Here is a 144,179-nt window from a genome sequence, read left to right as displayed (position 1 = left end):
ACACACACATCACATCTGATCCAGATTCTTATCACGTCGGCTCGTCGCTTTGTCCTTTTCTGACAAGAAAGAGGGAACAAAATACTACCAGAAAGAGAGGAAAGATAAAGTCTCAAATATATGACAAAGTCTGCTGCCAATTCTCCAGGATGTTTCACATCATTCTGGTTGTCAGTTTTTTTTTAAAACATGCCTCCAGGATAAAAAAAGATGTGTCATGTTTTCTGATCTCTGCAGTGAAAATTTAATTAATACAAATCAAGATTCTTCATCCTTATTTCTGGATCCATTTCAGATCAACCCCGGGGCCAACACGTTGTTGTTTTCACAGTATGAGTCATTCGATCTGTTGACCACAATGTGATCATGTGCATGTTAAGCTCTGTTTCCACCAAGCGGCCCAGTTTGGTTCAGTACAGTTTGGTACGGTTTGGTTCAGTACAGTTTGGTCCGGTTTGGTTCAGTACAGTTTGGTAGGTTTGGTTCAGTACAGTTTGGCACAGTTTGGTTCAGTACAGTTTGGTAGGTTTGGTTCAGTACAGTTTGGTCTGGTTTGGTTCAGTACAGTTTGGCACAGTTTGGTTCAGTACAGTTTGGTAGGTTAGGTTCAGTACAGTTTGGTCCGGTTTGGTTCAGTACAGTTTGGTAGGTTTGGTTCAGTACAGTTTGGTAGGTTTGGTTCAGTACAGTTTGGTAAGGTTTGGTTTCAGTACAGTTTGGTCCGGTTTGGTTCAGTACAGTTTGGTAGGTTTGGTTCAGTACAGTTTGGTCCGGTTTGGTTCAGTACAGTTTGGTAGGTTTGGTTCAGTACAGTTTGGTAAGGTTTGGTTTCAGTACAGTTTGGTAGGTTTGGTTCAGTACAGTTTGGTCCGGTTTGGTTCAGTACAGTTTGGTAGGTTTGGTTCAGTACAGTTTGGTCCGGTTTGGTTCAGTACAGTTTGGTCTGGTTTGGTTCAGTACAGTTTGGTAGGTTTGGTTCAGTACAGTTTGGCACAGTTTGGTTCAGTACAGTTTGGTAGGTTTGGTTCAGTACAGTTTGGTCTGGTTTGGTTCAGTACAGTTTGGTCTGGTTTGGTTTAGTAAACTCTGATCTTGCTAACCGTACTCTTACACATCAGTAAATCACAGCGGCGCAACATAGCGTGGCGATTTTAGAGTCAGATGGGGCGCAAGGCAAAAATCAATTGAGGGGCCCTACTACCAGCATTCACCAGGGCAATGAGAGTGAATGCTGTCAGATGGGGGGCCACCTTAGGGTGGTTTCCTAATGTCATTGCAATATTTGGACATTATGGGTCGCTGTTTTAGTTAAAGTTTTGTCTCAGTGGCCCCCCCTACAGGCCCGGGGCCCCAGCAGTTGCCTGCCTCGCCTGTTGACAAGCAGTGCCTCAGGTGACATAGTGTAAACAGCCAATCCAATCAACAACGAAGAAGTTGAGACAGTAAACAAAGATCAGATGATTCAGGAAAGTCTGCATCTCTGAGGCAAAATAAAACAAAAACCCGCCCTGAAAGTTCTCTCTCCAAACCCGCAGGATATTTAAACATGGTGCGTTTGTCCTTTATTACCGCTGTCGCACAGGAAGTGTGCTATCTGTTCTTCGGGTAAGGACTGAATTAGGAAAAAGAGCTTTCAGCTTTGCTGCCCCCTCAGTATGGAATACTACAGACTGAATTAAAACTCCCTGAACTTATTCCACTTGGAGCTTTCTGTTCTATCCTGAGGGACAGACAGCGTGAGACCATTGATCAGTGCCTGTGTTTTTAAAATCTTAAATTGTTGTTTTATTGTTGTGTCACAGCTTCCACACTTTATTTTTATTGAAAACATTATGTTGTTAATCTATACTGTCACTTCATTGTAACTGTTCTTATGACATGTGCTGCTGACCTCTTGGCCAGGTCACCCTTGTGAAAGAGATCCTGATCTCAATGGGTTCTTTATCTGGTTAAATAAAGGTTAATAAAAAAAAAAAAAAGGGGACGACTCTTTCGCCCAATCAACAGACTGCAGTGTGTCTAGCTCCACCCTTTAAGGGTCGGATCGATACGCTTGGCACCCCAACAGAAGAGTATCAAAAAAGTAGAATGGTAAGGATCAGTTGTTTGGTGCCTTCACCAACTTTTGACGGTGGAAACGCCAATAAAAGTTTACTGTTCTGAACTGTACTGAACTGAACTGAACTGGACTGAACCGGACCGCTTGGTGGAAAACTGGGCTTTAAATTCAATCAATACTGCTCACAAAAGAAGTTCTCATTGTTGAAGGTTTTCTCCTATCCATCCATCCATCATTCAACTTGTATTCATATAGAGCCAAATGTTATCTCAAGACACTTTACAGAAAGAGAGCACGTCTTCCATGATATATTATTTAAAGAGATACAACATGAATCCACCATGAGCACAGCTCTGAGCAACATTTGGCAACAGTGGTAAAAAAAAAAGAAAGAATCTGCCTTTTCCAGAATCTACTCTTGTACAGAAGCTGGATAACCCTTTGGATCTTTCTATCTTTAAATCTCTTACTTATCTCTTACTTAAAAAAAAACATTTTACAGCATGTCACTGATTTGTGTCAAACATGCACCTCTCTGGATCTCTGGATGATTGCAGAAAGGGGAAATTTAGGATTAGGTTTACAAATTTTTAAATATTCCGTCTCAAAAATATACTGAAAGATCATCCAAGTCCAGTTGAATTTGATAAAATAAAGTGAGTATCCTTCAAAGGTAAATCATATTAAAATATCAGGATTTGTTTTCTACTAAAATGACCGTAACTCTCTGAGAATATCCACATCCTGGGCATGACTGGGAACAAAAGTTAGCTGTCAGACTGCAGGTCTCACACATGTATCCTCATGCAGTGATTGTGGACTTGTGACACATCAGATGGACTGGCACAGATATGCCAGAGGCCTGAACTACAGATGACCTTTGCAGAGACTTTAAAAAAAAAAAACGTACCAAACCAATGAAGATGCACCAACAAGTTCTTGTGTTCTCCCCATGCTTTGGTCTCCTCCATGTTCTCTGAATGTTTCTGTACATAATCCAAAGATTAGCATGAAAGAAGAGACTCTGATTCTAAATTTCCAGTCGTTCTAATGGGCAGGTATCCCGTCAAGAAGGACCCTGCTTCTCCCTGAATGTGAGCTTTGAAGGACTGTGGCCCCCCCTTGGGATCCTGCACAGACTGCAGCAGATATAAGAAGATAACAGATGGACAGAGAGATGAATAAATTACCTGTCAGTCACCTGGTTTATCTGGTTGTAACATCGCCTTTAAATATATGTTACTTTGAGCTACTTCAGTTCAGATGGAGCCTGAAAAGTGTGATTTGTGTAACTGTCACTCTGGATAAATAACACTGAATACACCCTCTGCACACCATCATTTATTTTTCCAATTATTCCTCCGCTCGGAGCCTCATCCCTGTGAGCAGCTGGCCGTCACTCCCTCTGTGCCACAGGTGAATGAAAGGCTAATGCTTTGATTTAAAGGGATCATCACTGCGTGGATCGGATATTGACCGGCTAAATGAGTGATGGGCTCTGTGACTCTGTCATCAGTCCCAGCGGCTCGGAGGATGAATCACTGCAGGGGATCCCAGTGGGACATGGAGGCAGAGAGCCTGGACAGCCTGCAGACAACACAGTGAGGGGTGTGATGCTGCCCTCTGGTGGATTCTGTGGAGAATGACAACTAGAGTGCAGGGTTTTTAGAGAATGCAGATTCTTCAAGTCCAATCGTTTTTGTAATAACGTGCAGTGAAATATCACGGCTGGTTGTATCTGATCATTTATTTTTAATGTCTCCAGTAAAAAGATAAATAATCCATGATGCTAACAGCAGCTCTCTGAGGCTCTAAACCTCAACGCAAAGAAAAACTAAGAGTGAAAATCATTAGTAGGTGTGGTGAAGATCCAATACTTGTGCAGACGTCAGGGTCAGAATTTAAAAACAGAAGTAAAATAAATACATAGGAAATAAATACCATAATAATCAATATGGTGAGAAAATGTTCAGCTAAGATACTTGTACTTTTGAAGAGTCTTTTTAGAACTATACAGTCACTGGTTTCTGTCACTGGATGTTTACTCACTTCCAATTATTAGCTGATCACAATATTTTAATGGATACGACTTGAGAGGACACTAAATGTATGTATTTTGTAAATTCTTGTTATGTACATTTATGTAAATGTTTGTATTACAGATGTTGAGATGTTTCAGCAGCAGGTCTTTCACATCCTGAGCCATGCTTCTAGGATGACTGGGTGTTTTTTCTAACCCAGGAAAACAAACGATGGTTAAATTAACTTATTTTATAGAAGTGCTTCTACATTAACGAGACAGAGTGTAAAGGTCGTCTTGTCTGATGTCAGGGAGACAGAGTCAGAGAGTCAGAGAGTCAGGGAGTGTGCGCTGATGTATGTCACAGCATTCCTCACACGCGACCACTGTTAGCCGAGACAATAGTCCCTCACCAGAAAGTAATCATCAACACGCCCAGCAGGAGTCTCTTATTGTTCTCAGCAGAGAGCAGAAGCAGGGGAGGGTTGGCCAGACAATACTCAGAACAATGAGGCAAAGAAAGGATTTCATCATCGTCATTAATTTTAAAATCAAAGAGAGTTAAAGCTTGTACCAGAGACAGAAGAGGAGGTAAAGAGAGTCACTTCCCGATTTCTTGAAGTTATTTAGCGATAACTTTGTCTCTGACATTAAAGCTCCTGTGACAAACTTACTGTTTGCATTGATTTTGGCGCCCCCCTGTGGAGAAAAGCGGTGATTTTGTCTTGTCCACTTGTTTTCTGCCCTAAAAATCCCATCCTGCTTTCCAGACAGTCTGTCTCTGCAGCTGCTGCTTTAAATCCTGTCCAACATCAACCTGACAGCAGCGTTTACAGATATAAAAAATAACTAAATACAAATAATCAGTCTTATTTTTGACGGTTTCTTTGGCATTTGTAGGTCATATCGAGGCATCAGTTCTAAATTCAGTCTGTTTCATAACCAGCTGAATACTCATAACGGACACTTTAAATTTAATTAGATAAAAGACTGTAGGACATTTTGTTTCACAACGTAGAGACCAAAACATTTCTGACGAACAGGAACTAATTTATACCAGACGTATACGCAAGTTATGCTAAATCCACGGCCCATTTTGATCTAATATTGACTAAATCAATTTTTTAAAATCCTTCAGCCGTTGTAATTCCTTAAACTTCAAATTGTTACACACAAAACTTTAAACTGCTTTCTCATTTTACATTTCTCATCACTTAAAACTTAATGAAGTTTATACTTAAAGTGACACTAATGTCTTTAAAGACTTTAAATGTAAACACTTTGGATGAACTTATACAAAGCTTTCAACTTATTTCAACACTTAATTAAACTTATTTCTCCATTTTCATTTATACTTCTGCTTCCACTCCATCTTTAGAAATGTTTCCTAAATGGTAAATGGTACATTTTCCTGCTTATATCCCTGCCGGGAATTATATATTCCCAGCATCTTTTGTTTATTCTCTGATTTTCCCATCAAAATCATTTTTATTGAGTCAGAAATCACCTGAAGAAATGGATGTTTGGAGTGACTGGAAGACTACAAAGGAATGAATCACATATTTGTCATTCTTGGACCGTTAACACACCGGCCTCATCAGATCTCTGCGTGCTCGCTGTAGGAGAAAACGGTCCATGTTTAGGATATTACAGCGAGGAGGAAACGCAGACAGACATCACTGCTTGGTCCAGACGGCAGACACTGCTCTGGTGGAGCCTGGCTTCAGGCAGTGTTTATGTGTTGTCTGTGCTTTATATACTGTACATTATGGACAACGGGAGTGAAGTCAGGCTGCACAAAGGCAGGGTCAATAATGTGAAGTGATCTGCCGGGGTCAAAAGACTCGGCCTGCTTCCAGTCATTGTGTCGGTGGTGTTTTTTTCAAAGCCAGCATGCGATCCCCCTTGTCCTGCACTCAGGCTCAACTCCTGAGTATTTCCTGAGAGGGAATCAATGAGACAATAGCAGTGAGTGGCTCAACGGTCGGCATGAAGGGACGACTCGGAGAGGTCAAGGCGCTTTGCTTCATGACTACACGTTTGGATATGCAAAGTGGCTCCAGCTGTAAACAATTCCTGCAGACAGTACAAATGTTAGAGCTAGAGGAACTCTTTCAGGACGCTTTGGCTTTGAGTGTAACACGCCTGAAAAGAGCTGTGACCTGAAGAGTCCAGTATCAGAGACCAACGTTATGATACCAAAGGTTTCATTTTTAAATAGTGTACAATTCAATACAATATGAAGCTAAACAATACAACACGATACAGTATGATATGAAATTATGCGAAACGATACGATATTATACGATACTAAATAGTACAGTACGGTGAGATACGATAGGATATGACACAAAATGTTTTGATACAAAAAACCCCGATATAATACAATCGATTAATAAATTTACTTCAGGTAAATAGTTGCTAACTGTTAGCTTAAAGGCTTTATATGTGATTTTTCACACTTAAATATATAAATCAAGTATATCCTCTGAAAATATCTCTGTGAGTCATGACTGTCTACAATGGGTGTAACACCCGAGTCCCACTGTCTGTGATGCTTTCAGAGTCCTATCTTCAGTTTGTTTACATCGCCAGGACGGCCGGCTGACTCCTCCCCTCGTGTATAAAAGTTGTTTAATTGAGGGACTAGAGAAAAGAAGAATAACATACTGTACTCACTGCTTAACTGTGTTTCTAGATCACGCTCATTTCAGGTAAATTTACATGCAGTGTGAAGATACCAGCATAATAAAGATTGCTAGCATTAGCATGCTAACACAACAATGCAGCGTGAGTTGTTTTGGTTTCATGATGGTGCTCAAGGGCGACATCTACTGGATCAAAAAATCACATATAAAGCCTTTAACAAGCTGGTTGGACTATCATTATTCCTCCGATGTTAGCTAACCACGCTAATAAAGCGTGCTAATTTTGAGTTTATTTTGAACGCGACTGTATCTGTAAAATAAAATAATATTTAAAAAGGTTTGGGAAGCCTGTGAGTGATGTTTCCAAACCCTCTGCAGTGGTTTCTAAATGTAAGATTAGCACAATTTGTCGTTAAAGTGTCAGCAGATAGCAGCGATAACGTGTTATTTCAGGTCACGTAAAGGCACAAACATTATTGTCTTGGCTATCAGAACAGTTATGCATTATTCTGAGTTTACCAAACACTCGTAAATAATAAAGGCCACATTCCCCCTGGCCTCTTATGAAACACTTCCTGCCCTTGTGGCAGCCGTTGACCTCTTATCAGCTCCGCTCAGCTTCTTCTAGGTTATAAAACCAACGGCGGCGTCCTCAGAGCGCCTGATGTGTGGAAACCTGCACCATTAAGTAATAAAATAACAAAAAACAGAGTGATAACAACTCCGGGACCTTTGTTACTTTTAAATTCACAGGCGTGATTAAATTCCTTCACAGTTATTCATGGCCCTCGTCCTGCGTATCTCTTCATTAATAACACATTAGACAACAAAGACAGCCGGCTCTGCTGAGGTTTGGATTTTAGTTACTGAAATAAAACCTTGAAAAAATTGCCGGCAGCCAAATCCTTTCAAGCCGAGGGGGGAAAGCACATCACACGGCTGGAATAGCGACAAAATGTCAAATCAGATATGAGAATAGAGACTTGTGTTTTGGGTACAATGAGAGTGTTTTTAGGAGGTCCTGCCCCGCCATTATAACCACGAGGCATCACGTACCGCAAGCTTTTTTTGGGTATCATACCACCGAATGAAAACAACCAACTTCCTTTCGCCCTCGGGGGCAGACAAAACAAATTTTGCTTCTCTCTAAAAAAAAAAAAAAAAAAAAAGAAGGTCTCTGCAGAGAGCACGTACAGCGATAGCAGAGTGCCTGATTGTGGGATATTTATGGCGAGGCCTCCTCTCTGATGATCCGACCCGGTGCCACCAGGAGACGAGCCGTGACTGGAGATGACGCCCTCCCCCCCTCCGACCCCCCCGAGGACAATAGAAGCACAGGAGGCGATGAATAATAATGTACACACACACACATAGTGGCACTTTGTGGTGGCAGCCTGATGCTGTTTCTGATCGTAGTAACAAACACAGAGTGACTCATACTATGTTTCAGTTTTCACAGTTAGAAATGAGACGTCCATTTGGATTCATGATGGATGAAATATTTCAAAGACCAAAGCCAAGAGGGAAACTCTCGATCCATAACGAGAACTAGATCCAAGGCCGGAGAGAGAGGGGGGGTGGGGGGGGCGTTACTGTAGTCCTTCTCTCCTGAATAAACTTCCTGCTGACCCGACATCCATCACTACCGTCTCTACTTTTAAAGATTAAATCAAATCTATTCTCCCAAGCATACAAATACAAATAGTAACTGTGTGATGGGCTGTGTGGTTATTGTATGCGCAGTATCTTTCTTTTGGTTTTGATGTTTAATAATTGCTTTGTGGTGTGTATGATTTTATTGGAAAACAACAGGTACAACATTTTGATTCATCTAGAACCAATAAATGAAAGAGTAGCTTGATTCTTGTCAGGGTCAGCTGTTTTTTTGTGTTTAGTGTAACTCATAGAGTGCATATACAAATGGACAGCGTGCCTCAGTTTGACAGGATGAAGCCAAAACATCCCATACCAGATGTTGATGTATTGTGAATTTACACTTTTTTAGTCAAAGCTAAACATCGTCATCTTAAAACCTGCTGACATCTTCATGACTGCCTTGTCACTGTGAGCCTGTTAGCATGTCGATGTTAGCATTTAGCAACAGCCTGGCAGAGCTGCTTTCACGCTAAGACTCCTGGTCAATCAAGCAGCAATCTCCAGGTTGAGAAATGAAGCCACGAGAAGAGACAAAAATGCAGTTCCCAAAATGTCATCATGAATCTGCAAAGAAAGAACGGCAGTAAAATGAATTCGATGACGCAAAATGTAAATGAGTACAAAGTAGCAAAGACCGGAGATAATCAAGTACAGACGAAGTACCACAAAAATATACAGTTCTTAATTAAATGTAATGACTTCTGTTATCAGCTCTGAATAAGAACAGACATTAATCCTTAATCATCGCTTGGTTTTTTAAATAACATATATAATCTGATAAAAAAGAGAATCTGCTGCATTCTTCACTTTAAGGCTGACTGTGGCCACCATGACTGTTTTATAAGACTGCAATGATTCTATACCACTCAGCATATTTTCAACCTAAAAGCCTTTTCAGTGGAAAGTTAACATCTTGCAGCTCCTTCAAAAAAAAAAAAAAAGAACTCAAATGACTCTGCTGAAAATGGACAGCGACAGAAACTCCTCCTTTGACTTTTTATAAACTGATTTCATTACCTAAGGAAGTATTTCGATGCTCTTTCACCTCCATATAATCGGAAAAGGGAGTGAGAAGAGCTGATAGGAGCTGACAGAAAAGCTTAAGACTCATCCTCAATCTGTACGGAGAGAGATGTTTAAAAAACCACAAGGACACAGCGGAGGAGGTAAAGGGAACGAAGGAGAGAGTTCACCTTCGTTCAAGAAACAAGAATGCAAAACAGCACTCCTGGGCATTTAACTGCAAAAGATTTTTATTTCAACCGACTGTTGAGTATGTACAGGAGAACGTTTTGTACATAAATAGGCAATAGTTATAAATATCAGCGGTTCAGCTGGTACAAAATTAAAAAAGAACATATGGTACATTATGTACAAAGTGCCACTTTGGGTTATTGTACAACATTGTCTTGTTGGATTGTCCATATTGTCCATTCACACGTTATCTGAGCTGCAGCGCTCACACAGGTACACAGTAAGTATCCAGAGGAGGGGGGGCGGGGGGGGGGGGCAGGGGGCAGAGGGGGGGCAGGGGACAGAGGGGGTGGGGGGGGGGGGGATGTGTGGCATGTGGACGTCAGAGGACCGAGGGGGGCAGCTTCAGGTTATGAGTGTTTGTAAGAGACGGGATTATTGAGCTGCAGTGTGATGGTGTTTCTGAAGTCTAGAAGGGATTATTAGTTGCTGGGTGTCTCACACACACACACACACACACACACACACACACACACACACACACACACACACACACACACACACACACACACACACACACACACACACACACACACACACACACACACACACACACACACACACACACACACACACACAGAGTCATCAGCGACTTAGACGGCTGCTGAATCACGGAGCCCGGAGCGGGAAAAACAATATTCATCATGAGCGATCATCATGGCACTGGGTGTGAAGACTCCCGACTGTGTGAAAACCAAAACACACTCTCTGGTTGGTTGTTTGTTCGTATCAGCTGTGATCCTCACTCTTCGTCTTCTTCTTCTTCTTCTTCTGGTCGAGTTTTTATTTTGTACACTACGTCTATATACAGCTCAGGATGTACAGTAAGGACACTCCTGTTCTTGCAGTCTCTCGTTGGCAGGAAAAGTCATTTCTAACGGCTCAAATGAAAAGGTTTCCATCACATTATGTAAGACATTGCTCAGTGGACTGCTTTCAATTAGGTCCTCAACCTCGCTGACACTTCAGAGGTGGGGGGGGTTAAAGAATGTTAACAACCCCCCTCCCCCCTTTTTTTAATGATAGAAAATAAATTAATCTCCTGTTATACTAACTACACATGGTTACAGCAGAAACAACACACACACATCACGTCTCCTATGAAGCACACACATGCTCACACACACATGCTCACACACACACACACACACACACACACACACACACACACGAACATGCAGAAACTGCCCCACAAACAGCTTCACAGAGATTTCATTGCTTGGACAGCAGGTGAGTCATCAGCAGCAGCTCACATTTGGTCCCTGAAATTGAGCTAAAACATTCAAACGGGCAGAGTGGACGATGTGCCGGGCGGTCAGTGGATAAAAAAAAAAAAAAGGGTTACAGGTGATTATTATTTTACACTTAAATTAGGGGCTTTAATTTCGTCTAGAAAACATTTTTATCATGTTAAATTTCTGTATCAAAACAGTCTGCACGCACTCTGTCTCACCATCCACAATCATCTCCCAAACAGTCTGCCACTTCTCCTCTTCTTCTCTGTGCAATATCGCCCTCTTGTGTGCTGAGCTGGTACTGAAGGTGAGTCGTGTCGATTACATAACCCTCATGACACACGCAGCGTTTTTACCTTTAGAGGCACTCACGCCTCAACCACACAAACATCTACTTCATTGTCATCAAAGTCGTGTCCAGGGCTAATTCAGGAAGTCTGTGGGGGGGTGGGGGGGGGTGGGGGGGGCGTTTGAGACTCGAGCCGATGTGCAAACGCTTCTAAATCAAACTAATAAGAATCCGAGGCTGTAAAATGAGACAAAGAGAATTAAATAAAGCTAGAAGTTGAGCATTACTTTGGTATAATAACCGGACTCTTCTCACCCTGTGCTCGAGCTGTGCACAAGAGAGAGGTGAATCTGGAGAACTTACGAGCCAAGTAATGAGCATTGAACTTCGATAAAAGACCCCAGTGCGTCGTCCTGTGAGTCACTGTTCTGAGTTCATTACGGTAGCTTCAAGCACATTCTTCCACACTTGATCTCCAACAGGTTCTGTTTATGTGTACCGGACCGGGTCACAGCAGAGAAGTGTGATCGCACACTTTGCTAAAAACAAGGCAGATTAATCTCAGTGCAATATGCAAAGTTAAAACTTAAGGAACATGGGTTGATAAATAATTTAAAAAAAAGAAACAAAAAAAAAGAAGAGGGAGCCATAGAAGAATGGCGGTTAGAGCAGCAGAATCAGTCCGTCTGGGTGGCTCTCCATGGGGGGGACTTTACTCTACGTCAGTGCAGACAATGTTCGTCGTACAGCGGGCAAAGGAAGGCCGGATCCCAACATTGTTACCCTTTTTTTAAAATACCAATACATCTCTCTTAAAACCCTGAATAAGAGGACCCTGATCCTTGATCTCATGCAAACCAGAGCGGAATCAAACCTGAACGAGTCCGCTCCCCTGAGGGCTCGCACCAGGTCCTACTCCGTCTGCTATCAGTAAATACTCCGCTGAATTGGGAACGTGCTCATCTGCTTCATTTAGTTAGACGAGAGAAGTGAGGGCGCTCTCATGTCAAAAAAAGATGAATCAGGAAAAGTTAGCTTAGCTTAGCACAAAGACTGGAAAATGGGAAAACAGCGATCCCTCTGTTAAAAAGGTAACAAAGTCCTCCGACACACCCCTTAAACTCATTCTTTAACACCTGATTTCTCTGATGTTCAGAATGAAGCGTGAAAATGAAGATTTGCTCCTTTTCTGCGTTTTTGTTTTGGACCAATCGGGCACAAGACGGTCAGTCACAACAAACTGTGTAAAACTGAAAAAGCTGTTTTTTTTGCGAACAAACAAACAAACGCGTTAAAGGTGAGCCTTAGGGCCGCTGGTATGTAGATGATGCTAAGCTAACCGTCACACTGGTTCATATTTATTTTACAGACATGAGAGGCATCTTCTAAACGGACTCTCGACGAAAAACAAACAGCCTCGTTTCCCAACGTGTCACATGCTCCTTCAGCTCCAATGGGAGCTCTCGTTGGCACTCGATGAATCAATGTTTTCAAACCAAACGTGGCGCTGGATGCTGGTTTTTTCTCCTCCATGATTTCATCACACCTCTTAGGCAAAGAGCTTCTCCAACTTTTACAAAGTGCAAAAATTCCGAGGCCGCATCGGGCTCAGAATCTGGATGGTGCGACTTATTGAATTCTTTAGGGGAGGGTTGGTTGTGATCGTGAACATTGTGGAGGAGAAGGAGGTGAGGCTGACGTGTGACACTGAGGAGGAAAATGGTGTTTTTTTTGCTGATGAACACTGTTTGATCGCCACGTCCTAATCGCTCCATGCTGTTTTTGTTCTTCTGACGATCAGATCACCATGACAACTCGTATCTGCTGCTCCCCCCCCCCCCCCCCCTTCCCCCCTCCAACAAGTGCAACAGGAAGCCTTCTAGAGTCAGTGGCCACAAAGGCGTCTGGATGTCCAGAGAAGGCTGTTGGCACAAAGAAGTGATGGAGCTCTGGAAACACCCCAAACATGGCTTTCAAGTTCAGAAGCTGAGTATGGCGCCGGCTCCGCCCCCTTCCTGCTCTCATGCATGAGGACAACCTGCCTGCACTGATTTTCCTCGACAATGCAGTGTGGCAGTAACAGAGCACGAACACAGGGTGGCGCTCTCTCTTTCTCTCTCTCCTGCTTCCCAAAAAAAGGTCCAGAGAGCGATTTCCGCCTCCTCATCCTCCTCCTCTTCTTCTTCTTCTTCGTCGTCTACAAACTCGGCCACTTTTGAGCATCCAAAAGTCTCTGATTGGCTCGTTTCTCTCTCTCGCTCTCGTCTCAGCATTCGTTCCTCGGCTCATCGGCAGGTTTTTCCTCACAGGGTGGCGAGGACTCTTGAGAAGGAGATGATGACGGAGAGGGTGGTCTGGCCCACGCCGAACACCAACGCCTCCAGCGGTGCCATGCCCTTCCCCGCCACGCGGTAAACTCCCGCCACCGCCGCGCCTGAGAGAGGAGGGGGGGAAAAAAACACACACACAAACATCAGCAGTGTTGACACACAACGAGGGTAAACAGACGGGTCTGTCACAGCCTGTCACCGCTACTGCAGAGGACAAACTCGTCCTCCCTCGTACTCCTCATCCGTCAGCAGAACTTTACGAGCCGAGTTCTCTATTCTGCACAAAGACTGTCAAAGTTTTTATTATAAAGAAGTCGTAGCGTTCTTGTGTGGCTCCATGCTGGGTCGTTATTTTGTTCACAGCCACATACTGCGTTGCCTCCCCGTGTTTTGGTACGACACTTCCTTGATAATTAATCCTAAACAGCATGAAGCGATGAGAGAGGAACTTTTAATGAATCTCTGATCCGTGAAGCAGAACACAGCGGTTTTATTTGGTCATAAACTATAAAAAAGTCAGAGGAGATAATCCAGATTTAAACGCCACACCAGCATACTTTCTTCATCGGCTCCACACCAAAAGAAATCCTTTGTAAACTTTTTTTTTTTTTATCTTAATCCCAAATGTTTGTTTTTCTGAAACAAGATTTCCATTCATGCTTTTTGACTTTTCATTGGTTTGTAGTGGACGAGGCTCAGTGGGATAAAGGTGATGTCGTGTGTTTCTGTCAGTGTTGCCAGATGTACGATAACTCTCCTATTTGTACCCTCTGTACGACGCACGATCGATAATTGAAATTGCCAAATTATTGTACATTTGGCCCTTTCTGCAATGTCCCCATAACCAAACATTGTATGTGATTTGAGAGCAACCAATCACATTCAGCAGCTAACTGACACGCCCACCGCTCTGCTGCCAGGCTCTAACTGCCAATCAGATCATCACCTGATGCCCTGCTCGTGCCTGTGGTTCGTTATGCAGCACAGACTGAAGAAAAACGAACATCACAATAACTTGCGATGCTACTAGCTAAGCTACACAGGAAGCTGGAGACGGAGCACTTTGCAAACAATCAACACTTTAATAGTTTGTTCTTTTTTTTTTGTTGCATGAAGTTTTAGTAGAGAAATGTGAAAGTCAGAGAAGTGTACAGATTCTATATGTTCATAACTCAATACACAAACTGTCCTCAGAGGAAAATTTGGTCCCTGTAACACTGAAGATAAAATACTATGTGAAAAGTTATGGTGGGGTGCACAACAGTAAAACAGTAACTCACCTGGTCGCTTTTAAGCTCCAAACAGTGTTACAGGGACTCATTTTTTTCCTTTGAATAAAGTTTGTGGATTTATTTCATTAAAGCATAGAATTGTTTCACTTCTCCAACTTTCAAATTTCACCACCAAAACTCCATAGTGCTCCTTTAATGTGGGGTCAGGGCATAGTTGTGACATTTAGTCTTGTATTTAGGACGCGTCTCGTTAAAAAAAATATATATATATATACGATAGTTTTAAGTGAAATAAGATCATTTTAAAGCTGCAGAACGATATCGCTGTATTTTCCATCTGACAACACCGCCTCCAGTCGAGGTTTTAAAACGGCATTATCCCACGAGAGGGAGTGATGTTATACTGAATATCAGCGCTGCCTTTATTCAGTCTAAGCACCGAGCAATATGCTGAGTGTCAGATTTGTTTAAATGTGAGATGGTCGCAGTAGTGCTGTGAGTGTGACATTACTTTCATACTGCCGGGCTCCCCTGAAGTAAAAGCTTTTCTAGTTGCTTAAACGTTGAGAGCTCCTCTTTCCTCTGCTCAGCTGAGCTCTGTTCCTTCTTTCTCAGTCGGACCGATGTACACGCGCACGCTGACACTGAGGCGTGTGTGTGTGCTCACGGTCAACAAACGGTCCACTCTCACTGATTGCCGCACGTTAATTATAAACCGTCTGCTATTCTGGGGGCCGGCTTGAATCCGTGATGAAAAGTGATTCACTCGCTGAGCCCTGAAGAGCTCCTACGTTACTCTGGGTCTGATGAAGGGTCTATTTACACACACACACACACACACACACACACACACACACACAAACACACACACACACACACACACACACACACACACACACACACAAACACACACAAACACACACACACACTGTGTCTCACTCTGTCACAGCGAGGGGAAGGCAACAACGGATGACAAAGCAAGGGCTCGAATAAACAACTGTGAATGTATTCAGACAAACAAATAAATACAAATAAATACAAATAAATACAAATAAATACAAATAAATACTGTGACCAGAGACAGAAAACAGACGAAGGGTAAAAGAAAAACACACAAAGTAACAGAAGACGGAGGGTAAAGTCAGAACCGGGATAAAATATGGATTCTTTTAGTTTGATGGGATGAGTTCATATAAACGATTTGATGCATATTGTAATTAAAAAAAAGTCCAAAGTTGCTTCATTGAAATTGAAAGTTTATAGACACCCCCCCCTCTAATTACGGTAAAAACTGCTAAAAAGTCTAACTTTAAAATCATCACCACATCTCTATGAGGCACCAAATCTACCCCAACACACTGATCATTAAATGTCTAACTATAGTTGAAGCTTCCTGTGCTGCATGGAGAAGAAACACTGGAGTCTGAAATCCTCCTCGTCTCTCTCTGTCCTCCTCTGTGTGACAGCAAAACTCTAACTCTCTCCCTCTCGCTCTCTCTCTCTCCCTCCTTGTCACCTTCCCTCTTCTTCTTCTTCTTCTTGGCTGACTGGATGTTGAGGTCAGTCTAAAAAAAGGATTTAAATATAAGAAAAGTGAAGAAAGTGGACTTACTGGTGATGACCCCTCCTGAGAGCGAGGCCAGGAAACCGACGCTGACCAGCACCAGGGTGATGAGGCGGCCCCGCTTGTGGCGCTGCAGCATGACCAACATGAGCAGCCCGACCGCGCCGTGGACGAAGAGCGAGGAGAAGAGACACCACAGGAACACCCAGTACCACATCTCTGAGAGAGGGGGGAAGACACAACAAGATACAGAGAGAAAAAAACATGAAACTAAAACAAAGACAGACTAAACATCGAGACGAATCTCTGACTGCTGATTGGATTGCTCAGATTTAGGAAACTTTGTCTGGTCTAAGAAAGTCACTCTAATCATGTCATTGCGATGATGCAAGAGTTATTTTAGGTTGGAATCTGTGCCTTTTAAGCGATTCTGCACTTTGCCTCTGCGCTGTGCATGTTTTCTGTATCGTCTTTTCTTTATCAAGTAAATGTGACTCCGCCTGCATTGACCAGGAAGTCAAATCAAATCAAGTAGTGGGATTACGGGAAATGTAGGATTCTGTTCCGGCTGCTCAATTATGACCAAAAAATCATTTTGACAATCATTTTTGTCAGCGACTTGAGCTCACGTTATCTGACACCATGAATGCGTCATCGTGGCTCGAGCTGAACTAAGAGCCCTGATCTTATTACCAAGTTGTCAAAATACAGAAGCTTTGACGGCGCGCTCTCGGCATTCAGAAACAAGGTTAACTCTGCACGGCACAGCTAAGTAACGTCAGTGTTAAAACCCACCAACAGCATCACTGGACCCTCTGACAAACTGCTTTAAGGGACGCAGTAAGAAGTCTGATTCTGATGATGGTTTCTTTTATTTCCAACATAAACAGACGGTCTATAGAGTGTGACAAAGGGAACTGGAGATCTTCAGACCACCGTCCTACAGACAAGCAGTTCTGTTGAGTTGCACAGCGCAAAAAAACCCAACAACATAGTGGACTACCTCAAAGCAGCTGCCGAGGAAGTGTCTGATCCATTACTCGTTTAGAAGGGCAAAAAGACTACAAGAGAATTTCAAATGAAAATGCCAATCGCTTGTGTTAAAGAAGGGGGGTTTGATTTATTTCACAAGACGAAATGAGAGCATCATCGCCAACAAGGAATGCGGCACCATAATGGTTTCAGCCTGATAATCTGGTTTTTCATTTTAATTGGAATCCAAAATCGGGATTGAAAAAATGGAAAATGTAGTTTATTGATGATCGGGGACTAAAATGAGGGGTAGATGTGCTTCAACACTGAGAATGTATTTATACAATCTGTCTTTCACTTGTGCAGTCAGGCCAATACGTAATCTCTGCAGCATCCATTATAGCAAAGATGGAGTGAAGACGATTGGTTAGAAAATAAAATAACTCCGCCTCCCCGCACAGGTAAGAAGTATAAATCGCCCTTTTCAGGTTGCTACGGTTACAAGAGAAAGGCCGTCCCGCTCCGTGGACCCCTGGCTGATTTCCTGACGCGTTCTACAGATTTACTCATCCCAGAGCTCGTTTGAGAGCTACAGATCAGGCTGCACAGATTCTCTGTGAGGGAGGATTTCAATCTGCGGCCAACACTATCTCAGTCAGGGCTCATGAAGGAGGCAGCCGAGCGCGGTAATGGACCTGAGCTGGAGATGTATAAAACTGCTCCTATAGTGAGATTTCAGACAATTTCAGACGAGATGCTTTAAGCAGTAAATGGAAGATGTCGTCTGAAAGAAGAGATCATGGCATAGAGTTTGAGGACCTTCAGCGGGACTGAAAATAAACGATTCCACTAGAAATGTTACGATTCCTTTGTGCCTTCCTGATTCTGATTCCTCTACTTGAGTATTGGCTGATTCCAAGTACCCCTTTGATCGCAGGATTATTGATTTTAAAAAAAAACCTCAGTTATGACATTTTATAGATTTGCAAAACATGAAATCTCTGCAAGCTTGATCAGTTGAATGTTTAGTAATTTTACACGATAATTCACCTGAAACTAGTTGATCTTTTTGGGCTGATATCCACAATGGTACAGATATTTATACCAGAATTGATAGTCGGAAAATACTCTTAAATCAACATCAATAATTTGGTTATTATCAAACTGTTATTAACTGGATCACAGTTGATTATTTGAGGGGCGGGTGGACAATAATGATTCAGTTATTATAACATGATAATGAGTTTTGGAGGGGTCCTTCATTCATACTACTGAAGGATACTTGAAGAGCTCTAAATTCAACATTATTCTTTTTATAATCATCACATGATCATTTGGTGATCTTGTGGTGCCATTACAGTCATTGACGTTATCAATATTCACAACCAATTGAAAATCAACATTCATATTCAGCAGTTAGGTTGTCTGGCCGTGCACTTTGGATGGCCTTGTTGATAAAATGTGCTTTTTTAAATAAACTCGCCCTTGGCATTGTTGGTTAAGTTGCAAACAAAACTGCTGAATAAGCTTGTTTCCAAAACTTACAACAGACAACTATCATGCTCTAAAACCTGCCAAACCAAACTGTAATTAAAGAAAAAAAACATTATCAAGCATCCCAACAAGGCCAAAGCCTCCTGATTAGTAAACGACAAAATAGAAAGCTGGACCACATAAGTCGTCAACCCCATCCAGAATCTCTCTCTCCCTCTTCCTCCTCAAGCCATCTCTTCATCTTTCTTCCTGTCCAACCAAAACAAGCTTCACTTTAAAACAAAATTCTGGCCTCATCGTACTCTGACAACGAGGGGCCATGCTTTGAACCACTGGGAGCAAACCGTGGGAGCAAAATGGAGCCAGCTGGCCCGGGGATTATTCTAGAAGAAAAGAGATAGGATGAGGGAAGGGGGGCGGGGGTCCAGCATGGATGGGAATCCAAAAGCAAAGGAATGTTGTGTAAAAGAAAAAAGCCTGTTCCCTTCTTAATGATGGGACGTAAACAGAAAGTGGGACATTGTTGTGCGCTGTAAACATCTGAAGACACAGAGGATTTCTCAGTGCAGCTCTTTAGCATATCCATCTACTGTGGTCGCTCCACAGTCGACTGAGCGCCTACATCTACTTATTGATCGGGTAATCAGCATGTGGAGCCGGCTGGAGAGAGACGTGACAGCACAGCGGCACAGCGGCTCTTTGTCCCGCATGAGAGGGCGCGTCACGCTGTGAGATCACCCACTGCTGTCTCTACACAACCATCGCTGTCCATCTCACAGGAGGCGAGCGAGACACACAGTGACGGGACGAGGATACAAGGAGGCACAGAGAAGGATACAGGATGCAGGAGGAGACATTAGCTGCCCCCCAAAATCCTCGAGCGTTCGCTCTCTGGTCCGTGACCCACAAATCCATCCAAGGTGTGCCATCTTTGCTGATGTCTTAACAGTTTAGACTTGGAAACAAGAGGATAAAGGAGCTTAAACAAGACATGTTGTTTGTACTGGAATTTCTCAGAGCATATCGCTCGCTTCATAAAAACAATCAACACTACTGGAACCAATAGAAGCATAGTTTTTTTGGATTTCTACTTGTTTACCAGAGGATACTCAGAATATGAGTCCACCAAAGACTTTATGTTTCAGAAACTTTTTCTTCCCCTTCCTTGGTTTTATTCCAAATGAATCTTGGTTTATTCAGGAAAATAATACAACCATAGACTGCATTTAACAGCATTCATCACAATTAGTAATACCTAAAGGTGGCGTCAGTAGCATTGTTCGTTGCAGCTTGTAATCACAACATTCATACAGCGGCTCATCGTCTCCCTGAAGCGCTCACTCACTGCTGGTTGTAGTGTGCTCGTTTACTGCTTGTTCCTACACTGCAAGCTACAACAAGATAGCACAAGCTAACGCCCGTTGTTTGGCACCCGCCTGTCCAACAGAAATCAGGCGAAATCCGCAGGTAAAAGCAAACGCATGATTGTCATTGGCCTCACTGTGATCATATTTTCTTTTCTTTGCAGCTACGTCCATGTATCGTATTCGCTGGTTTGAATTTTGTCCAATCGCTGAATTGTATCCAAGTTAAAGTTAAAGTCTCTAACGCATTAACACATCTCTTTTATACATTTGATGCTGGTATGATGAAATATGTCCCAGTTGGTATTTAAGTCATTTATCCTCGGGACCAGGGTTGTCAAATTAAAGCACCCAGACATCCTTCGTGGCTCTACTGGGATCCCTCATCAGGTCCTGGTCACACAGACTGGGCAGCTGTCGCTCAACTTAAGCCTGGACGGATTAACACAATGCTCAACATGGGAGCACGTCGGGCCAGCGGAGGATGTGTCCTACAAACTACACCACCATCAGGGCGGACAGAGAACCAGCGGCAGACAGCGCCAAACGATTTTAACTCAACTACAGAAGTGTAATATTCAACTCGGGTATTTGAGCACAAAAAACACTACAATTGTAATGGGTGCTACTTTTAGATTTATAAATTATGAGCAGTTCAACTGAAGAACGAATCAGAAAGTTTTTCATTTCAAATACCTCACAAGGAAATCACAAAGATAACACAACATTTCAAAACCTGAATACAAGTCTGAGTGGCGGGATAATCAAATCCTGATCTTGTTATTTTCTTAACCTTGTGACTATTTGAAGGAGCCTGATTGGCTAACCTGGTTAAACTCTCAAATAGTATATCAAATTATTTTAATTACCTTTATCTTCACTCGCAACAACCACTATTTTCTTTTAATTTGAAAGAGCAGCATTGAAAACACATCAACGTCATATAAGACAGGCACAGCATAATAATGACTACTCGTATGGTCGATTGTTAATGCTCATGTTGCAGATTCACTTACAGTAAAATGTTAAGACGTATACTTGCACACAAAGCAGTTCTATAAATAAAAAAAAAAAAATGTCATATTGGAACTTCCTTTGACATCAATGATCCGAAACCTAAAAAAACACTAAACCTGAAACCACTAAAACTGACGGGCGGGGTCAGACACCAACGCCCGCTGAGAGCCAAATGTCAGTAAAATCTGTTTGTGGGGGATAAACGGTCACAGTCACCTGCCAGGCTGGATGTTTAAAGCAACATTCAAAACCCTCTGTTTTAAAAAAATACTGTTACTTTACAAGATTTTAATTAACAACAAGATACAGAAATGGTTAATTCTAAAATGTTGTTGTGAAAATACTCGGCTGGTTATTTACTCCGGCTGATGTAAATGACTCCTGGCAGGTCATTGGTTACAGATGTTGGAATCTGCCTTCACATGTAATTTCAGGGGACAGAAGCGCAGGTGGTTATAGCTCAGAAACACACCTATGAGGTGAGAGAAGCGCTCCCCTCGAGTGCTGTGTCATGTTCAGAGAGACACGAGCAGGCAGAACACACAGTCAGAGCACGGCATTAACTTGCTGCTAATCCGCAACTACAGATCGAGGTCTTTGTCTGCACGGCAGCTTTAAAGCTCAACCGTCATCACTGGAGCATAGAAAAAAAAAAAAAAAAAGAAATCGGAGGATCATGATTTTTTAGTTGCTTGATAAGAGGTTCAGAGTTTCTCTTGCACAAGCACACAGAATATGAACGAGTGGAAGTGGCGTGACTGCAGGCTCGCACAGTGGGAGCTCTGCAGGGCGTTGAGTTCATCCATCAGCAGGAAGTATGATGGATTCCTCCCAGTATAGGTTGACATTGAGAGGTGGGATATGGCCGGCTGGTTGTAATAAAGCTGGAGCTGTGTTGACCTCCACAGCAAAGAGAGTTCTGTGGTCCCAGATTAACACATGACATGCTTGAATGTTTTACAGATTTTGTTGTTGGATTTTGATCTTTTTAAAGGAGCAATATGTAACTCTCATGTAGCATTTAAAATTGGTATTGCAGTCCACGTTCAAAAACATTGTAGGGATCTCTCACCGCCCAGCCCCCCCTCCTCCCTAGAGTCAATGCACATGTGGGTTATCATGTTACGGACACAGAAGCTTCAGTGTTTATCCAGCTCTGCATCATTCTGGTAACCTCTCGTTCTAACCTCTCTCCATTTTTCAAAAGCATCTCCGATATTTATCCGAGTTTTGTCACATTTCTGGTCTTATAAGAATAAAGCCAAGGCTTTTAAGGTTATATTTGAACCAGTTTGCTTGCCAGCTTCCATCGCTGCATGCCGCTGCTATCCGCATGACGCCGCTATCCGCATGACGCCGCTATCCGCATGACGCCGCTATCCGCATGACGTGATAACTGGTCTCATATCAGTCAAACTAAGGGGCGTCCAAAACGGGTTTGTGGGGTGCCTTGAAACCGCCTACCTTCATTGCTCAAAAACCCATTTAGCTACACCAGTAGAGTATGTTTTTACTAATATAAAACTGATGCTAATATCGTTAAACAATAAACAAGATTGTTTGCTCTCTTCTAGCTTTGTTTTTGGTCTCCACCAACTTTGGTCTCCCCAGCTTCGAAACACTTCGCTTTTTGGCAAGCTAGCAAATGATATTCAAACAGGTAACCCAAACAAACATGTTATCGTTTTTTTAAACTTTACTACATTGCAACTATTGCACGACTTTACCAAGAAGCAACCTCTTCTTGACCCAGTTCCTCGAGTGTCCACTAGAGGCTAACTGTCAAAACCCTGGAAGTAACATATAGGAGCGTGGCTGACCGGACTGATGGATCGTAGCCATTTGTCTGGACGCTTAAGGCCCACCTCAGCTCCAGCTCTTTACCTGTTTCTTGGTCGACTGAAAGTTAATTTGAGGCAGCAATTCAAACATGGTGACAGCCATTTACTGTATGGGCTTTCAAAGTCCGCTTCAGAAACCAATGGGTGACATCACTGAGACTATGCCCATGTTTTATACAGTCTAAAGTAGCCACATGTTTATTGTGCCAAGGTATGAGGACTTGATATGTTTTGAACTGTCCAATAAGAGTTGGTCCACTGAAATACAATGTCATTGTATATTGTACAAGTTGTTCCTGTACAATTTGTTCAAGGGGAGTAAGACCTAACTTGTCTCTGGAAAGGTTCATCATCATTTTGAGTGAACCAACCCTTTAAAGAAAAGCTTGTAGAGACAGAGTTTGCATACTTGTTTTCATACGAGTACTGACGTGGTTTCTTGCATTCATATCTTCAATCAATCACCAAATGCTCCTTTTATGGTTTGCTGAAGTGAAACTGCGGCGAGGACGCAAATAATAAACAGGAAATCTATTTGTTAAGGCAACTCCCAAGAGCCCAAGAGAGAGGGCAGGAAGTCTCCTGAGGGCTGACGTCTCCTAAAAGTTAACATCTGCTCCTGGAGTTCACTGTTCTTGTTGTTCACGGTTCACACACTTCCTCTGACCTTATTTATGTCTCAGGAGGTTGTTTCTCACCTGGTTGATGAACTATGGGGTCGAGGGGGGATCAGGTAGCAGTTTGGCGCACATCAGTCACTTAAGCCCGTGCATCAGCTTCTCGCAGCTTTCGACTCGCCGCTGCAGCTCTGCTTCCGCAAAAACTTCTACAAGCGCTGCGGCTTCCTGCTGAGTCAGCATCATTAACCACCTTCTCTTCATGTTCCTGCTTGACGCCTTTCTCAACACAGAATGTCAGCGGCGTTTCATAAGATGGGTCTGTGCCAACTCAGCTGTGACCCCCCCCCCCCCCCCCCCCCCCACACACACACACACATCCGACTGTGCTTCACTCTCACTCTGCAGGGAAGGAATCTCAAGAACGGCCTATAATCTTGTGTTTATACGACATCCCAGTTTAACCCTTAATATCCGCTTTATCACACATTCGGAGCAATTTTGTTGCGTCAAGTGCGTGCTGAGGAAGTTTGGCCCCCATTGGGGAGGAGAAGATAAAATGCCCACATTGTTTTATTTCATGGGAACATGACTGATGGTGTTCCAACCCAAATTGAAAATTAGAAAATGTGTGTAATCACGTTGACCAGATGAAGAAACATCCATTGTGGCAACACTGTCAATCATGTCCACATAAAATAAAATACAAGGCAACAAGAAAATAAGCTTCTTTTGGTGAAGAGCTGACAATTCAACGATCAGTGTGCATCACTATGTTCTGACCACAAAGCTGTCCCCTCCCATTTCCAAACTACTATGAGACAAGCATTGATTTTACTCATCCTCACTAATGCTGGAGTCTAGACCATCCCAGACAGATATCCTGCTGCACAGAGTTGATGGTGCTGTCTCTTAATTGCCCCTTCATAACTGAACTGCGAGGCAAAAAAAAAAAAAAAAAAGGAGGAGCAAAAAGAAAGAGCCACTTAATTTACTCCACAGTCGATGCGCATTCACGCAGCAGAAAGATTAATCAGCCGCATGTTGTGATTATTTTCATGTCATCCACTGACTCCTCGGGCGTGGACAGATGGGGTGGCATTTTTTTTTTTAAGAGCTGGAATTCACCAGCTGGGGGCGAGGTGGTGGTGAGGGGGGGGGGGGGCGAGGGGGGGCTCTGAGGTGGTACCCCCCTTTTCATGGGACCAGCTCTGCCCTTTCCTGCTCACTAAGCATGTGAGATGTAATATCACACATGTTGTCTGCTTTAAAATGGACGCGCGACCGGTGCAGGCAAAATCAAACTGTCCAGTATTATAGAGTCTACACACTGATTGTGTGTGTGTGTGTGTGTGTGTGTGTGTGTGTGTGTGTGTGTGTGTGTGTGTGTGTGTGTGTGTGTGTGAACATGAAAACAGCATTCATTACGCATACCTGTGAAGTGCTGCAGCGTCGTGCCTTGCACCCAAAGGCTCAGCACTTGCTGCACCGACAGATTTACAGAATAATCCCTGTTCGTTGTCATGTTTCTGCCGCCGCTGCCGCTGCCGCTGCCGCTGCCGCCGCTGCCGCCGCCGCCCGGGTTCGCACCCCTCTTTATCGAATAGCTGTACTTGGCTTTAGACGAAGGCATGGAGGAGACCGGGGTGGCATGGGGATGTGTGGCGGCTCTCCCCGGCGCGGCTCGCCTCTACCGGTGCCTCTGTTTCGGCTTGACGTCCGTCTCCGCTGCGGGAAGGGAAGGGCCGCTGACAGGTCGCTTCATCCTCGGTGGCGTCGCTGGTGGCTCTGTGGAGGCCATGATGAGGATGGCAGCCGGAGCGCACGCAGGCAGGCAGGCAGACGCACGGTCGGCTCGTCCTACATCGGCTAGCCCGGCTACATAACCCCTTAAAGGGCCAGTCGCCTGCTTTGTGAAGGGAGGAGGGAGGAGGGAGGGAGGGAGGGAAGGGGGGGGGGGGGTCTACAGTTTACGTTGACACATCTCCGGTATACTGACGTCGCTTCATGAATGGGGAACAAAAGAGAGGACAGCGGCGTGTGCGCAGAAAATGTGCGCAGTGGAATGTAGTGTCATCAACGCAAAAATGAACCAATTTGATCGATAGTAATGCTGTAAATTCAGTAAAAGTCACACGAATAACAACACCTTTTTTTTGTTTTTCATTCGGTTTGGATTATTTAAAAATAATAATAATAATATTTTTTATTATCAACAGTCGTCCGTTGATCCGCAGCCAAACAATGTGGTTGCTAAGCGACAGATAACCTATAGAACCGTTGTGTGCAGCTGTTATCTTATCAGAGCATTATTTGTGCTATGGAAATGAAAACGCTGCATGCCTGATATCCAGGCTTCATAGTAAACCATTACTAACCACTTATTTCATGTTTATTACACCTTTATTGTTTCAATAAATCGCAAACGTTAACACCACAGTCAAAATGAGTAAGTGCCAGACACTGCTGGGGCGTTGCCCACATGGACGGATGGAGGCAGGAGCTCTCCGTGGTGCTGATTGGCTCCTGCTACGTCACCAAAAACCGCCTGATAAAATAATAAATAATGTCACAGGGTGCATTTGAGATTAGGGATGGAAAGCGTATTCTTCAGTAAAACCAAACAGTAAAGCTACAGTAGACTTGAATACACAGCAGCCTTTTTTTTCATTTTTCATAGAGCACCCATTCAAGACATCATGTGCTAACTGAACTGCTGCCTGTAGGATGATAACCTGAGAACAAATGAAAGCTATTTTTGTTTTAAAACGTGAAGCTTAACACTTGTCTGACACATTATACTGAAAAAAAAAAAAAAAAAAAGATTAAGAAAAGTGAGACGTTTGAAAAGCAGTGAGGGGACCTGAGAGTTACGTAGATACAAAATGTTCTGGTGCATTTCTCTGAGGAGTTTGGTATTTTAAGAAGTGTCCCAGTTCAGAAGGTATGAGGGTGAGGAATTGTCTGACATTTGACATCTTCTGTGTCTGTAGAATTATCTCTGCATATGAAAGGTTAACAGAGTGGTTTTAATAGGCTGCTGGGTGGTGAGGGAATTCATGCCCACTGACATCTCTCTGTTAACTCAGCTATTGTTCTCAGAGAGGCAGCAACACAAACATTTAGGACAATGAACTATTCAGCTGCTCAACAATAATGTAAGAATAAGATAGGAGTTACTTTTTGCTCTTTGATTCCAGATTCTGTATTTTTTTTATGTAATCTCAGTCAAAATAATATATCCATGATTATTCTATGTATTAGATTTTTGTATTTATGATTTTTTCTTTCAGTTTCATCCAAATTTGTTTGAGATAAACTCCATCAAAGCTGAGACGATGTCTGCTTAACTTATTTTCCTAAGTTATCTTTGTTTGAAATAAATGATGAAAGAAAGAGGAGTAAATAAATGTGATTAAAATGCACCAAACATAAACATAAAATAAATAATTGGTTGGTGGGACGCTTACCTGTGCTGTGATATGATTAATGTGAGATTTTGGGTTTGAATGGGAAATATTGGGAAACCACTAGAGTACAGATTTAAGCACAAAACAACCGTGTGAAAACACTTGTTCCTCTCATTTAAGATTACTATAACTAGTGTTTAATATACATTTAGATGTGTAAGGGGATTTTATTAAAACTAATCTTTGTAAGAGGAGTTTCACAAGAGGAGTGAAACATCCAGTCTTTCAATCCATGACTTCCTAACTGTCCCTTTGATATCCTATCACCTGGTGGCTTCCTACTGTTTTACGAGACATTGTGATTGCATTTAAAGAATTGATATTCCTCTTGGTATATTGATCTATTGTTGTTTGACGTGTTGATTCTGTGGGTTTCTGTATAACAGGCAGTATGAGCTTAACTGTCTGGAGAGAACTACTGTAATGTTTTCTCTCCATGCTGCAGGTAGTAAAATGGTTTTTGACTCATAACATTAAGTTTGTACTTCTTCGGAGAACGAGCAATTCTCATATTTTTGGAAGAATTTGCCTTTTTGGATTGAATAGCTGAAGAGAGACAGGAGATCAGCCCGAGTGCAGCAACATTGTTCAATACATTGTTCCATATTTCATTACAGAGTGCATGTTAGCGAAAACTCAGTTTTTATCTGCTGAACTTCATGTTCAACACAACACCACATGACCCTCCTGAATCCAAATTAAATCTTTTTTTTTTCCACTACAACATTTGCACCAACTAATCTGAGGGTAGGTGACAGCTAGCTTGAGCTTCATCTGACTGCATGTATTCATTCCGATAGAGGAGGCATTACTTTTTAATTTTAAATATTTTTTTCATTCAACCCGATGAAACTGTAAAGACTTCTTTCTGTGTTTTATTGCAAATCTTAATATCCAAATAACAATGAAATGTTGATCTAGCTATTGTACTTTATGTACATTTACCTGAGAATACTTATAGTATAGTACTTTTCTAAACAACTCCCCCGGCAGCGATTTCAGACTTTAAAATCAACATGAATAAGGAAATCATCATCCCCATGAAGAGGGTCATGTTTGCTTTTGTAGGCCATAAAAAGACTCGTCCTGTTAATTCTGTTTCATAACCAGCTAAAAACTCCTGACACGAGCTTGAGCCATCTTTAGTTTGTGTTAGTATCCAACTTCAAGAAAGCCTCAATCAGGAAGAATCTTCTGTAAAAAAAGAAAAAACATTTGATAAACATATCCTCGTAATTCCTGTAATGCATTTTTTTTAACCAAAGGAGGGGGAAATGAATTTCTTTGTTTCTACTGGGGAAGTTGTTCTTCTTCACTGGTCCTGTCAACTGACGCAGAGGGTCATGGGGGTCACATGAACCATGTGGAGGTGAAGCTACATGGGTGGAGGAGATGAAGGAGCAGGTCATGGCAGTGGGATGAAAGAGTACCTTGACTCCTTCACAGCTTTGCTGCGTCTTTGCATTGATCTGATCCGCCTCCTCCGGGCACAAATCTGAGAAGAAAACATGTATTTACTTTGCATTCATTTAATCAGCTAATAAGCACAAATACAAGCTGTGAAGAACAACTTCTTTTCACCCCTAAGAGATTTCAGCTTTGTTTATAGAAGAAGCACAAGAAAAACAAACAAGTGATTAACATATCAGACGCGGTGAAGATTTAATGAACCACCGGCTGAATGCTGAAATAAAGGTCAAACTTGAATCAGGTTAAAACATAATTAATGATGCGTGCTGGATAGCAAGATGAAAATGTCATGTAAAACGCCTTTGAAATATTACCCCAGCTGGAAAAACTGCTGTCTTTTGATCAGTTATGGCGAGTCCTTCAGTTGGTCAGTAGGTGGCGGCCTTCTCCCATTTTTCTGACGTGTCCTTGTAGTTTTCCATCACAGAGCTTGGTTTCCTTTTTTCAACCGTGGTGTCCATATTTAGATATCTAAGAAAACAACAAAGATGTGAGTGCGTCAGATGGTGATTTAAATTACAATGTATGACCTCTTTAAGCTTTATGACACATTATTTGGTATTTGACTCTTGACTCGCTGCTACTGTCATTATATCTGTGTGCGTGTCACTGAATAAAGACTTCGCCACATCTGTCATTGCATGTTTTTTTTGTTGTTTTTTTTACTGTCAGTCACTGCTTTTTAATTTGTATAGGCTGTGTGAATCTCCTTTTCCATGACAAATGTATTTGTCTGAAATGGGGATTTTTGGGGAAACCTGAGCTGTCACTGTACCCCGGACTGATCCATTGTGCTCGCTCACAGACTCTCCCCGAGGTCCTGTGTGGACCTGCAGCATTTTGGACCTTTTATTGAAAGGGTTTTTTTTTATTTGATCTCAGGTATATTGAGCCTATTGTGTTCACTTTTGCCTTGATGTAACTGAATCTGCAGGGTGAGGTATCCCCCCCCCTCGAACCTTTTCATCTTTTGCTGCTGGGGTCTCTCTGTCATTCTCTCTCCTTCCCCGTGTTGTTTTGTCTCTGTGGCCCTCAGGCAGATCGATGGCCTTGACTCTCAGGTGAGTCACCAACAGAGACCCCTCATCTGGATAACATCTCTGTCACCGTGAGGACGCTAACTGGAACCAACCGGCTGGCTGTGTGATGACTCAAAGTGGCTGCTGCTTTACTATTACACACATGCAGTCGTCCTCCAGTTGTATCTGTTTACTTCTCCTGCTCTCTCTCTGGGTGACTTTTTTTCCATACATAGAAACTAATTAGGTCAAAACTCTAAATACGAAAACAAATAAGAATCTATTACACAATCCCCTCAATACATTCATTTAAATGCAAATACAAGGGTTAATGTCAGTGGCCAAAATGTAATATGGTAACTGTGTTGAGAGTTTTTTTTATTTTTGTTTTGTCTTTAATAAAAAAAAAAAAGTTATTTTGGATTGGGGAGCCTTTAAAGTCTCTGAGGATCATTTTGGTCCACAAACAGTAATAACCAAATACGTTCATGTTGGCTCACTGTTAGCACAAACTGGGAACCAGAGAAAGGGGGAAAAGCTAGCTTTGAGAAAATGGAACCAAACATAATTGTAAATAAATATTGTACAACATTATTTTATTCACCACTAGCGGTTCCCTAAGTACTGCCCTGTTTTTGCAATCGGCTAAGAAGGCCAATCAAAGACAGAACTTTCACCATGAAGACTGCTGTTAAAGTCCTTTTAAAAACCAAGTGTGAATGTTGATACAATAGTTTAACCCAAACTATTGAACAAGAACTTCTGATTTCGTCCCCAATTTTTACATAGGGATATAAACACAGTGTAATGATCAAGGGCCTGTGTCTATTGATGCTGGTTTCTCTCCAGCAATGCCCATTTTCAATACAAAACCAATGCAGCATTTTCAACAATTAGCAAAAAAAAAAAAAACGCCCTCGAAGACATCAGTTTTCTTATTCCCGTTATTGGAAAAGGACAGTGAACAGAGTCGAAAAATGTTGGGCGAGAGAGTGGGGAAAGACATGAGGTAGAAGACCCAATCCCGGGTCACCCGCCCCAAAGACAACATCCTCTGCATGCAGGGTACGAGGACCTACCGCTAGTCCACCTGCGCCCCAAAACAGGTTTCTTTTATGTGGAAATTAGAATTGCTTTTTGGCCTCTTCCACCATGACATCATTGTTTGAGCTTAACCTCAGTCATCAAACACAATTCTCAGGAATATGTACCTTTAGGATTACAACCCTTTTCCACCCCCATAAAACATTGGAAGATAAATTGGTGTGTTGTCCATTAATTATGGGTTTAGTCAACAGACCCCAAAAACCTTGCATTATGCATCCATGTGATGGATCTACCTGACTAAGAAGACACATTACACTGGAGTTATTAAAAACCAACTGTATGCCTGACGGAGGCAAAATAAAAACACTAAAGCACTATTGTTCGGTGCAGGACTGGTACACAAATCAGGAGTCAAACAGAGTTCACGGGGCAGGCGCTCTGAATCCTTTTGTAGTACGAACAAGGAGCTCCCAGAGACTCACAGCGAGGTTTTTGAGGCTCACCTTTGAAGGCTCTCTCCGCAGGCAGGTGTTCACAATCGCAGTTTAAACAACGACGCTGTTTGAAGTGGCACGAGATAGATCGAGGGAACTGCTGAGGGTTTGATCTCTCTTTGGCTTCACATGAAAATAGCAGCACCTGCGAGACCCACTGTTTGGCCCCAACCAACAGCTACACCTGCATCTTACAAAATCTGTCCATGGCAAGTTTTGATCTGCAATCTGCATCCTCATGTATCTTCCAGTGAAACCCATAAATTCCTAGTATATGTCGAATCTCTTTTTTGGCACTCTAATTTTCAAACTAAATACCCTCTTGGGAGTTATTTTTGGTTTCAGTTCCCCTTTGTGTCATGGGAAACTACAACAAAATGACACAAATGATCCACAGCTTTGTATCAGACTTGATTTATTGTTGTAAGCAGTAGAATTTAGGGCTGATGTGATTAAAGGGATCCTGTCTCTTTGAAGGGTTACATCAAATAAGTGTTGAGTGACCACTGATGCTGCTGTTAAACTGCGGGAAACCCAGACTGAGATCCAGATTGCTTCAGGCGATGTAATTCCCAAGAAAGACCAATCTTTACTACGAGAAATGTTTAGGTAAGGCTGACGACTGGAGCGGTGCGGGTGAGTCATTACAGGGAGGACAAGCCGCTTCATGTTCCTACGCGTGGGAGGATCTGCTCTTTCATTGACAGAAACTTGTCCACAGGGCACAGATTTTATGTGTTGGTCAAAACAAGGACTTGATCTTAACTGGAGAAGTGAAATTACACATGAAGTCATCAATAACTTTTTCACATAAATGTTATTATCCCAGAGGTACAACAGCAAGAGTTTTTAGTTGTTGGTTAAAAAAACATTAAAAATATTCAACAACCAAAAAACTAGTAAGTAATTTAAAATGCATTGAGACAGGTGTTTGAATAGATATTTCAATAAACAGAAAGCCTAAGACACTTTACACATGCTCTGTGAGGCAGCACAGGTCACTAGTATGATGCTGGGTTCATGATTAGATTAATCACAATTTTTGTAACCCAGTTTCAAGCCTTTAGATAAGAGCACGGACTGTATATTAAGATGGACGGAGCCATGATCGACAGCTCTGTTGACAAATGAGGCTCCTTGCAGTGTTCTCGACCAGATTGGCAGAGAGGAGGTGGAAAGGCAAGAAAAGACGTAAAGAAAACAACTAACAATGCAGTCATTGAACTTTCCATAACTGTGAGTGTCTGCCCCAAACCCACACAGGCATCTGTTCTGCGGTTGACTACAGTTCGACGGGATCTTTGACTTTCTATCAGTATGTTCAGTGTGTGCTGTGGTTAGCACAATGGGCGTGGCATCACCTCCGAGGTTCAACTAGCCCGCACCCTTCTGTGCTGTGCATGTCTTTGCTTTTAATTACATTACCATCACAATATGTCCGCGCATGTCCAAGGGTAGTTTGTATTTTGGCTTCCACTCACTAGCACGGAAGGAAACCAAGAAGCACTGTCATTTGTAACAGACGATCTATGGATAAGAGTTGGCTTATTAAAAAGATATTTGTATTTTAATCGTCTCTACCTGAGAATAATAAATGTCTGTAGAGAACTTTTGGCAAACTATGCATCAACACTTTCCAGACATTATTCTAATGTCTGGTGCCAGCAAGCTTATTTCTAACATGCTCTGGATAACAATGCCTAAGTGATGATGTTATCAGGTGTGATTAAACGAAGATTCGCACTAAGTCATGCAGAACATGGTAGTCATACGCCCCAGCTGTAATCAGCCTGCTGATTGAATCATTGTTTCTAATCACGCACCGGCACAAATCAATCACAGCCAATACTCGTAACTAGGTAGTCCATTTAAATTCAACTTCCATCTCACTGATTCCCTGCAATACTAATGCAGTTTTGCTTCCACAATCCCAAGCGCCTCTTTTTTGGCCTAAAGCTTTTGGTGAACCCACAATAGGGGGGTTTAACTTTGCACTCCCTGGGAAGCTGTGACATACAGCTACCCAGGGAGCATCTTTACAGTAGAGCCATCAGCACCAAGATTAACAGTATTCCCATTTTGCAATAAATGGTTGAATCTATGACGAGTCTGTTCCTGACATAGAGGAGTACCAGCTTACTTTTTTGTTAGCATGCTTACTAAACCAATGGTTCCTTGGATATTGCACTAAAACAAAATATGCCAGCCTTGTGGTATCACCCATTGGATAATGAATGAACACAATATTATGATAAAACCATTCAGTAGTCATTGAGAGACTTCAGTTTATCAACACATAGATGTGCCAGCATTCCAGAAAAGTCTGGTTGAACCCATCACAGTTTCATGCGGCTTACAAGAAGCAGTTGGTTGTTTGTATTTCTTTTAACCCTTTCACATTTGTCTTGTTGCCACATTGCAAAATAGCGTTGAGAGACATCTTGTTTTGCTGGAAGATTTGCACTTGGGCAGGAAAGCTTTTGTGTTTACGTGACTGAAAATAACTTGGAGAAAAAGTCAGACTTGTCACTGAGGAGGTTGTTGTTTTAGGTAGTGTAAGATGTTAAAATGGTTAACACACGGAGGGCTGATGGTAAGAAATAATGCCTAAGAAAGTAATCCAGAGACACAAAGCCAGTGCGGTATTCTGCCCCGTAAAGCAGTACAGCCAGTGTATTCATGCAAGAAACAGCCAAAATCTGAAACTTCACTTATTCCAACTTAACGCTCCCCCAGAGGCCCACATATCTCCCAGGGTCACTATAACTTGTCTGGAAAGATGAAGGAAAAAAGAGAAGGGATGGATGCCAGCAGTATGTGGGTGATGCAGACAAGCTTAACACCAAACTTTCCAGAAGCACAAATGTTCCCGGCACGTTTTGAGTCAGACGAGCGGCCAAAACCATCGAGTCCCAACAGGCCTATCAACGTCTGGGATCTGGCCTTTCAGATCCCTCTGTAGAATGGGGGAACACGACGACCCATATAAAGCTGCTGTGTAGATTAAACTCAGGCTATTGGGCTATTCTTTAAAAGCCCAGGTAAGCTGTGAAAAGCGTTGGACTGTGTCGGCACTCAATGCTCAACAAATGACCATGAGGTTTTTATGGTTTCCGCTGATAAAGACGTCTACTGTTTGTGACAAGAAAAAGGTCTTGAATTACTGGCAAAGACCTCCACAGAGATAAGAGCCCTCATTCTTCTGCTATAGGGGTCTAGGACAGAATATGAGAATGGTTTAGATTGTGAATACCTCGACAGGTACCGCATCAGTGGTTAAGTATGTGTCAGAGTCTTATCAACTGGACAGACTCAATGAACACAAGATAAACAAAGGTACTATCAATGTGAGCAGTGTGAGGTTATTGTGTCCTCTCTTTGTCCACCAAACTATGACTGTATTTCCAGAACTTCTCTGGTTTAGCTTGAGCTTTAACTGAATACTCAATTTAATATCCGATTACTCGACCAGGGGTTCAATTCCGTAAAGTCCTTTAAATATTTTTCCAACAAAGTAGACGCTAACCTTGAAACTTTAAAAAATGTGTATCTTTGTGAGGTGCACTGGCTTCATGCAGATACTGGCTAATTTCTAAACAAAGCACAGTCTAGAGAGGGTTTTATATGAGTACTTCAGGTTCTTGCTGAACAGATGATTTTTTTATAGACACTTAATGTCACTTAATCGCTGCACTGAAAATAAGAATATTAAATGTTAAAAGTAAAATTAAAGTACCCGCAGTTCATCAAAGTATCCCTGGGGGTAATAGTAAACCCGAATGGGGAAACACTGTACTAAATTATACATATACTCACACGGTCATAACGTAGTACCGTGGTTACATTTCTCAAATTATTTCTACATAGGGAAGTTGATACATTTATTATTGAACTGTTTCTTGATTGGTACTCACTGAACAGACAACAGAAAGTTAAAATCTAGTGGGGCTTTAGTCTAAAGTTTAATTTCTGCAATATTTTACATTTCATACTGTGCAATATTTATTTTATATTTCTGCAATATCTATTTATATTCTGTTATGCTACTACCTGTAAATAACTCCTACCATACATTGCCCATCTTACCTGAATGAGAGTTCCTTTTTTTTCTCTCTCTTCTTTTGTTGTTTTTAGCTGTGGATGCTTGTATGTGTGTGCACTTCAAGGTGAAGCCAAATAATTTTGTTGTACAATTGTATAATGACAATAAATACATTCTATTCTATTCTATTCTATATAAGCAACATCTTTAGACAACAGCTAATGTTAGCTTTTAGCGACATTAGCTACCACCAATGTCCGCCATGTTATTATCATGAATAGAGAGGAAACTACATATGGGGGGGGGGGAGACAAATTCCAAAGTATAATGTCATTGTATTTGCTTGTAAATATTGAATGTACATAGATGATTACATGGATATTTAGAGGGGAAAGTATTGCTTGAATATTTTTTGTTTAGATTAATCTCGTCTTTTTAATTGAAATGTTAACTTGTGGAAAAAAAAATCCCAGCACCAAGCCAGCCTATGTTTGTCTTGCTTATGTGACACACTTAGAGATGTAAGAGATTGCGGCATTGTCTCTCTCTGACAGTCGCTCTCAAAGATGCCGTCTCGACTGATAAGCCCAACAGAGAAGCTCTTCACAGTGAGAAAACCCCATCATGTCACTTCATGACCGTCTCTTCCATTGAGACCTGTGCTTTCTGTTAGACTCACTTCTGTCTACACGCTGTGGGTGTGTATCTTATCTAGTCAGAGTAAAATGTATGACTCCATGCAAATATTTATACTGAGCCACAAAGTAAGCCTTCCTCCAAATTCATTAGGAGCTTGAAACTTTCAATGAGTCATTCTTAAAGTCGGCAGTGGCGAGACTAAACAAAACTTATGCTATTTTCAGCTGTGATGTCATCGCATGGAGGCCTGAATCCTCTAGTTATTCTTGTGTCACTATTCCCATACTCTGCTCCGTTCATTCCCAAAACACATGGATACAATTAACACATTCACCTCAACATTTCTTGCCTTTATTCCTGTAAAATGGAGCTGAACCACAAAGACAACATACCATTACTGTTTGCTAACACTCACCGCCAACAGTGATGATGTATAGAGCATCACTTTAAACTGCTGCTTGTAATTTAATGCAGTTAATCTTATTAATTGAAATGATCCAGCTGTGTGCTGTTGCTGTGGAGGTTGAGACAGCTAATACCTTTGGATCACACGCAGGATGTAAGAACCATTTGTTAAACAGAAAACGATTCAGCATTAGCTTTATACACAATCCTAATGCTTTTTAATTCCCTCTAGCATCTGTCCCTAATCATCACTTTCACTGCAGGATTATTTAAGACCAGATATGTGTAGAAACACATGCTCACACACAAAAGCAACTAAACTATAATTAAGTTTTTTCCATGTTAGGATATAATCAAAGTTGTAAGGCTCTAAATGGATTTTTTATCCCTTGTTCAACTTTGATCATCTAACGTTTCCTTACAATGTTGAGCATAATAAGCTAATTTGAAATTGAAGAGCATGTGTAGGAAAAAAAACCCTGTTCATGGTAATAAAGGAAGGTACTATTGGTCAACTGTATTCAGCCTTTTCGAGCACTGAAACAGTTTGAATAAGTACAAAGGGGAGAGGAATGTAATGGGTCATAGTAGCACAGTAAAATCAGCCAAATTTCAAAGGCTCTGTTAAATTTACCTGGTGAGATACAGGAGGATCAATTTACTGAAAACCTTCACAGCCAAAGAATCCACAATTTCCGAGCTTGGGATTCATCATCCATCCATCTGTCTGTTTCAATCCATCCATCCATATGTTTCAATCCATCCATCCGTCTGTTTCAAGCCATCCATCCATCCATCCATCTGTTTCAATCCATCCATCCATCCATCCGTCTGTTTCAATCCATCCATCCATCCATCCATCTGTTTCAATCCATCCATCTATCCATCCGTCTGTTTCAATCCATCCATCCATCCATCCGTCAAGCCATCCATCTATCCATCTGTTTCAATCCATCCATCCATCCATCTGTTTCAATCCATCCATCCATCTGTTTCAATCCATCCATCCATCCATCTGTTTCAATCCATCCATCCGTCTGTTTCAATCCATCCATCCATCCATCCGTCAAGCCATCCATCTATCCATCTGTTTCAATCCATCCATCCATCCATCTGTTTCAATCCATCCATCCATCTGTTTCAATCCATCCATCCATCTGTTTCAATCCATCCATCCATCCATCTGTTTCAATCCATCCATCCATCTGTTTCAATCCATCCATCCATCCATCTGTTTCAATCCATCCATCCATCTGTTTCAATCCATCCATCCGTCTGTTTCAATCCATCCATCATCCATCCGTCAAGCCATCCATCTATCCATCTGTTTCAATCCATCCATCTATCCATCTGTTTCAATCCATCCATCCATCTGTTTCAATCCATCCATCCATCTGTTTCAATCCATCCATCCATCCATCCGTCAAGCCATCCATCTATCCATCTGTCAATCCATCCATCCATCCATCCGTCAAGCCATCCATCCATCCATCTGTTTCAATCCATCCATCCATATGTTTCAATCCATCCATCCATCATCCATCTGTTCCAAACCATCCATCCATCCGTCAATCCATCCACCCATCCAGACAAGGATTCATCCATTGATCCATCCATTTATTCATCCATCTATTTATTAATTCATCCATACAAGGATCCGCCCGCCGACCCACCCGCCCAACCATCCATCCATCTGGGGTGTTTTTTTCTGATTAACATCTGAGACAGTTCATCTTCGGTAAAATGTTGGTTTCCCAAAAGTAAAAGTGACTAAAGGCAGCACTTTTAAAAGTAAACCTTGGGCTTCAACTCACTCCAAGAATTAATAATACAAATGGGGATAAGTCAACAGGTTCTAAACTCTACAAGTTTGTTTTTCAGACATATAAATGTCCTTTGCTAATTTCTAATGAACATGTTGGAATTTCTTACCTCACTCAGACATTTTTCAGTCAGCAATACAATGTTTTCCGGCTACAATGTTTGCTGGCATGAAAAAGTGAGAAGCGGTTTTTCTCTATGTATTTTAGGCCAAACACAAATAGTGACTTGGAATTTCAGCAGGATGAATGGGCCTACTCAAATCTTTACAGTAAGCTTGTAACTTAGGATAAACAATATATTTTTCCCAGAAACGGACTACTATTTACTTTAATAGTTGTATGAAAACAGATGTGCTGGCAGTGAAATATGCCTCTGAATGACTGAATTTCCCCTTTCAGACCTCTGCTCAGCTTTTGTTTCATGCTCGGCCAGTTTAATCAAAAGGGCAGTGTGGGGGCAGGTGCAGCGTGTCATTCCAGGTAAGAGAAGGATTTGTTCAAGCACGAAAGGGGAAACCTCTGATTAATGATTTAAGACGACTCAAGACAGCGGAGAGAAGCAGAGAGATGGGTGGGGATTTATGATAAAGTGATGTACAAAATGTGTGATGACATCAGTTTAAAGAACAAAGACTTATTCATGTTGACTTTTATTTGTAAAAAAAACCACATGAAACTACCTACTAAAGTGTCAATCATTAAGCGAGGGGAAAAAAACACTTTTTTCTGGTGTAAAAGGATTCTATTGTGAAGCTGTTAAGTCAGTTGTTATTGAGTAAAGTCTCAAGTTACACCTTACCTTGTTTTCATGAAACTTAAGAGCATATTTAGAGATAATCAAACATTCAAGTCCAACTACAGTAGCATCCTGTGTTGCAAAAATCTCAATTCAGCAGTGTTTTTAAGCCCAGAGAGACTTGTGCTAACTGGACAAACACTTCCACCAAGTCACCTCCATATAAGGCTCCTGGACAAGCTTCATTGCATAACACAGTTCACCCCAGAATTGTCCAATATATACCTGCACAAACAGTGAGGAAAGCAGAACACATTGAGGACATGTACTCTGGTCTTTGTGGTGCTGAATGACCGATGGCTGTTGGTTAAACACAGTTCTTCTTTGGGTTTCGTGCCCAGAGAGATGATGTCATCGACTGCTGAGCTGTGCCAGTCTGTAGCACCACAGCTGAAAATTACAGGGCAACACCAACAACACAGGCTAACATGGATACACGGCGAGGACAAACAATGTCATCTCTGATCATCACAGCCACTTGACAATGGATTTTTAATTCTAAAAATATGCAGTGGACAGACCATTATTTTTATAAAAAGTCGTGCAAAATTAAGAGTTTACTTCGGATGAATCCAAATAAAAAAAAAACTGGTTTCGTTTTTCACATGATGCTGGAAAACATTTTTAGCTGTAATGACAACTAAGGGCTATAAATAGCAGTCTGAGTATTTCGTAACACATGGAAACTAACTAACATGGAAACTAACAAACAGTTGTTGTTGAGTGTTGATGTGTTGAATATGTGTCACATACCTTCTGCTGTCCTGAGGATACCTGGACAGGTCACCCAGGGATATTTATGGCCGAATCCTTTTGAAGGGTGAAGATAAAATGCTAAATCTTTTAAACCTACGGCAGATAACCCAATTTAATCCATTGTTTACAAGACATCTCATATCAGCTAACTTAAGCTTCGTCACAGTTCACACATACTCTTTGTTTGCTTTCACTTCAAATATTTGATAAGAGATCGGATGCACAACACATACCTCATTCTCCCTTTTCCCTTTATTCGTATGCAGGTGGTGGTACTCAGGTTAGGGGGTCATTATGCATCCTTGTTGGGTGACTTGATGGGTCACACTTCATCAGCGGAGCTTCAAATGAAGAGGAACGGAGGCCTGGCAAGCACGGCTGCTTTTTTCGTCGGCATTACCTGCGTCTCAAGTGCCTGCTCTAACACTTACAGACCTTCAAAGTACCCATGGATACCTCAGCCTGAACCCGCAGTAATAATGAGATCACACACAAAGGACGAGGCATGCTAGGCTTTTACGATCTCCTTTAGAGAGCGTCAAAAACATACAGGCTAACTGATCAGAGGAAGCATACCAGGGGATACAACAGGGTTGGAAAATAGTTTTATTGTGTGCAAGAATTGAGAAATACCTCAGTATAAAACGTCCTGTTTCAAAATTTGACATTGTTTAGCAGAATTGCACCATCTGAAAGCCCCCAGAATGCAGAGTATTTTCTTGATCTGGGCTGAGCTAAAGGGGAAGGCATGTGGGTCTGATCCCAGGGTCACTACGCTTAAAAGCAGATGTGGACAGCAGCCAGACGAGTAAAGAAGCTACCGCAGAGAGAGACTGTGACTCAGAGTTCGCCTGCATGTATGAAAGTGTGTCTTCTTGTTTGTCCTAGTCATGCATGACTGCCTCATCTGAGAGTGGGACATCAGGACAGGAATACGGTTTTCATGTTTGGGGTATATGGATTCATGTGTCTTCACAAAACCAGCCAGTTTCCCTGGAAGAAGCCAAGGTTCCCGTCTTTTCCTACACGGTTACTGAACTCTCCTTTTAACCAGATGAGGAAAAAACAGGTCCATTATAAAGAACTTCTACCAGAAGCTGGAGATGTGTTTGGAAAAAGTCTTTGTACTGAAACCTCTGATTTTTACATGAACTGTGGAATAGGGAATGAGAAAAATGTACGAAAACAAACAAACTATGGTCTCATAATAAATGTTTTGCAGATTTACAAGGTTTTTTTTAAGAATCCTGTGTTCAGCTTTTCATGGGCAAGATTTACCTATCATCGACTTGCAGCGACTTCCGTCAATATTTAAAACTAAAATATCCTCCCTTCACGATTAATAATCAAGCAGCAAACCTGCAAGCTTGGAAAATTAAGCCAATGAAAAGGTGCCAAAAACTGCAGTTCCTCAAGCGGCCACTTGAGGCTGACTCCAAAAGCGAGTAGAACCCCTTAAGGCCCCATGTTAAAATGTCCAACATCACAACAGAATTAAACATGTTTACAGCCGAATACAAAAACAGTTTTGGTTTCTATAGCTCAATTTTCTATACGTGATAATGGGAGGGAGAATTTTTTTATGTGACTTACCAATTTACGTTGTATGAAGGCTTAAAGTTAGCATGATTAGGCGGCACTTTGTGAGCGAGTGTTGGAAAGTTCGGTAACTTTTTTGTGGCTAGCTGTGCTGTTTGTTTTACTAACAGGCCATTTTAAAAATCTTTGCTTAATATACCATGTTAGCACACATTAGCATTTTTGCTCATTTAGTTATACTCCTACATAGATTTTTTTAAGCCACTTGTTTCCTTTACAAGCCGCTTGCTCTTTAACCAGAGATATGTGTGTACTTGCTTTAGTCTAGTATTTCCCTCATTTAATGTAGTTTGAATTGTTTTAAAGCCAACAACCATTGGAAGAACTGAGAGTCATGCTCCTAACATGCAGGACAAGTGCTTGTCGAAGTCAAAGTATGAAAATCGCTGACCAAAATCAATTCATCATGGTCAAAGAATGTCCTAACCTGAAGAAGTGAAATGCCAGAAAAAACTGAACCTTGGAGTCCACGTTTTACTCAGGAACAGAGACATGTTTAATACAGCACCAGAACACTAACTATCTACCCAGATTTCCATAATAACAGGGTTCCCAACATAAATCTCCCAGTCTGAGAAGGATCCACCCTCATGGCTCACCAGCCAGGCTGCACATCTTAACTCTGTGACACTCCTGAACCCCAGACCACAGAGCTTTCACCAGCGAGGCCCTATGGAAAAATTAAACCGGACACCAAAGAAAGCCCGGCTCTGCGGTCATGGCGAGGGAATATGATTGGATAAACATACGGAAAATCCTCAAACCGGTTCAGTAGGTGCCCGGTGGTGATGTGACGAGAGGCAGGCAGTGAGGTCGGGAGAGAGGAAGGTGAGGTTTTGGATCCGCAGGGCACATTCTGTTCCTGCTGGGTCGGAGTTAACTCAAGATGGAGGAGGACGTTTATCCATGTAGAGCAGTGACATCCTCCGTCAGTGTTTATTAAAAACAGGCCTCATTATCCAGCCCGCTCCGCCTGCAGGAGCTATTTCAGTCTGCAGCGAGCAGGTGACTCGAGTTACAGCAAACTGGGTCGAGTGTTTGCACGTCATTCGTCGTCTGACTTGAGCATGCTCTGGCTAGAAAAAAACCCTAATGTATCAATTACAGCCAATTATTAGCATAGTAGTTCCTGTTTAGATCTACAACAGGCTGTGTTCCTGAGGTCATCAGTGTATTGTCTTATGTGTGCGGATGAATGACCTCAGCAAGTAAAAAGGGCCAATGAAGAGTTGAAGTGTTTTACTGAATGAGTGTTTGATGGAGCTACAGGATATACATTTATCTTTTCATTTGAATTCCTTTAACAAACAATAGAGAAAGGATTAAACACTCAGTAGTCTTTTATAAGTTAAACCTAGCTGAACTGAATGTACCATAAAACTTCTAATAATAGAGCAGGCTTTTATTTAATTAAGTCTGTGAAATGACCCTGCTTTTATTTGGGCTAGGCATCAATACGAGATAGGCGTTTAATTACTTTCAAACAAAAGGAGTACACAGCAAAGATTGGAAAGACTTTGAATTGTTCAGGATTTAAATAATTTATTATTTATTCATATGTCACAGTATGCAAACCTGCTTCAAGACTTACGCATATTATCAGAACTCTGACTTTCTTGGACAGACGTTAGAGTTCATGTTTATTTTTGTCATCTTTCTGCTTTTTCACCTTCATTTTAAACCAAAATGAGTGCCTCTAATTAACACCTGCCTTTATTTGTCAAACCGTACGACATTGCCAGGCTAGTAAAAGGGACGGGGCCTTCAGTTGAGATCGGCTTTTATTTTAAGTTTTACGGTATGCATTTTCACTACTTAATCATAATTGTTTAATTTCGGGCAACAGCCCCAAAAATTAAGTTCAAGGGCAGCTATACAAGTTATATTGTTACCACCATACATCACAGAGAAATACAGAACCAAACAATAAGCCTTAAAAAGTAAATTCCACTTCAAGTTATCTTCTGAGATTCTCCGATTGCCTTATTCTTCTGCTTACTTGAAATATTTGAATGAACAGTTAACGAGGAAGAGTCAAAATACTCATTATGACATATGATGATTAAAATCTATGTGACAATATTCATTGCTGCTAAAGAAGTAGGACATCACTTCTTGTTATTTAAAATTAAAAATCATCATTAGAGCTTATCTCAACCAGCAGACATCATTTTTTTTGGATGTAACTTTGACAAATTCAGTTAAGACTAAAAGAACAGTGAAAAATGTGCATTTATTTAATGAATCACATACTCCTTCCCAGACTGGATTTAAAAGAATGTGGTTGGGGGACACTTCCTTTGTCTAAACCGTCTGCAGTTAAACAAACTCATCCGTCTCCAAAAACTCTGCGGATGCCAAGAAGAGAATTTCTGCTATCTGTTCCTCATCATGTGTTTTTTCTTCTTCTCTCAGTCTGATGAACTCATTTGCATGTTATTATCTCTCCGTTATCCACAACAGGGAATTGAATTTGAAATGCAAATGGTGGAAATAATTACTACTTGGCTGCACAGCAATAATTCAGTTTGGTTTGCATTAATGTCATCACTCTGAACAAATAGAAGAAGGCTTTTTTTCATCTCTACTTTTTTAATTATTTAATTTTTTTTGCAAAATTCTCTACATTTCTTTCTGTTTTTATTCATTTTTCTCTACTTTTCAGAGATGTTCTGTTTACTGGAAGAGGAAAGTTCATTAACTGGTTATTAGCCTTTCTTTGTCAAAGTAAACCTCTGTTAACTGTGAGTGTTTCCTAACAGATTGGTGTGAGGATTTATTTAAATTCCACGCAGATTTTTCCTCCAGACTGACAACTCTCAAGCCAAAACAGATGTCACTGTAATCCCGAATAAATGATGGTGGCATTTTAGCGATTTAAAGTTTGGAAAAAGAAAACAGCTACAGAAGGACGGGATAAGACTTGAGGAAGGTTAACTGATATGAAAAATGACGGTGTGGCAGTCAAAAGGAAGGTTTGGATCAGTGACTCCAGCTTCAAGATGACTTCACACGATGAAAAACACAAATCAAAGAAAGGGGCCAAATGGGGGTCCCGATGGGAAAAGCTTTGGAACCACTGCACCAGAGCTTCATTGAAAAATAATTTAGCAGACTTAAATATTCTGATATAAATATTTGAAACAGTAAACTGCTGCAGAAGTGTATAGCTTAGCTTAGCTAGAGCTGCTCATGTGCTTCATGCTGGACCATGATGGCAACTTTGGTCAGTTTAGCATATAAATGATTTTTTTTGCTTCCATTGATTTAATTAAATTCATAAAATGACCGTACTATATCATCAGACATTAAGGAACATGCTGTGATGAAGTGCTGGCTTCTCTGACAACAATGCAGCAGCCAGTCCTCCTTCTAAGATTTATAGTCTGGTGCTGAATGGTTTGTTTTTGTTTGGACCAGAGAAGGTAGGCGGTTTCAAGGCACCCCCCACACTACAATTTTGCGCGTCACTCGCTTTGCTGGGCTCATGGAAATCCAACAGGTGTTGCAGCGATGGAAGCAGGTAAGTGAACTGGTTCAGATTTAACTGATTCTACCCGACCTAAAAAAAAGCCTCGGCATTTTTCTGATAAACTCCTCGAACAGAAACGAGCTCAAACAACGATGCTTCTGAAAAACAGAGAGAGGTTATGAAGCAGAAAGTTGCCAAGACCGATGCAGAGCTGGCTAAACACTGAAGCTTCAGTGTTGGTGACTCTAGGGAGGAGGGGGCGGGGGGAGACAGCGCTCTTCAATGTTTTGAATTTGGACTGCAGTATCCATTTTAAACACTAGGTGTCAGAATTACATATTGCTCCTTTAAATGCGTCTTTTTGTGTTGAGCTGTTTTCATCAGGCTGTGGGTTTTCCTCAGTTGTATTAATACATTCACATTTTGCTTTCACTTACTTATTGAGTTATGTTTTTATGTTTCTGTCATTCAATATTAGGGTTAACATGTTAATGTGTATAATCGTTGAGAGTGTTTCAACAACTATCTAAAACTAAAATCAACATTGACTGACAGAACTTAAATGCAAGGAGAGAGACCTGACTGATCCCCTAAAAACAAAATCATCATAATAACAATTATTTGTGAAGATTATTCAAATGTGCTGCTGACAGGTCGGACATGTTTGGCTGCAGAGAGGCAGAGGACAGATCTGAATGACCGAGCTACATTTAAAGATGTCCTTGCAGTTGTTAAGCTCTGATGTCACTTTTACGCCGTGTCTTTAACTAAAAGAGTCAGCACATGTGTCAGTGTTAGTGTGACAGAGATGAACCTCTGTCTGTGTTTGGACAGGCCTGTCAGAGTCTCACAGTGAGTCTAATGGCTGCTCTTTGCTTTTTCAGGTGGAGCCACAGACAGTTGCTGAGGTCAGCTGGAGACGGAGGCACTGACTGCTGCACTGACCCCCCCCCCCCCCCCCCCCCAGAGTTTTTCTTATCTGATGTCAAAGTTTTAAACTGTTCTATATTTAAGCTTTAGGATGAGGACGAGAGAATTTCTAATTTTCCTATTTGACCTTTCCTCTACATTTATAGGCTATTCTTTAAATTCTTCTTGATTTATCAACAATGATAAAAAATAAAAAAAAATACATATATACCTTCCAGAAGTGTCTAAAAGGTTCAACTTTCTGATTGAATGATCACAGTTACTTCTCATGGTTGTCTTCATTCTTGTTTTGTGCCTTTTTTGTGGTTGGAAAGCTCGTTTTTGGGTTTTTTTAAATCTTGCTTTAATTTGTACTTTTTAAGGTTTGCACCACAGTTTTGGGCTTTCCAGTCTATTTGTAGAGACTGCAGTTTTGTGTCATTCAGCTTTCATACACTTCTTCTTTATTCTTTATTGTCATTTCATTATTGTATTTCATATGGTTCTGTGGTTGTACTGGACATTGTTTCGCATTTCATCAGTAGTTTTGCATCTTGCTGTGGTTTTGCTTCCCCTAATCTGTTATCACATTGCAGCTCTATGATTTCATTTTGCGTCTCTTTGTCATCATCATGAATCACATTCTGGTATTCTTTGTGGTGATATTTCTGTCACTTTTTGTCTCTCTGTGGTCATTTTGTTTGCTCAAAGTTGTTTTTGTAGTTTTCGGTTGTAATCTTGCCTCTTGTGGTTGTTCTGCACATTTTGTTGTGGCCTTTCTGTTACCTCTTGAATCTTTTTTTTCCCATTGTGTGATTTTGTGGTATTTCTGTTAAACCAGAGGCTTTTCCATCCTGTCTGGAGGGCAATTCTGGGTTGTTTGTCTATTGTTCCTCCCTTTAAGAATATTCTTAAAATAAGTCCTTCTGAAGGGAAGAAAATCAGAACGAAAACATGTCCAAGAAAGCAAACGTGGCACTTATCTCATCTTATTACTTTTGACTGCACTCTTCTTCCATTTAGTCTATTATGCAGAGATAGTGTCAATTCTATCATGAAAGTCAGAAAACAATTGTCAGGTGAAGAAGTACAAAGACAGACATGCCTCAAACAGGACAAGATTGAGGTGGATGGATGTGTCAGGAGTTACACCAATCAGGCTACTGCCCGAGTCCTTAATGAAACCAAAATATACCGTACCAACATCAGGTCATTTATTAAGTTCTCACCTCAAATTACAAACCTAATTGGCAAAGCTAACATTCTTATTTTAACTCAAAAAATGATCTTTCCATAAACCTAACCAGGGAATTTTGTGTGTAATGATTACCACGTCCACAAAAGTCACCCAACTCTATTTCCAAAGTTATTCAACTGAAATGGCATAAAATGATAAAGTGAAAATAAGTGAATGTGATGCAAAATGTCTCTTTATGACATCCTTTTTATCGCCTGTACAATAAGATAACATTCTCCTTTTTTACATCATTTTGTTTTCATATTTTCTTAGAACATCTGCTACATTATTCTAGCTGCTTTACCCAAACAAACTGCCATGCATGATTGTGGTTTTGTGCCGACATGAAGAAAGTTGATATTGAAAGGCTAAATCAGACTCCTGTACTGACACTTTGTGATTTCCTGTCTCTGCTCTCACTCTACCCTCAGCTTTCAGTTTAACTTTCACCCTGAGCGCCTTTATCCGAACACAACAGGAGCTCAGATAATCCTCTGAGTGATGACATGAGCCTGTGGGTGGTCTTTATGTTCAACGACGTCTGTCAAGCCAAAGAACCAAAACTGATGTGAACCAACAAGAACCGTCTTTCTTCTTTTTATCTTCTATTTCAGCTTCATTTAAAAGTCTCTGCGTATAAACAATGTTGTTAGATTTGCCCAGTTTGGCTAACGAGAGCAGTGTTGGCACCACCAGCCTTCAGTCCTCCTTGTAAGTTAACGTCCACATGCCCGTGCTAACTGTGATTACGCATTGCTCTGGTTGATATTCCAGTTTAACCTGACACAGACTACAAACATTTGTATCTCCATTTTCTAGATCAAAACACTGCCAGACCGCAACCATTCACTGTGCTTGTTTACATCAGGGTAGTAGAGCCACAAGAGCAGAGCCATTAGCTTGGGGCAGGTGGCTGCATTACAGTTTGAGCCTTATGTTTGATATGCATTCAGGGACATAAAACTATTAATAATTTGCTTAGCCGACTTTTTATTCTGGTTCCGACTAGCGAGGGTGAGACCGTTTATTAATACTAGTAGTTATAACTGAAAAGGAACCAGATGCACTGGTTCACTCAGCTCTTCAGTTTTTTTGTTGGACAGACCACAACAAAGCCGGAAAGAAGATGAGCCTCTCAGGTATTGTTTTTTTTCTCCTCCTGTCATCTCCTGACTCTCCTCCAACATTAAATATTTCCCTCAGTGACCCCACAGAGCTCGCTGCTGCTTCTCAGCCTGTTTCCACGAACATCAGCTCCATGTCGAGTCCCCGGTGACTCAAAACTAGACTCAGTAAATCTCCATGTGACGCCTCGATAAAACGCACACATGTAATGTCTGCTGGAGTAAGTGGCAGGCTGCGAGCAGTGAACCAAATGGCGAGTTAACACACGTCTGTTGTGATTTTAAAAACAATATCAGAGAGCTGAGACTGCAACAATGTAGCTTCAATTATTATTTAAATGCATGATGTCTTATTTGTTATTTGCAGGTAAACTTTGTTGAGGTTATTGTGTTGCTCAGTGCAGGCAATCTTATAAAATGTTTTTATTGATAACTATAATCTTCATCACATTTTCATCTTGCAATAACAAAATCATGAAATGTTGAAACACAGATTAGAGAGAGACTGGAGAAAGCTCCAGGTTCATTCTCTGAACCAACATCAGAAGAAACCAAACAAGTATATTTTACCACAACTATTGCTTTGCAAGACTTGTCCACAGATGAAAGTGTTGCAACATAGCTGATTTGGGGAACGTGTTCAGTTTTAGGGGATTTGTAGGATTTAAATTCTTTTTTTTCTAGTATTCAACCCCTGTTGTGTTTGGAGGTGATGCTGTGCAAAGTGTAGCTCCATAAAAAATTAAGAGTAGACACAAAACTATTTACTACTCATGCAGAAAATATGTGCTAGGTCCTTATAAACCATGCCCATCAATCTGTTTCTCTAACTGCTGTTGTACTGCCCTGCTGAACTTCCCACCAGGAAACATCCAAAACAAAGATTTAAACCCGTTTGGGTGCAGAAGCTGGAGAAACAAAAACCTCAGGAGCAAACAAAACTCCATTCATCATCAACGAGGCTGTGCCAGATTTTACATCTAAGTGACGATGGAGCAAAGGTTAGTTGTCTAGTATCCAGACCCAGTCTGCTGCATGTTCACATGTATTGACTCAAACTCTCCAGAGACACATAAAGAACAAATGTGGAGTTTTTTTTTTCCTTCTTCTTTCAAACAAGAAAATGTTCCCTAAAGAAAACGTTCTCCTGCTGCAGCGCTGTCAGCTCTCAGTCCCTCAGCGGCCATGAGAACATGTTCTGCTGTCAGTCTGTCTCAGGATGAATCCCCCGGGGGAAGTCTCCAGAAGACCGGATCAGTGTGAAATACGTGACGAGTGCAAAGGTCAAAGATCAGGAGCCGTGCTGGGTTGAACTAAAACTTCAACTACACACTCTGTACCCGAGTCTCACAGACGTCACAGACCGTCGTTCTATAACCTGCAGACGACTGTAGAGCAACATGCAAACATTTCGAAATGTCAGGTCAATTCATCCACAGAAAATGACCTTCAGGAAGTGTTGTTTGCGTGACATGATCCTAGACGGATTTACAGACGATACACCCCGAGGCACCAACATGTTACACTGCAGAAAGACCTCCACACTGAAGGAGGCTGTCATGTTTCAGGGGGTCAAAGTTTGACTTCTTTTGGGGATTTTTTTTACATATTGCTGTGGTTGTCTCTATGCAGTCTTCTCTTGTATCTTCTGTAGTATGATGCGGTTTATTGGTTGTTTTGTAGTATTTTTGTATCTCTTATTGGTGATTTTCAACTCATTTGTGACAGTTTTTCCATCTTCAGTTTTATGGGGATTTTTCTGTCGGGGGGGGGCGGGGGGTTGTACTGTAGCAGTCAAAATGTCTTGTTTTGGCTTGTATACAAATGTCTCTTTGTAGTCCTTTTCATATTTCTTTGTAGTTTTCCTCATCTTGTATACGATTAACACCTCTTAGAAGTTATTTCACATCTTGGTAGTATCTTGCCTCTTGGTGTAGTTTATGTCTCTTTAGGTATGTTGGATGTCTCTTCTACTAATTTTTGCATCTCTTTCTTCTCACTGTGGTCATTTGCCGTCTCGTCGTGGTTTTGATCTTGTGTCACTTCATGGTCATCTTATTTCTCCTGGTCATTTTGTATGTTTGTGGTTGTATCACACATTATTTTGCAAATAGTTTTTCTATACAAGTTGTGCATTTTTTTCTCTCTCTCTTGTGTTTTTAAGCATTTTGCATCTCTTTGTTGAACATTTACCTTTCTTTGTATTCGTTCACTCTCTGTCATGATTGCGCACTTTCATCTTTATGGTCGTTTTGCATCTCTAAGTCGACATGGTTGAACTCACTGTAGCCTGTCTTTGCATTCTGATTATTTTGAGTCTCTATAGGAAACTTTTATTTTTAAATCTCACTTTGAGTCCTTCACTTTGCACACAAGATGTTTTTCTTCTGTGTTTATCTTTGTTTGTTTTGCATCTCGCTTGGGCCTCTGAGCGTCTCTACTTTAGTTTTGCTTCCTGTTTTTGCCTTTTTGTTTCATCTTGCATTCTTTTTATTATTTTGCCTCTCTCATGTCTTTTCTTCATCGTCTTTACCATTGTGGTCATTTTGAGTCTCTTCATAGCTGCTTTGGTCTCGAAGTGGTCATTTCCATCTCACTGTGTTCTTTGTGTGTCTCTAAATGATGTTGATGATGACATCTCTTTGATGTCATTCTGACACTTTTTCCACTTCCTTTTTCAGATGAAGCCGGGGATCCCCTAACCTCTCGCCCCCCTGGACATGTTTCTATTGAGATTATTCATAAATCCATCAGTGATCATGATGCTTGAGAGCTTTGATGGTCCACATGTTTCATAGCCGTTCCATTTAAGTGTAAATGAGTCATAAAGGACGCTACTATATTGCTCCCTAAACATCTTTCTCTTCTCTACCCTGGTTCCATGAGTTGACACCTCGTTGAGTAGCATACGTCACGCTCATTCATTGTGCGTTCTCCTTCACCGTCCCCGAGGACTTCTCTTAACAAGGCGGGGGAATATCTGATCTCTCTTGTGCTTTAAGTGGTTATCTCTCAGGTTTCGCTCTCCGCTGGGGGTGAGTCTCTTTGTGTTTTGTCCCCTGTTTTCCCACAGAGCCTTGGTGAAGAGAGGCCTTGGTACGCTCTGTGTTGCACGAAACATCAGAAACACGACACTCCTTTCTCCTCAATCCAGGCTGAGGGGAGCTGAGAACGCAGGGAGATCAGCTTTCAAGCTCCCACGTCTGACACAGGGTTTACCTGAAAGAGGTGCACCAGGTTCAGACTTGTCTTTGGCTTTACTGAAGAAGCTGCCAGAGTAACAGCAGCATTATTAGCTCAGGTGGTTTAATCCCCCGACCTTCTGTGACCTGTCTTCTTACCACACACCTCAAACAAACACAGTAGGAGGAGTAATCCTCATAATGAAGGCAGAGATCATACTATAGAGAGCAGTAAAGATGTATTTATCCCAAATGTTTCAGGCTCAGTTTCAGTTTTGGGCCTTTGTAACTAGGTCACAGCAGAAACTGTTTTTTTCATCCGATAATATGTCAAAGAAGTTAAAGAACAAAATTGATTTCTTAAATGTTCCCTTACATTTTATTACTAAAGCTGAACACATAAATGGTTTTGTTGATGGGTAGGAATTCATAGCACTCAATTAATCCTCAATGAAATCTAAAAATGACACTTTTAAATATTACAAAATTGTTTCCCAAGAATCCAGCTGACTTTACTGCTTTTTTTAAAATCATCATTTCAACTGGACCTCAAAGTCGTCATTGTAGTTAGTTTGGATGGTTGTAAGTTAACCATCAAGTAAAACATGAATCACAATCTACATATATGAAAAGACGACTATTTTAGATGTACAGGGAAACCCCCGACATACATTAAAAAGTCAAACTAGATGAAGTTCTTGTTCGCTCACAGCTGGTGTTTATCTCAGTTCAGATGAGTTCATCTCGGCCCGTCACGCTCCAACAGGTGTTTTTACCATCAGATACTCAAATCTCAACATAAACACTGCTCCAAATTTCCCCTCCAAATATCACCCACTCCAAAAACGTCAGCCTCGGTCTGCAGGGACGACTTCAGCTTTGTTGGGCAGGACTTACAGAAACTTTTTCACCAGCTCTCCAGGAAGACAATAACTTGGTGCTGAGATGAAAAACATAAACCCACATCCATTACCAGTTCAGTCAGTATCAATTATTAGAGAACACATCTGTTTCAAATATGTAAAGTAAATCTTCCTGTCATAATAATGAGATAATTTTGGGATAACACCCCTAGATAATACAACTCATTTAACTGTGATATGATTTTAGTCACCCTTTCAGCTCTTATCCTTCCTAACGTTGGCTTTAAATTACAGAATAGCCCAGTTTGCTTCCTCTGTTAAAGTCATGCTAATGGAGTTATGCTTGACACATGGGCGCTGTGGGTTAAAGCAGCTAGCTAGCTAATAGCTATTTACCATGTTTAATACACCTTACTGTCTTACCTACAAAATGTCCCTGCATGCCTTTTTATTTCCAATAGCAGAACCTATATGTTTGGCAAAGCAAAACTTGGGTTGGGAACTGGAGGGTCGCCTGTTCAAGTCCCGATGCGGACCAAAATATGGAAGTTGGTCTGGTTGCTGGAGAGATGCCAGGTCAAAAAAAAGAATTGCATGACTTCAGTTCACTGAAACACATGTCAGCATTAAAGTCTGTTCACTTTAAATCCTGGAGAAAAAGTGGATGTTCAACTTGTCATGTATAGTTACAGTAAGTTAATTTAAAAGGTGCAATGGTAAATTATTTGGAGCAAACCAACCCAAGAAGTTTAAGAAAGTTTAAGGTTATGTTTGGATTCTTTAGCTTAAGTGCATCAGAACTGTGGCTAATAGTTCAGCCACCTTTTTATTTCCCCACTACATCAATGCTGACAAAGCATTAAGTGGATTTACAGCCTCGGTTCTGCTGTTCTCAGACCCCTTTTGGCCTCCCACCAAAAGTCTGGTTCTTCATATGAAGTAGGAATCTTCTGCTTCAGCACAATGTGGATGTTTTATTTTCCGGTGGAGATGCACACACACAGGGTACGGGAGTTTTATGTGCATGAGTCTGTGTGTGTGTGTGTGCGTGTGTGTGTGTTGCATACATTAGCAGGTGTTACCAACTGTAACACCGGAGGCCTTACCAGAAACAAGACAGTGTGAAGGAAGTGGGTTTCTGGAATATTTAACACCACCGTGTAACGTTCTTTCCTATGAGAGTCAGTTACGGTCACAGATCAGAGAACGTGTTGTCAGACAAACGTTCAATACATTGTGACCTCCCTGTTGAGTCAGTCAGCTGGTGAACTCGTTACAGAAATAGTGACACACCAGATTTTTAGGTGGTAAGGTTGTAGGTCAATTACTTTGGTCCACCTAAAAATGTCTCATCAGCTGTTTGACTGATTGCCGCAACATTTCATACAAACATCAATGGATCCCAGAAGATAATTCCATCAGGTTTGACACCTTTGAACTTCTCCTTTACGCCACCACAGGAGATTCATTTGTGGCTTTGTATCGTCTTTCTCACTATTTCCTCAATGTTAGTTTGTCTGCAGTGCTTATATACTACACGAACATGGTTTTCAGTAAAAAGGTACTTGTATTTAGCTTGAGCACATCAATTTCATGCGACCTCGTACTTCTACTCCACTAAATCTCAGAGGACAATTTGGCCAATTTGATTCACTACATTTGAAAGCTTGGGAATTTTTCAGGTTACAATTTTCCAACCCTTTTTCTTCAGGGAAATTTAAGTTGAATTGAATCTTTCTGGTGATGTGTACTTTTATCGGTTGAGAAATAATTCTACTTGCAGAAGGAACTATGTTGAGCCCCTGTTGGAATAGATGGAAAATTTGTGAAAAAAAGAGACATTTTAGATATTCAAAGTTATATAAAGAAAGCTACGATTTATAGATGTTTTTAAAAAATGTGATTCATTGCTGTAAATTAACAAAGCAAGCTGTTTAACACGTTGTTGGCATGAGGAATGAAGCATGCACATTAACGCAACGGTTATCTTATTTAAAAAAAAATCATCAATAATAATAAATGTATAAGGGACACTTTTTGAATTGAGTACTTTTAATTGAGATAAGTTCATTTTGTTCATAATAATTAATGATAATAATGCTACAGTACTAGTCATGCCTTTATTTAAAGGACAGGGTCGGAAACAGGGATGAGAGAGTATAAGAGATAAGATGTAGAGGATGGAAGACGAACCATGGGCCACCGCTTAGAGGGCGACAGCCTCCACATGGGATGTTTGATTTAACCACAAAGCCAAACTATAAATACAGTAACAGTGTGGTATTAGTACTTTATTTAAGCGTAGAACGAGAGTATTTCATATCAAATGTTCTTTGATCATCTCTACATCTCAGCCCTGTGACTGACTGGCGACCAGTCCAGGGTATACTCCACCTCTCGCCCAATGACAGCTGGGACCAGATCCAACCACACGAACCCAAACATGACAAGCGGTTTAGATAATGGATGAATGGTGTATTCAGTAGACATACTGGTTTACAACAGTAATGTCAAACCTCTGGACAGTACTTTGTGTTTGATTGAACCAGGGCAAATTCTTTCAAATCATTTCATCTCGAGGGTAAACCAAAAATAAGCATTCATTTGATAAGTTTTCCCCTAAATCCTAAAACCTCCTGATCGAAAAAAAGCTAGTGGCGTCAATTACGCAGCAGGGCACTGAAAAATATTCCATCCTTCTTAAAACAATGATACCACACATTCCCACCACCAGGCACAAAGCCATGACATGGATTACCGTCGTTCTTCAGAGGATACAATCTAGTTTCCAGCTTGAATTTATTCTGGATGGACATAAGGACTCTTGGTTTCCCTCTTTAAGTGCTCCTTGTTCTGCTAATGGGCTGCTGGGAGGCCAGAGGAGTACATGGGAAACAAGCTTGTTAATTCATCCTACAGCGGGATTTCTATGGGCTTCTTATGTGGCAAAAGGAGGTGAAACAAAACCAACCAGCTCACTCTTTCGTTTTGTTTTGTCGTAAAACAAACAAGTGAATGAAGCACATTCCTCACAGTGTTAACTGCAATACTTGTATTCATCACAGCTCAGACGTTAGCCAGGGTAAAGAGAGCACTAATGACCACTATTTAAGGGAGAACATGTCATTCATTATATTTTAATAAAACAATGTTCTAACTTTATAGAATCACAAATTATACAGTTTGGACAGCGCAGTCTTCTAAGCGTATCAGAAACACCTGGCTCAAACTGTTTTTCTTGTCTGAAGTTAGCCACAAACACTAGCATGGCTTGACTTGTTTAAACCAAGTAGCCAGTTATTTATTCATTTGAAGTTATTTTAGGTGGGCTTTTTGCCTTTAGTAGTTAGGACAGCTGAAGAGACAATACGTAAACATTTGTGCAAATTTTAGATGATGGTTTTGTCCTACCTCTACAAAATCACTGCTAACAACATGATGTCTGCCAAACACATGCAGGCTGCAGCTTAAGTTTGTTTATTTAGCTTTTTGTCCCCTGCTGGAGCTCAGCCTGCCAGCTGCTGTCAATCAGACACAAGCATCAACACGCATTTATGATTTATCTCTGAAACCCTTTCAACTTTCCTAAACTAAGAACACAACATTTAAAGACGTGTTGTGTTTCTTAAATTACAAAAAAAAATATCTAAATGTGGTTTTAGCTAGATTTAAGCTTAAACAGACTTTTAGACGTTTTTAGTTAAACTTCAAATGCAACTCTCAAAGCGTTCATTGAGCCTGTCCTCTGTAAAAATCAAAGCATATTGATCCATTTCTAAGGTCGTAACCAACCAAATGTACATTCATTTTAATGCAAGACCTCTTGTTGCAAAGGTAACAGTGACAGAGGCAAAGCCAAGAGTCTGGTGGCTTAGTATAAAGAAGGAGGAGGACATGTTTGTAGGAAGACGAGTTGTCTGTGGGATTTATTTGTGACATTCAGGGTTGACAGACTTTCACAACCTTTGACTTTATCAGATCTAAAGGCCGAGGTCAGCTGTGGGTCTGGATGTTCAGACTGTAACCAGGGCGGAAACAGTCTGTACACAGTTTACACTGAAACCAGCTCTGGTTGTTTCCTAAATACCATGCACATGTTAGAGAGGCTCCACAGGTGAGAAGACAGTTTGTCTCCAGTACACATGTAACCTTCAAATGGGGTTTAAATGCATAATAACTGACAGAGGATTGCTCTAGATCATTCTCAACAAAGAAGAATGTCTCTGATGTAACACGTTGTTGAACCATCATCATCACACACTGTATCCACCCTGGATGAACTGTTTTGGCATTTTGAATCTCTTGTATCCCTCATCAGAAAAGAAACAGTAAGCAGTCACGGCCGGTTTGTTGACAGTGAAAACGTGTATGATGACTTCAGGTCTCCCCTGGGTGCTCTTCATGTTGTCTAGGATTTAGACTGAGCACCATAAGAGCAGAGCCTTTGACCCCAGCAGTCAGCTCGAGGCTGGAGGGATTTCCCAGAGTATAAACAATGGAGTGATCCCTTAACATATACACATTTATTATGTCTTCTGGCCACATATCCAAACACATCTTTGAGCATCTCCAGCCCACTGAAATAACTTCCAACACGTCAGGGTAAATTTCAGAAATTTATTTATTTATTTTTATTTTAAGGTTTGCAACAAAAAGCTTCCTTTTGCTTCCCAGTGGTTGTCTTGTCACATTCACACAGGATAATAAAGTAGATAATCTTTCAGGTTTGGACATTTAGTCAGACAAAGCAAGACTATTGAAGCCATAAGCTTCAGCTCTGATAAATCATGTTGGGTGTTAAGCACTGTTTTCTGATATTCTATAGACCAGATAATCAGCAGATCCAATAATATTGAATATAATAGTTGCAGCCAAGTAGCAGAGTCTTTTGCAGAATTCACCACAATAAAGAGGAAGCCTTCATTCACTTTCTCTTCTATCATCTCTTTTCATTGTCCTATCAGTCGCTTCATTATGTTTCACTCTGTTTGCTGTCACTCAACTGCTGCCGGCACAAAGAAACAAGAATCTCTCCCAGAATACAGGCTGAAAATGTCTTTGTTTGCTGGAACAGAAGTTAATTTCAAGCTTGGTTCGACACATAAGAGTGATAAGAAATATGTAAATAGAGGAAAAATGTGCCCATTATGTATGAAAAAAAGTGCTATCAGGTTGGGAATACGGTCGTCTTAAGGTGGACAGAAGAAAAAAAAATTGATATGAAACAAAAGAAACCTTGAATTTTTGAGATGCTGAGACGTCCTGACAGCTCAGTTAAACAAAGCTGCATCTGTTCTTGTGTTCTGCAGAGACGGATGTGAGAACAGCAGGGGAGCAGGTACGGTTCCCTGCAGGCCTCCACACACACACGGTCTTCTCTCTTCTGTTAAAGCTCAGACCAATATTTCATTGATTTTTTTTCCACACTTCTGTGACAAGACTGAGAAGAGGTTTCAAAGACATCACATCCTCAGAGCTCTAACCCAAATGTAGCAGCGGTGGAAAGGACTCGAGGTTTTCATGCCGGTGGGACTGAAGTCTGGCTGGGTTTTGCCGAGAGGAGCTTGCCTGGTTAGGAAACAGCTTCCATGACCCACTTTTCTGCTCCGTGGAGCTCAACCCTTGATGTGATAAGGAGAATGCGTTTTTGTATTTATGATGCCTCTTAAAGATTGAACCTCAAATAAAAGTGTCTGTACACAAAGGCCAGTAAAATCTGATCGACACACTGTAAAAGGCAGGGGAATGTTATGAGCTACATTATATTAGTTCAATGCTTTTTTAGTTACTTGTATTTTAATACAATAGTTCAATTATAAACGACTAAATACTACAACCCCATCACGGCTTGGAGGCAATTATTAAACTGTAAACATACTTCATTTATTCCAGCTATACTTTGTTTGATTTAAAAAGTACAAATCAGGTTCCAAAGAAATATATATATATTTATTTAACATCTTAACATCCTGGTATGACAGAAAATTTCAGCTCAATTTACATCCATGACAACTTTACAGTGGATATATCTATACAACACACTACCATGTGCCTTTTAGATGTTACCTATACTTTCAGTAACTAATCTTTCCCTCTCTGCTGTGTCTGCGCTGATATTTTTCAAGCACATCTTAAGAAATGGCTGATAGGTGCGTTATCATTGTCATCATTTAGGCATTAATTATCAAGTTTAAGTATGTATTGGGTAAGAGCAGAAGTCTTGAACATTTGTAAAGGATAAAAGAAAATGTCATCAAACTTTCATAAAACCTCACAAAATATCAAAAGGCATTAACTTCAACAAAGTAAGTTAACTAAACTAAGGTGCTTACATTAAGTTGGAAAGTATGTTCCTAAGTGTCCTATGGGCTAAAGTTGTATAACACTGTTGAAAACCATGTAAAACTTCTTCGTCTTCTCAATAACTTTAGTTCACACACACACCTGTGATCATCAAACTGAGCTCCTGGTGCGCCCTGATTTACATCATTTACCAAAAATTCCTGTAACTGCATAAAAAAGGCCTCCTACAGATCAGGCTAACCTCAAAAATTCCTGTTTTGGTGAGTAAATGAGAAACACAACCCGTCATGTTAAATTTCAACCAATCACAGACAATCACCCCGAATACAAACCCCATTTTAAACGAACAGTAAGAGCAGGATTTATTCCTATGTTCATAATAAGGTTGTTAAGAGGGTGCAAAGCAACAACATGTCAAGGTGAACACCAGGAAATGTTAAGTCATCTGCCAGATTGTTTTATCAACTTTAATAAATGAGTCAATCAAATTTTAAGAATGCATTGTTGAGCCTCTTTTTCCACCCCAGCAAACAGCATCTAAACTTTGTGTTCCAACACATGTCCTCCCACACCCCCCTCCCCCTCCCCCTCCCCCTCCTGGTATTTCTTGGGATCCACTTAAACATTCAGCCATGTTTGTGGAGCACTGTAATAACGGGGCTCAAGTTGCCCTTGTGTTCACACACTGGAGACGGAGAACAGCAAACAAACAAGGAGAGTGAAAGGCTAAACCTGTTGTTCGGAGTCGACTACATCCTGCACAGTATAATCCCTAAACGAAGCTCTTTTGTTGTGAATGGCTGCGCTAACTGCAGGGCGTGGTGATATTACTGTACAAATACCTCAACAGAGCTGTCAGGGTGAAACACAACGACCTTCAAGTCACACAATAACCAGGAGGATGAAGAGATCTATGGACTGATATAAAATAATAAGTAAAGGAGTAAATAAAATGTTTTAAAAAAAAAAGGCTTTAGCGTTGTTGTTCGGCCCTGAATGGATTAGAGTTCATATTTTAAAAAAGCCTGCGGTCTGACAGCTTAAATCATATTCATAGCTCTGAACAAAATCAGGTCACTTCATAATGGGAATGTTGTATCCCAAGTGACAGACAAATCCAGCTGCAGTGTGACAGTGATGTACAGTAAACGCCCCTGCAGGCTGGAAACAGACGAGGTGGCAGCGACGAGTGAGAGAATGGTTCACCAGACATGTTATTATAATACGACGAGGCCATTGGTGGCTACGCTCGGCACAAATCCAGCTGCACAATTGCATAATATGAGAATAGGAAATTCTGCTGATAAACTGTCTATTGTTCCCTAAGTGCCCAGCAGACTGAGATAATAAACACAACATGGGCTTTTGTCCCATGCTAGTCCAAACAACAACACTGGCTTCGGGAAAATGGGTGAAGAAAGGCATTGTTAACACCTGAAAGTTTACATTACGTTTAAAAAAAAAAACCTGTAAAAACTAAATGGATTTTGGTCACAAGTTATTTACAAATTCATGTGTAGAAAATGGATCAGTTTTTTCCAAAGGATTCTGATTGAACATGATTAGACGTTATCAGTCAGCTGGAGGCCGAACAGCCGAAGAAGAATGAGCTGCTGATTGTGAAACATGAATAAAGCAGCTGACGACAATCAGGCCAACGCAAGCTGGTTCAAGACCTCTGCCTGAACTAACAATATGTAAAGGAGGAAGGTCTCAAAATACAAAAGAAATACAAATAAAATCATGACCATAACAAAAAAAAAGAAGGAGGAGAGAGACGGCAGCAGTTGATGAGAGCTGAATAGTACAGACAATAATGAGCAATCTTGTTCTTGCCTAGAGATCCAAAAAGGCTTCAGCCTGCATGCCCTGAGCACAACAGATATGGGATTAAAATCAAATTTTATGTTTTAATTTCTTTGAAACTTCAAATGTGATTATAATTCAAATATATTGGCCTTTGAATTTGTTTAAATATTTAGTAAACGCATGTTGATTACGAAAAGGTACAATGTATGTAAAGCTGAACGTGCATGTCTGTAAAGAGGAAGAGAAGTTTGTCTCTGCAGATTGAAAATGATATCTCTTGAAATCTACAGTATATGAACTGTACCATGAAACAACACCCACGTACAGTAAATATAGACTGTAGTCTTTGAAATCCAAACATCCATCAGGTCCTCTAGAGATTTGGTGAGGGTGCCCCCAGGTCTCTCCACACTCACTAACAAACATCCTTCCCCATTGCTTACAGCGTAGTGTGGCCTCCTCTCACTTTGTGTGTTTAACGAGATGAAATTTGGACTCTCTAAGTGGGTGAAGTCAGGATGCGGGCCCCGTTCAGCAGCCGAGGAGCCTCCAGGGGAGCTTCATGCAGGCGGGTTGCATCAGGTCAGGATGGGAGTTGGATACCCTGCAGCGGCCGGTCGAGCTGGTATCCTGCCCTGTTTTCATTCCAGCCGTCTGCTCGGGGACTGGCTACGCTGGAATTGGTTTAGCCCCAGGTAGCGACGGATGAAGAATCCATATTTTCTTCTGGTAGGGAAATCTGCGCTGAATTTTTTAAAGCGGTATAAACCAGACATGTTTGCCTCGGAGAAAAAAAGCTTGACTGTTTGCATTGTTCCTTTGTCTTTTTGTGCATGAAATGGCTATTTAATCACAAAAACACTACGTTTTGGTATATTTTATCGTAGTTGAGTTGAAATGAGGTTTGGACCAAAAAATGTGGCACACGATTTGAATTTCCAAACGCTGTATTTCATGCAAGAATGACAACAAAGCAGCATTTCCCAGGATCACAACACATCACCTCTTTGGCTCAGGATCCGGTTGTTTGGTCCATGTTTGGAATATGAAATGATTTACAGTGAGTCACCCACATCAAAACTCTGAGGTGCTCTCCTGAGCCAGAGGAATACAGATATAAACCTCAGTTAAGGTTCCTGCGCCCACATGAACTTGATAGCAAAAACAAACGGCTGGTTAAGTCAGGCACCAAGCCCTGTGTGCATTCTTTCACCAAATGGATTTTTCATCTGCTGTGAAGTTTTTTTTTTTTTGTCTCTTTCCTTTTTTAGCATCTGTTGTTTGGAAATGTGAATGCAGTATCTGAGGTGTGAGTTTCTGGAAATGTTTTCTGTCAAGTGAGGGTGCTGAGGTCTGTTTGGTACATGTTCTGGGAATGAAGAGTGAAGAGTAGGGGAAGAATCAAGAAAAATGTGATCGTGGTGACTTTTTCATGGGCCTTTAATTGAACACACCTGCTCACTGTAAATGTTCCAGACAATTACACGCTACATTCACACATACAGTTCCCAAGTTTCATGCTGACTTTTAACTATAGGGAACTGGTTGGAAAAAAAGTCTAGTTAAAGTTGGAGTGAGTAGGTTTGAAAGGTGCTTTTTTTTCGAGGTAAACATTGTACTTTTCACCGCACTACATGTTCTTTTTTAAGTTATTTCAATTAATTTCCTTCAGATTAATACAAACCATGAGCAAGTAACATTATGATGTATTTTATAGATCAATATACTGGCAGTGCATTAAAGAAATGGAAATGGGCCTTTCTGCATATTTGGGAAAACGTTGCAAAACTCTGCAGAAACTAGATACACTCAGTCTGAAGGCCTATGTATAACTACAGTATGTGTGGCTGCCTTTATTCAGATTGACTCTGACTGCATGGAGGGACATAACACTGAGAGGAAACCACTCCTGATGGCTGAGAGCAGAAACTGGATCAAACTGCCGACCACAAGTTTGGCTGAGTTTCTTGCATATGTGTTCCAAAACAGAGGAACAGAAAGCAGCTATGGACTCTCAGGTGATGGTTAACTTATTGTAGGTCATCGGCTGAATGACTTTTTAAATATAAAAACCAGCCACCTGGAAAGACTTGTTTTGTATCTGTGCAGTTTTTGATGCTGAGGTTTCCTCAGTGGAACATCAGATCGATTATCGTGTGCTAACAATCACAGCCTTGTTGCAAACATCTGTTTTGTGTGCTGGCTAATGTGCTAGTGGCTAGTATATGAATGTTTTCGTGGCAGACACTCGTAAAAAAGAAAGGGGGTCACAAAGGGAACATGTATGAAAGTCTTCCTCTAAAGCAGGATATCATCTTAGTGTAATCCTCATTTAACATTATCAGGTTAGTCGGCTGGTTAGCTTTGGAACAAAACAACTAAAGTGTGTTTAGCTTGAGCAAAAAACATAGAGAGTGAGCCTAACTGTGCTAAATGAAAGTGTTTGGCTGTTTTAAAGCCATAATAAGCTGTTAATGGTTGCGATAGAAGTCCTACAGTATAGTTAAGATGAATTCTATTATCTTTAATAAGACCAGGGCTACCACTAACAGTGATTTTCTCTGAACTTTCACGATACAAAACGGCAGTCTGAATAGGGTTAATGTAGCTCACCCACCAATAATATAATATATAAACCAATAATAATCCATACAGATCACCGCAACGAGTGGACTTTCTTAAACAGAATAATAATCACTGTGTTGTGAAAAATGGATGTAGTGGTCAACACCACCCATAGAGTTTTTGCATTACGCGCTTGTGTCAATTAAAATAATACAAGTCGGTGGGGGGAATAAAAGCTGCATCAGTATCGTAAATGTCCGAGAGAAACAGAATATGCTCAGCCAAAATCAACTGGCATCAGTCAGTGTGATTATGTTAAAGACATGCCCTCGGTAGGAACACACGGGCAGAGCAGAGACATAAATAAGTAACACAAATATAGACGCTCATGCTTTGCTGGAATAAAACAAGTGCACATAAGTAAGTCTACATAAATTACATTTATTGAAATTTTTGCCTTTTGACAGAGCACTGTATAGTAGTCCGGATTAACAAAGTCAAATAACTTGCCTCAAGGCTTTTTAGAAATCGACGTATTCGATCGATTGGAAGAATCGTTTCAGACTCAAAGCATTTTTTTAACACCACCATCCTACTGCTTCATTCTGCTGTTTTTCTGAGTGTTATTTGCACTATTACTTGGTACCTTTTCTTCCTACAGTGATCTTTGTGGCTGCTAAATGAGACAACTCTTTTTTACAGTATATTAAGATGTATGTTGCTACTTCAAGGCCAACTTCCTGTAACAGATAAAACATTTGCATGACCTACAGTGTGGTGCCTGACATGCTTTTAAAAGGCTCTACTCCTACAGCTTATTGATGTAATCTGTTTGTTTCCATTTCATACTGAACTCACACAGCATCATCAATACCAGAGATGTCCCTCATTTCACCGTGTCTGTTCATGTCTCCTCAACCCACAACCGGCACCAAATCCTCATGGAAGCCAAACCCAGACGCTCGCTTTGCCTTTCAGCCGCAGATCCCGGGCAGAGCTCCGTGTTCTGACAACAGCAACCAGAAAGCAATCAAGCAGTCAGGGCCCGATCTCAGGAGCCACAATTAGATTTGTAGCGGGTTTTTTTTTTCTCTCCAGACTTGGTGTTGAGCAATCCGCCAGCCCAGACTACACCCTGCTAGGAGTTCATTAAGAAACTATACCCACACTACACCCATTCATCTCGGTCAGCAGAGTATGCAGGAAACCAGAACCCCCATTTCCAATACACCGCTAGCCATACCCGAGACGCACATACACGTATACTCACAAAGACCCCAGCACCGATTGCTTGCATTGTAGAACTGATTTTTTTCCCTTCCTGCGTGTACACATATTTGCTCAACTCCTCTGATATGATTGTGTTTTGTTGGAATTGTGTTCTGCTAGGATGAAGTTAAGTAAACATTTGCATGCAGGTATGAAAACAAGGGAGTGCGTTTGAGAAGCTCTGGTTAAATAAAGCAGGAAAAAGAAAAGGTTAATGTGTACAGTGCAGCAAAAAGAAGCTAAAAGTAGGTCACTTGGAAGAGAGTCTGCAGCAATAAGGTGAGTAACAGGACCGGAGGGGGACACAAAGGTCAGGAATCTCTCTTAAAAATCTTGTTTGTTTTCTGTGTGTGCATATTTAAACGGGCGTGTGTGCTCGGGTGCACTCTGGAGCACCATATTTTCGAAAGCCGGAGGCACTGGCGGTCTTCAACGTCCACCGACATTTTGGAGGGGGGTGTTGTTGCCTCGTTTGGATCCACTACTTCCCAGAATTCCCACCCGCATCGCCCCTGCCCACAGAGCACAAAAGGATGGATGGATCCTCTCCATAAATAACCAGCAGAGCAAAGCCAAAACCACGATGTTTTTCTCTGCATGCTTTGTTTCAAAGGCCTGGACTGCCGCTCTCTCCAGAAAGTATAGCCGTCCAAATGAAATGTGCTGGATCCATCACACAGGCAGATAAATCTTTGGCACACATTTTGAATAAAAGGAAAATACAAAACAGAATTTAGTTGATAGGGGAGAATAAAACAGTGGATTGATGAGATTAGACTAACTTGTGTGCACATGAGATTGCAGAGAGCATCAATTCAAAAGTGTTGATAGAAAGCGTCACTGAGGTTTGATTCTTTTTGAAAATAAATCACAATCATCTGCAACATTACTTCAAATTAAATCTGTTATGATTTGTAGACCATAGATTAAGTTTTGGCCATAGATTAATTTCAAAAACCTCAAATATAAAGTTACAGTTTCTTGGGAAAGCATCATTTGCAGCTTTTATCTGATCATAAGTATTATTAAACGAGTATTCTGGTTTTTCTGTGTTTACCAGACATCATATTAAATATGTCACTAAGTAAATAATAGATGGATTTAAGCTTGTACGGCACTTTTTTAGTCTTCTGTTCTGACTACAAAACCTACACATTCACACACTGATGGCAGAAAATGTGAAGAGCCACTGCCCACATCAGTATTAACTAATCCTGCTTCCAAACATTCACATGCCACCAATGAGGCAGCGGGAGCAATTTGGGGTTCAGAGTCTTGCCGAAAGCCACCACAGACATGTGGCTGCAGGAGCTGGGAACTGAACCCCCGACCTTCCTGTTGAGAGACTGTACCACTGAGCCCTTGTGGCATAACTTGTGTATGGAGACCTAGAAGTTTCTATATTCAATATGTAAAAGAACTAACACATGTTGAAATGTATGATCAAGCATCCAAAGAAGATTACAGCCCGTCTGCAGGTTCCTTCAGCGCTGACGTTTTAGCATCAATCAATTTTTCATCCACTTCACTATTTTAATAAAATTTGTATTCAAAAGAAGCAGACAGTCATAAACCTCCGTACGCTTCCTGCACAGAACCAGGCAGGTAAGTGAACATAGCAGAGCACTTAAGCTGATAAGCACAAAATCCCTTCGACCAAATCTCAGTTAAACTTAGATATAAAAATGTACTATTCATCTGTTTTTATACATCGACCTTGGCTCATACAACAGACCAAACCTGATATGAGATATGATAATACAGCGATGATAAAAAAAATAATGGTTGCAGCCTGAAGTAAAAATACAAACTCATAACATACACAGATACACACGCACGCACACGCACAGAAAAAAAACACCCTCATCATCTCCCTCTCGGCTTAAAGTGTCTCGTTTCACTCCCACAATGCAGTGGCTTTAAAGCTCCCTGGGATTACTGCCATGATTAAAGCTGCATGTGCATCACACATCGCTGCAATACACAACTCATACAGCAAACATACATGCTCACAGGGCCACACATACACACACACACACACACACACACGCCTCACACTCTCCAATCAGACGGGGAGCAGAGGGGGTCAATACACTCTGTCTGTCACCTTGCCAACTGGAGGTCTTATCATCATGCTTCCAACCAGGCAGAGAAGCATCTCGCTGCAGAAATTGGAGTGTGAACACGTTATCAGGCTTCATCACCCACAAATCACAGCCTGCACTCTAAATCCCAGACCAGCGGTTCCTGACATTTTCTGTTCAAAGAAACCCCCCCTGCTTCTTACAGGTAGAGTCAACTAGACTACGTTCAGATGCACCAGGCATCGGGTTAAACCGGATCTTACCTACCACTGTTAAAAAAAAAGAAAATTATATCCCTTCTATAACAACAGATCACTGAAATTAGAGGTTACCGACACTTTGGCACTGCTCGTGGTTTCTGCCTGTTGAAAGGAAGGTTTTCTTGCCACTGTTACTTTCTTAAATGTTGCATAGTGCTGTGCCCGTGGTGGATTAATGGTGGGTCTTTGTACATAAGAGTATACTCTGTGTCTAAGTGTTTTGAGATAACATTTGTTATGAATGGGTGATACTTTTATCTAGATATTCAAACAGATTTATAGATATTGTATATAGACATTGATAGATATAACTTCAATGCAAGCTTTTTTTCTCTACCACTTTGAAATAATTTCCCTATCGTCGACTACACAATACCTACATTTATAACTGTTAATCCATCAGGCCTACTTTTAAGTTTTAAATCCAACATGTGGCTAGCTGATAATTAAAAGAAAACTAATTCAAAACTAATAATAGCATTTGATCTTTTACACAAAAAGTGTTCGTGCAGTTTTTTATTTACATGTACAAATGTATTCATACCCCGCCTCCCCCTTCCAGTGTCTGACTAAAGGTTTCTGCCACTCTGTAAACTGACAGCTCTGTAGCTTTTACAGATCAACTTGTTTTATTAATTGTACGATTTGAACCTGCGCACTTTATGCACCTCAGCACTTTCACCCATGTACCGTGCATTTGCACTTTGTATGATTTATGTATTGTCTGTGTTGTTTTAAGGGACTCTCCCTGCAACCAAATTTACCTGTGGGTACAAATAAAGTAGCCTGAACCTGACACAGACACAATAAGTCTTCTGCTGCTGTGGATTGAGTGACATACATTCACCCTCTTAGTGGTCAGTGGATGATTGCGAGCAAAACCTAAGCCAATACTGTCTCAATATCTCATGTACGACCTTGGTGTCCTCACATTTAAAGTGTGAAATAGGTGTTTCCACTTCTCTTGTTTCCACTGATACAGGTCTGCTGTATGCAGGGACCTGTATGTTGTCTGAATTTTAAAACTGCTCTTGACACTGAAGTATTATCCTGCAGTGGCTGGTGACAGAATGATGAACAGTTGGCTGTGCAGCAGAATACAAGACCGATCCAGAGCAAATTACTCACAGGGGAAGGTGTGCCCGGGCAATGTACAATGAATGAACAAGTAAGAGGGATAAAAAACAGAGTGAACATTGAACTCTGGATTTTTAAAAGATGGCCTTGGCTTCCAGCGAAGAGTTATTCACGTTCACACAGTGAGCGTTTACGTGTGCAGCACAAGCTAAGTCTGATGCAGACTTTTTATGGCCTTGTTTTTCAGTGACTGCGGATCACTTATATCACTGCCAAGTTGAAGGCCAAATAAAGCAAAGCCTTTCTCCGTGTACAAGAAGCTATTCAGGTCATTGAAATACAACTGTGACAATCAGACGTAAATGAAACTCTTCATGTTTGTGAGGTTTGGTCAAACTGGATTCTTGGAGCGGTTGCTAAAGGCTACAGAGCTACAGAGCGGCGACTGTTTGCTCTGATCTGTGGTTGATTCAGCTAATGATGCAGAAGGGAATCAATCTGCTGTAATGTTTGAGCAGTGTGACGGAGAACATTAAGTCCTCCGCGTAATGTTTGTGGGAGCTGTTTTTAGACTTGGAAATGTGATGACTTGAGAAGATGGATGTCAGTGTGGTATAATTGTGTTGTTTTGACCAAAGTTCACGCTCAAGGAGGAAATCACAAATCATTTAAATTAGATCATTACCTCCAGCTCAGCACAAAAGACTTCAAGTCAATGACATCAGATAATCATCTTGAAGAAAAGTTAAGGGGTTCAGATGGCCTAGTGGTTGGGTCGGCGCCTCCTAGTCCTCCAGCCGGGCGGCCCGGTTACGGGTCCTGCCTGTGTGCGGGGAGCATTTCATTCCCCACTCTTTCTCTCTGGGATTTCTGACTCTATCCAATGCCATATCAAATTAAGGCACAAAAATGAATAAAAACGAAATAAAAATCTTGACAAAAACATTATAAAGCGTTACATGAAATGTGCTTATTTACTGTCTTTCTTTCACACAGATGAGAGGATTAATATCAATCCTGTGTCTGTGAATTAAGTATGCCGCTGGAGACAGGCCAAGATGAGCCTAGCTTAACATAAGGCTGAAAGCAGGAAACATCAAGAAAACCTGCCTTCGTCTAAAAGAGAGAAACAGGCATTTTCGATCGCTAATAAGGAAGGCTCACAAGTGTGGAGGCATTTTGAGAGAGCCTGACAAGCTTCTAATATTTATGCTTAGCTATGGAAAGCTTCCCAAAGCTGCAGAAACGACACTTTTTAATCTGTGGGGGAAGCACGCTCTCCTTGATGTGTATATGTCATTTATGTGTGTATTTTATACAGAACAAATAACTAGAATAGTACTTTAAGCCCACATTATGATGAAGCATGTATGTTACAGTGCTGCTTTAGACTGAACAAAAACCTGCAAAAAGTGAACATTAATTTACATTTTTTAGAAGCGAATGTGACCTGAAGGGGACACATTTCAAAATACGCAGAATGATGATTACACTCATTATTACCTGCATATCACAGTTAAATGTATGAAAACTATTTTCACTGTGTGATGATAATGGCATATTGTGTGATTGCCAGTGATTGGCTTGGTTTTACTGATGAGACTGATGCAAGGATCAGAGACCCCTGGACCCTGCTGTGAGCCGACTCACCGACAGACAAATCTCTTTTTAATGTCTTTAGTTCAGCTTGTTGCACGTTTAAATTATACATGAGGTGAATTGCTACGTATCTGCATAATTGTTGTTGAAATATTTAGTGATATTTAAGTTTGAAAGCCACAATTTAACCCTTGCTGCTTCACCACTCATTTTAATCTGACGCTTTTGTGTTCTTTTTTTTTTTTGCTGCCTTTTTAGTCACTCTTCTAGGTCACCTCCTTTCCAAATAAAGAAAGAAGGAAATACCTGTGGCAAGTCTGTATTTACAAAGCAGTGAGCAGCAGTGCTTTGTCAGAAATACTAAGAATTTACGAGAAGAGGAAAAGTAAACAGTGTGAGGGGAGGATCACACTGGTCCCAGTTGTGTAACCTTAAAACAAATATTGCCTACCTCTTGTGTTTTAGATACATGAATGAGTATGTGTTCACTTGAAATGTCACCATGAATCCATAAACACGGCAGCATATAATTTGTCTTCCCTCTGGTTGTCTCTAGCCAAGCAGATAGTTGAGGTTTGATGTTTCCATCTCACATATTCCTATGAAAGGTTTTTCTTCACACCAGTACAGTGCAGGTAACTAACATTTGTTATTTGGTGCTTAGAGCTTCGAAAAATGAAGGCCAGTAACGTTTGCAGTCTGAAATATAGTCATACAAATTCTGTTATGTATAAATAAAAACACTGAAACAGCTCCTGGATAGTGTGATCAGGGAGCTATGGATGAGCCTTTTTTAAATAAATAATATAACTTTTACCTACCTGCTCTTCGGTAAAGTGTCTTGAGATAACATTTGTTTGAATTCATTGCTGGAATTAGCACTGTGTTTTCCTCTCCAGCAACATAAACCACCTTGCGTCGTTTCTAAGCGATAACGGAAGTAACGTGGTCCACAAACATCTGGTTAGTATGAAATTGTTGTTCTTCACCTTATGACTCGACACTTGTAGTAAATAATAGATTAGATATTACCAGAGAGAAGGCGTTTTAAGGTGCCCTGACCATTCAGCTACACTTCACTCGATAAGTTAACTAGCTGTCAACATTAACGGTCATTATCGCTGCGTCACTAGTACGTCATCACGCAAAATAACATTTATGATTCCATTTATTTTTATTTATTTTTTAGTTTATTTAGAAAATGTGAGTCCAATCGATGTCTTCATATGCATAAAAAAGATTTTTCACCTCAACTTACTAATTAATGAAGTTTGATTAAACAGTGGTTCCCAAAAAAGTCATAATAACATAAAATTCCAAGTTAGTTTTACTTCAAGTCTATGAAAATGTTGCGTTAACTCAATTTTATACGTTTATGTCACCTCAACAAATTGAAAGTTTTCCAACTTTGAAAGGTGATTCATATTAACTTAAAAGATGACGAGCTCTGTTGAACCGTCCTTGCTCTTAGAGACATTTGTTGTTAGTGCAACAGAGGCCGCCCTATCCAAACCTATCCAAACAAATGTATTGGAATATATCTTTGCTGCCTCGTCCCGTATACGTTTGTCACTGATGTTTTTCCGACTGCATTTTAAGCTGGTTTTGGCTGTGATCATTCTAATTAGACTGACTTTGACAGGGAAGTGTACGGAGTCTGAAGTTCTTCATGCTGAACAAAAAAAAAATGGATTCAGAGCTGATCGCCGCCACAGAGGAGAGTATCCTGCCTCTTGACGAGCTTCTTCTACAGAATATCAAGGTAAAACATTAACCCTTGTGCTGTCCTCAAATTTACTTGGCATTTGTTCGAGGTCAAGGTTTTCCAAAAAGCGATGCTGACTCGCTCATTTTAGTTTTCCTTTCACCTCCTTTGTATTTCATTGAAAGAAATCTGAGAGACACCTATCCAGCAAAGAATACACTTCTGCATGGCTGAACAGTTTGAGGAAGCGATAATTGAGAAATGATTTTATGATGGGGAAAATGACCCTTTTAGGCACATCATCTTAAACTTTAGAAAAACATTGTGACCCCAACTGTGTGTCAGACTCATATTTTCTCGATCTTCTGTCGTGTGTGTTTTGTGCATTCCTCTCTGCTGCTGCCCGGCCACAAGGTCACAAAAGGGCACACAGAGAAAGAGACACTGAAGACGAGTGGGGGGGGCAATCTGTCTGAGTAAGGCACCGAGAAGGGTGGTGTTGGTGGGGATAGTGGTGTCCCATAAATCTTCCTGAGCTGGTTTTTGCGAGAGTTTGAGGGACAGTGTTTCACAGGCAGTGGTGAGGGGCCACCTCCGCCCTGCAGCCTGCACAGACGAGCTGTTGTCAGACCGACACCTCCTGCTTCTGTCCATCCACCGGGGACCTGCAACGAGGGTCTCTGCTTCAGGCAACAGAGCCCCTGTGATCTCCACTTATGGAAGACGTATGGCTGCTCTGCCCTCTGTTAAACCTGGGGTCGGATCTGCAGGGGCGCTTATGTAACCCAAACATCACAGACACCTGGCGGAGATGAAAGGCGGGCGGCTCATTTTTCACTCAGCACTGTTACCGGGCTATTTCCACACTGAAATGTGCCATAATCCTACTGAAAGACCTCTCTGCACCTCCACTGAAGGCCCCTTTTTCTGCTCATGTAATACAGTCGCTGTAAGCCCACAAATACAGGGGGGGTATAGTGGCAGTTGTCATGGCGACTGGGGCTCTCTGCTCAAGCCCAAATGCCAATACAAATCTTCCCCAAGCCAGTGATTGTTTGACTTCTCCACTGAGATTCAAAAGGGGGATTTTGTGGCTGAAACTCAAGCTTGCAAGGACGACTTCTTTCTGAATCCACCACCGACTATAAGAGCTGATAAAAATGCACATCAGGCTTTAGTAGAAAACCAACCGAAATGACACACCACTAGAGACTAGAGACTAATGGACTCATTCAATCCAGCCAAATGTTGTGAAAAGGGATAAACAACCTTTTTTGGCTTTTTTTTTTGTTTTCAGGCTGTCTTCCTCCAGATGGGGAAAATGAGTTGTGTTTGTCATAGGAAACAGGTGCTCACATGCACAGAATCACATGCCATACACTGAAAAGAATAGCCCCCCCCTGTAACCCACTAGCGGCCCAGAGAATGGGCTCCAGCTGGGCAGGGTGTATGTTACACAAACAAGTGTTTTGAGTGCCCTTACAGGAGGCATTCATCTAAGGATATGACTGTTCAGGGAGGGGGGGGGGGGGGGGGGGGGGGGCGATGAGGGTCCCTGTGATTGTGATAAACGAACTGAAGCAAATTAAAGCATCCGGCAGCGGCTAATTACAGGAGATGTCTGCCCCTTTAATGCTGCACAGTAAACAGTCTCTAAATAACAATCAGACACAAACACATAAGGCCTGTGTTGCATGCAAATTCTTGGAAGTTACTTTTTTTTTTCTGTGCTCACGAGATGCAGATGTGATACTTTGCAGAGGCGAGATATGTGCACGGAGGAGGTGTGAGCAGAGGGATGCAGAGAGGCGAGGCGCTTGCCAGCTTATCAGAGACATCAGCCAGGGTGTTTTCTTGTCACCTCAATTACATTCTCGGCCGGCTGTGCAGAGGTGACATCTCTGCTAACATCTGCGCTGTCTTCACCAGAGTCAGGGTGAGCACTAAAAAATGTTATCCTTGTTTTATACAAAGACTTTGACATCATTGTTCATTTGTAAAAATGTGTGCTTTGTGACCAATTTCTTTAAATTAATCAGCTGCAGGTAAGAGTTCTGCTTATTGATAGCACATTTTAGTTGATTATAATTTTCAAATGTTTGGAGAAAGCTCCTGTAGTGCTAAGCTGTATGCACCAACCTTCAAGAATGAATGTTCAATTATTTATGGTGCATTCATGCTTGGTTTAGATTTGCCCTTTTTTTAATGAGTTTTTCTTCTATTGTTCCAATAGAGACAGCTTTTAAAGAAAATTGGTGAAGCAGGAAAGCTGTAACACCTATTTCCTTTCTTTATTCTCTTATTTTGTTCTCCAAAAAGTTGGTAACACCCAAGAGAGAACATGATTGCCTTGTTTTTGTACAGCGGTGTTTTCAAGCATCGATGTTTCAGAACACTTTGTTTCATCTGTGCAGTGCAGCTTTGGATGGCAGAGGACACAGAAAGTGATATCTATGTATTTATTCATTAAAGGGTAGATAGTGGAGTTAAAAGGATTATGCTGCTTTGTGTTGATATATTTCTTCTGAGCCTTCTGAAGAAGCAGGGTGTGATCTTCAGGCACAAACCACCAAGGTGCATGAAGAGTGAAAGGCTTGAAGAGGCCAAAACGCTCCAGCATTACTTTTTAGTATGAAGATCAACTTTTGAATAAATGAGACCGACGTGTTTCGGCTTGTATGATAACTGGTAATAAAGTTGATCTTCATACTCTTCAAGTGTCGCTGGAGCTTTTTGACCTCATCTGAACCAACTGACGCATTTCTTTGCGGAAGGCAGTTCCACATAATCGCACTTCCTTCACTTTAACAGTTTCACTATTTCTAAGAAACACTTTTTTTTCCCCCCTCAGAAGGACTTTTGAAGTGATAAGTGAAAGCATGCAAAAGAAAGAATTTTGATGGATAGCAACATCTATAAACTTTTAAATGAACTTTGATTAAATTAATTGAAAAAGATATAAGAAGTGCACTGTAAGTAATAAAGATACTTAATAACAGAAAATAAAAACAAAGCTATAGCTAGTATGTTTATTATGATAAAGACTTGTGATTGTTGTTAACATTTAGATGAAATTTAAAAAAACTTTTCAGGCTCAGTGAACTACATCTTACTGGTTTAAATGCCATGCCGATGGGTTCTTATCCACAGTTTTTATATCTTGTTTAACATATTCTTTTTGGCATGCTTATTTCTGATCATAAAAAACAAATAGTAGAAATTAGTCGACAAATAGAGGGGAAAAAAATCAATTTATTTAAAGGCTTTATATGCAATGTTTTGATCCAGCAGGTGTCGCCCTTGAGCACCAGCATGAAACCAAAACAACTTGCGCTGCATTGTTGTGTTAGCATGCTAATGCTAGCGATCTTTATTATGCTGGTATCTTCACACTGCATGTAAATTTACCTGAAATGAGCGTGATCTAGAAACACAGTTAAGCAGTGAGTACAGTATGTTATTCTTCTTTTCTCTAGTCCCTCAATTAAACAACTTTTATACACGAGGGGAGGAGTCAACCGGCCGTCCTGGCGATGTAAACAAACTGAAGATAGGACTCTGAAAACTCTGAAAACATCACAGACAGTGGGACTCGGGTGTTACACCCATTGTAGACAGTCATGACTCACAGAGTTATTTTCAGAGGATGTACTTGATTTGTATTACATTTAAGTGTAAAAAATCACATTTAAAGCCTTTAAGTAGGCCTTAAACAATTAACCTTTTATGATAGATTGCAAATAAGTGCTTATGCAGTTCAGTGTATGCTGTAATGGTACCACCAGCACAAAACAGCTTTTCCAATTTTTTAAGGGAAATGAAAAAATATTAGGCTATTATTAAACAACAGAATAAGTTTATGTATTTCGTTTTAAACGTTTAGTGTAACTGACTCTAATTAAATATAAAATGCATATAAAGTCCATATAAACACCTCCGTTGTTGCAGACAAACAGATTCAAAGTGTTTTATTTTGTAAGGCTGTTAAAATGACGTCAGTTTTGAAAGAGCGCAAGGCGATAGGGTGAAGGGGGGCTAAAGGGGGCGGGATCAGAATGTTTCTCCCGACCAATCAGCGTCATTTATGCAAACGAGCCGTTGGAACCGTCAATGTGGTGAGCTGTGCCACAGTCTGGGTTTTTAGAGGAGTAGAGAGAGAAGCAGAGAGATTTTTTTCTACCTGCGTGTTTTCTCCTGTCGATGAAGCTCTGGATGGCTGCTTAACCCACGCAGAAAGAGAGAGAAAAAAAAAAAACTCCACGCAGTCAGTCCACAGATGTGATAGAGCGGATTTAATTCTCACTTTTTCACTGGAGTCACAAAGAAGAGCTGCGAGATGAAGTACAAAGTAAGTGAAGCGGCACACAGGTTGACTCTGCTGCCTGACTCTATTTAATGTCATTTATTTATATATATATATATTATACTAAAGCCCACGACCAGCCGGCTTTGTAGGATGTGTCGACGTTTGAGCTGCGATAGTGACAGCTGCTAAACTTTGATAAATAACCTACAACTGCTTTAAATGATCGTCTCCGGGTTTGTTTAAAAAAAAAAAGAGGAAACTGTCCGAGTGACTCTTGTTGAAGGATGTCCGTGTGAGAATATGCCTCTGAGTGTCACAGTTCTCTGTAAGGCTATTATATGTGCCTTCAGGCTACATTAATGTTACTGCCATCACAGGGGCGTAGATAGAGTTAAACTACACCACAGCATGCCCCTTTGCCCCCCCCCCCCCCCCTTTAATATGAAGAAATAGATTTCAAAATAATGATGTAAATATGATGTTCCTCTGTGCTCAGAGACTTGTAACAGTCCTCCTTGTGCACATACAGAGTGAGGAGGTAGTGGTTGAACGCAGGGGCGTCATAGTGGGGGGAAAAGAAGTGGGGCTGACTACCCAGGGCCCCAGTGGGGAGGGGGGGCCCTTCAAAATGTATTTCTTATTTTGCTTTTTTCTAACCGCAATAAGATCACTAAAATTGTCTGAATAAACAAACAAACATTCAGGATTCCTTTCTGGAAAAAATGTGGAGTCCCCTCTCCCCCCCTCCTGCTTCAACTGTCTGAAAAGGTGTGTATATTACAAAGTTTAAATAATTTTTAAACTATGAGGACAAAGCACAGTTGTTCAAAGTTTTTTTTTTTTTTTTTATGGGTCATTTGTGTGACCGGGTTAGTTTGTGTCGTTGGATAAGCAACTGTTAAAAAGTACAAGAGCTTATTATTTAAAGCTCCCCCTCTTTGTCCTTTTGTTCTGTAATTTGGATGAAACAAAGTGTATCCTAAATCAGCGTAAAGATTCCTATTTCATCACTTTTTTGTTGCAACTATAAGAAACACACTTCATTTGTTTCGCAGCGAACAGTTTTGAATCTGATGGTTTATCATTTTGTACCCATTTTAGTACTCTCTTAATTGATCATAATATGTCAACGAGTAGCTTATGACAAGTTCACTTTGCCCCTCTTAAAATCCCAAAAGATATCAGACTTTGTACTCACTAAAACGAGAGAAATCTACTTTCATAAACTACATTTTGAAGCTCAATTGAATCACTGTTTAAAAATCCCTGAAGGGAAAGTCTATTTTTTTTTATCAAGTGAGTAAAACATCATCACACTTCTGGATTGGATCATTTCCACTTTCAATTCAAATGAATCATCATCATCATCATCATCATCATCATCATCATCATATAAGTCACTTGATGCTCTGTTTAGCACGTAACCAATCAGGTGCTCTGTCTCATCTGTCACTGGGATTTATTCATGTGATTGACAGTTTGATTCGGCTCGATGTCAGATTACAGGAAGCTTTGGATTGACTTCTGGGGATGTTGACATGCTGCGCCCCCTGCTTTGAGACGGTTTCTAAGATTTTGAGTCTCTAAGTCAGCCTCACCATATAAGGAATCTGCACTCTCTCTCTCTCTCATGCAAAAACTGTGCTAAGTGTTTGGATGATTCAGGGGTTTGGAGGGCACTGGCCTCATCTCGTCACAAGCTGTTTTTCAGAAGTGTGAAGTGGCTTATTTTTCCCAGACTCTTGGCACCGGACTCTCTCGGACACAGTTCAAGCTGTAAGCTTGTGTTTGGGGCCTTGGTGTCACTCTTTTTGTGCGGGTGTGGTGGTGATCGGAGGGCGTCCACGCTGTGTGTATCTGCGTCATGTTCCCTAAAACTGACTCATTGTCCAAGTACACAGCTAACAGAGTGGAGAGGGGGAGAGTGGTGATGATGTGTTTGGGTGCGTTATGAGGGATATCAGGGGAGGAAACAAGCTGGACTGTGATGGACTAGAAGATTGACGAGTGGATGTTTATAACTGGGATCGACAACATGCTGTTATCGCCCTCCAGCTGCCCTTCTGATGTAACACTACATTTGTCTTTGTTTGCTTATATCACATACAGTCGCGATAGGGAGGGCATAGAAACCATGCAAGAGAGCCTTTTGCTTATGATTAACATTTCTGAATTATGCAACAGCACCTGAGGACTTAAGGTCGCAGGCACCGAGAAGAAAAGGTTTGGGAATGAGGCGCCAAGCGTCACATCGTTTTCCAGGTTTCTCGCCGGTCAGAAGTCTGTTAAGTAGTGTCAAAGATGAATATCAGATCTCAGCATCCCCTCTTGATCTCCGCCCGCAATGAATAATTCACAGCTATATTAAGCTCCTGCTAATGATTCAACAGACGCTTAAAAGAGGTCGCTCCGGTGTTTGTGCGCTCCAGCCGTCACATGTCCTGAGGTGAATCTAGCCAGACTCATTCCTGTGACATCAGAGGAGGGGGGTGTTCAGGTGTGAAGGGAAAGCTTGTCTTTCATAGGTCACCTATTCCCTCTAACCCCCCCCCCCCCCCGAGGAGACGGGAAGAGAAGATACACGAGGGAGTTGAGAGAAATAGCTCAATATTCTGTGTTTTTTGTTTTCCAATGGGCTTTTTTAACTCTCAGATGGGAAGTAGGAGGTAATGTCGACGCCATAGAGTACATGTGGAGCCAGTTAGCTGTTAGCTTAGCATAGCACACAGGTTGAAAACAAGCTGTTTGGGGAAATCAGCAGCTAGCCTCCTGACAGCTCAGCAAAGCATAAGGATGAATAAAGAAATCACTTTTAAACCTGAACTTTTTTTTTTTTTTTTTTACTCTTTTTTCTGTAATTGGGAGACATAAACATCTTCTTCTCCCACTCTCGATCTGAACGTGAAGCAGTGTAATAACAAAAAACCTTAAAAAGTGTTTTGATAGAAAGTTGAAGTAGTCGTCATTTGTACATTCTTGCCTGGTGACTTCCACAACCTTTAACTCATTCCTCCACAGCTGACGTAACTGTTTCAAAAATAGCTTCACAACCGCAGAGAAGAATGATTAGGTGAACCCAGATTCTAGCCAATACATGTGTGTGTGTGTGTGTGTGTGTGTGTGTGTGTGTGTGTGTGTGTGTGTGTTTTCCTCAGTGTTTCTTTGTTTTATGGGTTCAGGTTCCAGGCTCTGGTCCAAAAAGCAAAAAGAGGTCTGGAGGAGAGCGGGGCAGACATTGTTCTGAGAGGGAGGGGGGGAGGAGGATCTGTGATGCTGAAAGGGTCCTGCAGAAAATGAAAGAAAGAGGAAGTTGTGGGGGGGGAATGAGAGGGCAAACAGAGTTGGGTGGAGGGTTTTTGGGGGGGGGGGAATGGGGGCAGGGAGGTCGAGGAGCGCCCCGTGAGAATGAGAGCATTCCATGCGATTGTGCGTGGGAAGGCTGTTTCGGAAGATGCACATGATTGTTTCAAGGTGCCCCCTTTAGGTTTAGTAATGAGTGTGGCGGCAGGGCACGTCGGGATACTGCAGCTTTTCTCTTCTGGGGTGTGCGCAGAAAGAGACATTTGTATTCTCCTGAAAGCGGACCAGGCAAACAATCCCTTTTCCTCTGCTTGTTTAACCTTTTTAGGGAAACCTCTGCAAGTTTGAAGCACACATTCAGGCCGTAAAAAAAACAGCTTTTTTCCTATTTTCACAAGCCGTCCCATCGACCATTTAACCACCGCGGTGCCTGTTAAGAAGTGCTGGTATCTTCACGCTGTGATTTTGCGTTATTTCAGCGTTTTCTTTTTAAGAGCAGACTTGCTTGCCCCCTGTGCCACATCTTTGCTCCTGTGCAGGATTTTTCAGTGTGCGTGAAGGGCTTCTCCCCCCAGCGAGAATGAATAGCCTTCCCCTCCACCCTCCTCCACCCCCCCCTGCTGCGCCCTCGCACCATGAGCCAGCCATTAACATTTGAAAACGGTCAGCGGGGAGACAGACTTTATTGTGTGTTCATTTCAGCCAAAGAGACAAGGGGAGAGCGAGAGAGAGAGAGAGAGAGGAGAGGGAGAGAGAGGGAGAGAGAGGGAGAGAGAGGGAGAGAGAGAGGGAGGGAGAGAGGGAGGGAGAGAGAGAGAGAGAGAGAGAGAGAGAGAGAGACTACTGCACATCAGCAACAATGTGCATAATCATTTCCATGTTTGACCTTTGGCGGAAATAATTCTCGCCGCCCTGTTCCTTCCCCCTGAGGAATGCCAACTATTCTGCAGGGTCGTCTCTAAAAGATGTAGCAGGCCTCCGTCAGCTTGAACGACCCTGAGGAGAGTGCGTCCTCTTGGCAGATAAGAGGAGGTGCGACAGCTGGGAGCAACAGGGGAGGAAAAGTGTTAAAATACCACGACACACACAACCAAGAGTCAGATATGTGTTAAGAGGACTTTTGTTAATAACGACCAAGGCAGCTACTTTTGTTTTTATTTTAAAATGATCAATGCAGAAGTTCAGAAAAGCACATCGGAGATAATATCAACTCATACTTGTGTGAGTCAGTGTAAACAGGAAGTAGACTCTCTATTCTAACATTGGTTTCTTTCTTAGCTGCAGAAACCACTACGGTTCAGAACAGCAAGGGTGAGAAGATTTGTTGTGCGGACAGACAATACGCCGGAAGTGTTCATGAAAGTATCAACATGCAGGCAGAACGGGAGCGTCGTCATTTGTGGTCAAATTGTTCCCAAAATGTTGTTTGTTTTTCAGGACTGGGGTCAGTGGTGTTTTCCAAATGTCCCAGTTTAGGGACTCGTAAACACTGTAGTTATACGGTCGCTAAATGTCTAAAGATAGTCAAAGCTTGGTGTTTTTAAATGGAAACATTTCATTGTGGATTAATCAAAAGGTTGTGTGCCAAAAAAGATTAGTTTCATCTGATTGGTTTCAAAGTCCAAGCTGGTTTTTCTTTTTAAGATGTCTATCTAGTGTTTTACAGCTTATCTCTGTTTTATGTAATTTTGTGATTGAGCAATAAATGAGCGAGTCAGCAGAAAATAACCATCTATTTTGACAAATGTATAATATTTCATTGTGATTTTGAAGCGAAAGTGCAGCTCCTTCCGTATCTCCACTGCGTTTTAAAGGCTTTATTTTTTTCATCCAGTAGATGTCGCCCTTGAGCACCAGCATGAAACCAAAACAACTCGCGGTGCATTGTTGTGTTAGCATGCTAATGCTAGCGATCTTTATTATGCTCGTATCTTGACACTGCATGTAAATTTAGCAGATTTACCAGGTGTTACACCCATTGTAGACAGTTATTACTCACAGAGTTATTTTCAGAGGATATACTTGATTTCTACATTTAAGTGTGAAAATGTGCATATAAAGCCTTTAAAGTAAAATAAATAAAAATAATTCCCATGCTCAATACATTTCAAACAAGAGTAAGATGCATCAGCTGATCACTTAGCCAAAGCATTAAAAGAAAATGAAGCGAAGTATCATCATTAGCTGTTTCTAAAGCATTTAGGTATTAAAATGTGAGTCTTTTCCATGTTAGGAACAAAAGATTCCCCTTTTATCTCCGACCCCCCTTCATGAGTCAAAGGGGGGAAGATGGCAGCCTCCGTCTTTCAACTTTTTGTATCAATGACTTCTTTTGCATAGCGTGAAATCGGGAGGACACTCAAGTGAATCTCCATCTCATTGGCTATTCCTATATGTAAAACCATTCAATGTGGCCCTGCAGAGATACCATGAAACATATTTCACATCTCAGCTATCCCCCCCCTGGAGGGATTAGCTCCCGTCTCTTGGGGTTACCACCATGCACTTATGTACCCTCGTTTGACATCAATGCCAAGCTTGGAAATAATCCATCGCTCTTCTCTGCCAACACTTCTTGGCTGGGGCCCCTTGAATACCATCCATACTGTTGTTTTTGTGTTTGTTGCTGATGGTTTTTGACCCCTCGGGTGCAGTAAATTGTTGTTTTAGGTCAACGGCCAGTGTCGGCAACTAAACAAAGTCCCTAGAGCTCGCAGAGATTCACAGCTTTGCTCAAAGACACTTCAGCAGTCCTCAAACTCAAGGACGGGTTGTCTTCCTGCTGCTTCAGAATGAATTAGCAGAAATATGAGACGCAATGTTGGCCCAGCAGCTCTTCCAGTTCACAGAATTTGATACACATTTGACAGAATATCTCCAGTGTGGTTTTCACTTATAATTACAGGTTGCGCTTGGTGTTTCAGGACGGGGTCCAATATGTGTAAAGATAAGACGAGGTCAGTGCTAGCCTGGATCTCTTTGGGTCCTGCGGGAGGCAGGAAATGCTTCAGGCTAAGGAGTGGGACGGTAACAGAGAAGGGCATTATGTAAGGCTACCTTGTAGTTAATGTCACAGTAGAAAAATAAAACGACTATGATGAATGCACTGAGTAAGAAGGAGCGGGAAGAGAGCAGTCATTTTTTCTTTTTAACCAAGAATTCCCTCGCATCACTTCCTTTGACTTGTTGTGTCCTGCCCCTGTTTTATTCCATAATCACTTACCTTTCGTTATCTGCTCAACTGTCGGATTGAAATCATATTTGGTCTTAAGTCGAGATACTTTACCTTGTGTTTCAAAACAAAATCCCTTATGATGAAAGGAGGGCAAGCTTATCAGTAAGAAAGTCAATACAATATCTGAATATAACCGATAACAGCAGAAACAATCTTTTGTAACACTTATATGTTGATTTGAAAACTTGATAGCAAACACTTTCTTATATTCACCCAGTAAAGAAAGAGAAACAAAACATTTCTTTAGAGTTCTGTAATTTTCACATGAATAAACGTTTGATTATTTATGTATTCATTTTCCTTTTATCTCTGTGTTTGGTCTCCACCAACAAAACATTTAAATCCTTCCTGCGCCTTACTGTCCATCACCAGCTATAGTTGCTCACTTTTTCTACCTCCTGTTTCCTGAGCATGCTGTGTTTAGTCATTTCAAAGAGCGTATTTACTGAAAACAGCACGCTCAGCTAGAAACAACCCTAAGGAGATTAGCTAAAAAGTTAGCTAATAGATGCTAACCCTGTAGTAAGAGCTCAAGGAGAGCTGGATTTGTCACTAAAGACATCTCCCAGCGTTAGAGATCCGTCGTTAAGGCCCGGTCACACTTTTGATATGTGCCATTCAAGCTGTCATGACAATGCTAACCAAAATAGAGAAAGCTAATGTAGCATAATAGCTGTTATAATAATCAGCTTATGTTTAACGCTCATCTGTTTGAGTATGAATTACAGTAAGAGCAACGAGACAAGAGTCTGATAGAGATGTGTCTTTTGATTGAAATGTGCAAAATCATTGTCCTGATGTCAACAGAGGAAACTAGCTAGCATAAACATAGTTAGCAAGTTAGCTAGTTTATTTTACTACTCTTCAGTTATATCAAACAAATAGATGGTCGCTCCTCCTTTGAGAGCTGTTTACTCAATATTTAGATGTTTTTTTAAGTTATTGTGAATGAAGTACTAAAGTGACTTGCTAGCATGTCAGCTGTTGTTTAGCAGCTTCAGTAACACTTTGAAAAGCAGATATTTGAGGTGTTATATAACGACTGTCTGTTGAGTCTTGGCCTTTAAAACTGATGACCATAGTTCCTCTAAATCTTATGGAAACACTCACGACCTGAAACTTAAAGCCTTTACAGTGTACCAACATTTTCTTACTTCTACTTTTGTTTTCCGGGGGAACTCCCTTATTATGATTCAGGTTCAATCATGCGTTTTTAACAAATATCTTAGCTCTTGGCAGTGTTGTTTTTGATCACCAGTGGTTTGTCACAGCTTGCAGTGAGTGTGGTTAGACTCAACATGGCACATCATTTCCTGTTAAAAGGGATGGTCACCCAGACACACTGATGCTGTTCCAGGGCGTGTAGATTTCCTCACAGTGCTGCACCTCGTGAATCACAAATGAGGGAGGGAAGGTGGTGGGTGTCATATTTACACTGGGGGACACAATAGTCTTTTATTCAGCAACCCGGCACAATGAATAGAGCCTCTTTTCTGTGGGACTGGAGGAGCTCAGTGTGCTGGGTTTTTTCAATCAGAGGTCAAACAATGATGAGTCAAGAAAAACAAAATTATCCTCATCGGGATGTTGAAGACGTAACAAAATGGTTAATTTATTATATACTTTATTATCAATGGTGGAAAAATGATTTATTGTCATTATTAAATCCTCTGACTGTTATGTTATTATTAAATTGATTTCTCGTTTTGTCCATAAAACATCCGAAATGAGTTAAAAAATGACACTCTGCATTTTTGAGAATCGAAAATATTGCGTTTTATCCGACCTAAGCTGCTCAAACCAAAAGGTGTTTACTTCACTTGATGTATCAAAGAGTGACTTTTAAAAGGCCAGAACCTTTATATCATAGTCCGATTTTGCATTCCATTTGAATTACCTAATTAAGTGATTATGAAAAGGTTTTGTGGTTTATTTTCTACTAAATAAAATAGGAATATTTATGCTTTTATTTTGTAATGATTTGCTACAACCACAGGGCTGGAATACAATATTGATGGGTGACTCTCTTCATGCCACTGTAACTGTGTCATAACTATGGGTCTACAGCTGCTTGTATAATAAATCAATCAATGGTGGTGGTGGTGCATGTGTTGTGAGCTTACAGGCTTTAAAATAAAAGCTCCACAGAGTTGTGACATTTTTCCACTGTGCTCGCTCAAAAATAGAGGAAGGCGAAGTTTCACCGATCCTGCTGTGTAATTATGTTAATGCGCGGCCACTGGCTCGTAAGGAGGCTGTAATCAGAGGGGTCAGCCTCCTGGAAAACTGTCCAAATGAAGAAATTACCGTGCACTCTGAGCCCTGAACCGCTTCCCATGAGCCCTTCACACGGCCCATTTATTTGAACTGGCTCTCACCCGCAGCATGCCGCACTCCCAGGAACGCCTCGTAAAAGTCATCAGGTCCTCATTACCGCCATTACTATAATTATTTTCTATATTTAACCACGTGAAATGAGGCCAAATGAGTGTGCTGCTTCGCCCCTTTTTCCGCGATAACCACCCCCGGGACACGTGTTGCAGTGGTACAGCCCGGATGTTTTTCACACTGCGAGGTACTGTGTGATGTTCTGACAGACGGAGCGTACCACTTCTGTTTTTTTTTTTGGGGAGCACGTTGTGTTTGTTTTTGAAAGCGGGGCTGCTGCTGCTCCCGTTACCCCGGGGACGCTTCTGTTTGTGTGTGGTTGTGTTTTTTTGGTGGATGTGCACGCTTGTTTGCCAAAGCCACGTTCATTATTAGTAGCCTGACGTGAATCCCAGAGAGGCAGAGCCAGAACCCACCCAGAGAGCTCGTACTGAAAGCAAAAGGTTGGAACCTTTCAACGGGGCAGGCGGTGAAGTTACATAAGTTTGTATATTTGGCCTGGTCAGCGTAGGCTCTCACATGAATGAAGAGGACGTTTATACAGTTTGTGTTCAGGCGAGACGCTGGCGTGGAGAAAGAAAAAAAAAAGAAAAAATTGTTGATGTAGACGTGAGTGAGTCAGAGCAGAGAGAGAGAGAGAGGGGCTCGGGGGGGGGGGGGGGGGGGCTCACACAGCTGGGCCTACAGGCTGGATTGTGTGTCCCAGGTGTGAGCCTCAGACTGCTCCGCTTTGCACGATTCCTAACGTCGTAATGACAAAAACAGACAAGGTCATGAGTGGGTCTGTGTTTGCATAGTGAAGTTTGAGCCCTTTAATATAAGATAAAAGTGTGTGTGGGAGCTGAATAATTCTTTTTATCTTATCGACTCTTCTGAGTCTGATCTGTTGATGTCAGCAAGTTGGCCAGAGTTTGTTTTGTCTGTTCATTGAGAATCCACAAACATCTCAGTAATCAGCCTGCTTGTCTCTATTTAATATCATGATACACTGAATGTCTTTGGGTCTACGACTGTTAGACTAAACATTTCAGTACTTGACCTTGCGCTCTTGGAAGTTGTGTATTGTTTGCATTTAATTGGATGAAAGAATTGAGTTATTCTGCAAAAAAAAAAAGGTCTCCAGGTTTGCTCTTTTAGATATTAACATCATCCTATGGAGCGAGGGAGTTAATCCTCTGCAGAGACACCTTGTTGCATTTTTTTTAACCAGCTCAACTTTTGGGACATTTGAGCCCCAAAGAATTCATGACAAATGTTTTAATTTACTTATTGTTGCAGTTCAACATCAGATGAACAAGACATGGATAAATAAATAAAACTTAATTAAGTCAAGTGCAAAAAATAAGGAAACAAATTAAGTGAATTTGACAAAACTTTCTTACAAAAATAGATCTTTTTAGAAGAAGTTTGAAGCATACAGAGTGAGTCAGACTTGAAAAAGCTCCTTACAGGCTATACATTTGTGAAATACTGCAAAGAAGGCAAATCCATTAAAAGTCTTCATTCTGTATGCAGGGTGTTATTTTACTGTCTGTTTACACCTCTGCCAGCCTGTGTTATTTATTTAAATTTGAGGTCAGGACCACAAACGCTTCCAAGCAGCACAACGCCTCGTTGGCTTATAACACATCACTTCCTGGAAGCTCATCTGTGGCAGAAGGGGCCTCTCCGCCTGCCCGCCTCACGCTGACAAACTGCGAACACATGTGTTTACAGTGTTTAGAGGAGGACCAATGGTGGGTGAAAAGTCACCGGATTGTGACTAAGTAATGTTTACACCATGAGATCAGACACATTGGTTTAATATTCAGTTTCACCTGCTGAGATTTTAACAGTGCTGCCGGTCTGAAGCAAACGATCTGCATGGTTAGCTGTTAGCATCCACAGCTAATACGATTTTTGTTTCTCATGACCCTTGAGTTCAGAATTAAAATATCACTCAGTCATCATGAAGTGTAATCTACCACAGCTGTGACTCACTCTTTAGAGTCAGAGAGGTGCTATAAAAGTGATCATGGTTTCAATTTCTGAGTGTTTACCTCCTCAAAAGCTCAGCAGCAATAAAACAAAAACCACAAGGATAGCTAATGTGTGAAAATGTGTCTGATGGCCCCCTCTTGGGTCCTTGTGGTCCCCCAGACTCACCGCAGTAGATGGATTTTTCCCACAAATGCAAAAAGTCTGAAGTCTGCAAATGCCCACATGCAGAGTGGTTTACTTATCGATTATCAGTGACTGATAGTTGTAGTTCATCATGTTAGCCCGTGTCTTTATCTTGATAGCAGTATAAGGGGTGTAAATGATTTTGTCACTTTTCCGATAAAATAAAAAAAGGAAGGCTTCCCCTGAAATCTTGGCTGTTGGCTGTTCACACATGTCTCTCACAGTGGGAGACTATCCCTGTTGTTTTTTCCATTTAAATCAACGCTCCCTGTAGTGCGACATATTCCTGACATCAACAAAAGAGAAGAGAAAAACATAATGAAGCAGCTTCATCACGAGAGCGGAGATTGCACTATGGTCGTGCAGCGGCTGCAGGATACAGACGTCATCACCTCCTCCTACTGGGGTTGAATTTTCCTGAATGTTTACTGCTGCTTTCTCACATCAGCTCACCTTTACTTTGAACATTGAAAATGTACTCGGAGACTGGTGGGAAACATTCAGAGTAACGTCAGGCTGTCTGCACACGCACAAATCTTTAGTGTTTAGAGTTTAAATGATTGAATGAATTTGTCTCTTAGCTGTTGTTGCCTTTTAGAAGTGCTGTATACATGAGTGTGTCAGTGTGGGTTAGTCTCTCTCACATCTCCTTCCGCCCACCAGCTGCAAATCATGCCATCAAAAAAAAAGTGGTTTTCAGAAGTTGCGCGTTGGTTTTGTGATTGGTGGATTCCGGATTCAGCAGCTGGTTGCAGAGATATCTGTTATGAGTAGAGGCAGCAGCATGCACACTAATGATAACAGGAATACATTTATTTGTATTTAAAGACCTGTATTCTTTTTATACTTCTTCTGTGTGCTGCTCGGTGTCTGTGAGGTGATTGAATCTCTGAGAAACACTGAGCAGGTAACCACAGCAGGGCTTTTTAAAACCACTTACACAAACAGGTTTCTGCTGAAGAGGCACGTACTACTCATCTTTTATTTAATCTAGATCACACAAGTAGCCTGCCTGTTTCCGACGGGCTAAGTAGACACTTATCATGTGAAAACCTTTCAAAGAAGAACTTGAGGATAAGGAACACGATAATGTTTTAAACATTAAGACTCAATGTCTGTGCTGATTTAAAAACGTGTCCCTTGTTTGTCACGGCCGTTGGAATCACAGTAATCAGTGGTTTAGTTTCCTCGTGGCTGCCTCTGCCAGCCCTGATCAAATTATTGGAATGAGCAGACACCTCATTGGGGCGACGTTAACCTCTCGGGGTCACAGTGGACCTTGTTGCAGCTAGCTGAGCCAGTGGCCGTGGCAGGGGTGAGTGTGAGGATGTAATTGTGCGTTGGGTGTTGCTGGCTAACGGCCCTGACAGACACAGTGTACTCTAGACAATAGCCAGGGAGGCCAGGCCCTCAGAGAGAGAGAGAGAGAGATAACGATGTTACTCGCAGAGAGAGTTTCTCATGGGAACTGGACGGGTAGCAAAGAGGAAGGCCATCGAGGTTTCAAGAAAACCACACGGTGAGCTTCCTGATTCCCACACTGAGGCGGTTATCTCTCTGATTAAGAAAGGCAGAATCTGGCTTTGACTGACAGTTATCTGCCACTTTCTAAAAACCCTCACTGTGTAGAAATATTTCATTGCTTTGTCCGAATATGCAAGTAGCTTTATATCCACTAAGGAATCACATTTGATCATCTGCTCATCTCTCTTCATTTGATTCTAGTGGATTTAATCCTGCAAACTTTGCTGTGGAATGAACTTCCAAACTCCATTGGATCTGCAGAGTCCCTCTGCACCTTTAAGAAAAAGCTAAAGAGCCAGCTCTTTCATGAATACTTACTAACTTAATGATGATGGTCTCCATATTATTGATGATGATGATGGTAATGACGATGGTTTTTGTTTGATTACGACGACTTATAAGATGGTTTCTATACTGATTAGAGCTCTCAAGAACTGCCCTCAATGTTGTGCTTTGTCTCTGGTCACTTCCTGTCAGCACCTGTGTGTCCAATCAGACTCAAAGCTGATCGTTTGCTCTTACTTTAGCAAGAAGTTTCCCTGTTCTAGTCATCATACTTAGCTAATAAGATTTCTAACTTCGGCTAAGGTTTAGCTAACAGAGATCTGGGTATCTTCTTGTCATACTCTCCACTATGAAGGGAAAAGGTGAATTTCCTGAAATGTTATTCCTTTAAAACTTCAGACTTTGTCGATATGATGCTTCAGTGGCTGTTTAAAAAGGCTTTAGTGAATGACATGCTGGCGAATGTCTCTCTGCAACCTCAAATTAGCATGCAGAGTAGCATTAGCCCCCAGCTTTGCACCAGATGTCTTTCAAACCAATCTGAACTTGATGGGATTTTCTCCGCTTGCGCCCCGCTCCAGGGCACAGTTATCTAAAAAGGCCAGCGCAAGGCTGAGGGATAATGACTCCAAAACCACAGATTTTGGAGATTGGGAAAGCCCCAGAGTGTGCCACTTGTGTGTCTGAGCCAGGCGTTTAGGACTAATTGCCTCGGTAAATGCATCAATCTTTTCCCTCTTTCCTTAATTCATCCAGGGAAGAAGTTAACTGAGCATGAATACTCCTTTTCAGCTGCTTTGTACTCAAATAGAAACAAACTTTAACTGGTGGGAGCTGCCTCACACAATATCAGTCCTGTACTTTTATCTATGAGAGCTCCATAAACACAATAAGGGATTAACCGCTCGCTCAAGGGCACGTTATCGTGAGTTAATGATATGAAGGAAGCAAAACTCACTTCTATAAGCTCCCTGATTAACATGTTATATTGTGTTTATTTTAATTAGGACAAGAAGTCTACATACAGGTACATTTTGTCGAGTTTATTTGTCAAATCTTTTAACAAGAACTTCAAGAGACGTCAGGAGCCTCCCTCTTGTCAGATGTGTAACTATGCCTCCTCTTCTCTTTCCATTCAGAACCTGATGGCCAAAGCATTGTACGACAACGTGCCCGAGTCCCCCGAGGAGCTGGCCTTCCGCAAAGGGGACATCCTCACCGTCATCGAGCAGAACACAGGGGGCCTGGAGGGATGGTGGCTCTGCTCCCTGCACGGCCGCCAAGGCATCGCCCCCGGCAATCGCCTGAAGCTGCTGATCGGACCCATGTTTGAGGCTCAGTCGCCGGCCGCCGGCGCTTCCAACGCCGCCCAGTCTTCCCCTCAGAGCTCGGCCTATCAGCAGAAGGCGGGCTCGGGGTCTCAAGGGCTCTACCAGGTGCCTCCGTCCCTCCAGAGTCCACAGCAGCAGAGTCAGCAGAGCATCTACCAGGTTCCCCCCGCGCAAGACATCTACCAGGTCCCACCGAGGAGCACGCTAGCAGCTGAAAACACTCCGAGCAAGGTAATTCAGACAGAGTGAAAGACCACAGGCTGCTACTGATGGCTATTGTCATTATCAGTGAATCTGCCAATTAGTTTTAAAATGAATCTTTTAATCCAATCATGCACCATGGAGAGCTGACAATTTCACTGATGAGCATTCCTTTAAGTAAAGAGGAAGGACTCATCAGTGAAGCCACCTGCAGAGTGATTATTCAGAAGAAATACCTGAGCTGTGTTTGCTCTTTATGTCACATTTTAAATGAAAAAAAAGAACAAGAAAATGCACTTCTCAAGTTGCCACAGTTCACAGAACTATATTCCATTTTACGTAAAATAAAGTAGAAGAAGCAAACCCTGATATGTGGAAGGCTTCAGCTATAGCTTAGCATTTTCCTGTCTTAAAATAGTTATCTTCCATTCCATCTTATATCTTCCTTACTGTAATTTATTATATTTTTTGCCTTTTTTTTGGCCGTACTTTAAAGGCTTTATATGCATATATATATGTTTCCAGCGTGGTACAAAAAATACTATTGGTCTGATTAGTTATTGTCTTTATTGGCACACACTGCTTTATTCTTTATAACTCATCCATTTCGGGGATATTAAAGGCTTTATATGCAATTTTTTTTGATCCAGCAGATGTCGCCCTTGAGCACCAGCATGAAACCAAAACAACTCGCGGTGCATTGTTGTGTTAGCATGCTAATGCTAGCGATCTTTATTATGCTCGTATCTTCACACTGCATGTAAATTTACCTGAAATGAGCGTGATCTAGAAACACAGTTAAGCAGTGAGTACAGTATGTTATTCTTCTTTTCTCTAGTCCCTCAATTAAACAACTTTTATACACGAGGGGAGGAGTCAGCCATCTGTCCTGACGATGTAAACAAACTGAAGATAGGACTCTGAAAACATCACAGACAGTGGGACTCGGGTGTTACACCCATTGTAGACAGTCATGACTCACAGAGTTATTTTCAGAGGATATATTTGATTTCTATTATATTTAAGTGTGAAAAATCTATAATCATATAAAGCCTTTAAGATGTCACTGCAATGGTTTACACAAGTTAAATCAATCAGATACAAAGAAAGAGAGGGAGATGAAAGCATACATAAATCAATATTAGAGAAAGGGTTAAGAAGGGGAAACAAATAGAGAGCTGTTTGTTTTCTGACCTGTGGAGACCTGTCTTTCAGATCAGAAGGGATTTACAACATTACCATCCCCTCTGGTGGGTGTGGTCATTAGATGTGATAGGACATGGCGTTTTTACACATTTACTCCGTGGCCTGCTTCTTCTGCCAGCCTGCCACGACTCTCCTCGTTGTTATATCACACACATACAGCGAAAAGCAGCTGAAAAAGAGATTGTGGGTCTGCAATGTGAAATGTGCACAGGGTGTGCCGGGCCTGGCGCTCACCACAGAGCAGGGTAGTGTTTTTGTGCAGCGCTCCCATTTAGCTTTTCTTGTATTTTGGCACCGTTGTGTGCAGCAGAGCCAGTCTGAGCCACAGAAGGGCAGTGAGCCTGGGAACAAACCTGTGGAAAAGCAAACAGCACAGAGCTGTTTTTTGGGGGTTTTGGTGGAGCCCAGCTGCCTCAAAGTAGGTTTTCTGCTGTACACAGGGTGGCTGGCAAACCCTGGCATGGTGCTTTACATTGTAGTTATAAATATAATCGCCCAGGCAGTGTGTCCATTACGTATAATGTATGTGTATTTTTATTGGCTGGATGGTATATCATCGAGGACACATAGCTCCTGTTATTGCACACGGAACAGTTTCCCTTGTACATTTATTCTGATGCAGAGGCAATTATTTGAACAAATTATCATCTCTGTCATATTTATATTGAACTCTGAGGAATAACTGGGATGAATGGTTTAGCTGCTGCTTCCCCCAGGTCACAGGTTCAATGACGGGTCACAACAGAGCGTTGGTAAAGGGCAGATAGATGGTAACATGATGACATGGGGTGATATGTAGACTAACTGTAGAAATGGAAAACAGATTAAAATGTCTAAATGAATAAATGTTGAGTTAACTGAGTCAAAGTACTGAAGAATAACTAGAATAATCACAGCAAGAGGAGATTTCACCAGTTTGGGATTCTCCAGTTTAAATTAAAATCCATAAAATTCTCAAGAATATTTATAAAACCAAAACATTGCAAAGTAAAACATGTCTGTGGACTATATGAATGTTAGTGTTAGTGGTTGTTTTGTATTGTTAGCTAACACTGGCATTATTAAACACAAGCTACTGTTACATATCTTTTAGCTAACATCAGCTGCAGCTAAGCATTTCTTTATGTTAGCTCATTATGCTAACATTACAGAGAGTGTTTGGATGTTACCTAATGTTGGCTAGCATTAGCTTCCTTTAAGCAAACATAAGCTACAATAACCAACTTGAAAAAGCAATCAGAGCACATAAGCTACCATAAGTGAATGAACATTAGCTTGTGTTAGCAAACAACAGCTGCTTACATCAAGCTAAAATAAGCTGACTTAAGAGGCATTTTCTTACGATTTAGATTATTTTGACTTCTAAAAGCATCAAGAGAAATGTTATAAGGTAACATTAGCTACCTTAACTTTAATCCCAGTCACTACTGGCAGCTTATGTTAGTACATTTAAGCTAGAAGTTTCTTTAAAACTGACATAACTGAGCTGGTTATTTATTTTTCATGTAGCGCTCATCGTGTGCTAGTGTTCAAATATATTCCCTGTTTGCCACATTAGCAGTTTTCTATATAAAACTTCCAAAGTCTTGGTGAAAATGATCCTGATGATTACAATGGGAAGTCATCGGCAGGGCTGTGCTTGAACAGGAAGGGATAATTTTCCCGTTTATTCAACCGTTAAAGTCTTTCCAACACCTCAGACATGATCATCCCTCCAGGAGACGGGGAGTAATTATATGCTGGATGAGCTTTTAATATCCTGCGGTGTTTTTTTTCTTCTCCTCAACAAATCGGCTCCTGCAATCATAGAAATGAGCTAAGGTGTGCATTTTTCCAGGTAAATAGGCAGCAGACGCCGAGGGCTTAGAGGACTTAATGTGATTCAGTTTGTGATAAAGTAAGCCATGGGCACGGGGAGCTCGGAGGAGAGACCTGTCAATCAAGCTGCACACGGCTCCGTCAAACAACACCTCTTTTTTCCACTAACAGGCCTCAAGGCTTAAAACCAGAAGATAACATGGAAAATTAAATGTGCTTCTCATGAGAGACCATTTTGTGCTGTAATCATGTTATTCAAGGATTGGATTCAGTTTTGGACGCTTAACTTTCCCACCAATCTGTGGCTATCAAAAGTGGCGCAATTATCCGCGGTTGTTCCTGTCCGTTCAATAGAAATAGAAAACGTGTTCACTGTGTGTTATACTTCTATGTGTGTGTATCAGAGTATTTCGGGAGTTCAGACAGGGGCTCTGTTGTGTGCCAGTGACGTCTGACCGTGTTACAAAACGTCTGTTCGGTTTCTGTGGCCACATTCATAACAGACAGAAAAAAATCTGATGTTAAGACTGCAAAAAAAAAAAAAAAAAAACGATTTCAGGGAAAAGTGGAAATAAGGCAGCTAATTTGGCCGTCCAGTTTTAGAAAGTAATCGTTCCTTTTGGCATGATTGTTGGGTCTGTGTTGAACCATTTGACCAAATAAACACTTTGAGCTTTCATTTAGCTTTTTGGTAAAAAGTCAAAGAAACAGAAACTTACCGTAACTAGACTTATTTTAGAAACATGTTTCCAGCGTGGTACAAAAAACACTATTGGTCTGATTAGTTATTGTCTTTATTGGCACACACTGCACACAGCTTTATTCTTTATAACTCATCCATTTCGGGGATATTAAAGGCTTTATATGCGATTTTTTTGATCCAGCAGATGTCGCCCTTGAGCACCATCATGAAACCAAAACAACTCCTTGTTTTGTTAGCATGCTAATGCTAGCAATCTTTATTATGCTCGTATCTTCACACTGCATGTAAATTTACCTGAAATGAGCGTGATCTAGAAACACAGTTAAGCAGTGAGTACAGTATGTTATTCTTCTTTTCTCTAGTCCCTCAATTAAACAACTTTTATACACGAGGGGAGGAGTCAGCCGGCCGTCCTGGCGATGTAAACAAACTGAAGATAGGACTCTGAAAACTCTGAAAACATCACAGACAGTGAGACTCGGGTGTTACACCCATTGTAGACAGTCAAGACTCACAGAGTTATTTTCAGAGGATATACTTGATTTCTATTACATTTAAGTGTGAAAAATCACATACAAAGCTTTTAAGTAAAGGACAGAATTATGCCAGTATGTGTGCATCAGCTGGAGATTCATTTGTGTGTGTGCATCCACAGATTGCCTCTCAGAGTGTCCTGCATGATGATGAAGATGAGCATGATGAAGAACAAATAAATTCACATAAAGGTCAATAATCATCCAGTTTATCACAATATTATGATTGTGGCTTCTTCTCTGCAGCAAAAATAAAAACAAATCCAATATTCTGAGGTATACTTTTAACCAAACTGATGATGGAGTTACTGAGTTAAACTGACAGCCATTGTATATATAAACCCGTACCAGATATCGAATTATCCAGGGGACACAACCAGCAAACCAGCAGCTGATTCCACTTTGAAACTCTATCACCCCGAGTGCACCTCATCACAGTATTTTTAGAGATTATTTTTGTTTTCCTGAAATCCAAAGCCTGACCTTTGCCCTTAAAAACTCTTGTTTACTGCAGCTCGTCTCTGTGGAGCAGATATAAATGACAGGCTGCGAGTGTTGACTCATGCCGCATGTGCTAAGAGCTGATGGAGCTGAACGGGAAAACAGACATTTCCTTTTCTTAAAGTGCAACACGGACGCACACACAGTCGCTTCCCCAAATGATTATTAGGACTGATGCAGGCTTTCTAGTCTGATAATCCCATCTCGTATTACCCCAAAGCCTCCCTGAGAGAAAGGTTCCTGCGTGAGCTTCACCATGCTGAGCTTTAAAGTTCCTTTCAAAGTGTGTGTTGTGCCAACCCCGGCAGTGCAAATCCAGATTGGCGACTGGTTATTTTCCCTTCATGTGGTGTGGTGATCTGGTATTTAAAAAAAAAAAGGCACACTGAGGTTTTGGCGCTTTCTGCCCTCTCTGGATGTTTGGTTTGATGCTGAAGCCTTGTCCTTGGGTGACCCTCGAGGGAGGGTGAGCTACACAGCTGCCCCCTCCAAAACCCTGCTTCAACCCTGCGTCAAGGCCTCCGAGCTGCTTTCAGCTCTCGGGCCACACAAAGAGCCTCCTCACATGGAGGCCAGGAGGAGCCCTGCGCCGCCTTTTTATCATTCTGCTCTCAGAGGCCCCATTTTTCATCTGCTGCTTCTTGATTTTCCCCCTTTCTTCTCTGAAAGGTGTGTCTGTTTCACTGCATCAGTCTCCCCTCAGTGTTCTTGTTTCCCCTGAGCCTCCCCCCTCTGACTCAGGCGCTGAGGTCACCGCGTTCAAAGATGGGTTGGGTTCAGAGTTCAAAGATCTCCGCCTAGCTTCTTATCTACTCCTTCCAGACGGCCCTTTCATTCCTGACTTCCCCTCCATGAGGTCTGCTCCCTGTATGGGCATTTCCTGCATCAGTGTGTCATACCCATAGATCCAATCAGCTCATTGGTGCCATAAAGAGGTATGGCTACAACAAAAGGGCTTAATAAACTCCCAGACAACTGAAGGAAGTGCTCTGATAGCTGTTTATGGGCCCTTAAGGGTGTGCCATCTACCTTGATGAAGTCCTCTTCGGGGAGAAACCAGGTTGTGTGTAATGAATGGCTTGTTTGTTTGCCCCGCTCATATTTTCTCGGCCTAATCATGCACACGACAATCCCCAGCACCAGATAAGTGAGTTATTTCTTCCTGCAGCGGGGGCCGGCTCCTTCAGACGCTTGTCCGCTCGCCATTGTCGCGGCCGTGATGAATCGGCGGCCCATGAGGTTTGACCGTGGGGGCGAGGTCATAAATCAAGTCGCAAACCAAAAGTAATCTGCTCTGCGGCCGTGCATACTGAGAGGACTTTCTCCCCCTTGAAAGTTTCAAAACTTGACAAATGAGCAGGAGAATAAGGAAGGGAAACGCTTTGCTGAAAGTTAACATTTAAGCAGCAAGGTGGCAATTACCAAAACCAAAAACTTGACATTCAGATCTTTTCCTCCAACCAAAAGGAAGGGATTCAGTTAAACAGAAGGTGACAGAAGACGAAAAGGGGAATAATCCCAGTGAAGCCAAAACAAGTGCAGAGTTTTAGTCACATAGATATCCCCAATAGATCAGATTTTTATGACTTTGTTGATCCAATCATTAGGTCAAACAAAGTACCCTATGCTATACTTTGAGTGTAGTGCTAACCAATCAATACAAGCAAGCTGACATGCTAAACTATGGATGAAGTATTTAATACCTCAATTAAATTGTAATCTATGTGACTTCTATCTGTAATTACCGGGGGAGAGATTGTTAACAAAGACTGAAATAAACTACTACTTCTTCTTCTAACTATATTAGCATTGTCATTGTTAGCATGTTTGCAGTTTAGCCTAAGTATTGAGCACAGCCTCACAGAGCTGCTAGCATGGCTGTAGAGTCTGTGTGCCAAACCAAATAACCCATACTAAATGGATTTGAGCTTATTCAGCTGTTTTCTAGTCTTCCAACTACTCAAAGCGCTTTTACACCGCATTCACACCTACACATTCACACACTGATGGTAGTGATCGCTATGTAGCATCATCAGAAGTAACTAATCCCATTCATACACCGCCACAAAGCAGAGGGAGCAATTCAGGGTTAAGTGTCTTGCCCAAGGACACATCAGACATGTTGCCCAGCTGGGGATTGAACTCTTGACCTTCCGGTTGAGAGGCGATGACTCCACCAACTGAGCCACAGCTGCTCCAAGTATGGAGGCGCATTGAGAATGTGTTGCGTTCTTAATTCATACAATGCACTTTTGTGTTTACAAGAAATGCCAGGATGTGGCCTACACTTGTTTGGCCATAAATTGACCTATAAGCTGTTTAATGCAGGATTCCTATATTCTGTTAAAGTTGATTGAAGGCAGCATGTTACTTCTGCCTTTGTCTTGTTCCTGATAAAGAATAATCCAACTATGTCACTCTTTGTATATTTTAGCAGTAGCTTTTTTCATGGTTATTAAACTAAACCTCAGCTATATTGTGTTTTGAAGCCAGGTAGCAGAGTTAGCATGCTAAAGCTCTACACTTAGGTGTCGACCGAGGTAAATGTAACATCTTAATGTCAGATTTTTGGCATTGTTAGAATGGATTTAGCGTTTAGCATTCACTTCAAAGCACTGCCATCCTCACAGAGCTGCTAACATGATTGGACACTCTTTGTCGACTTCCCTTTCAGGATTAGCGGGTCATTGAAGACATTTCTCATCTCACATAATCCCCCTTCTTTTCTCAGAGGACTGTCTCATGATATTGTTTTTTTTTTCTTCCTAGAAAGTAAACACTGAACGTCAGACACATCTTTTAGCATTACGTCTCTTCAGATTAGCGCGCCAGTGGATTACAAAAGCTGCTTTGATCAGAGGGGATGAAAGAGGATCCTTATGAGTGCTAAAACGAGTGTGTTCTCTTTAAACGCTCCTCATTAGGGCCTTGCTCACTGTTTGGGTTTCACCACTTGGACGTGTTATGGAGATGGCCGTGAGCCTCGCGGGATTCACCAGTTAATTACCTGCATTAATTAGTTTGGCATTTTAATAGGCTGGTGCCGCTCTGAGTGGCGGAGGGGAACATTATCGAGCAGTTCTGAGGAGGGAAGGAAAATGACCCAAAACACGCGGCGAAGGGACGTTTTAGTACCGTGATTCAGCAAAGAAGAGAAGGGCGCAGCCTACATTACAACGCCGTCGCATTCAAAACACAAATCTGACCTGAAATATGACTGATAGCACGGTTAGGTGGAACAGCTGGTGGTGCAGATTGGATTTTCCATTCGACCTTGCACCGCGCTGACATAGTTACAGGTTTAAAAAAAAAAAAGGGTGAGGCGATGTTTTTCAGCATTCAGAGAACAAGAGAGAAGATGAGGAGGCGTGAATGAAGACATGGATGGATGAAATTCAAAAGAGTGGCCGTGTCATTGTTACCGTCTTTTCTAAGCCGATCCCTCAGTGACAGAAGAGTGCATTAGGGTTGTTGATTTGTGTCAGCACGCCATTAGCAGAGGGGAAGTGGCTGTGCGTGCATGTTGTTTGTAACCAATAAAAGGGTCAGAAGTGATGATTTCCTGCGAATCCTTAACCACACACACGCTCTGTAACTCTAGACCAGAGGGGCAGAAATGAACCATTGCTAAGGCTGGATGATAATGTTGGAAAAATGTAGTGTCAACGTGGGTCACCAAGGCTTTGAACTCAAGTTTTGTCTTCTCTGTTTGTCATGTGTTGTCTTTCTTCACATTTGACATATTTTACATTTTCAAAAAGCAAACCAAAGGCCAAGATATGAAATGTAAACACTTCCCTTGATTACAAGATATGAAAGTCAGTTAGATTTTAAACATTTATTTAGGCATTTTTTAGGCAATTTTTGTCTCATGTATACGACACATTTCAACAGCTAAGACGTTTTAATGGATTCAAGACATTTTTTTTTAGGTTTTTATGCCTTCAGAGACAGGACAGTGGATAGAGTCAGGTAGAGAGAGAGAGAGAGAGAGTGGGGAATGACATGAAGGAAAGGAAGTGAAACATTTAACAGTATAAGAGAAGTAAGGAGTTCTTTAGCTGCACTCGAGTTTCACAAACTGACAAGATGAAAGGTGAAAATTAGTTCAATCAGGTGATCCATTTGACTGTTCCAAGAAAGCAGGGTGAGGTTTTTTCCACTACCTACACATGTACAGGAGAGGTTTATCAAAGAGATAAGCCATATCCATTTGTCCACAGAGGTTGTTCCTCACAGGAGCGTCAAGCAAATCTGTTTCAAGATGAAAATTAGGTCATGAAAAAGCAGTGCAGTGATTTTAGATCTGGGATGATGATGTGTTTGACTCTGCAGAATAATAACAGGGTGGTATAATCACAGTTTAATTCTGCTGATTGTTCACTCCTTCACTTAAACGTCTTCAAAGCAAAGCACTCGTCATCAGTCCGTAAAATCTGATTCTAAAAAGCTCATGAGGTAGTTGTTGACGTTATGACGACACCTCTCGGATGACTGTGAAGTTAAGCTGTAAAGTCCTACCTGCCAAAGCCTGAGCCTGCAGAGTAAACACAGCGTCGCTGAAAGAGCCATGAGTCACCCACCCCTCCAACCCCCCCCCCCCCCGTTACGCGTAGGAGCGTTAACGAGGCATCTATTTGACTCCTCGGGGCACTAAATTAAACCTGATCTCTGCCTCTTCCATGAAGGATCCTTACAGCCTCCTATCACCTGAGCGGGGAACAAAATGTTTGCTCAAGTCCGTCTTTGCTCTTCATGATGTCATCGCCCTCTGAACAGGCCTGCCACCTCCGCCAGCCGCCGTCGCCGCCACGTAAGAGCCAAACTCATTTGGTAGCGGTAAATATTTACCCACCAGCAATTACAGCAGCGCCGCGCAGCCTCGGAGCAGCAACAGCCTGCTGGGTAAACAGAGGGTGGAGAAGGGAGATAAATGAGCAGTGTGCATCTGGCAGCCGCCGCTGATGGGGACTGAGGGCTGCTCGAAGCGATGACACGTACCTGCGGGGGGAAAAAAAAGGTCAGCCAGGTCTTTGACGGACACCTAGCTGCCATCTGCGTGTGACAGCCGAGTCCAGAGTCATCGTCTGCAGGCGGGACCAACCCGCAGGGAGGAGTGACCTCCAAGAATCACTTTGTAGTTTCTTTGCAAAAAAAACATAACAACATAAATATGTCAAGGTTAGTAACGTAGATCCAAAGCAACAAAGCAAAAGCAACTAACGAACTTAAAAACTAGAATTACAATCTAGCTCAGTTGCTGAGAGTACGCTGGCTGAAGTTTTCTGAGCGACGGAGCATGACAAGCCCCCCAAAAGCAGCGAGGCTATTTCTTCCTCTGCTGGTTTTATTTCAGATCCTGGTGTGATGCGTTTAAAGCCCACACAGTGTATGTTTCAGCCCCTGACCCCACAGGGCCCTGTTGGAGATGATGTATACTCGGGACAGGAATGCCAACAATGAGCACCTTAAATCACCACGGCCTTGTTCTGATCGCCCTCTTATGAGAACCATATGGACTCCTGTGAGTCAGACTCCAGCTCACATGAATGGCATTCCTTTCCATACTAGGAGACGTACTCTCATTTTTCCGTTCATTTCACTTTCCTACCCTTTTTTCATAAATCTCTTTTACAAACCAGCTCCCCCTCCTTTTCCCCTCTTCTCCATCTCTTCTTCTTCCTCAGAAACATTAATCTCGTTCTCAGTTTGGCTGAAAGTTACAGCTCCTACTGCTCCGGCTCGCGTTTAAATCTCTCCACACTACCAGAAATGTAACGAGGATATAAACTCTGCCATACTCATGAGTGGATGCCGGGACTAAAGTCTTAACACTTCCCCAGAGACTTCTCCCCCCCCCCCCCGCCAGGAAGCCATGCGTATGCTTCTTATTTTGGAGGCCTGTTAATGAACCCTGCTCGCTCCAGAGTGGTGATAGCCGTGTACGTGGGGGCATAAAGGAGGAGTTCAGGGGGCTGAGAGAAAGACATTCCCGGCATTCCTGTGTCTGTCAGACGCAGCAAGGAGGTCTGCAGCTTGGCTTTTAGGGACCACGTCGGGGGATGGGGGCGGGGGACGGAAACATAAGCTTTAGGAGGTGTGGAAAGACTGATTAGTACGGATGGGGGGAAAAAAGAGAGGAGTGAAAATGTGGTTTTAAAAACTCGTCATCGGTGTGTGTGAACGCAAATATGTTTTATTTATGAACTTCCAAACTCCATTGGAGTCCCTCTGCACCTTTAAGAAAAAGCTAAAGACCCAGCTCTTTCATGAATACCTACTAACTTAATGATGATGGTCTCCATATTATTGATGATGATGATGATGGTTGTGACGATGGTTTTTGTTTGATAACGACGACTTATAAGATGGTTTCTATACTGATTAGAGCTCTCAAGAACTGCCCTCAATGTTGTGCTTTGCCTCTGGTCACTTCCTGTCAGCACCTGTGTGTCCAATCAGACTCAAAGCTGATCGTTTGCTCTTACTGACATTGTTCCCTTTTTTCTAGATCCTTGGTTGTGTTGTTCTTACTCTCTGATGTACGTCACTTTGGATAAAAGCGTCTGCTAAGTGAATTGTAGAATATTATCTTATATCAGAGTTGTTCTTTAATACCAGGAACCCGATGACCGCTTCTAAAGTTTTTAAGACTTCTGGATTCTGGTATTTTTGCCTGTTCTGGATCATATGTGGCAGGAAACAGTCTCATGTCGGACTCTGTGCTCTGCAGCACCAGCTTTCTGTTTATCTCCTCACTTCCTGGGTTATTTATAAAGCAGCCTGAAACAGGGAGGATGTCGTCGGAGCATCTCATGCCCAACTGTTATCACTTATTGTCCCCGGGTCACTCAGGCTCTGGGATTAAAAACAGAGGGTTACAACAATGGGGGAGGGGGGGGGGGACATACACATTATGTGCAGCTGGGTGACCACATGAGAGTGTGTTTTGTATTTTGCTGCTTTGCCCCAGGTGTCGTTTTTCTGATTCTTTGTCTCCTTCCCCCCGCTGTGATCCGACAGGTGGTGACCCCGACCAGAGTGGGACAGTCCTACACCTACAGCCCGGGACAGCACAACCAGCAGGACCTCTATGACGTCCCACCGAGTAGAGCACAGGGGGTAGGTGTCTCACGTTTCCACAGCATGTACAGTTGTCTGTTTTTATTTAGTCTCTTTAAATATCTAATAATGAAGCTGCGTTTGAATCTCATCATATCAATAAATCATCAGTGCACATTCTGATTGATTTCAAGGGACAATTTGGTGACGTGTTGACTAACTTTATTGATGTCATGACAACTCATGAATTGTAAAATCTATAGGAAGCATAAGCAAGAAGGAAACGAGAGATCATAAAATAAGGTCAACATAAGAGCTGTTTCTTTGAACTTCAGTTTGTTCTGTTTTTATTCTCCACCACACATCCTGTTCTCTGCTGCAGTGACCTTCATTTCTCAGAAGAGATCCTCAACAATTATAGTTCTGTCCTGTCATCTCGCCTTAAGCTGAAAAAAACGCTTCAATACATCCGTTTCACTCATGCAACAAAGATAAGCGTTTTGTAATGTTTTTTTTTTTTTTTTTAAGGGTTTTAAACTTTTTCTTGCTGAGTTGTGTTTGACTCTCACGATGTTTAAACCCAGTATAAAACCTTTAGAAAGTAAGTGGTGTGTTTTATTTGGCCAAGTGACTTCTGGGAAACATGGAAACCACAAGATAAACTCTGAACATCCTTTACTGTAAATTGGTTTTCACATGAAGGACTATCATGAATATCCTTTTAAATGAATCGACTCATAAATAAGACTATTACATTTTCTCTTCTGTGAGTATGAGTCTGCCTCTGTCACCTCATGGAGATTTTAAGCATAAAAACAACAAATCCCATGATGCAACACTCTTTTTTAAAATGTCACTAAGCTACCTTAAAGTTATTATTTTGATTAGATTATCCAAAGCAGCCAACAAACCCAACCCTAAAACTTTGTGACATTACTCAAACCGTCCAAGGTTTTCACTCACTCATTGTCTTACCTTTTCATTTCAGGTTTACGATATTCCGCCTGGTCAGATGTTTCCTGCTGCGAGAAACCAGGGGGTCTACGATGTTCCCCCGTCTCAAATGGACCTGAGGACCGGGGGGCATCACGAGGGCGTTTATGACATACCTCCCTCTTCACAAGGGGTGAGAGAAACATTTTCAACACTTTGCTGATTTTCCACCAAAATGAGAGCGTTCATCAGCCCGACACTCAATGTCCTTCAGTCTTAAAAGGAAGTGGTGGCAGAGAGTATTATTTTATGTTTTTTGACACAGTTTCTAGTGTTTCTCTTAATTGTGTGTAATAAATGAATAAAACGTTGAATGCCATATTTATGACATTCTTGTGGCGGCGCTAAATGAACGCTTCGCCTGCCAGTAGACTTATACCAGAACTCCCAGAGTACGGTTCAGTGTCGAGGACATAACTCTTCTCCTTCCAGAGCCTCTAAGATTTCACCAGACTGCCAGACCCGACCGGGCCGAGAGCCATCAGTTTGTTTGTAATAACCTGAAATATGCCTGGACCTGTTATTTGCGTCATTCCTAATTACAGTTTTGGGGTAAGCCTGTCTAGCTGTAAAGAGTGCATTTCAAGGCTGATGGAAATCACTCACAGGCGGGCGTTTCACTCGGCCCGCTGCGCTCCCATCGTGCTCTCCTTTCTGAGTCGAGTTAGTGGGAGGTCAGAGCTTTCGACAGGCTCTTGACTTTGCGTTAGAGGAAGGAATCAGAGGCAGAAAGTTTGAGGTTTAAAATATAGTATCGACACAAGCCAGGGAGTATTTTACTTCCTCTATGTGTAAGTGCAGCAGTTCTGTTTAGACGCTGGAAACCAGAAGTGCAGTCAGCTTTTTCCAGTGAACTGATTTCTTAACTGTCATGTAAACACGAGCGGTGGTTTCTCTTGGAATTATATTGTCCCTTTAGTGCATTCTTTTTTAATTTGAGGGCAACTAGTGCCAATCAAAAAGCCTCTGATTCCAATTGGAAAGAATTACCCCTCCCCTCCTCTGAGCAACAAACCGTGTGAGATGGCAGATTTACTGTCAGAAGTTTGGAAAACTCACATACTGCATATAAGAAATGGACCTAGCATCTTGGTTTCAAAAGTGACTACAACCTGCATTCTTCTTTATGGCCAGCAGGGGGAGAAAAACTATCCTGATTCTCACTTGATTTATTACCCCATTAAAAAAGAAAATCTAATGAATTTATAGTCTCAATCTCTAATTTCTGGAGTTCCTCATCACAGCACTTTGTTCATTTTATAATCTTTTTGTCCTAATTACATTATAATGGATGATATAGTAGGGTACGCCTGAGGGCATGGCTATCTGCCATCGACAAGACGCCCCAAATATGTCACTCCAGGCTCCAAAAACAAGATGGTGGCGGCCAAAGTGCCAGCCTTGATTCTTCATCAAAAACTCTCGTCCTAAATCCAATGGGTGACATCAAGTTAGCTAAATCCTCTCTTATACTCAGTGTATGGACAAACATTGAATAAAAAATGTTTCCCAATAATGCTGGAAAAGAAATGTGATTACCGACGTGCTGCATGTAAAGTTTGATTTACAGAAACCACACAAGTGTCCTCTGTTCATCTGCATCATCTGGTTTTCTCTGATTAAATTGGTAACTTCCTTACATCGTGTTCCTGATTTATAAGGAATGATGGTCTGTTAGTGTTTAGGACGAGCTCAAATGAAGAACATGCTGTCTGAAGTCTGAGCCACGTTGATGTGGCTACAGAAACAGACCGAGCGGCCTGAAGACAGACGAGTGTGTTTATTGAGCGGTTTAGGTTAGACTGAAGATAAAGTCTGTTTCATGTTGAATTGTTTTGAAATAGTTGATTTAAGTAAGAATGCAATAATGATGATTCACATTATTGATTAATAAGCAATTTCATTTGAGGAATAATTCCTATTTGGTCAATATATACAAACCTAATCTGCTGGTCTTAAAGGCTTTGTATGCGCCCTTGAGCACCAGCATGAAACCAAAACAACTCGCGCTGCATTGTTGTGTTAGCATGCTAATGCTAGCGATCTTTATTATGGTCGTATCTTCACACTGCATGTAAATTTACCTGAAATGAGCGTGATCTAGAAACACAGTTAAGCAGTGAGTACAGTATGTTATTCTCCTTTTCTCTAGTCCCTCAATTAAGCAACTTTTATACGCGAGGGGAGGAGTCAGCCGGCCGTCCGGGCGATGTAAACAAACTGAAGATAGAACTCTGAAAGCATCACAGACAGTGGGACTCGGGTGTTACACCCATTGTAGACAGTCATGACTCACAGAGTTATTTTCAGAGGATATACTTGATTTCTATTATATTTCACTGTGAAAAATCACATAAAGCCTTTAAGTAAAGGTGCAATAATGATGATTCACATTATTGATTAATAATCAATTTCATTTTAGGAATAATTCCTAGTTGGTCCATACATACAAACCTAATCTGCAGATCTTAAAGTGGCATCTTCAAATCCTCTTTTTTTTATCAAACCAAATGTTGAAAGACCTTTTAGTGAATTCAGTCCTTCTGAAACCAAACCAAATTTGGTGATTATTGACAAAGCTGTGTCTTGAGATCTGATCATCTTTATTACCCTCCTCTGCAGGTCTACTCGGTGCCTCCCTGCAGGACCAACCTGGCCCTCGAGGAGGGGAACTACGACTTCCCGCAGCCTCTCAAACACAAGCAGGAAGGCATCTACGACGTGCCGCCGCCTGCCCTCACCAAGCCCGCCCAGAGCCCCCAGTCCCATTACGATTTCCCCCCCAGCGTGGAGCCTCCTGCCCACCACCAACAACCGAACGCCAACGGCAACGAAGGCATCTACGACGTGCCTCCGCCTGCGCTGCACTCGGGGGCGGGGTCTCACAGGGATGTGTACGACATCCCTCGGGGCATGCAGCACAGAATGTCGCCGGCCGACAGAGACGGCAGCAAAGGCGTCTACGACATCCCCGCTCAGGACGCTCGCGCTGTAGCGGACGTGACGGACGGAGTGAACCGTCTGTCTTTCTCGAGCACGGGCAGCACGCGCAGCAGCATGTCCACGTCCTCGTCCTCCACCGGGTCCAGCTCTGAGGGACGCCTCGCTCTGGACGTGGACGCCGCTCTGCAGAGGTTGCACCGCCTGCAGCAGTGCGTCGACGCCTCGGTCGGGGCTTTGCACTCGATGTCAGCCTCCCCCCACTGGAGGACTTTCCCGTTCATGGAGCGCCACGCTAACGACGTGCGCACGGTGCTGGACCGGGTGCGTGCCACTCTGGGGGACTTTGTCGTGTTTGGTCGGGGGGCCGCGGCGAATGCCACCGCTCTGTCGGACTCCAGCCTGCACAGTAAACTGAGACGACAGCTGGGCCGCCTGGAGGACTCGCAGCAGATCCTCCTGCAGATCTATCAGGTCCTGGAGAACTGCAACTGGGCTCTGAACGCCTTGGCGTCGTCCGGCCGACAGCACAACAAGACCGACGACCTGGATCGCTTCGTCATGGTCTCCAGGACGGTTCCCGACGACGCCAAGCAGCTGGCGTCCACGATAGGTGGCAACGCGGAGCTGCTGTTCAGGCGGACGCACATGGACGGGTCTTTCTCCATCGGGAGCACGCCTGAGGAGAACATGATCCACCCGCTCACCTCCCCCTCCTCGGATAACGACAACTACGGGGGGCAGACCAAACCCTTCCCCGTGTCCTCGGGCCAGGACAAAGACAACATGAACAACAGTGAGAAGTGTGTGAAGAGCTGGATGGAGGACTACGACTATGTCCACCTGCAGGTAAATGTTCAAAAAGAGAAAAGTTCATTTAAAAGTGAAAAGTTGCAGCTTCTTAATCGCAACACAATTATTTTTATTTTTTTCCATTTTTTTGATAATTTCTGTTTGACCAGAATGTCTTGATATGAAAACCTCTTTTTGACCTTCATCCTAAATCAGTGTGTCAGGTGAAATATCAATTTCATATCTTGTTGTCTTCTCTTCAGGGCAAAGACGACTTCGAGCGGCAGCAGAAGGAGCTCCTGGATAAAGAAAACATCATAAAGCAGAGCCAGGTCCAGCTGGGACAGGAACAGGTGAGACTCTCACTCCGATTGTTGCTAAAAGATTGATATCTTTACATGATAACCCATCATAAATATTTATATATTCATATCATACCATCAGACACGCACAGCTGGTGACATTTAGAGTCTCGTGGGTGCAGAGAAATGAGCCAGGCGACTTTTCTTTTTTTTCTTTCATGCAGCCAGATGGAATCTCGTAGTTTCACATCGTGTGTGGAAACATTTCCACCGGGATTTAGGAGCCTTGAACACACAGACTGGGATGCAATTCCATAAGAACAAAGCTCATTCCTCCTAAAGCTTTTTAGTATTTAATTAGATTTAAGGATGTCGTGTTTGTACTTTAACTCTGATTGATGCATTGAAGTCATTTATATTCAGTGTTATAGACAAACATGTGAAATGTCTCAGTCCTGAAAACTGATTTTAAGAGGCTGCCGCTGACTGTTTTTATTTACTTATTCAAGATTCAAGATTTGTGTTTATCACATGCTCATACAGATGTGCAGGGAAATGCAAATCTAGAAATATAAGATTTAACAAAAGGAAATATATGTAAATATACAAAATGTAGAAGATGTAAAGGATATGAAGTGTCCAAGGTGTGAAGGTGTCAAAGTGCAGAGTGTGAATGTGTGGTGTGTGTGCATCATGTATGGTACAGTCACATGTCACACATTAGGTGTGTTATGTTAATGAGGTGCTATGTTTTGACCTGAGAAGAGCAGAGTTAACAGTCCTGACAGCCTGAGAGAAAAAGCTCTTAACATATTACTAACTTATACATAAACATACTTATTTCTAATCCAATAATTTAAATGTACAATCAGCCTATTAAACTATGTTTCTATTGTTAAGTAGAGAAAAATGTAGATATTAACTTTTCAGAAAGACGTCCTGTTAAGTGCTCGTTTTTAGACTAAGAGGCTAAATCTGAATAAATCTGAACATGTTTCTGTCGTATGTGAGAACAACAAACATCAGGTCCTTGTGTTTTAGAGGCTGTGATTTGTGAATGTTTGGATTTTTCCTTGAGAAACGATTAAACAAATCAATTTGCAGCTTTATTTTGAGGTGAATCATTCTCCAAGCAAAGCATTAACGTTAAATAGAATCTTTGTGTTTGAATATTTTAGAAAATCATAAAAGAGTGTTTGTAAATGAATCTTTAATCTCGATCCTGTCGCTCCTCACAGATCAATCAGTTCAAGAAGCTGGAGCAGGAAGTGATCAAACCCGTGGAGAACGACATCACACAGTGGATCTCGCACCAACACACGGGCCTGACCTCCACCTCGCCCTCTGACTCCTCCTCCTCCTCCCTGTCCCCCTCCACCCCCGTGTGCGCCCGGGACCGCGAGCTGCTCGGCTTCTACTCGGAGCAGTGCGAGCAGCACTTCGTCACGCTCCTCAGCGCCGTGGACGCCTTTTTCGGCTGCGTCAGCGCCGGGCAGCCGCCGCGCATCTTCGTCGCCCACAGCAAGTTCGTCATCCTCAGCGCGCACAAACTGGTCTTCATCGGAGACACTCTGTCCAGGCAGGCGACGGCGCCCGAGGTGGCCAACCGGGTCATGAACTCCAGTAACGTGCTGTGTGACTTGCTAAAGACGGTCGTGGCAGCGACTAAAACGGCCGCGCTGAACTACCCGAACACGGCCGCCATCCAGGAGATGGTGGACAGAGTCACAGACCTCTCACATCACTCGCAGCAGTTCAAAGAACAGTTGCTGCAGTTGGCTAATTTGTGATTTACGCTCCGTGCTGCTCCGCTGAATCTCCCCACAGACTCCACATGTACATGCTCCGAGCATAAATCTATATATTTACAGTTCATTTATATAAATATATATATATTGCTCCTCATCTTTAAGCCTTTTTTGATGTTGTAAATAGTCGGTTCTGTAAATATCTGCTCTATTTTTGTTTAGATTGTTTTATATTATGGTATGAATATATATTATGTAGCAGCAGTTTTTTGTTGTCTGTAGGATCATGTAGACGTTTTTCATAACATTCCTGTCGCATATTATATATATAAAGCACCTTATGAGATGAGTCCTGTTCTTTCATTTTTACCTGTAGAATGTCGTTAATGTGTCTTACTGCTGGATGTGACAGTAAATCTCCCTGTAAATCACGTTATTGTGGAAATGTGTGTGTGTGTGTGTATATGTGTGTGTGGAGCTCTCCACAAAGTAAAGGATTGTCTTTAAACGTGGGACTGTGTCGTTTATTTCCTCTGACGTAACAAAGATGGAAGTATGATTACAGTAAGATAGAGGGAAGCTGTGATTTGTGTACGTTTTAGTCATAGACTGTAATTATTAAAGGATGAAGCCTGAGTGACGTCACCCGTCTGTTCCTGCAGGGGGCGCTGGAGGCTCATCAGCAGCAGCCGCCGCCAAACTGGAAATGCTGTCAGTCTAACTTTCAGTCAACCTAACGACAGGCTGAGAGCTGGAGCTGAGGCGGGTTTTAAGCCTCTTGATGAACTGTTACATTGCGCCCACCTGTCAATCATGTCAGCTACAAGCCCAACTATGAATAACGTACCGTTTTAAAAATTTAAATGGAGCCGTTTAAAAAAAAAAATCCCCCCCTCACCGTGCAGTGTGTGCCAGCTTTTTTGGCTGTGGTGTGTATGTGACTTCCCGTGTTCCTGGAGCCAGCCTCAGGTGGACACTCGATGAACTGCAGGCTTTTGCACTTCCGCATTGGCTTCATTTTTCAAGACCGGAGGTTGCCGCTTGGTTTAGTATAAGGCACTAAATTTAAAACTTAGCACCAATGTTTGCAAAGGTCAAAGGCCAATACTGGTATTCTTGCATAATGCTCCTGTATTATCTTACTGATAACATTTATTCTGGGGCTTTATTGAGAGAGGACAGTGATCAGCGTGAAACCTGGGAGAGAGAGATTGTGTGATGACATAAAGGACCACAGACTCTGGACATGAGGTGAACAATCCAACGATTATAAATCTGATGAGTTCTCCTTGAGCTTTTCCCATCTCACAGTCTTACCCACATAACGTAATAACGCCAGGAATGAACATTCACACTGGGCTATGATCTCCGGTTCAGTGGTGAGAAACAGAACTTGCATGCAGAGCAGATTCAACCAAAGCTTTTCTAATAATAAATGAAGAACTACATCTGAAAATAAAATAGCATTACAGGTTTTCGGTTTCTTATGTAACTGCGGTTGTCCAAAGTCCTGTCGGATTGAATCAACTCCCAGCGCGGCCTGGGGGGATGTTTTTGATTTGGAGTCATATCTGATCAGAGTTATTTGTACCCTCTAATCTTAGAAAGACATCAGTAAGCTGTGAGGGCTGAAAGGATTTTACAGTGAGCAGGGACGGGGGGGCTGCTGGATGACGTTCCTGTGCCAAATCCTTCCTAAGTTTGTAGAATATTAGACATGACACTGAGAAAATAATGAGGGGCAAGTAAAGGACAAGACGCTGGACTGTGAGAATTATGCTCAGCTTCAAGACATTTTCTCTGGTTCAAAGTGTAGTGAATCGATGTAATGTACATAAAGAGTCTCTAGGGAGCGGAAAGGTGAAGGTTTGCGTGTTTGGACCTACTATAACTTAAAAAAAAAAAAGGCTTTGTGTGTGTTTTCCACATCTAAACCTGCTCCTCTTTCTTTATAATCGGAGTGACATTTAGTGTCTCCCTGTGGAGAAGTTGCTTTAAAGATTGATTGATAGGACTGTGTTAAGAAAACATGCTCGACACCCCAGTAAGTCTTCCACTCCCCCCCCCCCCCACCACCTCCCCTCCTCTTTAAGCTCCCAATCAGGAAATCTCATTAAAAATCCTCCGAGCTCACACAGGCTGGCACTTACAAGCAATCTAACTGTTTTTATTATTCTCTGCATTCCTCGCTGTGCTCTCCGGGGAGATGAGAGAGAAAGGAATTTTGCAATGACTTTTAAAAGAGTTTTCCCATTTAACACAAACTGCACAGCGACGTGGTAAATCAGGAGACGTCTGGGTCACAATAAAGAGTCTGTTTTTAACATGTAGTCTCTGCCATGAAAAGGCCTGAGAGCGGGAAAAACAAAGATGGAGGTGAGAAAAACACTTTTAAAAGTGTTGTTTAATGCCATTTAAGAATGAATATTGAATACAAGAAAATCATTTCCACAAAAGATAGGAACTTAAATTAACAGCCTGCAGCAGTGAAACTAGCCTAAAGCTAATGTTAGCATGCTAATACGGTCAGAGTCAAATTAATTGATTTGTTTCATCGTACGTACGGACAGTTTTAAGAACACTTTACAGAATGATAGAAAACTATTTGAAACAAAGAGAAAAACGCTACAAAGAGATCCTTCAATCCATTAGGGAGCTTTTAAATGTAAAAATATATATATATATATATGTTAAATTACGTTTAGTTTAGTTTAGTTTAGTTTAGTTTAGTTTAGTTTAGTTGCACATTTTTTGAAAGAAGAATCAAACAGAAAATAAAAAATAAAAATAAAACACATGTGCAGGTGAGGTTTATCTCTAAACCTCACCTTAAGAGATTAAACAAAGTTAAAATAAAATACAGTAAAAGAAATATCAAAGTAAGAATATTTACTATCACAAATAAAATTTACCCAATTTAAAAATTACATACAAACATTGAAAACATAAAAATAGAGCAAAACAGGACATACAGCATGTAGACAATATAACAAAATCAGGACAATTCACTATTCACTACAAATCTCTCTGACATCAACGCATTTCTGAGTCTCAATTTGTATCTAGAAAAAAGACAAAAAATCATCAAGTAAATAAATAATCCATAATTTGAATTTAAACAATTCCTCAAGAAAAAATATCTGAATGATATTTAAGACATTGATCAATCTAATGTTTTGACACTGACGCAGGCAAAAGCATTAAATTGTGTTCCCTGAATCTAGCATGTTAGCATGCTACTTAGCATTATCCTAAGTACAAAAGTAAATATGAAACAGTCTTAACATTGCAAGTTTTTAATTAGCAGCTAATTCTCTTCTAAGCTAGTTACCGTTAGTTAGACTTAATGGTTTAATATCGCTGATTGCTACATGCTAATATGCGCGCAACAAGCTACCAGTTAAGCTGAGGCAGCTGAAAATGTCTTAACTTTACCAGATGTTTCCTTTTTTAACAGCTGATTTCTCGTAAGCCAGTTACCATTTGCTCGACTTTCGCTTTGACAGTGCTAATAAGCTAAGGCTCTGTAGGGGGGCAAAAACATCAATTTGTTTACTTAATCTAGGATGTTAGCATGCTACTTAGCAATAAGCAGATTGTTGTTTTGTTGATTCTATTGTCTCTACTGTCAAATAATAAATGAGCTACCCAGATGTAATATTTTCAAAAGATATTAGGGAGAGAATAAGACCAGCTGAAGCTAGTTATCACAATCTAGTTTACCTCATGGTGGCTCTCTTTGTTTAGTTGTCCTTTTTTACTTTTGTTTGGCAGTGATGATGAGTGTACCTCAGGTCATGATGCAGCTCCAAACAAGTGAGAAAAATAGCTATTAGGTGATTAATGCCTGAGACCTGGGGGGGAGCAAGCGGTGAATCAATGAGTTATTTAGGTCCTGGCAGCTCTAATACATCCACACAGGCCGGTACACACTGTCCTGCACTGAACAGCAGCTTCTGTGTGTGTCCGTCACCAGGGGCAGCCTGCCAAACATCTCGTAAATGGCTGTCTTTGGCTCACCACAATTGCACACAGCGACGCAAGGTGCTGCAGAGACAGAGGGCTGAAGCTGCGTTTTAGCTTTAAATCCCCTGGAGCAGTTGTCTCCACGCTCCCCGATGAGATACCGTCTAGTCGAGCTGGAGAAACAGCAAACAGGTGTTGGACTGCTGAGATGGAAAAAAGTGCAGAAAAAGAAGTCAGCTGCTCACCTGTCGGGTCGAACACACTGACAGTAAAAGGTCATCAGGGAGGTGAACGTGCACTACCCCCCCCCCCCACCCTCCTCCCCCGGCCAACTACAGGAGAGCTGAGGCTGGCTCTAGCTGTAAATAAAAAGAGAGAGAGTTAGAGGAGTGTTGCAGAGTCTATGTCATTTCCTTGGCTGACCACAATCATTTCCTGTGAAGTATTTGCAGGCTTCAAAATTACAGCTTGGTAGCTCCACGGGGCCTAGTTTTCACCCCAAAAAAAAAAAGCCCCAGCTGCAGGCAGAAACACACTGAGCCAGATCTGAGGGAGAGGTGGCATCATTAGCATGAATTAAACTACCAGTGAAGGTTTGCCTCAAAGTCAATTTACTGTAAGTGTGGTTTCTTAATGTTCTGCATGTGTTCAAAGTGGATGATGAACGCAGGATATTTTGTAAGGCTGGATTCTCTTCTTTTGAGTCATACCACAGTAAAATGCACCAAATGCTGCTCTTTAAATATTTCTTCATTACATTTAATTAGATTTATGTTCTTGCAGTGGTGGAAAAAACTCAGATCTTCTGCTTAAGTAAAACAGCAATACCACAGACTCTGAACTCAAAAAAAATGTCTTTTAAAGCAGTCAGTAGGTTTTTCTTTTCTTCAGTTTGGCGGCCCCTTGTGGCCAAAGCAACCTTTTTTTTCATCCTGTCCTGTACCTGCGCGTTTAGTATTGCCTAAAGAAAAACCTCATCAAGCTTCTGTTTAAGATACAAAAAAATTATTCTGAGTGGGTTTAGGTCTGTGAAGTTGAGGAATAAGTCGATGATCATTGAGGTAGAAATATTGCGCCTTTAATAAAATGCTCCTGTAAGGCTACACACAATATACATACAGTCTGTAGGGACCCGGGTTGGGAACAGGAGGGTCACCAGCTTGAGTCCTGGTGCGGATCAAATTGGTCTGGTGGCTAGAGAGGTGCCAGGTCACTTCCTGAGTACAGCCGAGGTTATCTCTTGAACAAGGCACCGAACCCCCAACAGCTTTGTTGCGTTTCCAGTGTAGCAGCCCCACTCTGACATGTCTCCACTAATACACGTCCACAGGTCCTGTTTGTGCATGTAAATTTGGCCTATGTGTGTGAGAATAACAAAGTGTAAAAAAAACCAGAATGTCCCCTCTGGGATTTAAAAAAATGTCAAAATTAAATAAAAAAATCTGTCGTTAAAGTTGAGTGTCAAACTGGTTAGCGGAGAAGTTCACTGCAGTCCTCACATGTGTTCTGTGTCAGTGTTTGTTTTATTTTTAGCTTTTTATTTGTTTCAGCATGTGAGTGTGTCTGTGTGTTTTGATTCCACTGAAAAACAAAACAGCTGCACGGTTTCTTCTAATGTGTTAGAGAAACCTCATGAACCCTTTACTCGGGAAAAAAAAAGAAAAGAGAAACTAAACCATGAAGACAAACTGAAACAATATTTGTCTCACTACATCTCCACACCTGATGTTCACCAAAATGCAGACGCGTTAAATATTTCCGTCTCAAGATGTTAACTGCCTTGTCTGTACTGTCAGGCTTTTACTAATTGCTTCTGTCTCTTGTTGTTCTCAGAGGAATCAGAGCGTCCAACTCAGAGCACCTGGGCCTGTTGCTCCCAGGGCATTAAAAGCCAAACCCCAGCCTCTCGCTCTCATGCCACATGGACTCACTCCAACCATCATTGGCACATTTCGCTCTTTGTTTTATTTTGCTTCACAACATCACACACTTCATCATGCCACACATCATGTGGCAAGGACGTGTGGAAACGGGAACACGAGGAATACAAAGGCAGAAATCCTTCCTTTATCTGATCCTGTTCTTCTTTAACCTGCTCTTTTGTAACACGTCTGGAGATAACAATTGGTATGAATTGGCAGCTATAAAAATAAAGATTGATAATCCACATTCACACTTCTGACTTCACTGACAGACACACTCCATGTTAAAAATCATATTCAATGGTTTAATTTTTTACAATACATACTTATTATTAGTCAGCTGTTATGTCCGTCCCATATTTTTCAGATTATAAGAATGTGATCACAAACACTGACTGAACTCAGGTCTGAATTTAATAAATCATTTACTATCTCCTATTATTAAATGTATGTCACTTTAAGATGAGAAACTGTATTTTGCTGTGGTTGTTTTTTCTCTTGGCGTCATACTGCCACCTTGTGGTGAAACTGGTTTGAGCACATTTTCAGTTTTGAATACTTTTACCTTTTCAGTTTTTCCTTTTCTTCTGCAGCTTCATAATTACGCTCCACATATTAACCAACAAATCAGGATTTTATTTCTAACCTTTACCTGCTGAAACTTAAAGTTTTGTGAAGCACATTTTAATGCATCCATGTTTATAATTCAGCAACATGTTAATGTGAAATAGGCTCGTCTGCATAAAGAGCACTTTAGCTTTAAATGTGATGTTAATATTCTTTATATACATTTAATGAACTGAATTATAAATGCAGGTCTTTTCACCTGTAACAGAGGAGTTCTGCACTGTGGAAGTTCTTGCTCTTTGTATGAGTGGCACATCAGACACTGTTCTTAAAACCATCGAGCACAAACTTTAAGAGAGTTTTTTTTTCAGAGCACAGAGATCAGAACAAAATCTTTATTCATGGCGATATTTATTTGAAGCTTCTGCTCCACTGGAAAAATTAAACTGCTGATAAAAAGGTGCAAAGTTACATGAGCTTTACCTGGAGGGAGAGTATTACTTAAACACAGAAGAGGCCCTGCATGGTCATCCTCAACGCTCCCTGTAATGGGAACCAAGTCAGTTTTACAAAAGGAGGCCATGTAACAAAACAGTGGATGCCATCTAAACAGGCACTGGAGCAGACAGAGGCACGGGGAGCAGGAGGAGGTTCAGACCGCAGCCTGGGAGCGCCCGCTGACATCAGGCGTTCTCAGACCAGAGGAACTCATGCACAGCTCCAAGAAGAGTTTGAGGACACCCCCCGACTTCTTTCTTGTTTTTGCACAGCAAGAAAGGGGAGCCATTCTAGTTTCTACAAAACCAGAGGAACCTTTAAGATGTAGTGTGCAAGGACTGGTCCAGACGTAAGTGTATTATGATTTGTCAAACATTTGAGCTGCTCAAGTCCCTCCCAAAGCACTTTTACATTCTACATACATTAAAATAAGCAGCTAGTTTTCTTTTTAGGCTTTTACCACCCAATACAGACACTTAAATAACCCTCAAAAGGCTGCTGAAGTGGAGCCGTTTGGGTTATTTTTATAAACCTTGGTGATTGGAGGCGGGGCTTAATTAACCTGCTAGAGGACTTGCTCTATTGGCCACACAGTGCTCAAGTTATCTAGAAGATTCAAATAACTTAGACCCACGTGCTTGGTTGTCATGCACCAAATGAGGAGCTTTCATAAAATTAAAAAGGATCCCTCATCCATCGCTGTATACATTCCTCATGGAGCCGACGCAGCCACCTTTAGACGCACGTTTAACAGCAGCGTTAATAAAGTGGACAAAAGGACGGACAAATGGAGCAATAAGGAAGTTTAAAATTCACACTTTTTGTCATCACATGACCCAAAAGACTTAACAAGAGAGCTCTAACCGCTTTGTCCTCTGCCTGTTGTTTGATCCACGTTGTTAAACTTCAAAATAAGAGGCCTTGAAGGTGGGAAGTGTCCCATAGTGGGCGGTTCCTCTCAGGGGGAGTGTCCAGAACTGATTGGTCCGAAAACGCCTGATGTCCAGAGCTGCTGCTGCTAAACACCGACAGTCATCATTTTCTCAAAAACGCTCTCCCGACTCTTCAAGTACAGAATTAAGAGTGAAGGAGAAGTAGCGAGGGGTGGGGTCACATTTTACACAACTGGTCTTCCTCAAAAGACTTTTTTTTTTTCGGGCCGTCTCCGCCTCCTCCATGATAAATATACTGTGCAAGAAAACGACTCAACGGCAGCTTCCACATTCCTTTCATTGCACTTTGTTACGTAGTTAAGGGAAAATAAAAACTGTCAGTTGTACAAGTCACTGTTTCAGTTGTTGAAATGATGTAGACGAGCTAGTATTTGACATTTATCTGCCGACCTTCTTCAAAAAAACTAACTCACACGTGTTAAAAAAAAAGAAAAGTTTAAGATGGAGGATGTTTGTACTCCTCTTTCTGGCAGGAAGCAGCGTGGGCTCATGGAAGCAGCTGTCACTACTGCAAGGAGATCATGAGCGGAGCCCCCAGACTCACCGCACCGTACACAAGTAAAGACAGAGAAATGGACAGCGATGGCTTTTCCCTTTGAACCAGGAGGTCTGCCTGGTCAGTTTAAAGTGTCCTAAGGAGAGGAGGGCTGAGTGTCGTGCGTAGATGTCTGATGAGCAGTCACAGTGAGCGTGGGGGGGTTTTCGTTGTCTTAGGTGCTTTCTGCAGTAGCGACTCTTTGGCGTGCGGTCCTGGGCCGAGTCCTCGTCGGGGCGGTCGCCGTTCGTTCACTCTTGGTTTCGGACGGCTGCGGTTCGGCCGGCGGGGTGCTGGCGTCGCCGAGGAGTTCGCGCAGGAACTTGAACTTGGATAAGAAGAGCTGCCAGACTACATACCAACCTGGAGAGGAGAAAGGAGAGGAAAATGAACTTCATTTTAACGCTCAATCCTTCTTTGCGCTGATTATTCATTGAAAACAAATTGTCAAACCAGCTTTACAAAATCCACAAGGTCGTTTAAAAACACTTAGAACAAGTTAATTATGAGAACGGCATGAAAAAGACGCATTTAGTCGACAGAAAATTAAGTCTCTCTCATCATCTCTCTGTATCTATCAATTCTTTCGTACATTTGATATTTGTAATTTTTCTTTTTTTATTTAAATTATACTGTGTTCACTTTTTGCTCTTTGCCGCTGTAACAATGTAAATTTCCCCGTTGTGGGATAAATAAAGGATTATCTTATCTCATCTCATCATTCTAACTGAAATAGCGGCCAGAAATGATCTGAAGCGATTTGTGTAAAGTGAACGAAACTGTACTTTTCACTTTGAAAATTCAACACATTTTAGATTTCTATACAGAAAAAGTGTCTTTAAAACTTTAAAGTTTTCATTGTTATACAAAACGAGCAAGAAAATATGCAGTTTAAGGCACGAAGGATGGGAAAGAGCTGACTCACAGTAGAATTAAAACTGCACTTTAATGGATGTTCTTTCCTATATTTTAGTATATGCTTATTTTACTCTTATAAATCCCATTTTCCTCACTGCTCAAAACTCATTCCTACATTATATTGATAATACGTCTTGCATACATCTGAATGCAGGATTTACAATGACATCATAATGGTTTATTCCCTAAGTGAGTAATATGTAATAATGAAAAAGACGCATTTAGTCGACAGAAAAACTAAGTCTCATCATTCAAACTGAAACAGCAGATAAAAATGATCTGAAGCGATTTGTGCAAAGTGAACGAAAATGTACTTTTCATTTTGAAAATTCAACACATTTTAGATTTCTATACAGAAAAAGTGTCTTTAAAACTTTAAAGTTTTCATTGTTATACAAAACGAGCAAGAAAATATGCAGTTTAAGACACAAAGGATGGGAAAGAGCTGACTCACAGTAGAATAAAACTGCACTTTAATGGATGGTGTTTCCTATATTTTACTCTTTTCCTCACTTTCTAAAACTCATTCCTACATTATATTGATAATACGTCTTGCATACATTTGAATGCAGGATTTACAATGACATCTTAATGGTTTATTCCCTAAGTGAGTACCATGTAATAATGTAAAGTTAATGGTTTCACATTAGAGGTACAATTCATTTAACCTCCCACCTCCTGGTCTGATTATCAAGACCCAACCAGTGTGTCCAGATAAAAGCTGAACTGGTTTGTCAGAGTCACTGGGGGTTAGTGGGGGGGGATACAGTGAACATACACCTGCAGCAGCAGAGCAGCCATGTTTATGTTCTCTCCTGTGCCAGACTCCTCCTCTCATCTTAAAATAGAAATCTGCTGATCAAAACTTCCAGACATTCAATACACTCTGACCTGCTGTCCGAGGAGGAGGTTCTTTTAAAGGAATAGATGCACAACAAGACAAAAATATATATATATATCAGCCTAATTATCAGCTATGACAGCTTCTTATTATCATGTAAAGTAAGCCAGGCCTCTAGATCCAGTATCAGACAAAGCAGCTGCAGAGGGAGTTATGCAAGTGTGTTATTGAGGTTATGTCCTGTGAACTTACCGAACAGCATGAAGAGCAGCGCACAGACAAGTGTGGCCACAATGACCAGCAGTGTGAGCCCCACACTTTGCCACATCTTAGCTTTAAGACAACAACAACAACAACAACAACAACAACAAAAACACGATGTAGTGTATTTTCTTCTTCGCACAGGACTCACAAAAATGTGTCAGATGAGTCGGAAAGCTAGCCGAGACGACAAAAACAAACAGCAGCACATCGCAGTGCTCACACCAGCGTGTGGCTACAGCTAGCTGGTGGACAAACGAGGGGTCGGAGGGGGGGGGGAAGGGGGGGACGGGTAGGGGGGTCGCAGTCCTGTAAACAAGCCGAGCCAGGGGGCTGCCACACAACGCTGAAGTTAGCCGGTCACAGCGGGGTAAAGTCCTCCTCCCGTGAGCTACATAACTGCGACATGTATTCACGAGTTCTCGCTAAAAAACACGGCGGAGCAGCGGCAGCTACAGTGACTGGGTTAGGACAACACAGTCAGCGAGCGTCATGTCACCGACTCACACCGCGCATGCGCTAGATGCACGCATTGGATTCTGGTTATTGTAGTCTGTTAAGTTATCCTGACGCAAAGCCCTTCTTAAAACGTACTTTTAACAGACTTGCTTTCATGTGATGTCGTCTTCTTGATGTCTTTTCTTACTGGTTTTACTATTTTTATCTTCTTTTACTTCTTACTGTCTTTTTATTTATGCTCTTATGTTTATTGTTTATTTATGCTCTTATGTTTATTGTTTATTTATGCTCTTATGTTTATTGTTTATTTATGCTCTTATGTTTATTGTTTATTGTTTATTTATGCTCTTATCTCGTACTTATGCTCTTATGTTTATTGTTTATTGTTTATTTATGCTCTTACCACAATTTCCCAGTTTGGGATCAATAAAGTAATTCTATTCTCTTATCTTAACTCCTCTTGTGTTTTAACTTGGTAATTTCTTATCTTACTTACTTTGTCTATTTATGTTTTATATATACTTTTTATTTTTATTAATATTATAGGGTTTTTTTAATCCTTTAACCACTTCTTTCTATTTCTTTTTCTTATTGCTGTTATCTTTTTATTTTGCTTTTAGCTCTTTTAGTTTCTTACATCTTTTTAAATCTTTGCTCCTCTTGGTCTCAGCTCGTGTTGTTGGGTTCTTGTGTTTCCTGATGGTTCTTATAATGGTTCTTATGATGGTTCTTGTGATGGTTCTTGTGATGGTTCTTGTGATGGTTCTTATGATGGTTCTTATGATGGTTCTTGTTTTGCCTGATGGTTCTTATGATGGTTCTTATGATGGTTCTTGTTTTGCCTGATGGTTCTTGTTTTGCCTGATGGTTCTTGTGATGGTTCTTATGATGGTTCTTATGATGGTTCTTATGATGGTTCTTGTGATGGTTCTTATGATGGTTCTTGTTTTGCCTGATGGTTCTTATGATGGTTCTTATGATGGTTCTTGTGATGGTTCTTGTTTTGCCTGATGGTTCTTATGATGGTTCTTATGATGGTTCTTATGATGGTTCTTGTTTTGCCTGATGGTTCTTGTTTTGCCTGATGGTTCTTGTGATGGTTCTTATGATGGTTCTTATGATGGTTCTTGTTTTGCCTGATGGTTCTTGTTTTGCCTGATGGTTCTTATGATGGTTCTTATGATGGTTCTTATGATGGTTCTTATGATGGTTCTTGTTTTGCCTGATGGTTCTTATGATGGTTCTTATGATGGTTCTTGTGATGGTTCTTGTTTTGCCTGATGGTTCTTGTTTTGCCTGATGGTTCTTATGATGGTTCTTATGATGGTTCTTGTTTTGCCTGATGGTTCTTGTTTTGCCTGATGGTTCTTATGATGGTTCTTGTGATGGTTCTTATGATGGTTCTTGTGATGGTTCTTATGATGGTTCTTATGATGGTTCTTGTTTTGCCTGATGGTTCTTGTTTTGCCTGATGGTTCTTATGATGGTTCTTATGATGGTGCTTATGATGGTTATTGTTTTGCCTGATGGTTCTTATGATGGTTCTTGTGATGGTTCTTGTTTTGCCTGATGGTTCTTATGATGGTTCTTATGATGGTTCTTATGATGGTTCTTGTGATGGTTCTTGTTTTGCCTGATGGTTCTTGTTTTGCCTGATGGTTCTTGTTTTGCCTGATAGTTCTTATGATGGTTCTTGTGTTTCCTGATGGTTCTTATGATGGTTCTTATGATGGTTCTTGTGATGGTTCTTATGATGGTTCTTATGATGGTTCTTGTTTTGCCTGATGGTTCTTGTGATGGTTCTTGTTTTGCCTGATGGTTCTTGTGATGGTTCTTGTGATGGTTCTTGTTTTGCCTGATGGTTCTTGTGATGGTTCTTGTGATGGTTCTTGTGATGGTTCTTGTGATGGTTCTTATGATGGTTCTTGTTTTGCCTGATGGTTCTTATGATGGTTCTTATGATGGTTCTTATGATGGTTCTTGTGATGGTTCTTGTTTTGCCTGATGGTTCTTATGATGGTTCTTATGATGGTTCTTGTTTTGCCTGATGGTTCTTGTTTTGCCTGATGGTTCTTATGATGGTTCTTATGATGGTTCTTATGATGGTTCTTGTGATGGTTCTTGTTTTGCCTGATGGTTCTTATGATGGTTCTTGTGTTTCCTGATGGTTCTTATGATGGTTCTTATGATGGTTCTTATGATGGTTCTTGTGATGGTTCTTGTTTTGCCTGATGGTTCTTGTGATGGTTCTTGTGATGGTTCTTGTGATGGTTCTTGTTTTGCCTGATGGTTCTTGTGATGGTTCTTGTGATGGTTCTTATGATGGTTCTTATGATGGTTCTTATGATGGTTCTTGTTTTGCCTGATGGTTCTTGTGATGGTTCTTGTGATGGTCGGGTTATATATGTCTGTTGGGTATCGTGCACTTTGGGTTCTTTTCTGTTGAATTGTATTTAATTATTTTTAGTATTTTGCATTTGTTATGTTCTTGCTGTTGTTTATGTTCTTCTGTGTTTGGTTTAGTTTGTTCTTGTTTTTGCTGTTTGTAAAAAGCACTTTGTAAACCTGTGTTTTTAAAAGGTGCTATATAAATAAAGTTATTATTATTATTATTATTATTATTATAAATCTATCACTCCTTCTCCTTTTACATAAAGCAGAAAACACGGTCAAATATTAATCCGACTATGGGTATTGCAGGCTACTAAAACACAAGCAAATTGGTTCTTATGATGGTGCTTATGATGGTTATTGTTTTGCCTGATGGTTCTTATGATGGTTCTTGTGATGGTTCTTGTTTTGCCTGATGGTTCTTATGATGGTTCTTATGATGGTTCTTATGATGGTTCTTGTGATGGTTCTTGTGATGGTTCTTGTTTTGCCTGATGGTTCTTGTTTTGCCTGATGGTTCTTGTTTTGCCTGATAGTTCTTATGATGGTTCTTGTGTTTCCTGATGGTTCTTATGATGGTTCTTATGATGGTTCTTGTGATGGTTCTTATGATGGTTCTTATGATGGTTCTTGTTTTGCCTGATGGTTCTTGTGATGGTTCTTGTTTTGCCTGATGGTTCTTGTGATGGTTCTTGTGATGGTTCTTGTTTTGCCTGATGGTTCTTGTGATGGTTCTTGTGATGGTTCTTGTGATGGTTCTTGTGATGGTTCTTATGATGGTTCTTGTTTTGCCTGATGGTTCTTATGATGGTTCTTATGATGGTTCTTATGATGGTTCTTGTGATGGTTCTTGTTTTGCCTGATGGTTCTTATGATGGTTCTTATGATGGTTCTTGTTTTGCCTGATGGTTCTTGTTTTGCCTGATGGTTCTTATGATGGTTCTTATGATGGTTCTTATGATGGTTCTTGTGATGGTTCTTGTTTTGCCTGATGGTTCTTATGATGGTTCTTGTGTTTCCTGATGGTTCTTATGATGGTTCTTATGATGGTTCTTATGATGGTTCTTGTGATGGTTCTTGTTTTGCCTGATGGTTCTTGTGATGGTTCTTGTGATGGTTCTTGTGATGGTTCTTGTTTTGCCTGATGGTTCTTGTGATGGTTCTTGTGATGGTTCTTATGATGGTTCTTATGATGGTTCTTATGATGGTTCTTGTTTTGCCTGATGGTTCTTGTGATGGTTCTTGTGATGGTCGGGTTATATATGTCTGTTGGGTATCGTGCACTTTGGGTTCTTTTCTGTTGAATTGTATTTAATTATTTTTAGTATTTTGCATTTGTTATGTTCTTGCTGTTGTTTATGTTCTTCTGTGTTTGGTTTAGTTTGTTCTTGTTTTTGCTGTTTGTAAAAAGCACTTTGTAAACCTGTGTTTTTAAAAGGTGCTATATAAATAAAGTTATTATTATTATTATTATTATTATTATAAATCTATCACTCCTTCTCCTTTTACATAAAGCAGAAAACACGGTCAAATATTAATCCGACTATGGGTATTGCAGGCTACTAAAACACAAGCAAATTATATCTTTGATACGCCAAGTTTATTAGTGTAGATTTTTTGAAAATAAGAAGCTTACAAAAGACATAAATGGTATTTAGACGACAGAAAATAAACTTTATAAATCCTCAACTTCACAGTCGATAAAAGCAAAATTGCATTTACTCTTTCAATCCAGCAGGGGGCGTCATTTGAACACGTCTGTAATCTGTTGAGCTGTTCCAAAGCTATTTAGTGGATGCAGCTGATGTTTTACTGTTCTTCACAAAAATAAACATGAACAAGTAGAGACCCTCCTCAACTGTTATAAGGGCGGGCCAAGCTGTGTTTAAGCGTGAGTGTGTCAGTGAGACTGCAGAGCAAATAAAGTAAGTGTGTGCAACCCTTTATACTTCTCTTCTGAGTTAACAACACAGCTGAAGTTTACAGGGAAAGTGGAGACCTTAACAAACCTACAGAGCGTTTTACATCATGCCTCAGAACATTTGCATATAGTGTAAACACACTCGTATTCTCTGTCTGAAATCCTGGGGCTAGAGTAACCCTCTTTCTTACCTGCAGCTATTAAACTACTTAACTAAGCCAACACAAGATGATGCACTTTTTTTTTTTTTTTTACCCAATAATAATAATGCATTAAAGTTTTATAGCTTAACAAAGAATAACAACAAAACAAAACAGTGAAAACAAAACAGTGAAAACAAAACAACGAAGACGTAACCTGAGAGAAGGAGGATGATAGTTCGTTGAAGAGGTGATCATGAACCTGAGTTTTTAGGGATTTCTTGAAGGTGGAGAGTTTGAGGGGGAGTCTCTGATGCTTTTTGGGAGTGAGTTCCAGAGGGTGGGAGCGGCAATGGAGAAGGCCCTGTCCCCCCAGGACTGCATTGCAGGTTGGTCCTGCAAGGTGGGCAGGAGGTTTGCATCAGAAGACCGGAGAGTGCAGGTGGGAGAGTGCAGGTGGGAGAGTGCAGGTGGGAGAGTGCAGGTGGAGGTAGGGGGGAACCAGGTATTTCAGCTTTTGAGTGTATGGACTTTGCCATGACCTGATGTAATGACGATGTTTGTTCTTATGTATTCTGTCTGATCGTTTTAACCTTGAATATTGTTATGTGTTGTAGCTGTTAGAACACCGAACCTCCAGTCTGCACAACAAACTCACCTTTCCCAAAAAATCTTGAACTTTGAACTTTGACTTACGTACTGACCTATAGGGTAAAATCTGAGGTACCCATGCTTGCTGTAATATTTACTTTATTTAAGATAAATATTTGTACTATAATACTTTAGTACATTTATTATACTAGATTTGGGCAATTTTGCAAAGTCAGACCATTGATAGAAAAAAAAGAATCAGCTCCGTCTTTACAAGCTGCAACATTACATCATGTTTATATTGATGCTCTTAGTTTAATCTTATGATATGAAATATGATTCTGAAGTGAGCTGTGCAGCAAACTTGTATTTTTATGTTGGCACTTTTAGAATACTTTGACGCGTACACTTATCTAATTTCATCACATTAAATGTTGTTTTCAGAGTAGTTCCTCATTGTGCTATCAGGGCCTTTAGTCCAGATCTGAGGACTTCTTCCAGCTCTGAACTGAACTCTCTAAAAACAGCACGCCATGTCTTGACTTGAGCATACTTTCAGTCAAGCGTATCCTTTCAAGTATTCCAACCAGAGAATTTGCATATTATGTTAAGGCGCAGACAGAACATGAGTCATGCTTAAAGATGACATTTAAAAAAACACACACGTGATCAGAACAGTGTGTCCAGCCCCTGCAGTCAGTCCGGCCTAGTTACCTGGAAGCCCTTATTGACTCGGTGACATGTGAGCTTCAACGCCACAGGATTATTATCGTGTTGATTTGGATTATTTGTCCAAAGTTTAAACCATAACAAACCAATATTTAATCATGTCAATGTACCTAATTCGACTTAAAACCACAAACCACATTTAACAATAGGGGATGCTTTTAGAGATGAACATGAATAAAATAAGCTTATTTATCACTCTTTGGTTTTTGGATAACTGTTTGAAGCCATTTGTATTTTGTCTGTCCTCATTTAAGCTTCGGAGGCCAGAGGTGACCTCGGTGGATTAAAAAAGGCTGAGGTCATATTTAGTGAATTGCATAAGCGAGGGTTGTGCCTTGTGACGCAAAGCAGCCCTTCCCCTGGTTGTCCTTTAAGCCATTAATAATAAATATAATTTCAGTAATTGATGGTTGTCTTCAGAGTTCATGAAAGGGATTATTAGCAGAACCAAAAAACCTTTTGTACCAGGCCTTTTATTTATTTTCTTTGTTTCAGATACATGTATTCAATACAGGTACATGGTATATGGACTTGGAGGTTCTCTTCTGGTTCTCAACTGGTGGATCAGGACCCAAAAGGGGGCAACAAGTCCATGCTGTGCTTTTCCTTTAAAGAACATATGTAGTATGAGGGTGTTTATTCATAATCAGTAGTTGTCAGCCCACCACCAACTACTTCAACATTACTGTTTATTTTACATTCATGACCCACTAAAAACATCCATGTGACCCACTGGGTCCCAACCCACCACTTGAGAACCGCTGGTTCAAAATGCTGCTGCTCGTCTAGCACCTCTGCTTATCTCTGACCTCCTGAAAGTCTGCACCCCCGGGAGGTCTTTGAGGTCAGCCCCCACCCACACACACACACACACACACTTTCTCAACAACATCTCTAAGCTTCTGTCCTGTTTACTACTTTCAGTGACCTTACCACATTACACATTTAAACTCGGGTACGTTTGTAATATTTCAGTGTGTCGATTAGTTTTAAGTCACAATGAACTTGACACAAATGAGTCAGAAATCCGAATGTGCTGCTCGCTATGTGAAAACACACAACGTGAAGCTAACACACTGACCACACAGCTCATCGTGCTCAGCAACTGCCACCTGCAAACGAGAAATGTTTTATCTTTCATATTCTGAAGCACTTAAAATGTCAATGTAACCTTCTCCCACTCTTATACACCCACTTATTATCTGATCAACTCCTTTGACCTCATTTAGTGCACATGATACTCAAATCAGTAAATTATGGGGGCTTGAAAGGAACTGTCAACAACCATTTTCGCTTTCAACCTGCGCCTCTGATGACCTGTTGACTCAGCATGTTCAGAGCGTAGAGAGCAGATGTTTTACAGAAAACAGACATCACTGCTATGCAAATACAACAAACCGGTTAGTACATGACATGAACACACACCTCTCCTCATTTGCATATAGTCAGAAGGGAAATGACTTAGTGTGTTAACACAGTCAACTTAAATACACATCTGAGGTAGGACTCATTTGCTTAAGTATTTGCAGTTTGTTCTTTGTTAACCTCCTACTCCCACAAATTCCATAATGAATTATTAAAGGCTTCCTTTCTATTTCACAACATGTATGTGATTAATAATTATGCAAGTTATATAATGACTTCATCAGATGCATAGTTACAGATTCAACCACCCGACTGTGTAGAAAACACCTCGTCCAACCTGTGGAAACTTAGACTTAGAAGTCTTTATTTATCCCAGAGGGCAATTCATCTCAACAGTCCACTCAGACCATGCATACATTTACAAACAAACAACAGATGGAGTATGTCAGAGACAACAAGCCCATCAGTACTTGACAGAGATGAGATAAAACAGTACTTAAACATCGATCAAATGGTAGTGTTGTTGAAATGACTCTGCCTTTATTTAGGACAAGCGTCAGTACAAGGCGGCCTTTTGATTCTTTTCAAGCTAAACTTGAAAGCTAAATGAGAAAGAGTGTCATCAGATTTAACCCCAGCGTTACGGTATTCCCCACCAGACCGCCGGGCTAACAACAAACCCACAAGTAGACCGAATAAAACACACTGTGCACCTTACCAACATCCAACCAATGGGATTTTTTTTAATCAACAGACAGTTTTATAAATGCTAACAAAGATCAACTGAGAAGAATTAATTTTGTTTTAATATTATGTGTCGTGAAAGAGGGGCAGATATTATAAGATTAATCTTCTTTCTGCTCCTTTTCATTCAAAATTTGAGATTTTATGTTTGTTTGTTTTTCTTAACTTTATTGTTTCTTTGAATTAAATAAAATTGACATATAAAAAAATAAATATAACAAAAAACACAAGAGACAATCCCTGACTGAGAGGCACAGCAGTTACAACTCCAAACGCCTCCTTCCTTTTGAACTCGGAGGCCAGGTGCGACTCGTCGTGCAATCAGAAGCTTCACCTGGGCTGGAGACAACAGCAGGGGAGAAGGGACAAAACAGCACAGGCAGACACACAGCTGTAACACCAGCTATAATATCTAACTGTGTAAAATTGTGTTAACTTGATAAACAAATGTGTTAACTTGATAAACAAATGTATCTGCTGATAGCTAATTTGATCTTGCTTTGTAAAAACAGCCCATCTACGCCAGCCTGCTGCACCGTGTGGTAGTGATCGAGAGAGACGCCTGTTAATATAATCACTAATGAGTATCGGCTGGGAAGCTTTGGGTGTCTCACGATTCGATTCAGAATCTATTTTTCCGATTCAAAACGATCTATTCTAAGTCTATTTTTTGAATTAGTACGTACGTCAGGATCTACTCCAGTCATCTGTGAGACTGGATGAATGTCTAGCTGCTTCATTTGGTATTCTACTTCGTAAAGAGCTAGCCTTAGCACTTAGCATCGATTTTTGGAAGTTATGAATCTATTTAAAATCTAAGAAGATAAGAATCTCAATTTTTACATGAATTGATTTTTTTCCCACCTCTACTAATGATTGCTGTGCTGGCCTAGTGAGCTGTGTAGACATGTGAGAATATCTTTAGTTGTTTAAAATGTGTTTTATAAGGGCGCCGGATAGCTTAGCAGTTATGAAAAAAGGCCCATGTACATCCCCGACTCTCACCCGGCACCCGCAAAGGCACAAATCAATCAAAATTCTTGAGTCTTTTTCCACATCATCATGCAGCAGACACCTAAGAGGCTGTGCTCACATTCTCTGGATGCACACACACACACACACACACACACACACACACACACACACACACACACACACACACCTTTAAGACCTTTAACCTTCACTGGTACATAAATAATTATTGTGTCTTTCTCGGACAAATGTTGAAGTTCATCTTTACTTTTTGTGTCTTGCTGCTTTTTCTCCTTTTTCGTCAGCAAACTAATCAAACACTAAATGCAGAGGAGCCTCTAATTGACACTTGTCTTTATTTTTCAACACGTGCAGCAACAACATGCCTTTTTGCATATCTATTAATTGTAGTTGCAGCGTTAGACACACACAAAAGTCCTGGCACTGTTCTTTGTCTGTGCTTCCAGGAGTGTTTTATGAATGAAAAACATGAACGTTTCCCCCGTTGGCTCACAGCGGATGCACCCATTCGATCAACCTGACTTTAAATTTATGTCCCCAAAAGGAGGCTAAGTCAAGAACACTCTCACACACACAAACACGGTGTTTCTGGATACTGTAAAAAACTTTATTTTGTATTTCTTTACAGTAACATTGTTGTTAGACAACACTTAAGTAAAAACAGTACAAGTTTGTAATGCCCAGCAAACCGCGCAATTTAACACCATTATAAACACAGTAATACGATTAATACACAATAAATTAAACACTGAAAAACATTGTATTCTCTCGGACAGTTGTATTTTCATCTCAGGTGTCTTTTAAGTGAAACCAAACTTCTGATTTCTCATATTCTTGTCACAATATGGACAAGTATCGAAATAACAAAAAAATAATAATAATTAAAACACCAAATGAACAAAACTGGGAATATAAAAGAGCCAGTTCTACGTTTGAATTCTTATTTCCTCTAATATCTTTTAATTACAGAGAGTAACATCTTTATTGAGTGTGCTTCCCAATAACTCTTTATGTGAGGACACTTTAATGAAGGGTTGAAGGGTTGACGCGCCCAAACCTGCACAACATTTGGCTGTGAAAGCCACACACCGTGCCAATATGACACAAAGGCTTTTTTCTATGAGGCACTGACCTCGTCAAAACAAAAACAAAGAGCACACAATTAAATTATTATCTCCACAAGTGTTGAGTACAACTGAGCATTATAGGCATTTTAAAAACAGGTTTTATGACAGTGTTGGATTGTATTAAGAGTGGAGCTGATAGAATTGGACTCCGTTTTTAACAGTATCAGTGACATACACCGATAATTCATTACACGGTATTGAATCAACCTTTTCCTTTTAGAATTTTACAAAAAAAGATATATTTAATGACGTTTATGTTCTGCCTCTTAATTATTCAAGTTCACTGAGGAAACTTACAACTGGCCTTTTTCAGACAACGGCAATTTTCCTCTGACATCACGGCACGCTCAGAGTGAAACTCATTCGTCAGTATGAAGTTTTTTCCAGGTTGCAAGTTGAATTAATAAGGATAACTATAACAATGTCATCATTTTAGCACCATCTTATTCATAAGCAACGGAAAAGACAATTGATAGTGAATTCTTAAGTGACATCAGATCATATTTCAAAAGACAACAGCATGTTTGATCGCCCATTAGCTAGCTAGACAAAAGCTAATGAAAGAATTCACCAACTTCCTGTAATCTAACTTTATAAATATGAATGGCTAATCATTGGTGGTTGGAGCGTGTGCTCCTCATAGAGAGGCTAAAGTCTCTCTGCAACCTCTGCCATTTGCTGCGCGTCATCTCCCTCCCACCCAACATTTACTGTCTCTCTCTACAACTGTCTTATCCAAAAAAGGCCAAAAAGTGGCCCAAATTTATAACTCGCCATTGGCCAATATCAGGCAACAGCTAATGTTAGCATTTCACTTGTTCCTTGATTACATTTAAACCTTTTATATCTTGGTGTATCACAAATTTCAGAGCTGATAAAAGCTTCAAGACAAACTCAAGTTAACTTAAAAAGTAAGTGGCAGAATGCTGACATTAGCTGAAGGGTAACAAAATGGGTTTTTAGTTTACTTGAAATATTGCTTGTTGTCCCTCCAGCGTATTCTCATAGATTTAGTTGTTGATTAGTTGATATCAAAATAAAAACGATTTATATGAAATCCCAACATGTTTAAGACGTACCGGTACAACCTGAAACATAGAAGCTTGACAGTCGAACAGAAATCGAGCTTTCCAGTCTGAACGTGACGTTGGAGGAAAATGGGGGCCATGGGAATCTGGTGGATGTACCATAGCCTGACATTCAAAAACACTGTTAAATCAAGGTGGATACCACATTACAAAAATACACTGACTCATGTTTATCTTTGGTAGCCTTTCCACTAAAGGCAGCGGGTTCAGAGTCATTGGTCACGCCTCATCTTAGCAAGCTGTTTTGACTCTGCAGCACGAGGATCTCGGCCACCATCTTCTGTGGGTCCATCTGCTGAGGAAACATATTCATGGCTGTGTCCACCAGCTGGGCACTGAAGATAGCGAGGAGCTTCTTGCGGACAACTTCTCTCTCCTCCCCAACATTACCGGGAATTGTTCGTTTCTCCCGAGGAGTCTCCCAATGTGAGCACTCCCTTGCTGGTCTACAATGAGCCCCAAACGGATCCGACCAGTACTGCTGCTGGCTGCCATGAACTCTGCTGTGCTGGAAATCAGTTTGTTCTCCATACACAGGCATGCTGACTGGATACGCTGCGTAGCCGGAGTAAGGGGGCTGACCATAGGGAATCATATCAGAGCCGTAGTTCTGGTTGTGGAGCTGGAAAGCTGATGTAGTTCCCTGATTGGCAGGGCCATGATAGTAGCCGTCGCATGGTGCGGAGTACTGCTGTCTTGCATTGTGGGAATGCTGAGAGCTCCCATACTTGTTATCACAATTACTCCAAAGAGCCTCCATTTGCTGACTGTCTATAGAGCCTAAACCAGAGTCCAGCTGCTCCTGAGACCCACTATGACGCGTTAGGTTCTGATCAGAAGACGACTTATGGCTTGTCTTCTCCTTTCTAGGTGTGGACCTCTTGCCAGACGGATGACTTGCCTTCACCTGAACACCAGTTTCATTTCTGGGATCTTTCTTTAAGGAGCTGCTCTCAGGTCCTAGAGTCAGTTTCTTTGCCATTTCTTCCACCAACGAGAGGCTCTGTCCAGGCACATGACTAGAGCGAGCTGATGAATGTTTCTGAGCAGTGGAGGGCTGCTTAGCGTTGTACTTAGGCTCATCGGCAACAGAGTGGTTTGACTGGTGGGCTCTCTTAGGGTGGTCATATTTACACTTGATTCCATACGTACATTTCTTTCCTAAAAGAACAAACAGAAAAAAGAAGATTTTAGAATCGCAAAGCTGAAAGTCAAGAGGCACTCAGGGCTCTGCACAATAGTACTTTGAGCCTTAAGCTAACCAGCCTGCTAATGCTAATGCTAGCATTGACAATGCTTATGTGCTAATGTTAAAGATTTTAACTTTGGGAAACCAATTTGTAATCTGACAACATTTCACAGGTTAAATAAAAAATATCAAATTCAAGATGTAAATTCTTATCTAGCAGTCTTGTTAGCTAACATCTGAATAAGCTAGGAAATGCCTGAAGGCTAGCATAATATTCAGCGAACTTTTGATGCCCATTTTTGGCAGTCGTCATATTGGAAATGCTGACTTCCACTAACTTCTGGGCAACTTTTTGAGCTGAGGCTGGCTTTAAGCTAACAAGATCCCTGCCCATCATATCAACAATTTTTCTTCATAAAATCCAAACAAACCAATTATTAAAAAATGTACCCCATACAGGTTGTTCTGTTTTTTTTTTTTAACTCGACTGTCAACCTACCTACTACCAGAGTAAAATGGTTGCCATGTAAATATTGCGGATGTGCTAAAGTGGTTCTCTCACCATAAGGGCATGTCTTTTTTTTCTGGTTCTTTGGAATCCTTCGCAGAAAGTTCTCAAGTGTCGGTCCATGGCGGCCCAGAGGATCATCAGGTGGCATAAACCTGCGACAGGGTAAAATTCACACTTTTAACAAACAGCACAGCCTAACACAGCCAGGGTAACTCTGTATCAAGAAGGCCGAACTTACTTGTTATTGACAAAGGAGTACATGAGCAGCCTCTCCTCAATAAAGCGCTTCCAGTTCGGCTTCTCGACCTGCAGGTCCCGGTACATGTCGTTGGACACGATGATGCCGTCTGACTCGTAGGCCTCCTTGACAATGAAGCAGTCATCGTTACAGACCACCCGTCTACCTCCAACACGTCGTGACGGGGTGAACACCAGAATCTTTCTCTTCTCCAGGTCTCGAAGAATGTGTTGATCTGTAAACCCAACAAAGTCATGTTAGGGAATCACTGACATGCAAAAACGTGGCCGCTAATCAAGTGGATTGTTGAAGTTAAAGTCTCTACCAACTCCTGAGGAAGACACAGAATCTTCCTACTACTGCACTATGTTTACAAGCTTTGTAGCAGACAATGTCTGTCGCTAGTTTGGGTTAAATCGACTGTAGAAAAGTGTAAAAATTTAAATTTAACCAAAACTGTAAAGTATTGGGGGGGATGCAAATGAGCTAAAACTTGTTTAATTTAAGTTTGGACAGAGACATCTGAGGAATCAGGAGATAATTCTCTCAAGGTTTATTAAAATAGGGGGAATCCATGATAAATGGTTGTAAAGATCTAGATCATCACCACTCTAAGTAACGATACCTCAAATTAAATTAAAGCATATTCCAGGAAGCCAGTTGCATTTTAATTTAGGTATTTCCCAGAAGACAGATTTGAACATAGATAATTATCAACCAGGGGCCCTAAAAGTACATCTTGCAAAAAAACTATTTATCAGCATGAGTAATCTATCAATCTACATGATGCAAACACATTTTGTGCAGTCAGAAACCACCTTCAAAAGTAGGCCACCAACAACAAAAAAAAGTACTGAGAGTAACTGTTTATCTTCAGTAATCACAAACCATCAGAAAAACCTTGCGCCTTTATTTTTCAAGTGATACTTGCAGAGATCGCAGATACAGCTTAATTTACTGGAGCATTTGGTTAGAAAAATCTCCATGGGGTATTTCCCATTCGAGCACACAAGTCAGTGAATCAGCAGTTGCATCAGATCAAACCATGTCCTGTTCATTTGCTTGGAAAAAAAATAAAAAAAAATGTCTCTACATCACTGAGTCACTCAATAAATACTTTCAGCTCTAATATCTACACAACAACAAAACAAAGGTTTTAATGAAATTCCACTATGTCATGTGATCCACTGCGGGGACCGTTGTGTGATCCACAGTTCAAGGACAATCAGGAAATAGAAAGAGCTAAATAAGAGTTTGAGTTCTTGTCTTTACTACCTGTGATTGGAACATCTGGTCTGGGCTGCTCTTTTCTCCACGAGGGAACAAACACAGTGATTTCAGTGTGGCCTCTTTCCAGGAAGAAGTTCACCGTCAGCTGGATTCCCAGACAAGAGAAAACGTCCTTGTTCCCATGGCTAAACAACGAATGAAAAGCAGGAAAGATTGATTAAAAAACTAACACCCCATTAAGTTTGGGCTATTTAATCATTCCTGAAAATGTTATCTATTTGTTTTTAATTTGTGGTGAAATTAATCTGTTAAAAACAACAGATTTTGGTTTTACAGGGAGTTTTAATAAATTATACGCGTCTAATAAATTATCTTTCCCTGACTGTGTGTCAAATTTTCTCTGCCCTGTTCAAGATGTCTCGACAAAGAAGGATGTTTCCCTTTTACATTTTTTTCACAGGCCTAAGGAATAATTTTATCCAACATTTCACAATAACAGAGAGGCCCTATTTATCATGAAGAATGAAGAATATCTAATTATTGCTTGAAAGTGTGTGCAGTAACACACATTTTCTGGATTTTTTTTGTGCTAAAATAAGTTTAAATATGACTCCAGTTTTCAGAGCGTTTGGGGGCATTTTGATTTTTCAAAGTTTAAAGTCAGGACGAATGAGAAAACAAGGAAAATAGAAAGTTAATAAGAGAGCCGGGCTGTGGAATGCTGTCAGGCCTGTTCCTGTTGAAATTTGGTGTTTCTCTGTAAGCAGCATTGAGTTCAAGGAAACAAGGCATCCGTACACGTACGTGCCCTGATTTGCATACTCAAGCTGCTCGTCTGCAACGTGCCCAAGCGGGCGTGTCTGGATAGGGGAAAGGCAAGAGGACAGAGAGGTGTGTATACTCTAAGTTTACACACTGTACTCTTTGGCTATCTCACTCCCTCACCCATTTATCTGTGCTTCAAACTGTGTGTGCTTGTCTGGGTGTGAGAAAGTGAACGAGGGAAAAGGTTGAGTGTAGCCGGAGGCAGATCTCCTAAAATTGTTGTTAATAAATCAGTCTGAGTGATGCTGAAAAGCTGTCAAGTTCTCGCTTCAGGTTTTAATTCACTCACATGAACCTGACTGAGAGTGCAGATGCTGAGCGTTTTCTGCACACTACGTAAAAGACAACAGTTGGGTGACGCCTTTATTGTCCTCTGAGTAAAGCGGCATCAAGCCTGAACAATCACTCGGGTGATTTCAACACAAAACACAGAGACAACTCGCACTGCAATTCCTGATGAGTTTGTCACAATGATTTGTCATCTCAGAGGCTAACCTGTAATCTTTGAGTTCAAAGCCAAAATACTTGAAACGTCTCCACAACTGTTTGAACGATTGCCTAGGTATTTAGTCAAGTTTAGTGTTGAGATCAAATACATCAAACAACTGTATCTTCCTGTAGCCTGAGCTGTACTTTGTTCACTGCTTCTTCAAATATAATCCTTAAAATTAAGCATGCTAACATGCTTAACAGTGTACATGGTAAACATATACTTGCTTTAGCATGCAAGCCATATCTTTGTTTGCTGCAAAAAGTAACCAGGACCAGTCAGTGCAGCTTGAAGCTACACATCTTTAAAATAAATATCAGCCCAATGCCAAACAAACTTTGAGTGATTCAACAGGTGAGATAAGGTGATGTGAGTTATCTGAGGACTGGTCATGTTTGTTAGGATGTTCTTTTCACTCGGGACGTTTGAGCCAGTGAGTCAGTGTACAACTAAGTATAAGTTATTATTTTCATTACTGATTGGAAAGAGTGTGACCTTAAAATCCTATTTATGGTCAAAGTATTGGTGGCCGATGAAGCTGCTGAGGGAGGGATTATGATAATAATTATGACTCTAAAATGCAAATGACTACCAGCAAACACTTAAAGTGATTTTCCTAATCAAACAAAGTGATGAGAGGCTTCCCTTGACACTATACTCAAAATGTCCCCCGGCCATAAGCACTCCCAAGTGGGCTGAACCAAGATAGCTTTTATCATTAGCCAGCTGTTTTTTTTATTTCATGAAAGGATCAAAAGTTTAGTTCATAAAACCTCATAAATTAACTTGAAAGAAATACCACAGAGATGTAATCCTAACGCAATCATTAAAAGTTGACCACCCAAAAAACTATATTTTTCAGTTTCTTAGGATAAAAGGGTTTAAATCAGTGACTATATTCATTTTTATATTATTTTCGTAATTAACCGATTCATGGCTTTGTTGAAAGATAGTTGGAAAATAGTTACAAGTTCACACCCAAAGAGAAGTGTTTGAATTTGTCTGAACTTCAATTTTTTCTTGATCAATTATTCAAACTATAATTTCAAAGACTTGCAGATTGATATGATAATATAATGAGAATATTTTGATGATTTACTAATCACCTTAATGATGTAATAACTGAGAAATTAAGAAAATCCTCCCATTTGTATGATGATGTATTTGAGCCAGAATAAAAGACATCATTACTCATTCATTAGTAAATCATGTATAGATGTAAATATTGTTCTTATAAATTCAATTTCCTGTGCTTGTATTTAGCTTACTATTTTTTCAGATATTATGCCCTTTGGTAGTTGGTTCTCCTTTTCAATCCGTTCTGCTTACTCACCTCATGGCCACATTGCTCCCGTCTATAACCACTGGTCTGAGAGCGTCTTCATCCTCGCCACTCTCTTCTTTCGGAGGAGATGTTCCAGCAACAGGAAGCTGAATCATGGGGTCCCAAGTCGTCATGTCCCCTTTGGGCACCAGTACCGATATGGTGGTCACCGGCCCCTGCTTCGCCTTCTGAGTGGCCCCGATCCTAACCAGCTCACCCAGGACCTTGTCCCTGTCCAGACTGGGGCCAAACTTTTGCTGAACTTCCCGGACCTGAGTCGTGGAGTACCCGAGCTTGTGAAAGAAGACCAGCTGGGTCTCCAGGAACTTGGGGTCAGAGGAGGGGTCGGATTCGCCGGAATACATATGCTCACAAGACAGACTGTAGGAGTTTTGAGCTGTAATGAGTGACGGGAAAATCCATGCAGAGGTGTCAGAGTCTGTGAAGTAAATAGAGGTACATCTTTTTACTCCAGGGGTGTACGCATGAGAAGGGAGTAAGTTCAGTATTCATCTATTCTTGCCCCTTGTAGCCCAATCATTTTCTTTAAGTTCAAACAAAACTTCAGGTCTGACATGTTTTTATCCTACAAGACAAAATAATAACCAATTAATAGTTTAAAAAATGCCCAGGTTTGCTTCTCAAATTAGATTTATTTTGCTTTTCTTTGAGTGAAATTAACAACTTAGTGATTATGACTATTTGTCGGGTAGAACAAGTTATTTCAACCACCTTAAAATAAATATTTACCTTTTTTTTAAAGTTTTTGTTATCTTGAACGTTTGATTTGTTTGACAACATAGTTAAAAGCTGTAATGATAATGACCTGAGCAGTAATCAAAGCAGTCCCATTGCTAAATATTTAACTCAAACATACTTCCCTGTCATGTACAACTTCATTTTTCTACTCGTTTCTATCTGACAGACCTTTTATTTTGTCCTAAATCAGAATAAAACAACGATTTTCTTTGGCTGCAATGAACTGTAATTTAAACTCAAAAAACATCCCTTTTACTCCGCTACAGTTGTTTGATAACTTTAGTTACTTCAGATTTCGGTTAATAATAAAACAATATGATCGAGAAAGAAACTATGATGTTATATCGAAGTTTCAGATAAAACGTATTATTATAGGCCTTATACTAATGTAAATTGCCCTGTAATTTGGAAATGTGGTACAGTGGCAATTACAGGAGGTCAGGTAATCAAAATATTGTACATAGGCCTATTAATACATTAACTAAAACATAATCTTATTGTATAAAAACTGGCTTCATTCCTTACAATAAGTACTTTTACTGCGACTACTTCTACACCACTTACTTGTATTTAAAAGATTGTATTTCTACACTGTAGAATATTATTTCTTTAAAACTATGAAGCTTAAAATAAGACATTTTGAAGTGAATTTATTGCTAATTTTCATAATCGGGTGATCAAGTATCCTAATAAATCCTCTGTAAAATTAGCTATCGTCAATGTGACAGAAATTCAACGTGATAACTTAGAAGGAAAATCATTGTAACGACACATTAATTACCCTTTATGACCGTTTAAGTGATTAAAACTAAAGCAAAAGTAAATGTTTTTAACATAAAACACAGGAGAAGCTGTCTTACGCTGGCTAAATACGCGACTGCGTAAAAGTAAAACAAAAAGGGAGTCTTATCTGAACTTCAATTTAACACATCAAGTGAGATAAACTTACCTTCACAAACGCCTCCTCGCTGAGCTGTCTCTTCTTTCCTCTCTGGTTATAACGATCCTGTAGAGCTCACAGCTGATGACTGAGGAGACGAGCGGCTCCTGTTTGAGTTTTGAGCCGATACAAGGAGGAAGTCGGGGTTTTCCCTTTCTTTTTTTTGACATCAGCAAACAACCGCCGAAGTGGAGGTTTGGCCGAGTCACATGTTGTAGAGGCTCTGGTAAATAATTTGTCAACGCCTTCCCTTCAGCAGCTTCAATGTTATTAATGAAACTCCAAAACACGAGCGCATTAGAGAAAGTAGTCCTGATGAATGTTTAAGAAATGTTATCTTTCACGAAACGAAAATATTGTCTGCATGAAGAGGTGTACAAGAACTATCAAATTACATTTATATACAGTTTTACCAATTTAAGAAACACATTTTGTAATTTTAATACAACTATGAACTTAGGTGCACATATAGGCCTAATGTTGAAGCTGGTGATCGCATTTAAACTGACACTTTTTAAATTAACTTTCTTATTGAATTTCAGCAAAGTATCCTGATTTCAATGCAATTCTTAAAAGCTAGACCAACAGATAAAAAGCTGCATTTCGATTTAATGTATTATTATATCCTTTTGCAGTCCTTAGTTTTAGTTCATTAATCACCTTAAACACCTTCTACTTCTTTAAAAGACTTAATCTTGATATATCCACTATTGTTACTTAAGTATTTAAGTATTTGAAGGTTGGTAAATAAAAACAACAAAAAATACTCCTTATTTTCTTACACTTTATTCCAGATTTCATGGCAGAACACCATTCCCAATTTTCACAGAATTCAAGAGGACAGTAAAATTTACATTGGTGATCAATTTCTACTGCCTTCGATTTACCCTCTATGACAGTTACGCCTTCTCCATGGTGGTTGTAGCTTGTGTTCTATTTTAGGAGGAAGGTTTGGCAGCACAGGAGGATGCAACCCCGGTACTTCTGCAGGCAAAGTGGCTGGTGGATTTATAAAATATGCTTTAGGTTTTGTTGTCTTGGGTACATCAGAAGTCCCTGGTGCCTGTGTTGTTTCTGATTCTTGTGCGGGCGTTGAAGTCCCTGCTGCCTGTGTTGTTTCTGATTCTTGTGCAGGCGTTGAAGTCCCTGCTGCCTGTGTTGTTTCGGATTCTTGTGCGGGTGTAGAAGTCCCTGCTGCCTGTGTTGTTTCAGATTCTTGTGCGGGCGTTGAAATCCCTGCTGCCTGTGTTGTTTCAGATTCTTGTGCGGGCGTTGAAGTCCCTGCTGCCTGTGTTGTTTCTGATTCTTGTGCGGGCGTTGAAGTCCCTGCTGCCTGTGTTGTTTCTGATTCTTGTGCGGGCGTTGAAGTCCCTGCTGCCTGTGTTGTTTCTGATTCTTGTGCGGGCGTTGAAGTCCCTGCTGCCTGTGTTGTTTCTGATTCTTGTGCGGGCGTTGAAGTCCCTGCTGCCTGTGTTGTTTCTGATTCTTGTGCGGGCGTTGAAGTCCCTGCTGCCTGTGTTGTTTCTGATTCTTGTGCGGGCGTTGAAGTCCCTGCTGCCTGTGTTGTTTCTGATTCTTGTGCGGGCGTTGAAGTCCCTGCTGCCTGTGTTGTTTCGGATTCTTGTGCGGGCGTTGAAGTCCCTGCTGCCTGTGTTGTTTCGGATTCTTGTGCGGGCGTTGAAGTCCCTGCTGCCTGTGTTGTCTCTGATTCTTGTGCGGGCGTTGAAGTCCCTGCTGCCTGTGTTGTTTCTGATTCTTGTGCAGACGTTGATGTCCCTGCTGCCTGTGTTGTTTCGGATTCTTGTGCAGGTGTTGAAGTACCTGCTGCCTGTGTTGTTTCGGATTCTTGTGCGGGCATTGAAGTCCCTGCTGCCTGTGTTGTTTCTGATTCTTGTGCGGGCGTTGAAGTCCCTGCTGCCTGTGTTGTTTCGGATTCTTGTGCGGGCGTTGAAGTCCCTGCTGCCTGTGTTGTTTCAGATTCTTGTGCGGGCGTTGAAGTCCCTGCTGCCTGTGTTGTTTCAGATTCTTGTGCGGGCGTTGAAGTCCCTGCTGCCTGTGTTGTTTCAGATTCTTGTGCGGGCGTTGAAGTCCCTGCTGCCTGTGTTGTTTCTGATTCTTGTGCGGGCGTTGAAGTCCCTGCTGCCTGTGTTGTTTCAGATTCTTGTGCGGGCGTTGAAGTCCCTGCTGCCTGTGTTGTCTCTGATTCTTGTGCAGGCGTTGAAGTCCCTGCTGCCTGTGTTGTTTCTGATTCTTGTGCAGGCGTTGAAGTCCCTGCTGCCTGTGTTGTTTCTGATTCTTGTGCAGACGTTGATGTCCCTGCTGCCTGTGTTGTTTCTGATTCTTGTGCGGGCGTTGAAGTCCCTGCTGCCTGTGTTGTTTCAGATTCTTGTGCGGGCGTTGAAGTCCCTGCTGCCTGTGTTGTCTCTGATTCTTGTGCAGGCGTTGAAGTCCCTGCTGCCTGTGTTGTTTCGGATTCTTGTGCAGACGTTGATGTCCCTGCTGCCTGTGTTGTTTCGGATTCTTGTGCAGGCGTTGAAGTCCCTGCTGCCTGTGTTGTTTCGGATTCTTGTGCAGACGTTGATGTCCCTGCTGCCTGTGTTGTTTCTGATTCTTGTGCAGGTGTTGAAGTCCCTGCTGCCTGTGTTGTTTCTGATTCTTGTGCAGGTGTTGACGTCCCTGGTGCCTGTGTTGTTTCGGATTCTTGTGCAGGTGTTGAAGTCCCTGCTGCCTGTGTTGTTTCTGATTCTTGTGCAGGTGTTGAAGTCCCTGGTGCCTGTGTTGTTTCTAAATCTTGTGCGGGCGTTGAAGTCCCTGGTGCCTGTGTTGTTTCTGATTCTTGTGAGGGTGTAGAAGTCCCTGGTGCCTGTGTTGTTTCTGATTCTTGTGAGGGTGTAGAAGTCCCTGCTGCCTGTGTTGTTTCGGATTCTTGTGCAGGCGTTGATGTCCCTGGTGCCTGTGTTGTTTCGGATTCTTGTGCAGGTGTTGAAGTCCCTGCTGCCTGTGTTGTTTCTGATTCTTGTGCAGGTGTAGAAGTCCCTGCTGCCTGTGTTGTTTCTGATTCTTGTGCAGGTGTAGAAGTCCCTGGTGCCTGTGTTGTTTCTGATTCTTGTGCAGGTGTTGAAGTCCCTGCTGCCTGTGTTGTTTCTGATTCTTGTGCAGGTGTTGAAGTCCCTGGTGCCTGTGTTGTTTCTGATTCTTGTGCAGGCGTAGAAGTCCCTGGTGCCTGTGTTGTTTCTGATTCTTGTGCAGGCGTTGAAGTCCCTGGTGCCTGTGTTGTTTCGGATTCTTGTGCAGGCGTTGAAGTCCCTGCTGCCTGTGTTGTTTCGGATTCTTGTGCAGGCGTTGAAGTCCCTGGTGCCTGTGTTGTTTCGGATTCTTGTGCAGGCGTTGAAGTCCCTGCTGCCTGTGTTGTTTCTGATTCTTGTGCAGGTGTAGAAGTCCCTGCTGCCTGTGTTGTTTCTGATTCTTGTGCATGCGTTGTTGTCCCTGGTGCCTGTGTTGTTTCTGATTCTTGTGCAGGCGTTGAAGTCCCTGCTGCCTGTGTTGTTTCTGATTCTTGTGCTGGCGTTGAAGTCCCTGCTGCCTGTGTTGTTTCTGATTCTTGTGAAGGTGTAGAAGTCCCTGGTGCCTGTGTTGTTTCTGATTCTTGTGGAGGCATTGAAGTCCCTGCTGCCTGTGTTGTTTCTGATTCTTGTGCAGGTGTTGAAGTCCCTGCTGCCTGTGTTGTTTCGGATTCTTGTGCAGGCGTTGAAGTCCCTGGTGCCTGTGTTGTTTCGGATTCTTGTGCAGGCGTTGAAGTCCCTGGTGCCTGTGTTGTTTCTGATTCTTGTGCAGGTGTTGATGTCCCTGGTGCCTGTGTTGTTTCTGATTCTTGTGCAGGTGTTGAAGTCCCTGGTGCCTGTGTTGTTTCGGATTCTTGTGAAGGTGTAGAAGTCCCTGGTGCCTGTGTTGTTTCGGATTCTTGTGCAGGTGTTGATGTCCCTGCTGCCTGTGTTGTTTCGGATTCTTGTGCAGGCGTTGAAGTCCCTGCTGCCTGTGTTGTTTCTGATTCTTGTGCAGGCGTTGAAGTCCCTGGTGCCTGTGTTGTTTCTGATTCTTGTGCAGGCGATGAAGTCCCTGCTGCCTGTGTTGTTTCTAATTCTTGTGCAGGTGTAGAAGTCCCTGCTGCCTGTGTTGTTTCTGATTCTTGTGTAGGCGTTGTTGTCCCTGGTGCCTGTGTTGTTTCTGATTCTTGTGCAGGCGTTGAAGTCCCTGCTGCCTGTGTTGTTTCTGATTCTTGTGCAGGCGTTGAAGTCCCTGCTGCCTGTGTTGTTTCTGATTCTTGTGAAGGTGTAGAAGTCCCTGGTGCCTGTGTTGTTTCTGATTCTTGTGCAGGCGTTGAAGTCCCTGCTGCCTGTGTTGTTTCTGATTCTTGTGTAGGCGTTGATGTCCCTGGTGCCTGTGTTGTTTCTGATTCTTGTGAAGGTGTAGAAGTCCCTGCTGCCTGTGTTGTTTCTGATTCTTGTGAAGGTGTAGAAGTCCCTGCTGCCTGTGTTGTTTCTGATTCTTGTGAAGGTGTAGAAGTCCCTGCTGCCTGTGTTGTTTCTGATTCTTGTGCAGGTGTTGAAGTCCCTGCTGCCTGTGTTGTTTCTGATTCTTGTGCAGGCGTTGATGTCCCTGGTGCCTGTGTTGTTTCGGATTCTTGTGCAGGCGTTGAAGTCCCTGCTGCCTGTGTTGTTTCTGATTCTTGTGCAGGCGTTGATGTCCCTGGTGCCTGTGTTGTTTCTGATTCTTGTGAAGGTGTAGAAGTCCCTGCTGCCTGTGTTGTTTCTGATTCTTGTGAAGGTGTAGAAGTCCCTGCTGCCTGTGTTGTTTCTGATTCTTGTGAAGGTGTAGAAGTCCCTGCTGCCTGTGTTGTTTCTGATTCTTGTGCAGGTGTTGAAGTCCCTGGTGCCTGTGTTGTTTCTGATTCTTGTGCAGGCGTTGATGTCCCTGGTGCCTGTGTTGTTTCGGATTCTTGTGCAGGCGTTGAAGTCCCTGGTGCCTGTGTTGTTTCTGATTCTTGTGCAGGTGTAGAAGTCCCTGGTGCCTGTGTTGTTTCTGATTCTTGTGCAGGTGTTGAAGTCCCTGGTGCCTGTGTTGTTTCTGATTCTTGTGAAGGTGTAGAAGTCCCTGGTGCCTGTGTTGGTTCTGATTGTTGAGCAGGTGTTGAAGTCCCTGGTGCCTGTGTTGGTTCTGATGCAGGTTTTCTGTCAGGTTCTGGTGTTGTCACTATATCCTGTGAGCCTTGTGTTGTAGTTGTTGTTTTAGAATTTTCGTGATTGTGGTTTTGCCCTATTCCTCCCCCTCTGCCACATTTGCATGGTGGGATTTGAATGATTTCCTTAATGACATCAGCACCAGGGAAGTCCATGCTTAAGACCCCTAAGCATCCTTGGTTTGAGGAGCTTTTTTTATGATGCTTTACAAAGTCATAAAGCCGTTTGTTAATTTTTTTCGCTAAGGTTTTAGGACTTCGATGAGTTTTTGCTGCTTTGCCAGTTTGAACAATATAATCGTTACAGAGGTGTGACTTGATTGACTTTATTTTGTCTTCGACATTTTCTAGCTTATTATGTTCAAAGAAAAATGATTCGTGGTTTAATGTACCGACAGGATATGTTTTACTACGGAGAAAAACTATTTTGCCCCTTGCCTGTTGCATGTTGGGTACTGACCAAGCAGTCCATATTCTATTTTCGAACTTTTTGATTGATTGATTCATCAGTTTCCCCACATTTTTCTGTAAAAATCCATGTAATGTCACCTTTAAAAGCACTGTCTCACTCCCATGGGCATCTAAGAAGTTGAAAATGATCTCTAGGACTTCATCAAATTTAATTAGCTTCCAAAGCTTCCAATGACTATTCCGCGCATACATCTGCTTATGGCTTGGCAACCAAAGACCAGCATGCATATCAAAATACCGGATTCCCACATTAAGTTGCTTTTCCAAAGTCCAAACTTGACATTGAATTAGTGGTCCTCCATACAATGACGAGCTGTCGTGTGTTCCAGGAATGGTAATAGCAGATACTGGAGTCGTATCGGCTATAGACTTCATCCAGTTTTGGTTGTAAAATCTGATGTCTAAAGCTTTGTTGTCATTGAAACCTGTCCCTGAACCTGCACAGGAGGTTACTCTAGAGGAGAGAAGACATGGGAATCACTAGTTTGACTATTGCTTTGGTATTTTCACCAATTCTGACGATAAATGTTCAACAACAAGCACATTAAAACCAGCTAAATATACACAAAACAGCATTCCATACTGAGAGATGCGATTGCAGAAAAGGTGCAATGGTGGAAAAAAAACACAGAGTACGATTACCAATGTTACAGTAAGTTGAACTTACATAGAGAGAAGCCAGAGGTAGTGATGAATCTCCATTATTGGTTGGTTAGTCTTAAGTCTATGAGCTCAGTCAGGATCTGTTGTTTTTCCTGGATGTTTTTACATTTTAGTCCCAATTTAATCAATTTGTGAAATGTTCAATAAGGCTGCCAAACCTTTCTCCTGTGAACATGAGTGTTAAAAAATGGGCAGCTGTCTCATTTGGAGTAAGCTGGTGTTACCATGAGTACTAAGATAAACTTTAATTTGCATGATTCCACACTGTAATCTTCTATTTGGAATGAAAGGGAGGGAGCAGGAGAAAGAGAGACAAAGAAATGTGAGCATTGTAAAAGCGGCTGATATCATAA

The 144,179-nt window shown here is 41.4% G+C and overlaps 4 protein-coding genes across 6 annotated transcripts; 1 reads left to right on the top strand and 3 right to left on the bottom strand.

Annotated features, from left to right (window-relative positions):
- Positions 1-10,160: 10,160 nt before the first annotated feature.
- tmem170b (transmembrane protein 170B) lies at positions 10,161-25,504 on the bottom strand. The gene is made up of 3 exons (XM_020642232.3): positions 25,027-25,504; positions 16,336-16,506; positions 10,161-13,595 (listed from the first exon to the last, which is right to left on the bottom strand). Exons 1-3 carry the CDS (start codon positions 25,223-25,225, stop codon positions 13,465-13,467), a joined length of 501 nt encoding a protein of 166 aa, XP_020497888.1. The 5' UTR covers positions 25,226-25,504; the 3' UTR covers positions 10,161-13,464.
- A 46,889-nt stretch (positions 25,505-72,393) lies between these two features.
- nedd9 (neural precursor cell expressed, developmentally down-regulated 9) lies at positions 72,394-108,453 on the top strand. Of its 2 annotated transcripts, none has more exons than XM_020642301.2 (7): positions 72,394-72,546; positions 88,951-89,373; positions 101,128-101,226; positions 102,155-102,292; positions 104,782-105,948; positions 106,155-106,244; positions 107,432-108,453. In XM_020642301.2, exons 1-7 carry the CDS (start codon positions 72,409-72,411, stop codon positions 107,981-107,983), a joined length of 2,607 nt encoding a protein of 868 aa, XP_020497957.2. In that variant the 5' UTR covers positions 72,394-72,408; the 3' UTR covers positions 107,984-108,453. The 2 variants fall into 2 exon arrangements, with proteins under 2 accessions (XP_020497957.2, XP_020497956.2); XM_020642300.3 differs by lacking the exon at positions 72,394-72,546 and adding an exon at positions 74,741-74,958.
- A 6,324-nt stretch (positions 108,454-114,777) lies between these two features.
- On the bottom strand, positions 114,778-118,923 carry smim13 (small integral membrane protein 13). The gene is made up of 2 exons (XM_020642231.3): positions 118,394-118,923; positions 114,778-116,745 (listed from the first exon to the last, which is right to left on the bottom strand). Exons 1-2 carry the CDS (start codon positions 118,467-118,469, stop codon positions 116,558-116,560), a joined length of 264 nt encoding a protein of 87 aa, XP_020497887.1. The 5' UTR covers positions 118,470-118,923; the 3' UTR covers positions 114,778-116,557.
- Positions 118,924-128,320: 9,397 nt separating this feature from the next.
- On the bottom strand, positions 128,321-137,613 carry zc3h12ab (zinc finger CCCH-type containing 12Ab). Of its 2 annotated transcripts, none has more exons than XM_029278987.2 (6): positions 137,466-137,613; positions 135,767-136,196; positions 133,164-133,303; positions 131,889-132,123; positions 131,702-131,802; positions 128,321-131,111 (listed from the first exon to the last, which is right to left on the bottom strand). In XM_029278987.2, the coding sequence occupies exons 2-6, from the start codon at positions 136,120-136,122 to the stop codon at positions 130,177-130,179; spliced, it is 1,767 nt and encodes a 588-aa protein (XP_029134820.2). In that variant the 5' UTR covers positions 136,123-136,196; positions 137,466-137,613; the 3' UTR covers positions 128,321-130,176. The 2 variants fall into 2 exon arrangements, with proteins under 2 accessions (XP_029134820.2, XP_065804530.1); XM_065948458.1 differs by having other exon boundaries at positions 135,767-136,154; positions 137,466-137,558.
- Positions 137,614-144,179: the final 6,566 nt, after the last annotated feature.

This window comes from Labrus bergylta, chromosome 19 (assembly GCF_963930695.1).
Source record: "Labrus bergylta chromosome 19, fLabBer1.1, whole genome shotgun sequence".
NCBI classification, from domain to species: Eukaryota; Metazoa; Chordata; class Actinopteri; order Labriformes; family Labridae; genus Labrus; species Labrus bergylta.
The sequence above is the reverse complement of the archived record's forward strand: the minus strand, read 5'-3'. Positions and strand labels throughout refer to the sequence as shown.

What these genes read in the sequence shown, in the direction of transcription:
- tmem170b (XM_020642232.3), bottom strand. Translation starts at nt 25,225, where the DNA reads ATGCCTTCGTCTAAAGCCAAGTACAGCTATTCGATAAAGAGGGGTGCG. An exon ending in GACGCTGCAGCACTTCACAG is followed by an intron (nt 16,507 to 25,026) that starts GTATGCGTAATG and finishes CCCCTCTCTCAG; the next exon opens with AGATGTGGTACTGGGTGTTC. An exon ending in CTCAGGAGGGGTCATCACCA is followed by an intron (nt 13,596 to 16,335) that starts GTAAGTCCACTT and finishes CTCCTCTCTCAG; the next exon opens with GCGCGGCGGTGGCGGGAGTT.
- nedd9 (XM_020642301.2), top strand. Translation starts at nt 72,409, where the DNA reads ATGCAGAGAGGCGAGGCGCTTGCCAGCTTATCAGAGACATCAGCCAGG. An exon ending in CACCGAGTAGAGCACAGGGG is followed by an intron (nt 101,227 to 102,154) that starts GTAGGTGTCTCA and finishes TTTTCATTTCAG; the next exon opens with GTTTACGATATTCCGCCTGG. An exon ending in ACGACTATGTCCACCTGCAG is followed by an intron (nt 105,949 to 106,154) that starts GTAAATGTTCAA and finishes TCTTCTCTTCAG; the next exon opens with GGCAAAGACGACTTCGAGCG.
- smim13 (XM_020642231.3), bottom strand. Translation starts at nt 118,469, where the DNA reads ATGTGGCAAAGTGTGGGGCTCACACTGCTGGTCATTGTGGCCACACTT. An exon ending in GCTGCTCTTCATGCTGTTCG is followed by an intron (nt 116,746 to 118,393) that starts GTAAGTTCACAG and finishes TCTCCTCTCCAG; the next exon opens with GTTGGTATGTAGTCTGGCAG.
- zc3h12ab (XM_029278987.2), bottom strand. Translation starts at nt 136,122, where the DNA reads ATGTATTCCGGCGAATCCGACCCCTCCTCTGACCCCAAGTTCCTGGAG. An exon ending in GGGAGCAATGTGGCCATGAG is followed by an intron (nt 133,304 to 135,766) that starts GTGAGTAAGCAG and finishes TTCGTTGTTTAG; the next exon opens with CCATGGGAACAAGGACGTTT. An exon ending in ACCAGATGTTCCAATCACAG is followed by an intron (nt 132,124 to 133,163) that starts GTAGTAAAGACA and finishes TTGGGTTTACAG; the next exon opens with ATCAACACATTCTTCGAGAC.